The sequence below is a fragment of the Macrotis lagotis genome, chromosome 1 (genome assembly GCF_037893015.1).
Source record: "Macrotis lagotis isolate mMagLag1 chromosome 1, bilby.v1.9.chrom.fasta, whole genome shotgun sequence".
Lineage (NCBI taxonomy): Eukaryota > Metazoa > Chordata > Mammalia > Peramelemorphia > Peramelidae > Macrotis > Macrotis lagotis.
In genome coordinates this window covers 565,445,346-565,589,524 of record NC_133658.1, presented here as the reverse complement: position 1 = coordinate 565,589,524, position 144,179 = coordinate 565,445,346, and the positions used below count along the sequence as shown (strand labels likewise).

At 36.6% G+C, this 144,179-nt stretch overlaps 2 protein-coding genes and 2 long non-coding RNA genes across 4 annotated transcripts in view; 2 read left to right on the top strand and 2 right to left on the bottom strand.

The window, feature by feature from the left end:
• LOC141507145 (uncharacterized) overlaps positions 1-89 on the bottom strand; it is a 17,609-nt gene extending 17,520 nt beyond the window's left edge. Inside the window, exon 1 of the long non-coding RNA XR_012474086.1 lies at positions 1-89. This exon is cut by the window's left edge and continues 122 nt beyond it. This is a non-coding gene — a long non-coding RNA (uncharacterized LOC141507145).
• LOC141507147 (uncharacterized) overlaps positions 1-21,281 on the top strand; it is an 866,305-nt gene extending 845,024 nt beyond the window's left edge. The window contains exon 11 of the long non-coding RNA XR_012474087.1: positions 21,182-21,281. This is a non-coding gene — a long non-coding RNA (uncharacterized LOC141507147). The remainder of the gene's footprint in view (positions 1-21,181) is intronic.
• A 7,227-nt stretch (positions 21,282-28,508) lies between these two features.
• Positions 28,509-112,841, top strand: ZBTB20 (zinc finger and BTB domain containing 20). Its single transcript, XM_074214559.1, has 3 exons — positions 28,509-28,693; positions 66,431-68,047; positions 83,250-112,841. Exons 2-3 carry the CDS (start codon positions 66,451-66,453, stop codon positions 83,669-83,671), a joined length of 2,019 nt encoding a protein of 672 aa, XP_074070660.1. The 5' UTR covers positions 28,509-28,693; positions 66,431-66,450; the 3' UTR covers positions 83,672-112,841.
• A 5,469-nt stretch (positions 112,842-118,310) lies between these two features.
• On the bottom strand, positions 118,311-136,265 carry TIGIT (T cell immunoreceptor with Ig and ITIM domains). The gene is given in 6 exon segments (XM_074211288.1): positions 118,311-118,349; positions 118,352-118,546; positions 122,997-123,106; positions 131,677-131,866; positions 131,868-132,019; positions 136,166-136,265. Coding segments are annotated over 6 exon segments (786 nt in total).
• Between the last annotated feature and the right edge of the window lie 7,914 nt (positions 136,266-144,179).

Here is a 144,179-nt window from a genome sequence, read left to right as displayed (position 1 = left end):
ATGAGTATTATTACATGTCTTTATGGCATCATGTATTCAGTCCAAGTGTTCTTCTTTTAGAAGATGTTTGCCTCCTGATTTTCACCAGAATTCTTTAGAAACCTTAGAATTCTTACCATGCCAAAGTATGTTCCTTTTTAGCTATGATGTAACATACCTTTCCATGCAATTATGACTTGCATACAGAATTACTGCTCATAGTTCAGAAAACTAAGGCCCAGAAAACCCTTTTCTTTTTTCTATTTTTCTTTTACAAAATTAAAAAAATTGTCATGTATGTAGAAAAATGAGAGGATTCATAATATAAAGCAATAAATTTTGATTTCAAGAAAACTGATGTAATAAATATTACATATTATGTTTAAAACTATCCATCTTTTCTTTGTTTCCTTGTAGGTTTTCTTTCCTTCTCTGTTATTCACTGTTAATTTTTTTTCCTCCATCTCCCCCTCAGGACATCTGTAATTAAGCATGGATAAATACATGTATATGTATATATGTATATGTAGATATACACAGATATAAAGACATGATATACACACATATATATATTCACATACACATATACCTATATATATACACCCATAGACATATGTATATATATATATATATATACATTTATACATACCCACATACATACACATAGATATATGCATATATATTCACAAATGTATATTTGTTTTCAATATATCTCTCACTTTTATAGCATTTCCTGAAGGCAACAACATCTCACTCCTCTACTTTACTTTTACTTCCTACCTTGCCCTCCTATTCCTTAATCAACTTCAAAGAATCCTTCCTTTACACACACCTTTCTATTGATCTACACACCCTTCAATATCCCCATTAATCTATATACCTTTTTATAAAGTCTCTTATCAAAATCTCTTACCCCTAACTCATTATTCTCCCTGTCCCTTCCTCTTATTTCTTTCTGATTTTAGAAGACTAACAGCCGTGTGTGTGTGTGTGTGTGTGTGTGTGTGTGTGTGTGTGTACATATATATATATTTAGGTTTCTAGAACTATCAGCTCTCCTTCATCTAATTTTTCTGTATCAATTTTTCTTCTCATACCTCATTTGTATAAGATAGTAACATTTTTAATCTTTTCCTAACAATTTTACTTTTAATAATCTCATCCTACTCAGCTCTAACCCCAATTTTCCTTCTAATTACCCAATTACTAATAACAGTCTTGAACATATGGTTTACATTTCCACATATAGAGTTTAAACAAGTTGTCCTTATTGATTCCTTGTAATTACTTTAATGTTTACTTTATACTTCTCTTGATTCTTTTATGTCAAATTTTCTATTAAGTTCTGGTCTTTTTGCAACAAAATCCTGAAAGTCTGACAATTTGTTGTGTCCGTTTTTTTTATTCAAAATTATGCTTAATTTTTCTGGTATGATGTTTTCAGCCACAGCCCCAGTTCTTTTGCTCTTCAATATATAGTGTTCCAAGATCTATGGTATTTTAAAATAGCTGTTGCTAGGTCTTGTGTAATTCTTATTGTGGTTCTACCATATTTGAATTGTTTTTCTTGTTGCTCTTCTTAGTTTCTCCTTAACCCAGGGGTTTTGGAATTTAGCTGTGATATTCCTATCAATTTTCCTCCTAGGATCCCTTTCAGATGGTGATCAATGAGTTTTTTTCTATTTCTACTTTCCCTCTTGTTCTGGTACTTTAGGACAATTTTCTTCATTTCTAGTATGATTGTCTCAAGATTCTTTTTTTTTATCGTAACTTTCAGGTAGTATGATTATTCTTTTGTTTTCTCTTCTTAATCTATTCTCAAAATCTCTCATTTTTCTTGAGGTATTTCACTTTTTCTTCTACTTTTTCATTTTTTTTATATTTTGTTTTATATGGCTTCCCCTTACCCAATTATAATTTCCAAAGAGCCATTTTCTTTAGATTCTGGATCACCTTTTCCACTTGGTTTCCTTTCTTTTCATAAATTTCTGGTTTTTTCTTGGATTGTTCTAATTTTCTTTTTTTTTTTTGTTTTTTCCTCAATATCTCTTGCTTGATTTTTTAAATCTTTTTTGAGAGTTCTATTTGAGTAGATAATCATTTGATATTACTCTTTGTGGTAGGAGAGGCTTTTGTTTTTCTTTAGCAGCTTCAGCTTTTGAAGACAAAACCCAGTCTTCTTTATTCCCATAGTAACTGTCTGCATTTGGTTCTTTTTGTCTGATCAGATTTTAATTTTTTAGCAACTTTTCCTATATTCACCTTTAGTTCTGTAGCATAGGGAATGGTTTCTTCACCCCTCAGGAGCTTTGTCCTAGAACCAACCTCTGCATTCCTTTCCCCCTCCAAGCCACAACTGGAAATGATCTGATTCCCTGAGAACCTCAAGAGGTTATAAACCTTCAGTTCTCTCCTCTAGCTTGGAATCAAGACTGAGAATTCCATTCTACAACCAATTAAGTGTCTATAATCAGCAGTGTCTACATACCACTGCCTCTGCAATCACTGGGGATATGCTAGTGCCTTCTTACCCAAGTCTGTGGCTCATATGCATGGCTGGGCCTGGTCTCCCTTATCAGCAGGGGAACCTGTCTTCTCCTGTGGCTGAGGTAGAGGCTACTTCCCAAACTGGCTGCCCCTAGGGCTTCTCTTTTGCTTCTTTATGAAGCTAACCTGGAAATAATTGTCTTTCAGCCAGCAGAGCCCCAGTCCTGGGATCTTTCTTCATATCTTCACTGGTTGTCCCAGAAGGAACACTGAAGCTTCTCTGGTCCTAAAAGGAGCTCAATTCTGCCACAACTTATGTTTGTTTTTGCCACTCTACTTTCAACTGGAGTTGTTTTTTGACTTCTTAGTGGAGGAAATCTGACCTACTCTGCCATCTTCTCCGAATCCCTTCCAAACTCATTTCTTAAAAGTTTTTTTAAAATTCTGATCTAGTTACCAGTTCACTTCTATAAACATTGACTAATTTCTACCTTCTCCATTAGTTTAGAGGTAATAATAATAATAATCTTTCAGCAATTTTGTGAATGATCACTGACTTCCACTAAAGAAAGGTCAAGCTCACCACAGCAAAATGTTACTATAGGTGATCTCTTTGTCATTTTGTTATTCTATTTCTTCCTTTTCAACCTAACCATTATCTAGTGCTCTATACACCTAGACCTCCTAAAGTTCTTCCCAACTCATTCAAAAATCTTATCACTGTAAAAGGTAACAGTGACTTCAAATCACCTTAGGAGGCATCTAGTAATGGTAAAGAGCTCAAGTTCCCATCTCCATCTTTCCCCAAAGGATCTAATAATGCCCCACAAGCTGGTTAATCCCACTCTAAAACCTGGTACCTGAAAGAAATGGAGTCAAATATAGTCAAATATAAATGAAACCAGATGTATAAAAGTAAAAAAAATGGTAATAAAAATGGAAATCACTATCTACAGCATTATAGTATTCATCCTTAACCTATTTGGGCTCCTCATTTAAATCAGATTAATGTACAGGTCTCATTTTTTAAGTGTAGGAAGGATGATGCCATTTATATGGAGTCATAAATATGTAGCAAGTTCCAGTGAAAAAAGGGAACTTTTTTTACAAAGCTGCCCTACAAATCATCTTGCTTCCTTCATGACCATCTTCATGGCAGTTAAGATTTCTCTTGAGAAGTCCCATGATTTAAATTTCAGAGTCTAGTTATAATGGCACCTTAGCCATTCAGAATCATGATGCCAGGAGAAGTTGTGGCTTTCCCTGGTTTCAGTTGTTCTTTAATGCTAAGAAAGAGATATAGGGATTATCATGGTTCTCTTCCTGTTGCCATAGAAGGGCACTGCTGCTTCAAAAGATATATAGCCAGGGGTGTCTAGGTGGCACAGTGGATAGAGAACGGGCCCCGGAGTCAGGAGTACCTGAGTTCAATTCCAGCTCAGACACTTAATAATTACCTAGCCTTGGGCAAGTCACTTAACCCCATTGCCTTGCAAAAACCTTAAAGATATATATATATATATATATATATATATATATATATATATATATATATATATATATATATATATGTATGTATATGGCCAACTTATTTTTTTGGTCATTCCAATTTTAACTGGAATTTGTAATAGCCAACTATTTTTTCTTTCTATTCTTTCTCTTTTCTCTTTCTTTCCTTCCTTCCTTCCTTTCTCTCATTCCTCTTTCTCCGTTTCTCTCCCCTACCCCTTTCCTAGGTGAGAAAGCTAATGTAGCAATCATTCAGTGAACAAATATTTAGTGAGCATTTGCTGAAAACCATGATAGAATACAAATTCATCTGAGACATGAATCTTAGTAGACCATGGTATTGGTGGCAATATAATGCTTGAAACAAATTGGCAAGATATTATATGATATAGTCTTTTTAAAAAAAACATTCCGGGGCAGCTAGGTGGCGTAATGAATAAAGCACTGGCCCTGGAGTCAGGAGTACCTGGGTTCAAATCCGGTCTCAGACACTTAATAATTACCTAGCTGTGTGGCCTTGGGGCAAGCCACTTAACCCCGTTTGCCTTGCAAAAGCCTAAAAAAAAAGCATTCCTAAATGGAGATCAAGGTCCTGCTAGTCAGAGTAGGTTGGCTTCAAAGAGCTGAGACTTGATCTGGGGACCTATGAGGGTAGGATTTGGATAGGTAGAGAGAAGAGGGGAAGGCATTGAAGATGAAAACAATGTGGACAAAATCACAGATGGGGGCATCAAGGCAGGGGGGAAAGGAGTTGTTTATTATAGTGTTCATCCTTTAACTGTATAATTCATTCTGTTGTCCAGTTTGACAGGCTCTGTGACTTCTGGGTTTTCAGGAAACAATAAAATGAGAACCAACTTTAGAATCATCTGCATTTAGACAGGTAAATATCCTCACCTGTTAATGGGTTTTTGAAAAGAACAACAGCAATGCAAAATATTTCCTTGATCATAAAAATTATTAAACAAAGGGTTAAAAAAATTCTATCTTCAGAGATGAAAATTTTTTCATGCTAATTGTATTCAAATAAATGACTCAAACAGAGTCACATATTTGGAGTTTCATACTTATTCTGACTTTTATTACTTTCTGAAAGTAAGAGCTTGGAGGAAAAATATCCAGGGTCTAGATTTAGAAGTAACCCAGTCTGATAACACTGGCACAAATGAGTTTGAGCTTGATTTGAGAAAGAATTGGGGAAAGGAGGAGAGGAATAATGCCTTTTTTCTACATCACCTCTGAAGTGAAAAATAGAAGTGAGTTGAATATTTATTAAGTGGCTGCTTGAACAAAGTGTGCTATATACTGTATAAAAGCTAATTAATATTAATTAATACTTGATACTAAAGGAGAGGCAGATGTAGTTGATGTGTTGATTGGTTTTTCTGAACTGCCTTTTTTCCTCCTTTTTAAATCTTTGTTACATGGAAGAGTTCACTGATTATAGAAGAGGTAGGGATATGTTTTGAAATAAATATCATATAAAAATAAAACATGCTAAGAAAAAAAATAAACCCTGAAAGACCACTTCCTAGAAGTTTAAAATTAGGGCAGACTATATAGATTAAGAATAAGGAAGATATATTAGGAAAACCTTAAAGAGAAGGAGAAAAAGAAATTTTAAACATAATTTGTTTTACTCTTTGGAGATGTTATATTGTATTTTGGGTAAACTACAAATTCTTAAAGGTAATAAAAATGAATGTATATAAAAATGAGTATGAGAGACAGGAGTAGAAAAGGCATATACGAATAAATTTTCACAGTTATATGCTTAGTGCCCTACATACACAGGAAAGCCCATCAAATTAATATATCTAATAATTTTAATCACACTCTACCTATAAAAATGGCCAGTCATCTTGTTATTTCATTATCCATTTCTTTTTTCCCCATCAATTTGTTGGGACTAAATAAAATATATGACAGAAACTTTTCTGCTCATCCATCCTTATGTAGTCATTTCAGAACTACTATACACCATTATAATGAAATCACCCCATGGCACCCTGTCATCAATTAATGTTTACTTTTGCCATTAGGGTGCATGAAATTGTACTTTGTTCCTCAGTAATGTTTAGATTATTTCAAGAGGATAGAGATCGTGATGAGAGCAATGCATAGCAAGCATCATTCAGGCACATGAAAACAATGGTTCTAAGCTTGAGGTGATGGGTGTAGTTTGCCAAACCATATTGTTTATCATTAACAAGTTGTCAGCTTCAGTCTATAAGCAATTGTATTTCTATAATGCAGAACAAACCAATAATCCACTTCTGGGCTGTAAAAGTGCCCCAGTGAATCCCCATTGATCTGCCAAAACTCCCTGCTGTGCTTGAGTTGGTTGACAGGTGTGCCCTGAAATTTTAGGTAAATATAGCTGCTACACAGAAGTACAGACCATTCATTGCCTGGTGGTTGAGGCTGAAAGAAGAGAGAATAAGCCTTCTCACTTTCCACAAATAATTACTTTCTTCAGAACAGTCACAGTAGTTCAAGGAGAAGGGCATATAAGAAAGGAATTGTGCAGGCGATAGTTAACTGTTCTCTTTGAGTCAACTAGTACTAATCACCAAACTTTGCATTCAAAATAAGCCAAAAATGCTATTAGAAGGTACTACTTCCCAAAGTACTACTTTACTCATATCCTTGTTGGGTTTCATTTAATTATTGGTACCTTAACTAATTAATATTTGATTATCTTTAAAGGAAAGACAATTGAGTTTAGATTATGGTTTTGACCATTTATAGAACTGCAGGTATCACTGATACAGATTGGCATCTTCTCTATCCTTTATATGTCCTTGAATTTATTTGAGGTACTTACAGGTTAAGGGACTTTCCCATGATCACACAGCTAGCAAGCATCTGAGGCAAAATATGAATCCACCAACATCTTGATTCCCAGGACCTCTGCCCATTATACCACACTACCTCTTATTTACAAGGCTACATATGGGAAACATTTTCCTATTTTTTTTCAGTCTAAGTCTATTCCATATAATGTGAATCAAAGATAGACTGTGTTGTTTTGAATAATATTTTAGCCATACCTTGCTACATGCTTCCACTAATGAGGTCTCCCTTACTTACAATGACCAACTATGTAAACATTAGTGGACTACTCAGAGAGAATATTGTAGCCCTTTAAAAGAGAAGGAATGATTGTCATTTATTTCCTCTCCTCTTCCTGTTTTTCTTTGTTCTCTCTTTTCTCCTCTTTCTCTTTTCATCATCTCTTTATAACCTTTCCTGTCATGGATTTTCCACTTCAAAAAGAAGAATTAAGTTCTGTTCTGAGGGAACTTGATAGAATTTTCCTGATAGAATTTTCTCCATTTACTATTCTATATCCCAGGAAAACTGAATTTTACCAAGACCAACTTGGTTACTTATTGTTACCAGATCAGGAATGGATAAAATGAATGTGGACTAGGTATATAGCCTTTCAAACAGTTTGACTAGCAAAGTAACTACATAGTTTTGTGTTTGGATCTAGAGACCATCTCATGACATATCATATAGATAAAACAGGAGGGAATTAAGAAGTCTTAATCACATGTGACTACATAGTAGACTCTCACTGTACTTTTTCATAAAACTACTCAATTCTATTCATTATTTTTCTTCTGGTTTTCTAACAGTGAACGCTGAAATAGTACTGCCTACAGAAATTTTATTTAGGTGATAAGGATGAGGTAATTAGAAATATTTAGAAATAGAAAAATCTCTATGATTTTCTTTCCCTTGATTTGTAGGTCAGCCCCCTTTCACCAAAATGGGTATTTCCAATGGAAAAATACCTCTCTAATATTTTAAAAATACTTTCTCTATTTGTTTTATTACTATATTTGGTTTTAACCCCCTTGATGGGTGACTGAGTGGACATCATATCTGTAAAGACCTTATAGTGTTATACATGCCAAAGAATGTATTGCTTAGGGAGAGAGCAAGAAGACAGTTTTCTCTCTGAAAGCAAAGAACTCAGGTGAATGAACACAGTGCAGAATCATGTAAAATAGTTTAATGACACTGTTTTTGATTGCATCTTTGCACATTTCTGCAACTACTATAGGCAAGAAGCTCTGAAACATTATCTCTGGACAGGTGAAGGGGAAGAGGTTAAGGAGCACCAACAAAAATTATGTGAGAACTGTGGTATATCCAGGAAAATTTATCCTGGTATGGGGGTTTTCTCTAGTAATGGAGTCTCATAGAACTATCTGTTGGTACCTATTGGGTTCTCTGTCATTTCACACTGCTGAAAAAAAAAGTATGCTTTCTTCATATTTCAGTTAGCGAGCTCAGAAATAACGGTGATCATGCAACCCATGATTTATATAGTATATTCAAAAATACAAGCAAACTCAAGCTCTCCTGTGTCCTTTGCCCTCTGAGTCTCCTCGTCTAGCTGACTGTACAATAAGGCTTTGGGAGTTGTGTGCGTGGGGGGGGGGGGGGCTGTGTGTGTGTGTGTGTGTGTGTGTGTGTGTGTGTGTGTGTGTGTGTGTGTCTGGGAGGTAGACAGATTCCCTACCTGGAAATGGCTTGCTATTATTAGACATTCAGTTACCAGGGGTTATGTAAGACAATTGAAGCTCTGTTTTTAACAGAGACATGATTCATACTGCTTGTAGTAACAGTAACCACCTCCAAACGAGACAGAAACCAGACACAGACAAAGGCTGGAGAAATCGATGCTGGCTTAGTACAGCCATTCTCTTGATACCTTCTGCCTCTCAATCAGAGCACTTAGGTTATCAGAAGAAGAGGTTACTGCTAATTCTGAATCTCTTGTGTATCCTGGAGTTGCCTGGTGGTTTCATGTGCATTTGTGGTTTTTCATAGGAGAAAACTAGGTCTTGAGAAACTGGGATGTCTTTTCACAGCTCTCTCTGCACTAATCCCGATTCTCTGGCACATTGGTCACACATGGGCTAGCCTGTGACTGTGACTAGCATTTCTTCTCTGAACTCTCAGTGGCTCCTGGGGAAAAGGTGGAACTGAAATGAAACATTTGACTTAGCCACACAATTAACTTTCCTCCAGTGAGGAAGTGAAGAGGTAAAGCTGAAATGTGACTTTTTTTTTTAAACATCTCTGGAAATCTGAATGAAACTAGCCTGGCTGTCACTTTCCCCAAAGCCTGTGTTGTTTCATAATTTCCTCCAGTGACTCCACTAAGAAGTCTATCTCTACTGATATTCATAATAATGAATCTTCAGGTCTATATTTGAACATTTAGAACAGGGGTAGGGGAGCTCCAGCCCATGGGCCGTATTGGTGTGACATTGCCAAGGCAATTGCAGGCTGGGACTTAAAATTCAATTAATCTAGTAGTTTTTTTAAGGGGTAGATTAATTAAATGTTTGACACAAAAAGGTTTTGAAGCAAGGTACTCAGAAATATGAGATGGCATCTATTACAGAGTTCTGGACATGGAATCAAGAAGAAATGGGTTCAACTTCTACACCTGGCAGATTCAACCTATGAAATATACATTCACAAGCAAGTTAATTAACCTTCTGAGCCACAGTTCTTGTTATAAAATCAGACATCTGAATTATTTGGATTCGGAGGTCCCTTTCAGCCCTAAATCTATGATCTTGTAAGCATTCAGAAAATAGCTGACAATCTTGTCTCAGGTGCCTTTTATTCATCAAACAGGCAATCACCCTTCAGTTTCACTCCCCCAAGACTTAAAAAGTGCTGAAAGTCATCTCTAAGGCATGCAAGTGGGCAACAAAAATTGACAAGGTGGGTGGCTAGGTGGCACAGGGTATAAAGCACCGACCCTGGAGTCAGGAGTACCTGGGTTCAAATCCGGTCTCAGACACTTAATAATTACCTAGCTGTGTGGCCTTGGACAAGCCACTTAACCCCATTTGCCTTGCAAAAACCTAAAAAAAAAAAAAAAAAATAAAAATTAACAAGGTGATAATGCCCTAAGATCCCAAGTTGAAACAAGATTTTTCTTTCTAAAACTATCACCATAATAAGTTGTGAATAGTATTAAGCAATCACGGAGAATTTTATATTTGTAGCAGTTTGCTCTTATCTTGCTTATTTTATGTCATAGTTAAGCTGTATAACTATATTAACATAGACATTAAAACATTTTCATTTATAAAATAACTTTATAATGTTTCTTGCATTTCTCTAGTATTTTGTATCCAAGGAAGTATCAAAATATTTTCTAGACCAGATTCAATGTGCATTTTTCTTGTTCTCTTGAAACATGAAAGATATTTGTTGCTGTATTTTTAGGCAGTAGAATGTAGACTTGCTTCACTCATATATTGTTATTTCAGGAGAAAAATTCTCTTGTTTGGGCATAAAAGTGATCTAATTTTTGGTCCCAACTCTCTCACTATTACCATACTTAATGAACCCAGGCTTATTAGTGAACATTTCACTTAGCAGACTTAGTTCCTCTTAATATCTGCTTGTAGCACACTAATCTGACAGTCAGCTTATTATATCTCCTCCTGTGATTCTGTGATGGAGAAGGATAGTAGAAAGAAGAGAAATCTAGTTTTAGGGTTAAATAACACACCCTTTGATATCAATGGCAAGTCACAGTTAATTTTATCTCTATCAGCAAATAAACATCAAATACTATCATGTATCAGGTGTGCTGGGCACTGAGAAGAAAAGAAGCATCTGCCTTCAAGAAACTGATAATTTGGTAAAGGAGATAATACCTGTTCAAAAAAAATAAATATATTAAGTCATGTATGTTCAATGATGGGAGCTCAGACAATAAGTGAAATAAGTATTTCAAGGTGGGGGGGTGGACATTTGGAACTTGGACTGGACTTGAAGAGAAAGACTTAGAAAAGTAATGGGTAGGGGAAATTGTATAAGAGAGTATAAGATAGATAAGGCATAAGGGAAATTGTGTGAGAAAGTATAATAGGAAAGATACAGCATTTATTACTTACATGTCCCTTCTTCTCACTCACTTCCCAGCCCTTTGCAATATGTCTTCCAAGTTTGATGCTCAATTGGAATTGCTCTTGCCAGTGTTATTAACAATATCTTATTTAAGAAATCTATTAACCTTTCCTTAATCTTCATCCTTCTCTACTTCTCTGCCACATTTGACACATATCCATTCTTTCCTTATGGACATTCATGGATATGGACAAGGAGGACTCTGGGTTGGAATTTTTTTTTTTACATTATTCTCATTTTCATGGGTTCTTCTCCAATCTGTCTTTCCATTTCTCAGTCTCTTGCCACCTATCATCTATATTACTACTCTTGACTCAGTGTACCCCAAGGCATACTCTCTCTCTCTCTCTCTCTCTCTCTCTCTCTTGCTCTCTTGCTCTCTCACTCTCTTGCGCTCTCTCTCCTCCTCAAGCACATTCCATCTCCAAGGCAAATGCTAAAACCCTTCCAGTCACCTGGGATTCCTACCAAGGAGTCATCCTCAGCTCTTCAACTCACATATCCATTAAATTGATAACCCTTTATATTTTCTACATCAATAACATCTCTTACATTTTCTCCCTTCTCTTCAGTCACACAGCCACTACTTTAATTTAGACCTTTATCATCTCTACAGGGACTATTGCAATAGCTTCCTAATTGGTCTTCCTGTTTGGAGTAGATATAGACTTAGGTTCATCTGTGATCCTTGAACCTCATTGTCTTTCCACTACAACTCTACATAGTCAGCAAGGCGATTTTCCAAAAGTATAGAGCTGACATGTCACTTTATCTCTGGGATGAAATATAGACTATTCTGACATTAAAGCCCTTCACATCTTGTCCTCAACCTACCTGGCAAACATTTTACACACCATTCTTCTTTTACACATTACTACTTCATCACCTATGCTTGAAACTCTGGCAGTAGTCTGTTGATTGTTCTCCCTAACTAGAATTTCTCCCCTTTTACATCCATCCTCCATTAAACTTTCAATTGATCTTCCTAAAGCACAACTGTAACTGCATCGTCCTCCTAATCAATCAATTCCAGTGACTCCCATTTCCTTAAAAATCAAATATAAAAGACCTCTGTTTGGCTTTTAAAGCCCTCCATAACCACTATGATACATCCTTGCTGTCTTTCTTACCAGATTCTCCTTTTCCAACTCCAGGCACCCTGACTTAATATCCCACATCCTCATAACTCTTTCCCTCCTCATCTCTGGTTCCTGGATTTCCTAGCTTCCTTAAAGTCTCTTGCAAGGAGGCTTTTCCAGCCTCTCTTAATGCTAGTGCCTTCCCCCAAAATTATCTCAAATTTATTCTGTCTATAGCTTGTTTGCAAATAGTTATATGTTGTCTCCCCCCACTGGACTATAAACTTCTTGAGATCCAGAATTGTCTTTTGCCTTTCTTCATATCCCTGGTGCTTAGCAATTACCTGATATAAAGAAGTTTTTTTTTTCCATTTACATTGGCATGTACTTTATTTTATTTTTTATGTAAATTACTTTTTTATTAAAGATATTATTTAAGTTTTACAGTTTTCCCCCAATCTTGCTTCCCTCCCCCCACCCCCATCCCACAGATAGCACTCTGTCAGTCTTTACTTTGTTTCCATGCTGTACCTCAATCCAAATTGGGTGTGATGAGAGAGAAATCATATCCTTAAAGAGAACAGAATTCTCAGAGGTAACCAGATCAAACCATAAGACATCTGGGGTTTTTTTTTTTCCAAATTAAAGGGAATAGTCCTTGTACTTTGTTCAAACTCCACAGCTCCTTATCTAGATACAGATGGTACTCTCCTTTGCAGACAGCCAAAAATTGTTCCCAATTGTTGTGCTGATGGAATGAGCAAGTCCTTCAAGGTTGAACATCACCCCCCATGTTGCTGTTAGGGTGTACAGTGTTTTTCTAGTTCTGCTCATCTCACTCAGCATCAGTTCATGCAAATCCCTCCAGGCTTCCCTGAAATCCCGTACCTCCTGGTTTCTAATAGAACAATAGTGTTCCATGACATACATATACCACAGTTTGCTAAACCATTCCCCAATTGAAGGACATTTACTGGATTTCCAATTCTTTGCCACCACAAACAGGGCTGCTATAAATATTTTTGTACAAGTGATGTTTTTACCCTTTTTCCTCATCTCTTCAGGGTATAGACCCAGTAGTGGTATTGCTGGGTCAAAGGGTATGTAAAGAAAGTTTTTAATAAATGTTTTTTAATGAACTGTCAGTGAGGAAAATGAGCAGATTGGGTAAGAGTAAGAGTAAAAGTATATGGAAAATTGCAGGTTGTAAATAGAAAAGGTATGACCATAAAAATCAAAAGCATTTAAGTCCAGTACAGTAGAGATATAACAATGCTAGTTGGATGTCTGAAGTGGACTAGATATAAAAGTCAGTGGAAAAGATGACAAAGAATTGTGAGGTGAGATGGTCAAATAGATCATTTCTATGGATGCTGAGTGTTAAGGATGGTGTCTTGTACAACTTTATGCATCCCATATAGCACCCAGCACAGCTCAAAAAAGATTTGTTGAGGTTTCTCAGGTAGTAAGTAACAGAGGCAAGATTGAAATCTGGATCTTCTGACCTCAGATTCTATGGTTTTTTCACACTGCATCTTGATGAGTCATGCTTTATATATTATTCAATTGTTAATTATCATTAGGGGAAAAACTACCTCCCTCAGAAACTGCATCTGTATTAGAACTGACATTGCAGAGTTATGGAACATCAGTACTTATGGAAAAATTATTAGACAATGCATTTGGCACAGGTAAAATATGGAAGAGATGTTCAATTCTGCTAAAGTGCCATAAAATCAATGGAACCCAAAAACTTACCTAGTATAAGAAAATGACCTCATTTCCAAAAGTCAAAATTAGCTATATAGATATTGATAAGGTGTATATATATATACACACCTGATAAAAATCAATAATTCTAAGATGTATATACTAATACATCAAAGGTCAGTCTATTATCAAAGTGGAGTAAAATTAACATTTAATTTAACAAACAATGGGAAATCATTCAATTTTCATTCATAGATCCTTCCTTGTGGTGTCCTAAGCACTTGATACTACTTCTAGATGTGAATGTGAACTAGTTAATTAACTAGCTAAAAACCAAAAAGGGGGGAAAAGTCCTAGTAGAAATAAAAGGCCCCAGCATAGTTTAGCAGAAATGTGAGAGTCATGATGGTTTTGTAGATGTATCATTGTGTGACAAAAGTATTGGAAAAATGGACCAGAAAATTGGAATTCTTTACATAGATAAATGAATTAACTTAAGGTAACCGATTCATATGTTAAAAGTAAAAAAAGTCAAAAGATTCTTTCCCTCTTTAGGGAGAGTTATCTAGATTACTTAAGACTGATTCCAGGTATGAACTTTTTGTCACCCTCATTCATTGAGAAGTGATTAATTTGAAACAATTTTCCCTTTTTTCCTTTTTCTTCCTTGTCCCCAAACTATCTTTGTTAGATTCTGTTTCATATAGAAAATTTCAGAGCTGGAAAAGACCTTAAAAATTCTCTAGACCACACCCCTCATTTCAAAGATGGAGAAACAGACCCAGAAAGTGGTATTTCTGCTTTTACTTGTCCGTTTCTTTACAAACTTTTCTCTTTTATTCTCCACCCCACCATCTTTTCTATTAGATTTTTGAACTTCCCTTTTGGAAGAATCAGTGAGCTTTATTATGTGATATACCTTTACCACTGATCCCCTAAGTACAGCTAGGCAGCACAAAGGCATCAGGAAGACCTGAATTCAAATCTAGCCTCAGACACTTACCAGCTGTGTGATTCTGGGCAAATCATTTAATTATGTTTGCCTGAATTTTCCTCATTATAAAATGGGAATGGTAATAATAATTGTACCTCTTTTCCAGGATATTTATGAGGATCTAATGAGATAATAATTGTAAAATGTATAGTACAGTGCTTAGCCCAGAGTAGGTCCTTAATACATGCTTATTCCCTTCTTATCTGATCACTACCATCACCAAAATCACCATATTTTGCATAAGGGATGTAGAGAACTGGGGCAAATTTAAATTTGTTGGGAGTCTTAGCTACTAGATGTGACTGTTCTGAGGCAATTAAGGTTAGCAAATCTCATTTGAACTCTTCAGGGGAAAGAGGGGCTATTTGAATTTTTACTAGATAATTATTGTTAAAAATAACAATAATGTTAAAATAAATTGGAACTTTACATGTTAGAACTATTGTCATTCTAAATTTCCAGAGGGGAGAAAACCTCTAAGGATCTGGATTTTTTTACTTTCCTACAGTGTGATGTGTGCCAGAAACCCCTTTAATTCTCTTCCCTGACTGGGACCTTGATAAAATTATCAGTTACTCTGTTTGGACTTCTGACCAAGTAAAGATATTTTTATCAGTCTCCCTGAAAACATCAATCCATTGAGCATCATGATTCAAGATATCATCATTTTAGGAATGTGTTATTTCTATTTAGGAAGGGAGAAGGTTTCCCCTAAGAATCTGCCTCTCAATAATTCTCACATTTCTGAACATGGCAAAAATCATTCTCCTAGTTTTCTGGGGTCAAAATAGGTCAAAAATTAAAAACATGTTCAAAAACTTGGAATTTTGATTTATATTATTTATCAACTCCTGCTGTTTCTTCTACCTTCATATTAACCCTCCCTTTCCACTCCCACAGTCATTCTCCTAGCTTACACCCTTATTACTTCTTTTCGATATTCTTATTTAAAAAAAACCTCATAAATAGTCTCCCTTCAGTCTCTCCAATTTAATTTTTTTCTTCTGCTATCAAAATAAACTCTTTAAGGATCAGAAGTGTGTTGTTTTCCATCTCTGTATCCACAAAACCTTCCATAGTCCTTTTCACATTTACATATATTCCAATGGACCTTTAACTTCATCATAGTAGTTGCTCCCTCTAATAAAGCATATTACAACTTATCTCTTCATCCTGTGTATCTTTAGCCTTGCCTACCCATGCTAGCCAAGAGCATCCATACAACATTCAGAGCTCCTTCCTCCATCTAGTAATTTTACAGATAGCAGAAGATGCAGTCTATTCACCAGTTATCCCTTGTTCGCATCAGCCCATCATTTTTACCCCCCTCAAACATTTGATAATCTCTTTTATAGCACTTCCTAAATTCCTGTTTGTGATGTGTTTCAGACTACTCACAAGCCATCTTTCCATTGCCCTTCAGGTAATCCTAAATTTCAATATTTTTGAGACTGTAGTACTCCATGACTGATAACCATACAGCACCACCTGAAGATTAACATTTAAAAAGAGGATTCTTTATTTCAGTGAAAATCTTAACATGTTAACAAAAAAACTGTACTTTCCCAAAGGCAATCCAGTTCTGGGCTGAACTCATTATACATTTGTGCTGTCTGTACAAGGGGTATATGTGTGGATATGTGTATCTATGTGTACATATTGTGGTCAAACTTTATAGGTTGTTTATTCAATTGTATATCATAATATGAACAATAGACATTCCTTATCCATTTTTTTTCTCCTGATCAGATGGGCCAAGTCAAATACCCTATAATATTTCCATGCTTGATGCAATCAGCACAATGTCATTTGCAAACAGGAGCATCTGGCAGACCTCACCATCTAAAGGGCATCCCTCCTTGGCATAACTCTGCACTGGATCACCCCCATCAGAGTGGTGAATGTTTTTGGCAAACATACATCTCCCTGTTTTATGCCTCATTGATAATAATCATTAGAGGGTTATTAAACAAGATGAACTCTGCGTTACAAAGAACCTTGTGTAATTTTTGACATATGCATAGGAGACATCTTGTTGGAAGATGGACTTTAAGGCATTGTTTTACTCCATAAAGCAAAATTTTATTTTTTTATATAGCCAATAAACAATAAGCCAGTAGGATTTCTGTCTTCTACATCTTTCAGTGAATTGTTTGGTGGGAAAATTGTGAGCTACTGTGGAATAGTGCCTATGTTAGCTTTCCTACTCCCTTCTGATATCCTCATCAAGGAAGCCCTTGATCTGTGGGTAGGTCGTAAACCTTTTAAATACACAGCAAAGTGGGTATTTGGGTCAGTAGATATTTATGGTATCTCAGGCACTTTTTTTTGGTTAATATTAAAGTCAGAGAATTTTCCTATGCCTTTGATATCCTCCCCTTCCTTCAGATACCTTGTGAATTAATCATTAAAGGAATTCAAAATTGCCAATACTATGGATGTCCTTAGCATGTATATGGCGTAGTCTATTTATCCCATCCTTATTTTCTTCAGTGCCATTTCTGTTCCCTCGATAAGCATATCTAAGATTGTAATGTCAGAGAGTCCAGTTGTATCAGTTTTACTATCCTTGATGGAGAAAAAGAATTTAATGAAAAATGCATATCTTTTATTTGGTATTGTCTTCCTCTCAGTTTAATTCTTAAATGCCCTCAGAATGACTGTGCTTAGTTGGTTTCTTAGCTTTCTTTAAACTGGTTTTCCATTCTGTTTCTGACTTATAAGGAGATACTTTGTATAATTAATTGCCCTCCCTCCTTTTCCATAACATTTTACAAACATGTTAATATTTTATTTTATATCTGTGCAACCATTGGTTCCCCAGTCTCTCCATTTGGCAAGTCAAGTGTTTGTTTATTGGCTAAGAAGTTGATAGGTTTAATTTTTGTTGTCCTTGATATGGCATTTGATCCACAGTGGTTAAACTTTTATATGAAATTATTGTAATTGGCAAGAACATCCTTTCTTCCATCTAGTTCCCCTTTTCTGCATCAATAATTTGCTTAAATAAATCCAGCTGGAATGGTTTTAATTGTATATCATATCTTATTTTCTCATTTTTATTCTTCTAGATTTGCATTAATTTTTATCTTTGCTCCAACTACTCATGAAACATCAGTTGTGAGTCATTTCCTGTTTGTTAAAATATAAACAGTTTGGGTTTTTTTATGTCAGTCCACAAGCATTATTAGGCACTTATTAAAAGTTAGGTACTATATACTAATCATTGAGCAAACAAAGAAAGGTTAAAACAGTTTCTGTCCTCCTCTCTTTCTCGTGCCTTCCAATTCTTTCCTCATAGAATCCATATTCTTTAGGGATGTGGCTCTTTGTTGATAAGTATTTTGACCTCTGTTTTTTAACTCCTAAATCATATTTTCCAATGTATTTTACATTGGCCTTGCCCATTCCCACCTTCTCACTGAAATCAGTGAGTATCAAAATATTTGTTGATTTAATTTGAAAGGTTTTATAGTTTCCAACCTTCAGCAAGAGAAGCTGCCTTTATTTTCATAGTGGTTTTATTGTGATCACTTATCAAGAGCAATGCAATAAAAACCAAAAGTCACATGAAATTCTGTTTCCCATTGCCTTTAGATTCAAAATAAGACCAATTCCAGCAACTCCTTTATTGTCTCTCCATGGAGAATATCAAAACTGAGATAATTCAGTTCTTCCATTTCATTGATAACTAGACAAAAGCTATTATTAGAAACTAGATTGTATCTTGATGCTAGTGCACTCTACCCCACCCTTTTCTTCCAGTCTGTCCTTTCATTGAAGGTGTGGAAGGGGACTGTTCAGCCCTAGAGACCCAGTCTCAGGCTTTCCTAGGCATTTAATGCATTCTCACTGCCATGAATTTATAGCCACCTTGGAAGAGGCAAGGAAGGCAGGAAGAAAAATACTATCTCTTGTTAGAATTACAAGGGAGAGATGCAGCCTAAACCACACAGGACCACAAAGAGAAGGAGGTATAGTCATCTTTCTGCAATTCTTCTAGCCTATTGAAGGGGGGCAGCTTCTTCCTGTCTCATTTGCGAATTATACTTTTTATCCCACTCTCATAATGACGCAAGGGAGCAATCAGAAGCCACTTTGTTGCACATGGGTCCAGAACTTGTGGCCCACAAGAAGGAACGGGGGCATACTCAGCCCCTTAGAAAGTGCATCAGTCCAGGTGATCAAAGAACTCCCCTGATTACCAGTTATACATAGTTACTTAACTTTTCTGCTTTCTGTAGGACTCATTGACAGATTTTTGTAGATTGGGCCACAGTGAAACAAGCATTAGGAGAAATGACCTACAATTTGTTCTGCCTCCGACATCATCGGGAATCTTGCCAGCTGTGTTCTGATAGCTGATACCTTATCACTGTTGATGATGTAAGAGATAGAAAAAAAAACAGCTGGATTTCCAGATTCTAGGGAAAATTTGTGATGCTGGCAGCCAGAAAAAATTATCTTTGGACTTACAAACTGAGCACATTGGACATGGAAGTCATTGAAAGAGAATAAATAAGAAACCCCATGAAGTCATTACAACAGAGTCACTTTTCAGAGTGTAACCATACTTTAAGCAATAAAACATGACAGACCATGCAGTAGTTCTGATTAATATACGCCTCAGGTGAATACTAAGGCTGAGACAGGAAGGGAAATATGGAACTGAGAAGAGGTAGGTCACCATTTGCACAAGGGGAAAAAAGAAGATCATAGCAGCAGGAAGCAGGGTTGAGAGAGAGAATGACTTGATTAAAAGATGGGAAGGCCATCATTCAGTGTAATTATAAAATGTACGATTCAAATTGAATTTTAGATATTTTAAAATCTACATTTATTTAATTATGTAGTAGATTTATATGCTTCCTTTTGGTTTTCATCTGAATATATTGGACCTATTGATCGATAATTTTCTTTATTAATGTAGTTGCAAGGAGAAAAAAGAAAGTTCTGACTTTATGATGTACTGTTGATAGCTTGTCAAAACTATGTGGAAGAATTATCAAGAACAATGGAAGACTTTTGAATCTAATTTGCTTGTTTATGTGGATGCAGGACTATTACTAATTTTAAAAAAATTGTTCATGTGAGTAGCAAAGTTCTACCCACAAGGCCTTGAGTTTTCTATTAATAGTTCTAAGTCTCCTTTTCTAGTGACTCATGGGGCTCACCTGGGAATGGTAAATGAACACTTTTTAGTACAGAACTTTTGTTCCACTGGAAAAATTGATTTTTTCTTGCTTGGTGAATCCTTTTTTTCAAGGGAATGTTTTACAATTGTTATTTCATGGAGGATTGGGGTGGAGGGGTAGCACAGAACATCCCTTCATTAGTATGGTTAGGAGAAGAAGATTAGTCTGGGGGCAAGGACAAAACTGGAATTCATTTTGAGTAGTTATCTGAATTTTTTCAAGACAGTTGGTAACATGTGAATGTATGAGAGTTCAAAGAAGAAAAAAGGGTTGAATGATAAGAGGTATTATGATGATGAGTTAACCAGATTGCAAACAACCTTCGTAAGTAAATGATAGAGAATCTGTATATAGAATGGCTTTCATTTTTAAAGAGTCTTGCCATAGGTCTCATAGATTCTGTGCCTTCTTTGAAGAGAGAACTTCATTGAGAATTTCAGTAGCTTCTCAGCAGCTTCTCAAAGGCTTGAGAAATTCCTCGATTCTTATTTAAATCCAAATGTATTGAGGTCCTAGTCCAATCTTCATTTTTATTTTAAAATTACCAGGTGTGTTAGAAGAGTTTACTTGTCCATACCCCAAACTCTCTTTTTCAGTTATTTTTCATTATCAATCAGAAATATTTATTAAGGGGCAGCTAGGTGGCACAGTGGATAGAGCACCGGCCCTGGAGTCAGTAGGGCCTGAGTTCAAATGCAACCTCAGACACTTAATAATTACCTAGTTGTGTGATCTTGGGCAAATCACTTAACCCCATTGCCTTGAAAAAAAAACAAAAAAAATATTAAGTGCTAATATAATTAATTCATTTGGCTTAAGGTGATGACTGAGTTGTATTTATTATAGGGGAGAGGGGCATAAAATAAGACCCTGTATTTTTCTTAGCCAATCTTCCCTCGCAGTCATTGATCCACACACTCCTCTCTCTGATCTGATTTGGTCCCTGTATAGAGGTACCTTCTAGAGTTGAACAGTGTATGGATATTTGGAGACTCCTGAAATCTCTCAGGCTTTGATAAATAGTAGGTTTTCTACTATTTTCACTCTTCACTTCTCTAATATATTGACCTGAAGACCAATTGTTATAGTGACAAAATATTGTTAATGGCCTATCATGCCATATGTATGGTTTTAAAAGAAAATTTAAAAATGAAATCTGGAAGACATGATTCTTCATTTTACCATCTTTTTCCCCTCCTTACTATTTGCTGATACAGAAGTGGACAGGGAAGCCTTCTAACCATATCCTTATTGCCTTTTTCCCAGTACAGATGCAGCCACTTTCTATTCTGCCCCAATGAACATCTGCACTAGGCCCCAGGCTTGGAGTGATTTACCTGAAGAGTAACGCCAATTATTTGAAAACTACTGTGAGTACCTTTTGCCTTATATGAAAGGCAGATTTTGATTAATTATTTTTTTAAAGGGAAGAAATAGCTTACCACAATTGTAAATGCAGGTAAAATTTCAGATTGCTATTTACCTGGAATATAATTTTTGTTTAAAGGCAACTGAAATTGGGACCCTGATCTCTCACAGTTCTGTTGTTATTGTTGCTAGACCCTGTGAGGTCTGTCTCTTGTGGTTGCATACCCTCCTATGCTGATATCTAGACCTACTAAGGCAATGCAGTATTGTTAAGGTTGGAACTCTGAACACCTCATAAGCTTGGTGGCTCCTCTGCTTGGTACCCTGTGCTCAGCCTGTGACTGAGGCTGCTCTTGTCAGAATTTGCCTCTTGACCAAACTCTGTGATTCTTTGCTCAGATCTCAAAGCATCTTGTCATTTCATACTATTTTAGTCAAATATACTTTTTGTTTTAACACAATTATCCGTGTGGGCTTTTCATACTCTAGGTTCAACCTCCACAACTCTTCTTTTTGGAGACTCTTAGGAGTCCTTTGCCACTCAGGACACATCTCTGTGCATTCAAATTCAGGGTTCAGTCAAATAATGAGTACCTACTGAGTACTAGTCACTGTGCTAAGTGTTAGTGCTACAAATAAAGTAAAAATCAAATGATCCCTACTCTCAGGAAGCTTACATTCCATGACAGAATACTATCCAAATGTTTGAATATAATATATATATATATATAGGTAGATATTTATATATAGAGATAGAGATAGAGATAGAGATAGATGTAGATGTAGATGTAGATGTAGATGTAGATGTAGATGTAGATGTAGATGTAGATGTAGATGTAGATGTAGATGTAGATGTACAGGTAGGGAATCAGGAAAAGCTTTATGCAGAAGCTAGTGCTTAAGCAGCATCTTGAAGGAAATTAGAGATTCTATGAGGTAGAGATGAGACATTCTTTCCAGGCATGGAATGGGGAATGGTCAGTGGAAAGACAGAGAGATGGGAGAAGTGTCAGCTGTAACAAACAGATGACTAGACATTGTGGAAAGGGGAATAACATATGGTGAATCTGTAAAGATAGACTAGTAGCAGAATGTGAGGAACTTTAAAAGCCAAAAAAAGGAATTTTATATTTGATCAAAGGCACAGTAGGGAGCCACAGAAGTTTCTTGAGTAGGAGAGTAACATGGTCATATCTATGCTTCAAGAAAATCATTTTGGCAGCTGAGTGCAAAATGGATTGGAGAGAGATAATCTACTTTTGCCAGACAGACAGTCAGATACACTCAGACATGTTTTGCTATACCTCGGCTGGATCAGTTTAAATATCTCTCTTCTGTAACTTACATAGGAGGAATGATGAGATCAGTATATGAATGCTATACCTACAGGAAAAAAATGCCTCTGATAGATTGATATAAAGTATTCATTAAATATTGCTAAAAATAGCAAATGAATATCTGATTTTTTTTACTAGAAAAGTCAGAAGTTTGAATTATTTAAAAGCTATGCATACAGACTAACATAATTAGCAATTTCAGAAAAACCCAGTTGTTGTCATTTTAAATTTTACTGTATGGTTTGAGGCAGGTAGCCTTCTACATAATTTTCTCTTCCTATAACTCTGGAATACAGACTCAAGGGGGATAAACAAACCATTTTTGTATCTTTAATACTTCATATCAACAGAGTTATCTTTGCTAATTAAAGAATGGATGAACCTCTGATATTCAGTTTAAGCAAATCATAAGCTCCTAAAGGAGAACAGGAATTCCCAAACTCTTCTCTTGCTAGAATTCCTTAAGTACTGATGAGTTCAGAAGGCTGAAAAATAAGAAGATAGCAGAAGATCAGAGATGGGATTTCTGCTTGCCATTCCCAGGTAGCATTTAGTAAAACACTTCAATCTTAAGGGTATAAAGCACTGAGTTACTTGAGAAGTTACCAGAAAAGGGATCTTTTTTTTTTTTTTTTGTGCCTCCTTTGTGGACTGACTAAGCCACAGTTGCAGGAAGACATAGACTGAATGGTGGCGGGGGGGGGCACATGGGAGGTGCCCTTTATCCCTGTCTGTGCTTCCAGTCAATCATTCAATCCACAGTTATTAAACACTCTGCTATGCATTGGGAGACACAACGAGAGGCAAAAGATAGTCCCTAAACCCAAAGAGTTCTCAGTCTAATGGGGAAGACATCATGTAAACATATACACAAAGCAAATGATATATGGGATGACTCCTCAGCCATCAGAGGAATGAAGAGATAGAAATTTATTATATTTAAGTCAAAACTTCTTGGGGCAGCTAGGTGGTGCAGTGGATAGAGCACCGGCCCTGGAGTCAGGAGTACCTGAGTTCAAATGTGGCCTCAGACACTTAATCACCTAGCTGTGTGGCCTTGGGCAAGCCACTTAACTGCATTGCCTTGAAAAAAAAAAAAAAGAACTTCTTGCATGTTGTAATACATTCAGTGAGTTCAGTGTTGTGTTGTTTTTTACCACTCCTAAATAACAGAGTAGGTAGATGGAATTAAAGAGCTCTGATTCTGTTCTGTTTTATTGTAACCTTCCAGAAAGATAGAATAAAATGAATTTATCTTTCAAAACCAATCTATCATTTTTAAAGAACTGAAAGTAAAAACTCATATATGGTCTAGTACAGTAAACATTTATTAAGCACCAACTGTTTAGAGAGAACTGTATGAGGTTCCATGGAAGAAGACAAATAAGGTATAGTTCCTACTCAGTGAGCTTACACTGAAATTAGACATCAACTCAAGTAATAACTAGTTTATTAATGCATTGTAGGAGAGGTAGAGTACAATGTGCTGTACAAGATCTAGGGATCAAATCATTTTCAGTGGATCAAAAAAATGTTATAAATGGATGTAAGGGCACTAGATTTCATTTTTAAAGATAAATGCCAAGAAAACAAAACAAAACTCGGTGTTGATTTTTGAGTTATCCTTTTGCATTTGGACTTGAGAGGGTTGCTATATTACAGATAGGCTATTTATAAAAAGTTCCTGACCCTCAAATTCAGGAAGTACCTTTACTATATCAGTAGGCAAAGCTAATACAGAAAGCAGAAGTTTTGAGAGTCATAAAGAAAGATGGTAAAGAGTTGAAGACAAAAATGCTTATCCCAAAATAGTTTCTATTACTACTATAACAATAATCTTTCGTATCTTCTTCAGGTTAAAATGCAAACTGCAGTTCACCAATTATATTTTGGAATGCTGCAAGTCTATAAATACCAAAAAGGAAGATACCGTGTCTTTGTAACTTTTATGTCTCTCACCAGCAACTAACAGAGTATTTGGAATATAGAAAGCAATGAATAAATGTTTATTGAATTGAAAATTAAATTGAAATCTTAAGCATCCAGATTAGGGAGTCCCAAACCTTGTTTCGTATATCTTCCTTACAACCAACTACAGGATATCTCAGATTATTTTAAGGGTTGTCCAAAAACTTTCAAAAATGAATTAACTTGAATAAAAGAGAGACAGGACAGTCCTAAAGCTTGAGGGAAGGGGAGGCTGTCATCCTCAAAACCTTGGTTATGGTTTTGTCTAACTGGATCTAATTTGTCAGCAACCCAATAATTTCACATCTAACTAGTTGAATAAGTTGAGTATGGGTTAATGTTGATGAGAGAGTTGGAACCCACAGGAAAGTGTACATGGGAAAGAAAACACTTCTCTTCCCAGACCCTAGAGAGCGAGAAGAGCTTACAAAGATGAAATATTTATTCCCCATATGTTGGCAAAATGCATTGCCATTATTGTATATGCACAGTATATGCAAAAGCTTATGAAATATATATTATATATATATAAAATATTACAAATAATGGCCAATTTCCATTCTAAATTTTAATGTAGACATTCTAAAATCCAGTATCTCTGCAGAAATCTTAGGGCATATTTTTAATGTGCATGCAATAGGAACTGATTTAGAAAAGGTCACTAGCAGTCACTGCCTTAGGCCACTACCAAGTTTGAGTAAGAAACTTAAGAGCTCCTGTCAGGAGAGAGTTAAAATTCAGTTGGGGCCTGCAAGTTAACTCAGCTGCCAGTCACCTAAAAACAAATCCTTGAAGCAGCCTTTTTCAGAACAAAAATGTATGCAGTGGGAAGATGAAAAATGTTTTGTTCTGTTGGGACATTTGGGGGACATTTGGTCCAGGCTGACCGTTGAAAGGCAGGTGCCTGAAGCCACATATTTTTAATTTTTTAAATGTAGTGTTTAGCCAATGTGGTTGGAGGAAATGTACAATGATTGGCCTGTAGTCTGTGGATATGTGCAGGGTACACCCAGTTTTGCTTTGCATATATTTACGAAACATCTGCCCTCTTCTTGTTCTTAAACCCCTCCCTCCACCCTTCCCCCCCCCTTTTCTCCTGGTTGGTTTTTGTTGTTGTTGGCTTGTTTAACTTTTTTCATTTGGACTTTCCTTTTCCAGTTGAACAGCACTTCGTCAGGGTGTGTAATTTTTACACTTATGGTGAAAGGGAAAGGAAAGGGAGAGAGAGAGAGAGAGAGAGAGAGAGAGAGAGAAAGAGAGAGAGAGAGAGAGAGAGAGAGAGAGAGAGAGAGAGAGAGAGAGAGACGAAAAGAAAGAGGGAGAGGGAAAAGAGGTGAGAAAAATGAAGAAAGGACATCTTGAGAGAAAGAGGAAGGAAGGGAAGAAGGGAGAGAGGGAGAGAGAAAGACAACAAGAGAAATAGAAACAGAGAGAAAAGATCAGAGAACTTTGCAAACTAACCTTTGGCATGGTGACCAAGGGGAAAATTCTAGCGGGGATTTTGTCTCCCTGAAATCCTTCTTGGATTCAACTTGTATGCTGCTGCCCTCTAAAGGCTCCAAAGAAGAATTAACAACTGCAAGAGTTTGATGAGACTGGTTGTCATACCCTCCAATTTGCCAGATTTTTTAATTTAAAAAATATATATAATGATGGTTGACATTTTTTTGCTTGATAAATTAGTGGAGTATGATGTCATATGACAGACTTCATGGGGTCTAACTGAGCCACCTGTCCCTTTCTGACATTTGAATTGTATTGTTTCAAATATGTCTTTGATATTTTCATGTGTTGCAAATATAGAATATTGAGGTCAAAAGGAAAAATTGGAAGGTCAAATGGGAGCTTTTGTTGGGAAAAATCTTTTTGCATTAGAATAAGAAAAATAATACCATGATAAAAGGTTAGATGTGAATGAAGGAGAAAAGAAATGGTAGCTAAAAGAAACATATATAGAAATGTTTTTATTTTGTCTTCCAGCGATAACATCCATATTCTTATGCTATGAATGTTCCCCCAAAGTAGACTGTCTCTTCAGTGACAACATAAGGAAATCTGTGGCTGCAAGATATCTGGCAGGAAACATTATCAATGTGTTTGGGGGGGGGGGGGAGATGTAAGGGCATTTATACAGAAGGAAAAATAATTTTTACTTTTAAAAAATGGTGAAGTTTTATCTTGCTTAACTTGCCTTTGTTTCAGGGAAGGGTCTTAATCTCTCTTCAAGAGTTACATAAACTTAGAGTCTCAAAGTCTGAATTGGATCCCGGCTCTGCCATTTTGCTACTTCTATAACATTGGACAAGTCACTTAAACTTTTGACTTCCATTTTCCCAATTATAAAAGGAAGGGATTGGATTAGGTGGATTCTAAGATCTCTTTCAGATCAAGAATTAGGATCTGAAATCAGGGTGTATTTGTTCTGTGTACAGTAGAAATGAACATATTTATCTTTCTTATAAAATAGTTTCTTTAGTCTTCAGATATTAAATATAAGTGAAAATATAATGTATATATTGCTTAGCTTGTTGTAGTGAGCTCTGGTATCTCCTAACAAAATGCCCTTCCTGACTTAAGACACAACAACCAGTCACAGTAGGGAAACTGCTTTTGAATAGGAATGAGACTTAATTAGAATTCAGTCTGACTTCTTTTACAATTCATTCTCATTACAGCCTCTCTTAAAGTGTGTATACTCAAATCATATAATAAAACAACGTGCTTCACCTGTCCTGGTTTCCTCTACATCAAAAAGCCTAACTGCCCAACTCTCCTTTATTTTGGTATTTACCCTTCTATCTCTGCCTACTTCTCTCTGAAGATATTCAATTTTGCCACCTGTTGAACTGGAAACATAGCATGCCATGTCTTGATATTTCTACATTGAAAATGCTTTAGAATATGGATTTTAAATTCCCATTACAATAAATATCATTAAAGAATGTTCCCTGTAACAAACCTATTCCCACACCCGTGAAAACAACATGCTTGGTTGATCTGGTTACAACAAATTCAAAAACATAAATAATCCTTGTAGTCATCATCATTCATGGAAGGCTATAACAAAGACTTTTTTGTGTGTTTCGATCATAAGTTGGGAAGGAGAGGGCTGATCTGATCTGTAACTGAGCTCTTTAAATTTCTTTCTCCTGACATCAAATAATAAATAATCTACAGCTTCCCTCTTTTCAAATATATCCCAGTCATCTAAATAAACAAAACCCTCCTAAACTTCTAACCACCATAAAAACTGAATATCACTGAAAGAAATCCTTAAGGGGATGGGATTTAAGGTATTCCTTCACCTACTTCATTTACCTACTTTTTCACCAGTTCACCTACTAATTCACCACAGAGTGGCTGCTAAATCATCTGCTTCACTTGAGGCTTAAAGATTGGGGATTTGCTTTCAAGTCATGTATTTAGTTTTAAAAATCAATACCACAAATAATTTGAGTATCCATAGGCTATGTTTCACAAGGGGAGTTTGCATGTTTTTAATCACAATGACTATTGCTGGAGAGATGGCTATAACTGTAAAAAACCTTCACTGGTATTTTTCCAGACCATGTTAGAACTATTATGAAGAAGGATGTGTTCTTGGATAATGTCAGCCATACGTAGCTCAAGTTGTCTAAAGTACTGGGACAGGGTCTTTTTATGCAGTCAGCAGAGACCAAATGTGGAGCTGCTTGCTTGGCCCATATGCTTTAATGTGTTCCCAGTTAGGCCATTACTGGAGGGGAAAAAACAAGGATCAGCTTGTTTCAAAACAAGGGACATACAGGACCTCCTGTCTCTCTCCCCCAACCCCCCCATCCCCTTCAGAAAAAAAAAATCAAGTTATCTTTAACAGATTCTAAAAATGCCTTTTCCCAAATATGCAGTCAGTTCCTTCAAAGGGCCCTTTGTTTATTTTCAGGAAGAAACCCAAGACAGCTGAAAACCAGAAGGCATCTGAGGAGAATGAGATTACTCAGCCGAGTGGATGCAGCGCCAAGCCAGGCCTTCCCTGCCTGAACTTTGAAGCTGTTCCGTCTCCAGATTCAGCCCTCATCCACTCAACACATTCACTGACAAACTCACACGCTCACACCGGGTCATCTGATTGTGAGTACACCAATTCAGTGACAGTGTCTTATGTGGTCCTTAGACCAGTGTATTTCTCCTGACTTAATGGATTGCAGCAGTCTATTTCCATTTGTGACCAAGGTTTTCCCTCCCACCATTTTGAGGTTTGAGGGCTCCACTGATATTTAAATTATCATCCTATAGATAAGTAATCACACCAATGATCACAGTGGGTTAAGTGAAAAAAGACATTTACTTTCTGTCAACTTAGAAAATAGGTTGTACTATTATTTTTAGTTATTCTTTTCTAGTGTCCTTGTACACTAGAAAACCCTACTGCCCTCATTGCCAAATTGAACAATGCATTATGGACCTCAGAGGTCCAATAAGACCCAAGGTTACTTCCATTTTGGAAGTATATGAAACATCTCAGATGCCCATTGATTATTGGAATCCTATATTGTTTTTCTAATTTTTTTTTCTTTACAATTTTTAATTGATTTTGAAGTGGTTAAAGGATAGCATAAATTTAACAGAAGAAAAGGAAATGGTTTCCAAGAATTCAGAAACCACCCAGACTTCACTTAAACCAGTAAGAATTCAGGTTAAAAATATTTTTTAATTAAAAAAAATGCCTGAGGGCTATATTTGGAAGTGGGCAGCCTAATGAGCTCTTCCCTATTGAAATCACTTCATTGCTGTTTATTTTTGCTGTCTTCCCACTGATCTGGGAGCCACTTCTCCAAATTCTATTTTAAGAAAGTTGATAAATCACGTTTTGGAGATTTTTTTTTTCTTTTCTTTTCTGGAGCCTTACCCAGTGCCTAAAAGGGAAAACAAATATGTAAAACAATGGAAAGGAGGCAGTATAGGATGTCTTGGGGGTTTGGTCCCAAAGAAAATTCTTTTCAGTTTCAAGATGTAGCTCCTGGATCTGTGAATATATAGAATATTTAGTAGCAGGCAAAAAACTGGGCACATATTCCTTCCAGTGAGTAAAATTTTAAAACAAAGAATTATTTTCAAACAAGGATGCCATTAATCCCATTCACAAAGATCAAAGTGTTAGTAAAAAAAAATGAGATTCCAAATCTCCCATCGATACTTCCCTAATAGTACAGCTGTAAAACTATGCAAGAGACTTCTGTAAAGAAAAGAAAAGAAAAGTTGGATGAGCTAGACTTCTTCCTCTCCTATTCACCCAGCCCCTCTGGGCTAGGATAAAATTAACAGGCAAAGATTTGGTGAAAGAAACTTGTAATATTTCTTGCCTTGGCTAAGAATAATTATGAACCTTTTTTTTAAACTTTACTTTTTTTCAATTAATGAAAATACACCTTATTTATCTCTCCCCTCCCCATTAAAGAAAAAAAGAAAAACAAAACTCTTGGAACAAATATGCATCATCAAGAAAAGCTGATTAATCCACTGACCAAATCCAAAAATACATGTCTCAATATGCTCCATAGGGTCATTGCCTCCCTATCAGAAAGACATTATCTATTGATACTGGAAAATAGTGGGAAGGGAGAAACAGCTTGATATTCAAATCTGCACCTACTTTGAAGTCTATGAGGTCAGATAGCTTCTCTGTAAAGATACCTGCAGAAAGAGGGAAAGGGGAGAGATTAAGCCATGTATTAAGCACCTGCTTTGTGCTCAGCTTTACAAATATTTCATTTGATCCTCATCAAGAACCCTAGGTTATTGTTGTTCAGTCTTTTCAGTCATTTCTGATTCTTCATGATGCCATTCTGGGTTTTCTTAGCAGGTACTGGAGTAGTTTGCCATTACTTTCTCCAGCTCATTTTACAAATGAGGAACTGAGGCAGAGTGAAATCATTTCCCAAGGTCACACAGCTAGTAAGAGTCTGAGGACCAAGATGAGTCCTCCTGATTTCAGATGACACTCTATCTGCTATGCCACCTAGTAGTAATGCTGGAAAGTAGATGCTATTATAAAAAGTGAGTTAATTGATGTACCCAGGTCCCATAGCTTAGTAAGTGTCTAGAGTCATTTTCCTGACTCCGTGTTCAAGTGCTATATCTATTGTGCCACCTACCTGCTTTTAGGAGGTATGTTTTGTGGTCCAATAAAAGACAAAGGACAATCCTTTTGCCTAGAAGTTTCCATCCTTGTAGTAATTATAGTAAAGAGGAAAACGACATGGCAGTGGCCTATAGACATGGTAGAATTCTATTAAGTATGGAACCTAAAACTTTCCTACATTGAACTTCATAACTTGGCTCTGTTCTATAGTTTTAGAGGAATAATAACATATAGTAGGTTTTTTCCTTTTTTTTTTATTTAAGGCAACGGGATTAAGTGACTTGCCCAGGGTCATACAGCTAGGCAATTTTTAAATGTCTGAGTCTGGGTTTGAACTCAGGTACTCCCAACTCCAGGGCCAGTGCTCTATCTACTGTGCTATCTAGCTGCCCCAACACATAGTAGTTTTAACCCAGATCTGCCATAAAAAATGATTTTGATAAATAGAAATGCACTTACTTTGATAAATAGAAATACATTTTACAATGTTATATAACATTGTACTTTACCACATATGTCTTTTTTAACCCTTAAGATTTGAGATTATTCTAAATACGCACAAAAAAGCCTCTCTTTATCTTCTGGAATGATGTGAAATGAGATTCCTAATATCCCACTTATTCAAAAGAAGGTAGTGAGTTTCTGCCCAATAGGGTGCCTGACAAAAGTAGAGAGGGTAAAAAAGATGGGACAGAGAGGAACTCTCTATCTCTTCCTAAGGTTGTTTTTTTGGTTATTTATTGTCAAGATAAATTCTGTTCTTCTATTCTGTTCAATCTATTTTATTTGGTTTTAATTTTCTCTCAAAAAATATATTTAGGTTATAGTCTGACCTGCTTTGAAACTTAAAATCAAATTGAAAAACTGTTTTGGGAAAGATTCACAGAAATCTGTCCGTTTGAAGTTTTTCTGAGGCACGATAGAAGAGAGGTTTATTTTAAGTAGTTAAAATTTTGGGATAGTCCACTTAACATTCACGAGTTATTTTTCTTCTTAAATCTTACTCTTGCCATAGGTCAATTTAAAAATCTTAATTTCTACATCATAGCAGATTTAAAATCTTAATTTATAAAGGCTTTGGTTCCCATTTGTTACTAATAAATTTGGGGCATTTAAAAATAGTGTCCTTGACATGTTAGTCTCCTTAACTTCTGAAACATTCACTAGGGTGTGGTGTTCTGAGCATTCACAGGTTACTGAATTTTTATAGCACCTTTCTATTTGTCATGTGCTTGACAATATTATTCTTAGTCATTCCTTATAATATCCTTTTCCTGTCAGTCAGTATCATTCTTCCCAATTTACAGATGAAAAAACTGAGAAAATTGACACCCAGCTTGATAAAATGACTTAGAACCTGACTAATGAGGCAAGTTTATTGGTTTTATCTGGGAGGATGTGGTTTCTTCTTTCTTTGCCAGACTCCAGATCACCTCCTATCCTGCAAGTCTCTGCCACTGATCACCAAGAGAGTCATTCACTAAAATGCGGGCAGATCATTCCAAACTCTTCACCCAACTGTAAGAACAACCCAAAGCACAGGACCTATTAATTAAAAGCATCCTTTTTCTATATAGGGGTCAAAACATTACTATTACAGCAAAAAAGATAACAAATCTAAGTTCCCAAGTTCTCAACCAGCCCTCTAAAACATTCTAAATTCTGCAGTAATCACAATAAAATTTAAAAGGAAAAAAAACAAAAAGTGAAAAGAAATGTCATTGAGTGCTCCTCTTAAATGATGAAGTTAATCTCTCTTCTGAAATTTTTACCCATTTTCAATGTGCTCACTTACATACTTGACCTATAGTGAGCTCCCCAAACTGCATCTAAACTCACCTCCTCCTCACATATTTCAAAAACTTAACCATATAAACAAATTCAAATGACAATAATACACAGCATGATGATGTATGTTTGGAACACATGGAGTAGGAAAGCCACAGATGTTTGGGACTGAGCAATTTTAAACTCGAAATGGAGAACTTGAGCTGGGTTGGTGTTGTCGTTAAATGTTTCAACATAATTATTAAACCCAGAACATTATTAAGCAGATGATGCTCACTGTTTGAGAAGGCCTCCTTGTTTCTGTGTCAAGTTTAGGCAAATTACAGAAATCTGCATCTATGGCAGGGATAGCCCCAAATTTTTCTCACAACTTTCAAATAGGAATACATACAGGAAGTGCAAATTTCTTTTTTACTTTGCTCCTTTGAGATACCCTGGTTGTAGTCCCATCTCTCAAACAAATTATATCCCCCGTTCGCTGCTTTATCTGTACAGTTAGTTACTTTCCAGTATTTTACTCTGTCCACATCAGATTCTCATTTCTGTGTCCTTGCCAAAATATACTTACACATTAGCAGTTTTTTGTTTTTTATTTTTAATTTAACCTTTACACATTAACAAACTGTTGTGTAGGTGGGTTTAACTTTAGCTCTGAAGATATTGTCATTTCACTGTAGCTTTATATTGTAGAGCAGATTATGGTAAATTCTTGATTTTTCTATCTCTCTCCATTGCTATCCACTAGCCTTCCTCCCCTCCATCCACCCCAGAGAGTCTTTTTGCCTTATTAATCCATTCCCTGTGTTTAAAATTATTTGTACTTTATTCATTTTGAACTTTTTAAAGCATTTTTTTTTGGAGAAGAAAACAAAGAAGATTTTTTTTAATGGCAGACTTCATTAATGCCACATTAAGGCTGACATTTTAATTATACAAAAGTCAGGAAATGCAAAGTTTGGGTTCCCACAGCAACAGTAACTGTCCCCTTGAGTGTCTGCATCACAGCAGTCTTTCATTCCAGGATTGCACAACACTGGGCATAGGGACATTGTTTCCTACAATATATATGGAGAATAAATGTTTCTCCCTCTCTCTCTCCTTCCTCTCTCCCTCTCCCCTTCTTTTCTTCCCCTCTAACTTTGTCTCTCTTTGTCTCTCTCTTCTTCTCTGCATCTCTTTCTCCCTTCTACTTTTGTCTTTTTCTCTATCTCTCCCTTTCTCTTCATCTCTCCCTGTCTGTCTCTGTCTGTCTGTCTGTCTGTCTGTCTGTCTCTCTCTCTCTCTCTCTCTCTCTCTCTCTCTCTCTCTCTCTCCCTCTCTCCCTCCCTCTAATTTTGTCTCTCTGTCACTGTCCTTCTGTATCTTTCTCACCTCTGCTTTTGTCTTTTTCTCTGTCTCTCTCCCTTTCTCTATCTTCCTCTCTCTTTCTCTGCTTTGTCCCTTCCTGTCTATCTCCCTCTCTCACTCACTTTCTGTCTGTCTCTCTAACTTTGCCTCTGTTTCTCTCTTCCTCTCTCTGTCATTCTTTCTGCATCTTTCTCTCCCTTCTGCTTCTCTCTCTCTCTCTCTCTCTCTCTCTCTCTCTCTCTCTCTCTCTCTCTCTCTCTCTCCTCTCTCCTCTCTCCTCTCTCCTCTCTCCTCTCTCTCTCTCTCTCTCTCTCTCTCTCTCTCTCTCTCTCTCTCTCTCTCTCTCTACTACATTTGAGGTTCTAAGACTTTTGCCTACCCCCCCCAAAGCAACACAGATAAATGTACTATCACAAAGTGAAATACTACTGCACTATGTGTGCCCACGGACAGAATTAAAGTTGCTGTGGGAACATTAACTCTGATTTCTGGACTTCCGTGCCAGTCACATTTAAACCATAATGCTTTAATTTTTGGCATGCACTAAATGTGCATTTCATGTACACAGACAGAAAGAAGCATAAAATGTATTTTAAAGAGCAATTAATTACTAACTTTGTGATTAAAAAACATTTGGTGCATGTTCCTTACCATTTAGCATCAGCTGCTGGTCTTAGCCAGGCCTAATAGATGACATACTGTGTCTCATCCTGTATCTCAGATGTACTTACTGTATGTTCCTATTCCTCTAGATAATTAATTCCCTTGGTAAAGCAATAAGGGGAAAACAAAATGGAAGGAATATGCAAGAATGTAAATAGGGTAAAGGATATTTTGAAGGAAATGATTTGTGATGAGTGGGTGTATACAAAGGTTTCTGACCTCCCTATAACATCTGGTCCATTCATAAGACCTGCTCCAAAGCAGATTTCCATACGAGTATTGAATATGTCCACTGGAGAAATTATTTGGTTCTATAGTGCATCTTCACATTCAAGGGTTATATTCCAATATAACTTAAAAAAAAAAGTTGGTGAGAATCAGGTGAGTAGAGGATTCCAACAATAAACTTTTGAAAAAGAATAGGCTTTAGAAAACCAATCTTTTCTCCTGTAGTTTTGCCTCTTGGTGGGATGACTGTAAATGAATCTCATTCATGTTGGAAAAGGATATAATTTGGAATAACTACATGAAAAAATGTTTACGAGGAAAAGAAATTGGTAAAAGTACACAATAGAATTACATCGTGACTGAGAATATGTATGCCAGAGCATATAATCAAAACTGAAGAATAGGAAGGTAGAACAGAAGGATTTCACTAAAAGGAATAAGCCTTCACTAAAAAGCTTAAGTATGAGCCTTGTGTGGGAAAGGGAGAGAGGGTTAGAATCAAATCAAGAATTTGAAACTCAATTATACCTATATCTTTAAGCTATCTCTTGGCACGTATCATTTTTTGTTAGGTTTTATTACATATGGTATTTAATATTTAAGAAAGAGGCTTCGTTCTCATAGGGCATTCAGATCTCTGATTTGCTTTTACTTGGGCTGTCTGCATGTGCGAATATATTTCTTTATGAGTGAAAACTGCTCAAGCAAGTTTGAAGGCCTTTTTTGGCAAGTTCTATTGTATGTGTTGAGAAAGTCACAAACTATAAGGCTGATTCAGTAGAAAATCTTTCATAACCTTTCCTAAATACCTGCTCACATAAATAGGTTGAATTTTGAACTGGAGGTATTCAAAGACTGTATTTACAACTATAGGTCTATGTTTGGAGAATGCCAAAAATAAGGATTTTTTTAGCAAAGAACAACAACTTATAAATGTTCAAATGTATAATCAAACAAAAGCTTCATTTGGATTCAAATGCATGTATCTCAGCAGATGTGTCTAAACTAACTGGAATCCCAAAGGAACAGCTGAACTGGATTTTGGTATGTCTTGATAGCTGAAAGAGTTATTCTTAGACTTTGGAAGGACAAAAATGGTCCATCTGTGAAGTACTGTAATAGAGACATGGCAAAAAACAGCATCCTCTAAAAGAGTTTATTTATGGAATTCAGGACAAGTTGGACAATTCTGAAAAACACTTGGGGTTCACACTAATTTATTGTAACCAAACTAGAATGGCATAAGCTACTCGATGGCAGGTATTTCCTTTTCCTCTCTATATTATGGCTACTGCAAAGAAATCAATGTTAAAAGTTTCCAAAGCATAGCTATATGATCAAATTGTTCCCCATCCCCAAGAATTTCAGATAGCTGTTATTCTGCTACACATAAAGAACCATCTATTTGTCTTTTTATCTCTATTAATTAAATTTTTCCTTGCCATCTAAATAACATTTTTGCTTTATATTCCCCACCTTCCAGAGGTATTACTACTTTAAAACTGGTTTTCTCCCAGTTTGTAGGTTTTTTTCATTATACTTCATTTAGGAGTTTCTACACATTGCCTAGTGCTTTGCATATAGTAGGTATTCCATACATAATTATGCTGTCGTTTCAGAAGCTCCAACAAAGTATCTTTCTCTTGAACATTCTCCATGTTTTTCTAAATCATTCATTTTCATTATATCCATTTGGGGAGAGGGAGATCGGTAGTGAAGAAGGAAGAGGAGGTAAGCGTTTATAGCGTACCTACTACATATCCCAAGCACTGTGCTAAGCACTTTACAAATATCATCCATGTGATTCTCACAACAATCCTGAGAAGTCATTGTTTTTATTACCTTGATATTACAGTTGGGGAAACTGAGGCAGATAGTTTTTTTTTAATGTGACTTTTCCAGGGTCACTTAGCTAATAAGTATCTGAGCCTGGATTTGAACTCAGGCCTCCCTGACTCCAAATTCAACTATGCCACATAGCTGCCTCTGAGAGCATAATTTCTTTTATTACACTTTCTCTCTTAACATAAAACTTGACATCTTCTGGTACCCTGATTAAACTGACTGCTATTAGTGGCTTCTTCCCAATTATTTCCTTCACTGAAACCTGGTTGTCTGTCACACAACAAGCTAGAGTGACCTTCTTCTTAGTGCTTTCAAACATTGGCTGAACTAAGCATTAAAAGTTTATATATGATTATACTTTTCCACTGTGGTCATTCTGCTAACTATGGTCAATATAATTCTTTTTTTTTAAGATTTTTCAAGGCAGTGGGGTTAAGTGGCTTGCCCAAGGCCACACAGCTAGGTAATTATTAAGTGTCTGAGGCCAGATTTGAACTCAGGTACTCCTGACTCCAAGGCTGGTGCTCTATCCACTGCACCGCCTAGCCGCCCCTGATCAATACAATTCTTAAGAAACACTTTGTTTATCCCACTTTTTTTAATAAAACGAACAAATAAATAGTAATTTATTTTAACATTTTAGCATTTTACATTTTATTTACATTAACATTTTAACATTTTAGTATTTTAACATTTTATAGGTGCTCTCTCCTATCATGTATTCTTTTATTTTATTTAAGGCAGTGGGGTTAAGTAACTTGCCCAAGGTCACACAGCTAGGTAATTATTAAGTGTCTGAGGTTGGCTTTGAACTCTGGTCCACCTGACTCCAGAGCCAGTGTTCTATCCATTGTGCCACCTTACTGCCCCTCCCATCATGTATTCAATAAAAACTAGAAAAGGCAAGGGTGACTCTGATGAGGAGTCACTCTTCAAGTCTTGCTGATGGAATTGTCAAATTGAAAACAATCTGAGCCTGGAAAGGGAATAGTCACTTGGAGATGTCAAAATAGAATCTCAGGTTCAGAAGAGACTTCTACCCCGACCCGTAAAACTCCTGACATTTTGCTAGTCTGTTTAGTTTAAAAAAAACAAACCATCTCTCATTTTCAAGTTGATTTATCATTGCCTGATACCCTATCTACAACCACCCTAAGTTATTTCCCTTAACGTTTATAATCATGTAGTGATGATTATTTCTTTCTTATAATGGTTGATAACTCTATTTTTAGGGTCCTATTCCTCATCTTGCCATTTTATCTCTTACTATGGTGTATCTTTAATTCTTATCTGCAGCTGCTAGTGACAATTTCATATGTGCTTCCTCTGCCCATGGCAAATTTCATTATACAAAATTAGCGCTCTTCCATATCTGTCAGTGATTTCCACAACCAAATTTAAATAATCCTCCACACACACATATATCTATTAGTGCCCTCAGGGCTGTATTTTCTAGGTAGAAGAAAGAACGTGCTTGTAGATTTTTTAAATGCAGTCCTTTCTACAAGTTTTCAAGAAGGCCCCATCTACAAATCTCTCCCATATAAGTCGCCATTATTAATACACTGATACTTCACCAGCTAGTTTCCTTTTTGATTTTTTTACTGATTTCTTAATCATCATATTCCTTAAGTTTCCTATTTCTAGGATTATGATGGAAATGATATTTCTAAGTCAAAGGCGTATGCCTGAGACCATTCACTCAGAAAACGTGTCTTAAGCACTCCCTATGTATGAAAGAGACTGAAGAAATATGGAAAGATTGTCCCAGCAGCAAGGAGCTTGCTGACCAGGTAAGAAGACCATTTAGGGAATAAAAGCAAGTACAAGAAAGCTGAGTTCAAAGAACAGAAAAGAAAGCAAGTGATCAGGTCATCTAGGTATTGCAACAGATAGAGTGCCTACACTGGAGTCAGGAGGACTTGAGTTCAAATATGACCTCAGAAATTGGATACTTACTATATGACTTTGGACAAGTCACTTAAGCCCATTGCCACACACAAACAACAACAACAACAACAACAACAAAAAGAAAGTGATCCCTGTGGGAAGGAGTTAGTAAAGAAGGGCTTCCTGGAGAAGCCTTTGATCTAGGTCTTGAAGAATACATGTGATTTGTGTTGATGGAGAGGAGATAAAGAGAACAGCATGAGAAAAAACAGTCATAAGTGAGATGTGCTAGGATGAAAGCCAAATAGACTGACATGGTTGGAACAAAGAAATCACAATGGGGAATAACAAGGATGGTCAGTAAACATTAGGATATAATAAGACAAGTGGTTTCATCAGTCTAGACCAGAGCACTCAGATCCTATTATTACTCAAAAAAAAAAAAAATAGAGAATGTCAATAACCATCGGCCCTTTATCTACTTTCTCCACTCTAAAATTTTATGAGAATAATCTGCATATGGTTGAGGACATCCTTGATGTAGGTTTGAAGATAGAACAAGGAATATTTTACAAATGGTGTCCTTGTATAGCTGACTAAAAGATATAGAAAGATCTTATTTGTTGACTTTTAAAAAGCATTTATTTTGGTAAAAGAAAACACTGCTTTAGAAGCTCTCTCCCAACTGAATATCTTCTATGAATATCAAGATCATTTGAGATTCCTTGAGAATCCAAATAAAAGAAGAATTCCCCATAGATATAATAGGATGACATTGTACTAGCTCCTATTTGTGGATAATAGTGTGCAGATGACATAAAGACAGCATTACAGAGTCTGCTGTTTAGCATTTAAAACTCCATCTATGATCCCCACCTATCTTTTCAGATATTACTCACCTCCAAACTCTGCAGTCTTCTAATGTAGCATTCTTACTGTTTTTCACATGTGACATTCCATCTCCAGGCTGTCATCCATCTCCTAGAATCTCCCTAGTTTCCAAGAAAACCCAGCCCAAAAGACGTTTCTTGATCTCCCTAGATTCTAATGCCTTTTCTCAAAATTCCAGTAAATTTATGTATTATGTATTTATATATACTTCAATCAGTATGTGTATATCTGTCCCTGTTAAACTATAAGTATCTTGAGGGCAAAAGACTGCTTTATTTCTGTATATTCCCAATCCCTAGTACTTTGTGGTACGCATTAGAGGCTCTAATAAATGCTTGTTAATGGATTAAAATTGATTGAAGTTCTCACCAAATATTTTTTCATTAAAAAAGTTATCAGAAAACCATGTAACCAGAAAAAAAGGAGGAACAGCCTTTTATCAAGAGCAAAATGTAATTTGCTCAGCTCATGTGCTCCAATATTAGAGACAAGAAAACTGGAAACATATTGGGTAGCCTGTGGAGGATTTGTGGACAATATGGCAGGCATGGATGATGTTAAGGAGTACACATCAGTGAGATCAGAGGACACTCAAAGTTTTATAGTATCAAAGACCAAGGCAAATGGGAAGTCTCCATCATTTATCTAAATCTATCCCACCTCTAGAAGCTAAAAATCCTTCTGGTTGAACCTATAAATTTCAGAAACATATTGACCAAGTTTGAATTGATAAGATTACCATTTAAGTAATTATATTTGTGTAATGATTTAGATCATGTCTCAGTATGTTGTATACCTACCATTCACTTGCAATATAGAGATGGTAGTTGAAATCACAGTCATTTGAGGGGTAGGGAGAACCATTGTTTTCTAAGCAGTATTAGGAGTTGTAAACTAGTAAAATTCAGTGCTATTCAACCTAATAACATGGTTGTCTCTTCCTAAATGAAGGAATATAAACTTTTTTTCTCCATGAAAATCTGTTATTCATCATTTTTAAAGCTTCACAAAATTTAGTCATATATAATATATAGTTGTGTAATATGCCTTATTACTTCAATAGACCTTTCACCTTGTTGGTCACTATGGATACTCCCTCCAGTGATACAGATTTCAACTCATCCAGAACTTCTACCCAGTACTGTAGAGATATATCCTCTAGGTTTCTTCAAATTACATGTGTACTATAGTAGTGGGTGGCCTGATCAACTATTATTCCTCATTCTCACTACAGTATACACACACACACATGCATACACACACATACACATGTATGTATGTGTGTGTATATATATATATATTTATTTATTTATTTATCTTTGATAATAATTTGTATGGTTTCTTTTGGCAAATACATCTACCATATGTCTCTCTACCTTTTGGAAGCCCTATCATTTTTATTATTTGCAGATAGTGATGCTCCATGATTTATGACCATATAACATTTCTAGACAAATACTAGTGTTAGAAAAAGGGAATTTTGTTTCAGAGAGAAGCACAGGATGAAACCATTGAGCAATTTTCCAGTGACAGTACAATCAGCTCCTTTCCACTAGTTCAGTTCAGATCTCAGCTTATAGTTTTTTCTGCAGTGTTTGTCCAAGATCCATGTCCTAATGGGCCAAATCAAGGGCCACTCCACTTGAAAACAGGAATTCTTCATCCACTTGGTTTTTACAGTTTGGATTATTAAACTAAATGCTTTTGGTTGTTTGTGAATCTCATTTACAAGACTGTAATTTTCCATGATTTGATGCAATCACCATCTGCAAACATAATTTCCTATCTTTGTTTCTTTCTTGCCATTTCTGCTTTCTCGTGTAGCACATGTTAGAATCCAAATGCAGAGACTTTACTATTGCTGATGTAGAAATTAGTTTGTTATAGAAATGTTGACAGACCTCTTCCATGTCTCTCATCTGTTTGTTGTCCTTCCATTTCATCTTTAAATGCTCTTGGGGTGGTCTGGCATAATTAGATCTCATGCCAAAGTTTCTGTATTGTTGGTTTCCTTTGTTTTACTTCTTTCTATTTCATGAAGTGACATTATTTTCAATCTTCTATCATCCTCTTATTTAATTTTTTAAAAATACTTTCATATTCTAAGTAGCTATTACTGAATTGTCATATCTCTCTGTTTTTCAGAGATCCATTGTTTTTCTTTTTTTTATCTTTTTTAAACTAGCTGAGGTGGTTTTTCTAAGCTCTTTTGCCCTTCTTTACTATAGTAAAGTTGCTTTGCATAAGTTTAACTTCCTCAGGAAAAAGTGATTCCTATCTATCTCAAGTCACTGAAAGTTTCTTTATGCATTTCAATAACTATTTCAGTGTTTTCACATCAATAACTTTTTTTTTAGATTTTTTTTTCAAGGCAATGGGGTTAAGTGGCTTGCCCAAGGCCACATGTCTAGGTAATTATTAAGTGTCTGTGGTAGGATTTGAACCCAGGTACTCCTGACTCCAGGACCAATGCTTTATCCACTGTACCACCTAGCCACCCCTACATCAATAACTTATAAAAAACTGGTCAGGTTCAGGAATTGAAGCTGTTTTAATTAAATGTTATATATCTTTGTTTTTATCTTTATCTCTTCTAATAATTTTGTGTTGATTTTTATCTTTGCCTTACTAAATCAATAGTTTGACTATATACAGAACTGCCTAAATAATAGCATATTTATGTGTGTGTGCATCCATATTGTATCATGTGGCTAACATTTTGTAGGTGTCCAATATATTGTGAACAGCAATTTTTCTTGTTTACTAGTAGAAATCATAGCATTGATACATTTACTTTGCAATCTTTATTGAATGTTTATTATATGTAAGACAGGAAATGCTACAAATTTATCCTAAATATAAGTTGATCAAAACATTACCCCCAGCCTCAAGGAAACTTATACTCTAATAAGGAGAGGTGAGGTGTGTATATCAGTAAATCAATAAACATTTATTAAGCACCTATTAAATGCCAAGGGCAACAAGGTGACATAGTGGATAGAGTACTGGCCTTGGAGTCAAGGGGACAGGAGTTTGAATTCAGCCTCAGACATGTGACTTATTAGTTGTGTGACCTTGGGCAAGTCACTTAACCCTTATTGCCTTTCATCCAAGGCCATCTTCAGTCATCCTGATCCATATCTGGACACTGGACCCTGATGACTCTGGAGGAGTCTTAGCACATTACCCCCATCCCCATCACTCAAATCCAATTCATCTGATTGTCATGGCATCATCTCCCTGATGTCATGTCTTCTTCAATAATGAAGGGCAAATATCATCATACAAAAAAGAGGCAAAAGATAGTCCCTGCCCTCATGTAACATAAAATGTAATAGAGGAAACAACATACAAACAAATAAATAGAAAGCAAGGTATAAAAGATGTAAAGGATAAATAGGAAATAAGAGACAAGGCTCAGAAATTAAGAGGGGTTGAAGATGAGATTATGCATGAGAAGACAAATTACATTTTACCACAGGACAGTTTGTCCAGTCAGAGAAGTGTAGTCACCCCTTTATAGGCAAATTGAATCTGTGAATGATCAAACTAAGTTGAGATCTAATTTGTCTGAATGCACATGCATGGTTTGTTATTTATAACATGCTTAGAGTAACAGTTCAATGTTTTCTAGCACTATTCTTTCCAGGGGCATCAAATTTTTCAGATTTTTTTCACCTAATTTCAGAATTCCAGCAGGACTGCAATAATCATGGCCCCTTGAAGTAACTGGCACTGATTAAGCATTGAGAAAGAGTCTTTTGTAAACTTCTGATTCCAAATTAATGACACCTGTATGAAGACATTGAACACAGGGTAGAATATGGGATGAGTTATTTTAGGGAAGGTATTTTATTATAACCAGATATTTTTGTCCTAAAGTATGGAGATTAAGAGGTAACTTTAGTTCCCTAAGAATTCTTTTTTTTTTTTAGGTTTTTGCAAGGCGAATGGGGTTAAGTAGCTTGCCCAAGGCCACACAGCTAGGTCATTATTAAGTGTCTGAGACTGGATTTGAACCCAGGTACTCCTGACTCCAGGGCCGGTGCTTTATCCACTATGCCACCTAGCCGCCCCATTCCCTAAGAATTCTTAACTAGTTTGATTTTCAGTGTTTACTTGCCAGTTTCCCTAAGGAATTCCAAAAGTTTATTTCATCTTAAGTAAACTCAGTATATTAAAAGATATATTTGGGGTGGCTAGGTGACTCAGTAGATAGAGCACCGGCCCTGGAGTCAGGAGTACCTGAGTTCAAATCCGGCCTCAGACACTTAATAATGACCTAACTGTGTGGCCTTAGGCAAGCCATTTAGCTCCATTTGCCTTGCAAAAACCTAAAAATAAAAATAAAAATAAAATAAAAAAGTATATATTTACAAAACATTTCAGGAGATAATTCATTTACCAAAGATTCATTCAATAACTACAAACAAAACTGAAATGACAGACTCCTCTAGTATATTCATATTGTGATTCAATTTACAATAATTTAAGTTCCCCAGGAACACTATCATAAATTTAGAGTTAGAAGCAACCTTAGTCCAAACCCCTCCACTTTACAGTTAGGGAAGCTGAGGCTTAGAGGTGTCTTTTTTTTTCTGAAGAAAGGGAGTTTTACCTCTTATATTACCTTATTTAATGAATTTTACTCTTGAAATATTTAGTGTGGTAGAAAAGGAGTAGGGATTTTGTCCTATATTCATAGTTCTACTAAAGTGGTTATAAACAAGTTCCTAAAGTTTGATATAAATCGAGCTTCCAGAGATCCAATGAATTGTGATCCTGATGAACTGTGAAGTTCAAAACTGAAGACTTAATGAATGAGTTAAAGATAACCATCTCTACTTTTTATAGTCTAGCCCATTTTTCTGACTTCATTGCCACAACAAACAATCACCATACCAAGTGATATAATATTGTTTTTATTATAGATGGATTATATAGGACATGACAATTCTTAGGACAAAATAGTTAAGAATTGCTTAATTAATTGAAAAAACATTGGGTTGGGAATCCAGTTCTAGATTATAGTGTTAACATCTACCAGTGACTATGTGACATTAAACAAATGATTTTAATGCATCATACCTTGTTTTCTTTATCTGCAAAAAAGGCATAATAGGGGCAGCTAAGGTGGCATGGTGGATAAAGCACCGGCCCTGGAGTCAGGAGTACCTGGGTTCAAATCCTGTCTCAGACACTTAATAATTACCTAGCTGCGTGGCCTTGGGCAAGCCACTTAACCCAGTTTGCCTTGCAAAAAAAAAAAAAAACAAACCCTAAAAAAAACAAACAAAAAAGAGGCATAATAATAATGCCTGATCCTAGTTTCACTGTTATTGTGAAATTAAAATGAATAATGTAAATACACTTTAAACAAAAGTGACTGATAATTATATATTTTTATTTCTGATTATCTATAATATAAATTTAGCTTCTTCTTAGCTAGTTGAAACTATTGACAGTAGTACCATACATTGATATGATAGTCATTATTTGAAGGATCTTCTTGTCTTCCTAAGAGAATTTCATAGACATTCACTCACTTATTCTCACAGTTTATATAATAGGTCTTGTTATAATAGATCTTGATCCAGTCTTCAAGGAATTGAATTAAATGCTTTAAATCTTGCTTTCCAAAATAATTGTAATCTCCTGGGTTCTGATTATAGAAACTTTGGCCATTTTTTTCACATTCATGATTTTTGTAATCTCACTCCAATTTAACATACTCACTAGATTATTTTTAATCCTCCCAAAATGTGCCTTCTCGGAGACTAATATTTTTAAGTGCCATGGATTTTTGAATCCCTTTTCTGAAATGCCTGATTTCAAGTAGAATGGTAGCCATGTATTGTTCCACCATCTTTTCAGTTCCTTTTTGAGTAGGCATCTGAACATTCAACCTATTTTTCCTCAAATTTGTAGTTGATGAGTTTCTTAGGGATTTATTACTCCCCTTAATGGTTAAAAGCATTCCTAAACATGCTACAGACCCATAGACTGTGGTATATAGATACACACTATCTATGGCTTAATATTTTCTCTGTAAAAAAAAATATATTTTCTATGTATTGTGATCTAGAGTCAACTAAATTAAATGCTATTTTGATATCCCATTAAATTATTTGTAAAGCTATGTAGAAGAAAAAAGATCTCACTGCTACTGTAAGGTATATAAAACTCCATTTGGAAGAGCTTTTGAATATGAATACAGTATTTCACAGTAAATATCAAAATGCACCCTTGAAGAATTTCTCCATTTTCTCATCTTACAAACGAATTTCTTTCTTTGTTCTCATTCACCTATCCTGTGTATTTTAGCCAGGTTATGGTATCAATTTTTTAGTAGAAACTAACAATATTAAATCAATATATACATATATATATATAGAGAGAGAGAGAGAGAATTGGCAAGAATTAATGAGGCATAGGCCTGGTCCCACATGAAGAATCAAAAAAGATCTAAGTAATCAGCCTAATTTTGTAATTTATTCCTATTGCATATGTCATTGAGTAGTTACCAAATATTTTATCTCTGCCTTTGTTTTTTCATGTAAGATGAAGAACTTGTTTAGTCCACACTTGAAGGATTTGAAATTGAATCAGCATTGGGAACTATGGATATGGGAACTTTCTCTACCCAGTTCAGATTGCAACCAGTCTTTGGCTTGGTAGAAAATATAAAAAGTTGCTTGAGTCACACAACAGAGGCATGATTTGAATCTAGGTCTTCTTGATTTAGCCCAGTCTTTGTCCACCATGCAATGTTTCTAAATCTTTGCTCTAAATCTCAAAACAGTTTTTGCTGCCTGAAAATTTAATGGACTGTCTTATGAATTAAGAAGTTCAACTATATGACTTTAAAAGTCTATTCTAATTATGATATGCTATTATTCTTTGATTCTGTGATTTAAAATGTTATGAATCTTAGCCACCAGATGGCATTGATAAGCAAGGAAGGCTAAATTGGCAATCATCCTCTGAACCAAAAGACTTATCTCTGCTTTCCCAGACAATCTACTCTGCCCTCATTACATGGATGGAGCTTCCCAAGCATCCATATCTCTCTCTCTCTCTCTCTCTCTCTCTCTCTCTCTCTCTCTCTCTCTCTCTCTCTCTCTCTCTCTCTCTCTCTCTCTCCCCCCACCCCCGGGTTGTCATTTTCTCCCTCAAGCAGGTTACTACAGCTTTCCTTCAATTCTTACATACCAAATGGCCTCAAGGGAAGGAAGGAAGGAAGGAATGAGAAAATTGTATTTTCCCTCTTGCAATTTTAAAAACTATCAGAGTTTTTCATATATTTTTATGGGTTTACTAGTCTGATACCAACTCCCCCACCAATAGCTCTAAGCCTATACTTGCTAGTCAAAATATCTCTTGAATCTACCTCTTTGTGGTTTTCTTCCTATCATCTACAAACTTCAGTTCTGAGTAAAGTTCAGTAACAACTTGAATTTTTTGACCAACAATTGATCTCAGATTAGAAGTATTGGAAATCAAAGAGAGCATTTAAAGGAAAGATGAAGTCTATACATGAAGAAATTAATTAGTACTAGGGAGACTTCTTATCAAGAGAAAAGGGAAGGAGGAGAAAGAAAAATTAGCCACTCTCCTCTCCTCGGACTTTGTGTCATATTGTGTTGTCCATTTATTCAATCGTGTCCAATTCTTCATGACCTATGGACTATAGCACACCACTTCCTTCTGTCTGTTTTATTAATGCACAGTAATTTTCAGAATGCAGTTTTTTTTATTCTCTGCTCTGATTTCTCCTCCAGTCTTACACAATATTTCCTTCAACCCCCATAATAATAATATTTTCGTGTTGTTTCACTTTGTTGGCTTCCTGATTTCTTCTACTTTCTCTGTTTCTCTGTTCTTTTTTACTCATAAGCCCCTTTACCAAATATTGAAACAAGAGGGCTCCTAAATCAGCCCATTCAGACCAGCACCAAGTGTCTCTTGAATCACAATCCCCTGTGGGCATGACCAAAGTCTAGCTATGTATTTTTTAGTAAGAAAATGGAGAGAAATGTGGAAAATAAAAGAAAAAAAGACAATTCTCTCATTATCCTTGTGAACAAGATAGAGACCTGGGATTCTTACTAATAAATCAAATGAATTTAGATATGGTTGAATGACCAGACTCAAAGAGTAGGAATTAATGTATCAGCGTTATCCTAAAAAATTGGGTTTTAGTTGCCCTAGGGCAATAGTGGACTACCCTTTCAGTTGACTGACATCACCAAGGAAATAATGACCACTTGGACATGCTGATGGTGAGATGGACCTGACATTGGATTGGCCTCTCAGGTCCCTTTCAGCAAACAAGATTCTATGACACCATTTTTCTTTTAAAAAATAAATTCTTAATTTAATTGGAATTGTAAATTGCTATAAAAATAGAAGATATAGATCTGAGGTTTAAAGCCTAGGCATATTTAAAGTTTAAAGGGGCTATCCTCAAGTAATCTATACTAGGGGCTAGGGTAGATGTATGTATCCCTGAGAAAATGCAGTGAATCTCTGTGTCCATTCAACTTGAAAAACAGAAACCATTTATTGTCCTAACATTCATTCTATTTTTCTAGGCAGGAGTTAGCAGTAAATTACAAACAGCTTGAGGGAAGGTTGATCATATAAATATACTTGTTTTCCATTGGCATCTATTAGTTACCAGCTCTATTCCATTGTAAATTAAATTTTAGTAATTGTATATCTCAATATGGCAGGTAGTACAATGGATAGAGCATTGTACCTAGAGTTAGATCTGAATTCAAATCCAATCTCAGACACTTAATAGCTATGTGATCCTGCACAAGACACTTTAATGTCTTTCTACTTCAGTGTCATCATCTATAAAATGGAAATAATAAAAGCATTTCTTCCATGGTTATTGTAAGGATAATATGATCTAAACCATCTCAAATAATAACAAAACTAGAAACTATTGACCTTTTATACAGCAAGTAGTGCCTCCCTCAGTCCTTTGGAACCTTCTTCTTGAGATCATATAACACTTTTAGAATACTCTAAATATTTGAAATCAACACTAGAGTTGGCTTCCCCTGTTCACAGCTGATTTTCATTGGTTTTGCTGCTAGAAAGGAGTACTAAAAACCTGGTATCGTCAGACATAAGTCAGTGTTGGTTCTGCCATTTACTAATTGTGTGATTGTACATGGATCACTTAATCTTCCTTGGTCACAGTTTTCTCATCTGTAAAATAAACAGATGACCTATAAAAGTACTTTCCAGCTATGATCTGCTGGGTATAGAAGTTAAGCTTGATATTTAGGATTTTTAATGATGACTGGAAATGGAGAAATCAAGTAGAAAATGTGTAGCCAAAAGAAGTCCAAACCACACACCTTATGCATAATTCTAAGTCAGAGCTTTAAATGAGGAATTAATGACACAATTTCTACATTTCATATATAATATTCTTTGAATTACATATTGATAGTTATTTGATGGAATCCAAAGAAAGATTAGCTGCCCATCATTTATGGAAAAAAATGTGTGTGGAAAAAAAGCTAAAATACTGTCCTACCATGAGTGGATGTAAGTAACAGAATTTTAAGGTGGAAGGGGAATCCTTTAGGGCAGTTTACCTCAGAACTACATCTTGACTAAAGAAGGAACACTTCTTCAAGAAATCTTTTCAACAAAGATTCCAAAGAAACAATATTGGAGGGGATCTAGGATAAGGACAAATTCTTTCCAGTTCCTCATATGCTATACCAAATTGCAGTATACATTTTGCTCAGAAGTCTGGACAGGAGAAGAGGAACAGTGTAAGAAGGTGGTGCATTTGTGAGCATTCTTTTGCAAATGTACATAATGAGCCAGGAGATCCAAAGTTGTCTGGCAAATTTCTTCTTTCAGCAGTCCTATGAAGTGAAGTACATTACAAATACCCCCTGGTTGTTATGCTTACAAAACAAAATAGCTTTCTTTTGGATGTAGACTGCTACATATTTTGATTCTAGTAGCAATATGGCAGGGTTAAGGTCAACTTGTGTAGTGTAATCTGGTGCCTGTTTTTGATAGCTATCACAGAAATAGATACTTATTTTCAAGATGCTTAAACAGATGATTAGGTGAAAACTCCAACAAACCTTGAAGCATCAGAAAGTAAAGGTTTTCCCACTCCCACCCACCCCCAATTCTGTAGTATCCCCCACCATTCTCAGGATCCCCATAAGCTTATCTCTGTTTTCATCCCTTCCATGGGGGCACTTTGCAGCTGGGAAATAAATAATATATGGGATAATCAGTCTAGCCAAGAGATAGTGCTCACCCCTGCAACATTCTCTCAGACAATCAACAAAGAATAGTGTAGAATGCTCATCACTACACCTGGCCAGGTAATCAAAAGTTTGACAGAGTATTTTAATTTTTATGCTGAAAAGAGATTGAGTCTATAATCTATTGTATTTCTAGAAGCACATGATAGAAAGAAACATACAAAAATTACTTTCCACTTGAATGAATAAACAACAAAAAGAGATGAACTTAGTACTCCTTGATTCTTAGTACACTGAAAAAGAAAGCTAAATTTTTTAAACTGGTTTGCCTTCTATTACTTGATTTCAGATTCACTCAGCACTAGTTGCCATCTGCTACTAGCTAGTTTATATACTTGGGCAAAGTCCTGAAGCAGGGTGGGCAGGAGAAGGAAGAGTCTGAGAGGGAAGAAAGGAGACACTTGCACAGCTAATGATATCCTTTGTGTTGGAGACTAGGTTTCAGGACATCAGTACTATAAGAACAATACACCAGTGTCTCTTAAATTAGACTAGGCGCCCATCATATCAGATAAGAATGGTACAGTGGTATTTGGCCTACTCTACTTCAAGAAGGCATAGATGAGAAAAACTCTAAACTTCAAAGGCATGTGGGAATGGGGAGGGGGGTGATTCCAGACTACCTTCAATACAGTTCTATAAGTTGAGACTATGCAATATTGCAATACTCCAAGAATGCACCCACTGATTAAAATATTATATAATGTTAGTGATGGACTTATAAATCCAAGAGGTATAAGTATTTAACAAAATAGATCTTTAGATGTATTGTTTCTGGAAATTGGCATAGAATTGCAATATATAATAAGTAGATTCACAAGGTTAGGTAAAACACTATAAATAACCAGTGGAGGATGTGGAAGAAATTGGTTTATAATCATGAATTTTTTTTTAAAACAGCAAGCAGCTACTGGATTGTAAAGCTAACTTCATGGAACAAAGATTTTCTATGACTTAGTGAATCTGTGGGACCTCTTTGAAATCTAATTACATTATTCAGAAGTTTTGTGCGGTTTTTGGTTTTTGTTTTATACCATTTTTACCTGATCATATATGTGACTCAAGTATTGCTTTTTATGGATCATTTGTATACTGAAGTTACCTACCAAACAATATTACTGTATGTGTCTTACATTAGAGAATTGATGAAACCTTTGGGAAAAAATCAACAGGTTGATTCTCTGTGACATTGCGAAAGGAGCACTGCCACACATTCCACAGCCTTGCATCTCAGATTTGAGAATTTAGTATCAAAACAGTGATGGAAAAACCTTGTTTTACAGCAAAACAATCTTATAAAAAGTATATTCAAATACAAAATTAGAAAGTTATGCAGAAGTGATCTATGTTCTAGTACCAAGTGTCAGGGGTTAATATGATTGCCAGATTTGAACCTGAAGGATAATTATACAAATTTATAGCCTGAACAGAGCCTACCACAGTGTTCAATGCATAGTAGATACTCAGTAAATTTGTATTAAATGAATCGAAAGCCCTTGTCTTAATTCAAGTGTTTCACCCTGCTTGCCCACCATCTGGGACTAGTCACAGAATTGTGACTCAACAATAATTATACAATTAGTAATGCCTTGAGACTCTCTCCTTTTGTCTTCCTAGGATCTCAGAGTGCTTCCGTGTGCTATCTTATTCATTGCCATAACATCTCTCTGAAGCAAAAGATCTCCATTTTTACAGATGGGTTACAGAACAGTGACTTAAATCGCTGTTTCTAAAACTTGGAGGATTAATAGTCATTATATTGACCCAACTCAAAACAGAGTTTTTCAGGTTATATAGGGTTTTGGGGGTATATGGATTTATTTTCCTTACTGTGAACATCATTATTTCAATTGGTCTCTAGGATTAATATCAAAATCTTTTTCTTTTTTTAATCCATATCTGTGATTTTATAGGGTGTAGGGTAATCCCAGGGTAGAAATTCCCCTCACTGATGCAGATCAGTCAATCTATAACTTATATTTGAAGAAAGTTGTCTGAAAATCTGAGGGCTTATTGGTTCAGGTTCACCTAGCTAGCTTGTGTCCAAAACGGGAGTTGAATTTATTTTTTTCCAGACTATACAATTGACCTTCTATCCACCACAGCTATCAGCCTCTCATAAAAAAGCTCTGATAAATAACTTTGAAAATATTTGATATTCTCTTTTCCTTCAAGAATAAATTAAAATCTCTCTAATTCTATGTTTTTCTTGGCTCACTCTATAAGCAGAGACTCAAAATTACATACCAGTTAAAAAAAAGATCTTATTCTAATATCTTAGTCACCAGCATTTCTCTTGAGGAAACAGGATTTAAAATTCATGGATGACCCTTTCATATTTTGCTTTTCAACAAAAAGTGTTAAATATGGTATCTACAAGTTCTCTACAGTGTTAGTATCTAACTCATTGCTTGATTATGGATTTAGCAATACATATTTGAAAGACAGAAAGACAACCCATTTCTTCTTTCCTCAGTGGACATTATAGAAACATTGCTTATTTACTTTGTAGATGAGGACACCCAGTGGCCATAGAGAGAAAATATAATGAGAATTCCTGCTTACTATAATGCGAGTATAACTAATCCATGACTATTTCTCTAGCACTTGTAAACCTAGCATTTAAACTCACTTGTATTTATATTTATATTGAGTTAAATAAGAAAATAGTTTTAAGAAATCTACTTGTCCTAAATGAATTCATTTCATTTGGTCCAAATGACCATAGACACTGAAACACTTGGCAAATGTGATTGCTGAACCATGTTCACTGATATTTTAAAGGATACAGAAAATAGAAGTGATACCACAGAACTGAAGAAGGGCAAATGTCCAATGATCAAAACATTCTACAAACTTTAAGCCAGAAAGCTTTGAAACCTATGAAAGTTAAGGAATTAAAGAGATGGTTAATGAACAACTAGAAAAGGAAGGGATTAAGAGAATCAGCATGACTTTATTAACAACAAATCATCTTTGTTCATTATCGAATCAAGAGATTGCTGTAGATAAAAGAATTAGATTTTAGCAAAACATTTAATTTTTTTAAATCATACTATTCTTATGAGAAAGGATGAAAAGTTATGGTCTCTGGATTATAGCAAGCAGGATGATAATAGAATTAGAGGACTTTTAGTTAAATAGTTAAGACTTAAAAATAGCAGTTAAGGGTTCAAGATTAACTTGGCAAAATATCTCCAGTGGAATGTCCCAGGGGTCTAGACTTGACCCTGTACTATTTAGCTTATTTATCAATGATTTCGATAAAGGTATAAATACCATGGTTATCCAAATGTACATAAGACATAAATTAACATACTCTGTGAAAAAAATCAGGATCAAAAAGATCTAATTGGGCTAAATTGAATTGGCTGATATAGACCAGGGATAAATGTAAAATCTTACATGGGTTCAAAAGCTTCCATTCACAAGTATATGATAGCGTAGGCAGTTTTAATTAGACAACTTAGCTGAAAAGGATCTGCAGAATTTTGAGGACAACTAATTCAGTATAAGTCTGATATGACATCTAGAAAAGCTAATGCAATGAGCTAATGAGCTGCATAAAAAACCATAATCAATAATAATAACAATAATATAAATATGAATAAACACTTATAGATGACATGCTATGAGCCAGGCATTTTACTAAATAAGGTGATAGTATCTCTACTTTGCCCTCATCAGAATTGTGTTCAGTTCTAGATGCCACATTTTAAAAAAAGATATTGATAAGCTGACATGCATGTACAAGGGGACAACCAAGAGAGTAGAGTTTTGAGGCCCATGTTATGAAAATCAGTTGAAGGAGATGGAAATATTTACTCTGGAGAAGTCAAAACTCAGGGAGAACATGGTAGCTGTCTTCAAATATCTGAAGGGCTGTCATATGGAAGAAGAATCAGAATTGTCCTGTTAAGAAGATTTCCAGAACTAGGAACAATGGATGGAAACTATAAAGAGATTGATTTAGGCTTAATTTTAGGAAACACTTCCTGACAATTTTAAAACTCTTCAAAAGGGAAGTGGGCTGCCTTGGAAAGCAATGAGTTCCCACTACTAGAGATATTCAAACAGAGGCTAGATGTTCGTTTATCTGATATAACAGAGATGTTTTTGCAAATATGTGAGTTAAATTTGAGGACCCTTCTCACATTAAAATTCTGTAGTTCTATATGAGGGAGGCCTTCATCTACCCCTTTCACATCACTTTATAGGTTGATCACCTCTCCCCTCATTTTGTGTAATAAGGACCAGCTCACTTCAAACTCTAGTGAATTAAACTTTTCTAACAAAAAGGGATGAATTTGGGAGGGTTGTGGATAATGATGATATATGAACTCTCTGCTCCAATACCTATGCGTTGATGTCAGTACTTTATAGGGACACAACACTGATCAAATGGAAGAAAAATAGCTTTAAAGCAAAAATTCATTCTGAAAATGTAGCTGATGTTATTGAGTAGGAAGACAGGAAGTGGGGGAGGAGGGAAATAAAAAGGAGGAAAGGATTAGAGAAATTGTATTGCCCACCAAATAGCCTAGGGCTGTTGGATGAACCCAGCCTTTCTGAAGACTTAGAGAGAGTCTATGAATCAGAAAAAAAATGTACTCCAAATTTTAACCAACTGTAACTATGGTGGAAAGTTTATTTCATATTTATTGAACCATTACCACATAGAACCATAATAGATTCTAAAACAGATATTTATGTGTCTATACACATATATATATATATGTATATATATATACATATATAGTATAATTCCTACATTAAAGAAGTTAATGCTTGTTGCTTCCATTTTCCATAACAAAATTTATACATATAAAACAATTAAAGGTCAAAGCATGTGATATAGCCAATAAATGCATTGGGGGGGGGGAATCAATATAGAGTGCAGTCATCAAAGGAAGTGACACAGAGAAGATCTGACTTGATTTGGGTCTTAAAAAATGGATAGAGTTTGGATAATGGGGAGAGAAGTCAAGGAAAGGAAAATAAAGTGAGAAGAGGTGGTAAAGGTGAATATGAGGATGTGTAAAAGATAGTAAACTGACTAATTGGAGTACATCAAAAAGTTCATCTAATTCAATCCAACAATTATTAAATACCTACTGAGCATAAAACACTGTACTAGGTGTTGGAAATACAAATACAAAGTAAACATTCCCTGTTTCTTACATTCTACTGAGGAACATGTATTCATATAGGTAAACCAAAAAATTAAGATTGTGTTGTATAGCCCGATTATTAGACCACTAACAATAACAGTACTTATAAAAACATGCTATATGCCTGACCTGTATATGCAATTTCATTTTATGTATGTCTACAGAAAGATAGTAAACAATATTTTCCTCCATATTAGTAAGATATATGATGGAAGCCATTATGTGTGATTTTGCCCATTTGCTTGCTTGCCAGTTATTATTCACAATACTTTTCTAGAATTTTTCCTTATTCCTGTACTAATGAAAAAGCCTTTCCCAAAAGAAGCCTTGTCCCTGCATATATAATTTCTATCTGCCTTTCAGACATCTCAAACTGGATGTCTAGAAGACATAAACTAAATTCAGTATATCTGAAACTAAACTCATTATCTTTCCCCCTACATCCTCCCTCCCCCACCTTCTACCTTCTTTATTACTGTAGAGAACAATACCATACTCCTAATCCCTCAGGCCCCAAACCTAGATGTCATCCTCAACTCTTCTCTCTCATCACCCCCATATCCAATCTGTGGGCAAGGCCTCACGGTTTCATCTTTGCAACATCTTTCACAGATGTCTCCTTCTCTTCTCTGACACTGCCACTACTCTGGTATAGACCCTTATCCCCTTATACTTAGATTCTTGCAATAACTTAGTGGTAGGTCTGCCTGGCTCAAGTCTCTCTCTCTCCTCCATTCAGTGACCAAAGTAATTTTCCCAAAGCTCAGGTCCCCCCAATAAACTCCAATTGATGCAGGGAATTATGGGCATAGGAAATATTATAATTGGAAACAAATTTTGTAATCTTTTTGCACTATTAAAATCCTGTAATCTTACTGATTCTTGTAAGCTCTGTACTGTTAAAATACTTCCTCTTAACATTCACTTTGGCTTTGGCCATGCTCTCACTGGTGGGTCAAGATGTTAGATTTCACAGGAGGGATAATCATCTTAAGCTACCCTGATGCAGGAGACAGGAAATAATGTGTTGGACTTAAAGGTGACACCCCCTGGGACAGAAAAGACTGGCCACTCCTTGGCAGATCTGCCCTTGTCACCTTCTTATTGGAGAGTTCCTGGAGCCAAGTTGTAAACCACTCCCCAAGCACACTTTTGTGTACCCAACTATGGAAATACCTTAAAGTGAGGAGTTCTAGAAGAGATCTCTCTTCTTTCCCTGCCAGGATGGCCATATGCTCTTTCTAAGCTAGAATCAGGTGCTCCCAGCCTGGGCTGCTGGAGACCTATGGCCTCTATTCCTTCCTCCCCTCCACTCAGGCAGCCTTGCCTAAAACTATGTTGTTCAGATTGTTCTCAAGCATAAGGGACTCTGCCTCATGGTGAGGCAGTCTCAGTTCAGCCAGGTCTCTTTCCCTCAGGCTCCTCACCTAGGACTTTGTTATTTATCCTGTCCTCAATTTGCTTACAAGGAGCTTGCTGTCTCTTCAGTAAAAAGGTTTTAATCTGTGAACTTTGCAGACTTATGAAATAAATCCTGAGTTATGTCAAGTCCAGGGCTTGTAGTGAATTCTTTCACTTTCACAAGAGCTCTCAGTCATTAATGGACACCAATTTCTACAGCAATACAATGACTCCCTCTGCCCTCCAGGATCAAATACAAAATCCTCTGTTTGGCATTCAAAGCCCTTTATAACTTAACCCCACCTTTCCAACCTTCTTACACCTTACTTTGGAAGGCATACTTTTGGACCCAGTGAAACTGATCTCCAATGACCAAAATATTCCACACTGCTCAGCTCTAGGTATTCCTCTGCCTCCTGGTTTCCTGGCTTCCTTCAAGTCCCAACTAAAGTCCTGTCTTCTTCAGGAAGCCTTCCTCAACTTTCTCAATTCCATTTCTACCCTCTGTTAATTATTTCTTTTTTATCCTGTATCTAATTTATTTGTACATGTTTGTTGTTGTCTCCCCCATTAGACTGTGGGCCCCTTGTGGACAGGGAACTGTCTTTTGACTGTTTTATATCCCCAGCACATAACAGATGCTGAATAAATATTTTTAATAAAATTTTATTTAAATAAAATTTTAATAAGTAAATAATTTGGATCCCATTATATTATATCTTACCTCTCTTACAGAACCTAGCCAGTTTAAAAAAGCAGCCTCCCCAAGCTTCTTGAGAGAAATTCATTACCCACTGACTCAAGTTCTGAACTATTATTTTTCTTGTGGTGTGGAACTTCAATTGAAGCCATTTGTCTGTCATGTGCCAATACTAGATCTCCTTTTAGAACAATGAAATGCCCTCTTGTTGATTAATAAAAATCTCCTAGAACCTGGGTAATTGTACATTGAAGGGATTTTGATACTTTGACTATAAACTCCATCATTAGCTTTTAAGATTTAACCCAAAGAACCTTCATTTCCAATACCTTTATTGGATCTTTGAGCTAATATAAGATTTTTTATTAAGAGTTCATTTTCCATTCAAATAAGACTATGATGATTTAAAGCTATTTAGAGAGAACAGATGTAACCAAGAGTTCTTTAAGTGATTGTGTAAAAGACATCATTCTCTTCATTTCCTTTAAAGCAAAATAAAGAACCACCACTGACTTTATATTTGATGACATAAATCATTCTTGAAAGCCTTATTTCAGCCCAAGTTCAAATTGCATAACTTGTAGTGTGAATTTAAGTTGATCTTTTTTTGTTCATTCCTGTAATCCCACCCACAGATGCAGCATCTCAGGTTTTTTGTTCCCCAGATTTAGTGAACAAAAGAAAAAGGTTACAATAGGGCATCAGCTAAATTTGTAAGGAAAGAGTTTTAGAAAATCAAATCCCCCCCAAAAAAAGTGCCTCCAAAGGTTTCCAAGCTAAAGAGATTTCTCTTAAAAAGTCAACCTCAGATTTTATTGACTTCTCTTCACAGTTAAGTCCTACTACCTCAAGAAGAGGCCATTTCATTTAAAAACTAGTAGGAGGGCATCTCTAGCCATCCTTCAGTAAGTTGTCTGGCACCATAGCTATCAGATACTTTTGTGCACAGTTAGGACAGAGTTCTCAGATTTAGTGGAAGAAGGCAAAAAAAGCTTTTCAACTCACAGCATTTTAGTCCTCAAGGCATTCCATGAGAATCTGTAGTTCTAAGGATAAAATTCATATCTCTATGCAGTGGGTACAACAACAACAAAAATCCTATCTTATAGATTCATAGAATCTTAGTGCTAGGAGATAGTTTAGAGACCATCTTTCTTAAGCAAGCCCCCTCATTACATAAAGCACTGAACATATAATAATCTAATACTCCTTGACAGATTAATGTACGATTCAAATAAGTTGTGAGGCTGTCCTTTGTATTTGTTAATAACAAACTCACACAAGGCTACACTTATTTGACATTTCTGCCCTGTTTGCTTTATCCATCAAATATAATGAAATTTATGGTATAAGAAAAGCCAGAAATGGAGGAAAGGTGGTCTTGGACTGGAGGTTTGTCATCTTGACTGTCGAGTTCAGATTTATTTGGTTCCTAAATTTTCATAGAAGTACCTGATGATCTGATGGTGGAAGAGAAGGGAAAAGACGAAATAATTAAGAATTTACACAGCACCTACTCTCTACCAAGCTCTGTGTCAAAGCACTTTACACATGTTTTTCTCATTTGTTCCTCATAACATCACTGTGAGTAGATACTGTCATCCTCATTTACATTGGAAAACTATGGTAGAGAGGAGTTAGGGGACTTTCCTAGAGCTACCCATAGCTATTAGTGTCTGAGTTAGGATCCAAATACCAGTCTTCTGACCCCAGACCCAGTGCTCCATTCACTGTGCCAACCAGCTGTCTCAGCATTAAGAACAAAGAAAGCCTCCCTTTTCCTGGTCATCATCTAGAGGCAACTAGGTGACAATCGATAGATCACTGGACTTGAAGGCAGCAAGATATACATTCAAATTCTGACTTACCTGCTGTCAACCTCAGTTTCCTCATCCTTAAAATAAGTGTTAATAGCACCTACTTCCCAAGGCAATTATGAGAATAAGATGAGAATATGTGTGAAGAGCTTTATATAGTACTATATACATTTAAGAAAAATGATTAGTTTTTAATTATCTGCTTTAACTGATTAAAATGGCACTGCCTCATACCATCTAATATAAAGGAAACCTAGACAAGTGATGATATGTATATCTGTATAAAAGTCTGTATAAAATTTGATCATGCTTTATGCTAGAAATGCCAGATATACCAGAAACCTTTCTAGATTTCAGCTAATGATATTATTTTGGGAGGTGGTTAAGTTTCTCTCCCTCTCTTTAAACTTCTCTCTTCTGCTTTGTATTTCTTCCTTTCTCTTCTTCTTCTGTCCACCTGTCTCTGCCGTCTCTTTTTCACAGTTCTCATGAAAAGGGTTTCTACCTTTTCAGCTAAGGTAGGGACTTCTCATCTTAAAAAAAAATACTGTGTGGTACATAATAAACCACATATAGGATATACCTTAAAATGAGAAAAGAAAAAATATATACAAAAAATAGTAGTAGTGTGGTAGTAGTAGATGCTTATGTGTATACACTGAAAAATAAAAACAGAATAAAGAACTAATACAAATCTTATACAACAGATTTGGAATAAATAAAAAAGTCCAGCCTTGATTCAAACTGATAGAATATCAGCTTAATTTAAATTAGTGTGAATTAAATCCACTTGCTTCTTCAATAGCAGCAATCTTAGTCACAAGGTAACAAACAAAAAAATAAAAATCCACTATTAGCTTCAGTTATAAAGAATAACCAAATGTAGTTTACAAAGCAAATTACTTATATCTCAGCATATATAATCATCTCACTCTGCATGAAAAGTGAACACAAGTATCATAACATGATGTGTCTATACCATTGACAGCACTTCTAAGTTAGCATCAACTGTTTCATATATTGTTAAACAAAGTAATCAATAGTCAAGTAAGTTTTACCCAGCTAAAGTGGTCATCATAGTGAAGGTATGTGCTTGTATTTGATTTGGTACTTAAAGAACAGGGTAGGATATACCTTCCACTGATGTATTAGTAAAACAGTTTTGCTTTACCTAAAATATCCATTGCCTGGAGGTCAATACTTTGGTTAGATACCCTCTTGTTATTAGCTCTTCTGGTCTTCATAAAATTAGATTATAATGAATCAATCATCAATACCATGTGCCAGGCATGTTATTCAGTGATTAAGAGAAAAACAAAAAAAGTCTTGCCCTCAAAGAGTTTCTATTCTAATGGGGCAGAGGGGGGGAGAGAATAGGTACATAGTTAACTTTAGTATTATTCAGTCTTGTCTGACTCTTTGTGAACCCATTGGGATTTTCTTGGCAAAGATACTGGGTGGTTTGCCATTTCCTTCTCCAGTTCATTTTACAGATGAGGAAATTGAGGCAATGAGGATCAAGTGACTTACCCTTGGTTACACAGCTAGGAAGTAAATATTCAAGGCCAGATTTGAACTTTAGGAAGAATCCAGATCTGGCACAATTCACTGTGCCTCTTAGCTGTCCTTGGACAAAACTGATGCTGCACTGACATGACCATCTTCACACCATTGGCATTGTGTTAGGGTTTTCTGGAAGATGATCATAATAATCTAACAAAAGCAGGTGCTGATTCTGTCTCCCAAACTTACAGGTTTATAAATTGTGGGCCAAACATACTATGTTGAAATTTCATTTGTTTTTTTTTATATGTCATTTGACCTAACCTTGTTCATTTGACCATATTCATGTTGATTATTATTTTGGTAATTTATGTTTCCTGCCAAATCACCAGGTCTCCAAATTCCCATCTCCCTTCCCACTACATCAGGCTTGTACTAGTCTCATTTTATACAGCCATTTGGTCTCCTGGCTGGGAATAGACCGGATTTCACACCTAATTAAAAGAGATTGTTATTGCCTGCTGTTTCCTTTCTTCATCCTTTTTCCTTACACCCATCAGCATTTTATTCTCATGCTAAGTCCTGTCCTTGTTGGACACCCACAGCTTAAGGACCAGCAGGGAGCAAGGTTCCTATAAAACAGTAAACCAAGCCCTCCATCACCTATTTCACAACAACAAAACTTTCTCTTCAATTTCAACCTCCTGCTTCAGCTCCCTTCTATATTCTGCCTGCTCTTCCTAGATGAATTCCATTCGTGTTTCTTGTGAGTGACATTACAGTCTGATCTATATTTTTATTCTGTTGAAAAGACATGTTTTTCCCAAAAAAATCCCAGAACTTTTATCTTGGTTTTTTTTATACTTTGCCTCCAATTCCATGTTCATACCACTCCCTTTGCTCCTTCATAGACAACAGTGCTTTAAAAAAAATGCACATAATCCATGTAAAGTTGTGAGGTTTTGTAGGGTTGAGGCTTTTTTCCCCCCTGAATGGTCCAAATGCCTATTCACTGCCAATCTAAAAAAGAATAGGGTTTGAATTTTCACACCATTCCTTCCTATACAGTTCCTGAATACCCATCCAATCAAGATTTGTTTTCAATGGAGAGAAAACCTCTTACAGTAGACTATTTCAAATTGATTCCATTGGAATCTATACATTAATGTTCATTGGGTGAAAACGAAGCATTTCACAAAAGCCCTGTGCCCAGCACTACTGTCACAGAAACTTTTTTCCCACTGTATTCCAGTTAAATAGGGAAGAAAGCCTGGGAACAGATCAAGAAAGCACTGTTCCTTTGCCTCAGGCATTGTATGCTGTAGGCATGAGATGCTGAATGATGGGGCATGTTTCCCCAGTCTTATTTCTATTAAAAATTAGCAAAAGGTGGTCCACCCCTTTGTCTACTGGTTTTTTTCCCACTAAAAGAGTGACAGGTATTGAAGATTTCCTACCTAAGAGAAATAGCAAATTGATTACTTTTCTGACTTGTCTTTCTGTGCTTTAAAATAAAGGTAATGATTGAATTAATAACTGCCAAAAGTGACCTAGTCTACAAATTCTCAACTCTAGTCCAACATGGCAATTAACTTACTTTTTCCTTTTGATCATGGATCATAGAATTGGTTTGCATCTGGTACCAAGTTATCTGACACTTCCAAGTCACAATGCCAGAATTTACTTGTGTATGACTTTAGGAAAGTCATTTATCCTCCTGTTTCCCAATCTCTTTGTAAAATTAGGGAAATTTGGGGCAACTAGGTCAATAGAACACCAGCCCTGGAGTCAGGAGGACCTAAGTTCAAATGCAGCTTCACACAATAACTACCTAGCTGTGTGACCTTGGGCAAATCACTTAACCCCATTGCCTTGCGAAAAAAAAAAAACTCTAGCAAACAAAATGAGGGAAATCTTAGATAACTAAGGTGACACAGCTGATAGAGCACTGGACCTTGAGTGAGAAAGGACTGAAGTCAACTCCAGTGTCAGGATATTTACTGAGTGACCCTGACTTTGTCAGCCTTGATTTCCTTCACTGTAAAAGGAGGATCATAATAGCACCCACCTTACAAGGTTATTGTGAGAATCATATGAGATATTTGTATAGGTCTTAATACAGCGCCTGGCACATGATGAATGTTTTTTCCCCTTCCTGCCCAACCCCCAATAAACCCTTTTCCTAGGATGATTGTGAGGAAAGCACTTTGTAAAGTGCTCAGAAATGAGTTATGGATAATAACTATTCAGTCAAGCAAGAAATTGAAAGAGTATTGACTCTAGTCATAGGACCTCAGTTGAAATCTCACCTCTGATGAATATATTATCTATGAGACCTTAGAAAAGTCACTTTATTTTTCCTCTGCTCTAAATGTCTTTATCTGAAGAAATTGGTCTAGATGGCCTTTCAAGTCTCTTTAAGTTCTGGATCTGATTCTGTTGTTGACCAGTTGTTTGGCTAACTACCCAATTTGGGAGGGTAGAAATTCACCTTCACAAAATAGTTGTTTGGGTGCAGATGGGTATACCATAGTATTATAGACATAGAAGAGACCCTAGAAACTAGCCCCTCCACCAATCATTTCACATAAAAGGAAACTGAGGCAAACAAGAGGTTAAGTAACCTGCTCATGGTCATATAACCCTTAAGTGTCAGAGGCAGAATTAAGAGCTTGGGTCTTCAGAGCACTGGACTTGGAATCAGGAGGAGTCATCTTCTTGAATTCAAAGCCAGGTTTGGACTCTTAGTAGCTATGTGACCCTGAGCAAGTCACAATGTATTTGCCTCAGTTTCCTCATCTATAAAATAAACTAGAGAAGGAAATGGTGAACCATTCCAGTATTTTTACCAAGAAAATCCCAAATGCCATCAACACAAATCAGATATGACCGAAATAATTGTAATACAACTACTGATTTCCAAATCCAATAATCTTATCTACTGCTCCATGACATGGGAATCAGTGTAATGGTATCTGTTCTCAGTCACAGAAACAACTCTCATAACTTTATGCTCTTTTTTCTCTCTCTCCTAGGGCCCTTGGAGGTAAATAATTACAAGGTTTATGTAGGGCAGGCAATATCTGGTTTTATTCATTTTTTTGAAGCACACACACACAAAAAATAACCTTCCTCAGAACTGCCCATAACTGGTGGGAAACAGAACTGATTCCTATCTACACCAGCCACCTCTGGTTTTAAGTTGAATAAAGTATTAGAGAAGTATTGTGTCAGTCAACAAGCATTCATTAATCAATTATTATGTGCCAAATATGTCTTAAATGCTGTTCTTATATCTTTATATCTGACAGTGATCTTTCTTTGCTAGAAATCAGTGCAGTATCTTTAGGCCTTACTACTCTCATCTTCTGACCTCAGGATCACACTCAATGACTAAAGAATTTGGTTCAAGGTCTTCTACCTCATAAGGCTATTGTGAACATCAAATAAGATTTTTGTATAGTGCTTAGCACAGTGCCCGCACATGGTAGGTGCTTAATACATACTTTTTTTCCCCCTTCACACATACCTCTTCTTCTACACTCCATACTCTACAGGCAACTTTGACTACTTAGATACTCACGGTGATGATCCTCTAACATTTGAATCATACAGTGCCTCAATCTCTTCAGTTCTAATTAACTCCTCAAACCACATTTACCTCATATTGACATGGCATTGAAGGATAATACCTTCAAGAGTCTTAATTTGAAATTCCACTCTGCTATCTTTCCACCTTTCCCACAAGACCTCTAGTCTCTAAACTGTTATGTATTGTCCAGTCCCATCTCCTCTTTTCTGGTTCACTGGTCTCTCTGGGTCCATGGTTCTCCAGAGTTATCTTTCACTAGCTACCACTTCAGAAACACACACATATACACAAACACACATACTGACTTTCTACTACTCCCAGATTATTAACCCCTATTCTCTTTCATCCCAGCTATGTGATTTCTAGACAGATTTTTATTGTTGTTGTTGTTTAGTAGGGGAGGCATAAGTTGCTGGGGGATTCTAGAAAGACTTCATGGAGAAGGAGGTACAAAAGCTCGGCTTCAAAGGAAACTAGGGGTCTTAAGGGGTCGAGATGAGAAAAGATACCAAGAGGAGAATAATGTTTGCTAAGGATCTGGGTTGTAAAGATCTTTAAATTCCAAACTGAGGAACTTGCATTTGATCCTCGAAGTAACAAAGGGCCACGTGAATGTATTGATCAGGGAGTAATATGGTTAGACCTGTGCATTCGGAAAATCATTTTGATAATCGCATGGCATATAGATGACTTCCATTTGTGTTTCTGATCAGATGTAATAACACTTTGTTAAGTCATCACCAGTTTTGCCTTCTGAAAACACTGGTTGAGTCAGATAAAAGGGACCAGAGAAATGATAATCTTGTGTATAAATTATCTATATGGTCTTCCATAAAGGAAAATAGCAGCTTTCCCAAGATCCCTAATTTTATTTCCTTTCTCCCTGTCTCCACTCCCATCCTCCAGGAATGAACAACATGTGGAGCAGTGTAGTTCAGACCTTCATCATTTCTCATTTGAACCCTTACAATAGTCTCCTATTTTGTCTCCTTGCATCAAGTCTCTCCAATCCATCATTTATACATCTGCCAAAGCAGTTTTCCTAAAGTCAGTTCTAAACATCTCACTCTCCCCTTACCCTCACTCAGTAAAACTTCAATGACTCTCTATTATTTCTTAGATAAAATATGATGGTGTTTGTTCTTTATTCTCAAGAAGACTATGACATTAGGAAGGTAATACATGTGAATTAGATCTGGTGAGTAGGCTTGCTTTGGTAAGTCGTCAGCCTCACTTTCTCCTCTGGAGACACCTGGGTCCAGTGCCAGATATGAATCAAAATAACTAGAAGAAGATGGCCTTGGATGTGCCACAATCAGGTTTAAATGATTTGTCCAAGGTCACACAGCTAATAAGTATCTGAGGCTGAACTCAGGTTCTCCTGACCCAGGATCAGTGTTCTATCCCTGCACCAACTAGCTGCATAAAATTTAAAATCTATTGCATAGTATTTAAAGTCAATTCCTACATCTCCAATCAGCTTCCACATTACTCTATTCCACATACTCTGTGGACAACCAGCCACACTAGGCTCCCTGCTGAACCTCTCATAAGATATTCACTTCCCTTCACATTCTGGTTCTGTCTGCCCTTGGGAGCTAGGGAAACACGTGCAGCCCAGGGACCACTTGTTTGACACCTCTGTGGTAAACAATAAGTGATTTTTCATTCAGTCATCATTAGTATAATTGTGGTAACAAAATCACTTCCTAAGATCAGAATTGCTATTTTCTGACCTTTCAGGCACCCATTTCCCTTTAGGCTTCAGAAAATGAAAAATTGCTCCCTGTACACTCATTATGAAGAACTTCACATAAGGCATCAGGGACAAGTAGGCATATGTGAATGTGGAATGGAATCTGGCTTGCCTTCCATAACCTATTCCTCAGCTGAGAAACGTTTAGTTAACCTGGTGGTGAATTTCATTTTCTCAGGAATTCTGCATAAATGATAGGAAAAGGTTTCTTCATTTAATTAAATGAATACATGAGAGATATTTGAAAGTTTTAGCCTTCAAATTCGTTTTTGTCTTTGAGTCAAATAAAGGGATGGGGACGTTCAGATGCTGGCCAACCCTATAGAGGCTTCAGGGATAGACAGAAAATTTGCTAGTTAGTAGTTTGCTTTCGGTATCTCTTGAGTGAGGATTTAATAAGTAGACTAACTAAATACATTTAGTTCTACTTTAAACTGAGCTTTGGGTTTCTGAGTTACTCCTGTCTGGAACCAGATCCTCTTGGGGAATGTAAGCATGAACGAGGGGGGGTGGATGAGGACTCCAGCCATTATGGCAGAAGATGAAGTCTACATTTAAACTGACTATGGTCCTGGTTAGCCCAGAAGCCAAGCAACATTCCAGCCCGACTCTCTGTCATCCCAGGCATATGATTTCTAGACAGATTTTTATTGTGGTTGTTTAGAAGGGGAGGCATGAGTTTCTTTCTCGTGCTCTGGTGTTTCTTCTATGTCACTTGGGTGGAATGGGCATGGCCCCAAGTCCAGAGGCTGAAGATGAAAGAGAGCCGGTTGGGGCATTACTAACGACTCCTTTATCTCGTTTGTTTTGCTGCGCTCCAGGTGACATCAGTTGCAAGGGGATGACCGAGCGCATTCACAGCATCAACCTTCACAACTTCAGCAATTCCGTGCTCGAGACCCTCAACGAGCAGCGCAACCGTGGCCACTTCTGTGACGTGACGGTCCGAATCCACGGGAGCATGCTGCGGGCCCACCGCTGTGTGCTGGCCGCCGGCAGCCCCTTCTTCCAGGACAAGCTGTTGCTGGGCTACAGTGACATCGAGATCCCCTCGGTGGTGTCGGTGCAGTCGGTCCAGAAGCTCATCGACTTCATGTACAGCGGGGTGCTGCGGGTCTCGCAGTCGGAAGCCCTGCAGATTCTCACGGCCGCCAGCATCCTGCAGATCAAGACGGTGATCGATGAGTGCACCCGCATCGTCTCCCAGAACGTGGGCGACGCCTACCCGGTGATTCAGGACTCGGGCCAGGAGACCCCCCGGGGGACGCCGGAGTCCGGCACCTCGGGCCAGAGCAGCGACACGGAGTCGGGCTACCTGCGGGGCCCCCCACAGCACAGCGTGGACCGCATCTACTCGGCCCTGTACGCCTGCTCCATGCAGAACGGCAGCGGGGAGCGCTCCTTCTACAGCGGCGCCCTGGTCAGCCACCACGAGACGGCCCTGGGGCTGCCCCGGGACCACCCCATGGAGGAGCCCGGCTGGATCACGCGCATCCACGAGCGCTCGCAGCAGGTGGAGCGCTACCTGGCTGCCACGCCCGAGACCACGCACTGCCGCAAGCAGCCGCGGCCTGTGCGCATCCAGACGCTGGTGGGCAACATTCACATCAAGCAGGAGGTGGAGGACGACTACGACTACTACGGGCAGCAACAGCGCCTGCAGATCCTGGAGCGCAACGAGTCCGAGGACTGCGCCGAGGACACCGACCAGGCCGAGGGTGCCGAGAGCGAGCCCAAGGGGGAGAGCTTCGACTCGGGGGTCAGCTCCTCCATCGGCACAGAGCCCGACTCGGCCGAGCAACCCTTTGCCGGCGGGCCGGCCCGTGAGGGCCCGCCCGAGCCCCCCCAGGCCGAGCCCCCCGAGCCCCCCACCGAGGGCGCCCCGCAGCCCCCGCCCCAGCCGCAGCCCCCCGAGGCCAACTCCTCGTCCCCGGAGAGGAGCGGGGAGCTAGAGCTGGACGGCGCCCTGCTGGCCCTCAGCAACAGCACGGAGAAGGGCGGCTCGCAGCCCTCAGCCAACGCATCCTCCGTCGCCCAGCCACTGCCAAGCACCCAGCTCTACCTACGCCAGACAGAAACCCTCACCAGCAACCTGAGGATGCCCCTGACCCTGACCAGCAACACCCAGGTCATCGGCACAGCCGGCAACACCTATCTGCCGGCCCTCTTCACCACGCAGACCGCAGGCAGCGGCCCTAAGCCTTTCCTCTTCAGCCTGCCCCAGCCCTTACCAGGCCAGCAGACCCAGTTTGTGACGGTGTCCCAGCCCGGCCTGTCCACTTTCACCGCCCAGCTGCCAGCCCCACAGCCCCTGGCCCCATCCGCAGGCCACAGCACAGCCGGCGGGCAGGGGGAAAAAAAGCCTTACGAGTGCACTCTCTGCAACAAGACTTTCACCGCCAAACAGAACTACGTTAAGCACATGTTCGTACACACAGGTGAGTGCCAGCCCTCCTGGGAAAAAGACAGGGACGGGGACGGGGGCAAGTGGAGGAGGTCTTAGAGAATAAAGAACAAGTCCAAGCTATCCTCCCAAATCCTTGCCATTCTGGGATCAGCAATAAAGAGGATCTGATCATCTGTGTGGCTGACCGGACACTCTGCCCTGGAAAGAGAGAAATATATTTTTTTTTGTTATTTTTGCAAGTCAAAGGGGTAAAGTGGCTTACCCAAGGCCACACAGCTAGGTAATTATTAAGTATCTGAGGCCGGGTTTAAACCCAGGTCTTCCTGAAGCCAGGGCTGGTGCTGTACCCACTGCCCATACAACTCATTTCCGAAGGAGCCTTTTTTTTAAGGTTTTTGCAAGGCAAATCGGGGTTAAGTGACTTGCCCAAGGCCACACAGCTAGGTAATTATTAAGTGTCTGAGACCGGATTTGAACCCAGGTACTCCTGACTCCAGGGCCGGTACTCTATCTACTGTGCCACCTAGCTGCCCTCGAAGGAGACTTTTAAGAAGAGGTAGAAATGATCAGACGTCGTAGTGTAACCTTCATTTTGTTGTATTTCTATTTTAAGATACTTCTTCCTTAGGAGATTATGATTTCAGTGTTAACCCTTATACATGTAGGCACAGAAGTTAGCCACCTATAAGACATGGCTTTAGGAAGCTATCGTTTTTATCTGTTTAGAAATATTTATTCCCTAATAGTGACAATTGATCATGAATTTCCTATTATCAGAGACAAACTTTGGGGGCTAAATCATTAACTCTAGAAGATTCCTATTAAAATGCAAATAGGAAAGGGATAACACATCTGTGTCAATACAAATGAACATAATTTAAATTAGTTAGTTATGATAGCAGCTACAAAACAGATAAGTTTTAAATGATGATGGTAGTTGATAGGGAAGAGTTATGAAGAGAGAGGTGAGGAAAAGTCTGAATCCACCTAACTCCATGAGGAGAACACTAGGTACTTTGGAAGAAAGTACTAAATGTCAAATTGAAATTAATGGAAGATTCATACCTGAGGAAGAATTTCACAGCTCTTTCAGTAGTTACTCCTATGTGATTTGTTAATGCCTACAAATGTAATCAGATAGAAAAACATTAAAAAGTAGACCATGCAAGCACAAGCATAAAATATCCTAAAAACATTCAATGAGGCTCATCTTTCTCTTTCAGCCTCCCCCAGCTCCTAGCAGCAGACCAGTAGACCCTAGGTCTTTGGTAACTGGGGAATACAAGAACCCTGGTTGGAACCTAAACCTGGTCCAGGAAAAATATGCTTGTCCACTACCAGCTGTTACCATGCATTAAGGCAAATGCATGATGGTTGTTGTTCTGTGTGTCATGACATTATGTGAAAAGGAAAGTGTCTCCCTCACCCAGTTTAATTTCAAATGGAACATTTTCTCAGATATAACCCCCTTTCTTATGTTCTATATTAACTTTAAATAATTTTTTCCTTCTGGTCTAGGAAAATCAAAATCATCATCTCTTGGAACCATATTTTCCAAATAACTACTAAACTGTCACTTACAAAGTTCTAAGGTACCATTGAAAATCTGCCTGTTGGTCTCTTTTCATGTATCTCCAAAGCAGATTCTTTAGTTAATATCAAATGACCATATGTTTGTTCATGTAATATCTAGGATTACTTTGCAAATTTGCATGTGGGATATAAAGGTTGGCAGTCAGTTTACAACATCAAGCTTCAACTATTATGAGAAAAAGAAATTATATTTGTCAAATGAGAGATCCTCTTGTTCATATACGACTACAACAGTGACTCTTGAAATGATTTCCACAAACATCTGTTGAGTACCCAGGTGGTCTTCAGTGTGGACTCTTGTGTTCTAAAGTTTCCAATAAAGCCACAGTTATTGACTAATAATTTATCTCCTCCCTCAAAAGAATAGAAAGAAATAGGAAGAAACAGCAGCACCTCAGTCATTTTGAAATTCTCATAGCTAGAGACTGAAATGGGTTGGTAAAAATGACCTGTTTTAAGTCTTTTAACTTACTGCAAGCATTGACTATGTTGAATAAGAAAAAGAGCACAAGAGAAAAAAGGAAACTATCTAAATCTTCAAAAGCAGAAAGGATGCACCTTAGTCTCCTTGTCTTGCTTCTCTCCATCCCGTAGAAATGTCAGTCAGCAAACATCAGCTGAGTGAGACATAGAAAGGAAGGTAAAAATATAGGTTTTCAAAGCTATCAGAATTTAATAGAGAGGAGGGGCTGCTAGGTGGTATAGTGGATAGAGCACTGGCCCTGGAGTCAGGATGAACCTGAATTCAAATCCAGCCTCAGACACTTAATAATTGCCTAGCTATGTGACTTTGGGCAGGACACTTAGCCTCATTGCCTTGAATAAATAAAAAAAAATTTTTAAAGAATATAATAGAGAGGAGTAAAGCGTATGGGATCCTGTCACTAGAAAACCTCAGAAGGAGTGCTAAAAAAAACCTAAGACATTTAATATCTGCTATGAAAAGCAGTGAGTCTGTGATGGCTTGTAGAGTCTTTTTTGTTACTTTATAGTTACACATATCATATATTATTATAGAATACATAGTTCATTGTTAGTAATAATAAGTTTAATTTATAAATTGCTATTTGATGACAAGTATTTTATAAACATTATGTCATTTGATCATAGCAACAACCCTCTAAAATAGATTCCAGCTGTATTATCATCCCTATTTTCCAGATGAGAATAATAATGCACAGAGAAATTGTGTGTCTTATACAGGATCATATCTATTTGGCAGCCTGGACTCAAGACTCATTATAGAGCTCATTCCATGAATCCATGCTGCCTCTTCCAATTATTAAAAATTGAATAAAAATGAGATCCAGTGCTATTTTTAAGCAGATATGTCACAAATATCCTGAAATATTGCAAGATTGTAAATCCAAAAAAGAATTCTCAGACTTCTGGCCTCATAAAAATTGTTGGTGACTCCTACATGGAAGACTCACATAAAATTTCTCGAAAGGAAATGCTTCATGTACATAGGAACTACATCCTAGCAATTCAGGCTCATTTAAAACCACACACTATATGTGTTATCTTTCTTTATTCTACCACTTCTCTGTAAGTAGGCTTTTGACATCTCTCTTCCTTCTCCAGCTCCTTGCCAGATACAACTAGTTGGTCAAGATGCCACTGTGGAGTTAAGTAGAAAGAGGGAAAACCAGCATTTACGAAGTACCTATTATATGCCAGGAACTATACTAAGCTCTTTATTATAAATATTATCTCAAACTGAATCATATCAGATCACAACAATAATGTGGTATAGGTTGTTGTTTATCCCCATTTTTATTATCTACATTATTGTTGTTGTTATTATTATTATTATTATTATTATTATCATCATCATCATCATCCCAATTTTACAGATAAAAACACTGAGACAGGCAATGGTTAAGTGACTTGCCCAGGGACACAGAGTTGGTAACTGTCCAAGAATAGAATTGAACTCAGGTCTTTGTGACTCCAGGACCAGCACTCCAGACCCTGAACTACCCAGAAGTAGCATGATATCCATAAATTTGTGAAATGTTAGAGCTGAAATGGACCTGGAGGATCACTATTCCCACCACCCTCTTTTTACAAATGAGGAAACTGAGCCTAAAATTAAGGGGCTTGCCCAACCAAAGTCACAGAGAATTTACTGAGGTCCACAATAATGAGGTTTTATTATAGAATGAAAATGAAATTTTAAATGACACACTCAGTATAGTGATGATGATGATGATGATGATGATAATATACATCTTTTCTTCTATTCAGAAGCCTTCTGGAATCTCTTAGTTCCTCAAGCTTCACAGCTATGTGATACAATTGAAATAACTAAAAGGCATCTCCTCGGCGGTGAAAAATGTCTGGAATTTGTGACTGATTAGAATAGTTCTGCATATTTGCCAGCTTCCTTTATAACCAAGAATTTTTTGCTCCTTCCTCTTTTGATATATTTTAATGTTTATTGAATATATTCCTAGAAAATAAAAAAAAACTTTTACCTAGCTGCACTCCATCCATTAGCAAAATATGGAAGGAATCTACGTAGTCCCTATAGGCATTCTCAAGCTTACTTGTTCGTGGCCAGAAAAACCATGAGTGTAAATGAATCAGAATCACAAGAAGTTGTTTGGAGATGAGAAAGAGAAGAATCAAAAATAACACTATCCTGTCATCTCAACACATTAGAATGACCCAATTTTTTCCAGAAAACTGGGATCAGTTACCACTAAAAGAACAATATAAACAATAGAGAAAGAAATGGAGGGTCTTTTTTCTTCTCAAAGACAATTAATGTAACTTCTTAAGGGTATATTTCCACTCTTGTCTTCTACCATACTTCCTCCCTGGCTGTCAATCCCAGACAAATTTTATATTAGAATTAAAAACTCTGTACTTGCTTTACTTCCACTTGTAGTCTACACAAGATACATGAACCAAAGGAGTGATAACAATTATTCTAAGAAAAAAGGGGCACTTTTTTTCCTGCAACTATTGTCACCATATCCCTTTAAGTCATACAACCCTAACTGAATCAATAAAGATAGAAGGAAGGATAAGGGTTTATAGAAACAAATTGTCCAGATATTCCACAGGAATGTCAGAGATCCTAGTTAGCAAAGGACAATTTCACTTCAATATGTGTCACTGTAATCCCAACTTAAAGAATACTAGAGCTTAAGCACAATGCCTACTAAGGCAACAGAAGGGGGAAGTGGGCATCTAAAAGGCATCTAAAAAACATAATCACATAAGCCAAAGTAAAAATTCACAGAATTTTAAAAGTTGGAAGGGTCCCCAGGTACCATTTACCAACCTCTACCTGTAAAAGAATCCTCGATCATTCAGACTTTTCTTAAAGGCCTGTGCTGAGGAAAGACCACTATTTCTGAAAATCCTGAATCTCATCTCATCTTGTCAAGGACTCTAAAATCAATATTTTCTTTTGAATTTGTATATAAGTTTAATAATAACATTTGTTCTTCATTTTCAAAGAAGATCACAACATCAGGGAGGTGATACCATGACAAGCACATGAATTGGATTTGAATGAGGGGTGCTGTGCTAAGTCACTAGCCTCACTTTCTCCTCTGGAATCATCTGGGTTCAGTGGCCAGATATGAATCAGGATGACTGTAGATGGCCCTGGATGCAGGGCAATTAGGGTTAAGTTACTTGCCCAAGGTCGTACAGCTAGTAGTAAGTGGCAAACTTCTGTCCTCCTGAATCCAAGACCAGGGCTCTTTCCAGTGCACCACCTAGCTGCCCCTGGATCTAAGTTTATAATTTTAGATAATACAAGAGTTCATGACATGATAACTATCACCTTAAGATAATACAAGAGTTCATGACATGATAACTATCACCTTAAGACAGACATATAATTCTCATTTGCATGCACAGCCTTTCAAGTAAATATGTTCCATGGGCAAGATAGAAGGAAAGGCACTGGTCCTCACCTAATCTCAGTTTTTTTTTAAGTGGTAGCCACACCAATATATACAACTCTTCAAATCTCCAAGAATTGTCATCCAATGCTGTCATATAACTAAAATGGATATCATACCCTTCTTTATGGAGTAACAAACTTGGTGGTCCTCTTGACTTGATTTTTAGCTTCAAAATTCAGAGAGAAGACTAGGCTGGAAGGAAGGACTCATCTTTGTGAGTTCAAATCTGGCCTGAAACACTTAACTAGCTGTGTGACTTGGGTAAGTCACTTAACCCTTCAGTTATGGGTTCCTTCTCTGTAAAATGAGCTGAAGAAGGAAATGGTAAGCCACTCTTTATCTTTACCAAGAAAATTCCAATAGGGATCATAAACAGTCAGACATGACTGAAAACAGCTAAACAGCAACAGGAAAAGAGATCAGAGTGAATCCAGCAGTCAAAAATTCACTTCTTATTTTGGCCAAGACACAGTGATGAAAATCCCTATAGAGTATCACAGGCATTCACAGAGAGACACAATCATTAGACATAAGTTGTATATATTGACCTAGGCCACATACACAGTAATGCCAAGTGGGATCCCTAATGATAATTTTCTTTTCCCTGCCCCATTTAAACCAAAACCAAATAGGGTTGCCAGATTTAAAAAGAAAAAAGAAAGTGAGGCACTGAAGTTGTTGCTTTTAATTCTAGTAAAGAACAGAAGGTCAAAAAGAATTTCTGTCTCAGGACAAATTTGAAAGTTATGGTAGAATTTATTATATGCTTTTTTAAAGAAAAATTTCATGACACTTAATGATTGCCTAGCTGTGTGACTTTGAACAAGTCACTTAACCCCATTGTCTTGCAGAAACTAAAAAAAAAACAGTTTCATGTTCAGACCTCTTTTTCAGTTCTACTACAAATATGAAAATGCTAGTTATTTGGTGTCTGAGATGAGAAATCTTTAAAAAAAAATCTAGTGGCCATTCTTCCATGTTCTAAGCTTATTACAAACCTTGCCTTCCCAAAAGTCTCCATGAAAAAAGGTGTGGAACAAAATTATATATTTAATATTAGTGTAGTCCATATAAAAGAGAATTAGGTATAGACAAAAAAGGCCTGGATTCAGATCTTTGCTCTGCTTCTCAGTAACTTGTGTGAACTTGACAAGCCATGTAACCTTACTAATCCTGTGATCTCATCTGTAAAAATATGGGATCAAATTAAGTGGTCTCTGTGCTCTAAGTCTATCTTCTTGTAAATATGGATTTCTTTGGCCAAGTCACTTAACTAACTGAGCATCTATTTCCTTCTATGCAAAATGATGGCATTGAACTTTATGACCAAGATCCCTTTCTAGTTCTATGATCCTTGAAACATCTATGTTGTATTGTAGCCACTTATTTATTATAAATCTTTTCTACTAGATTGTCAATTCCCTGATAGAAAGAATTATAATTTATACATTTTTGTATCTCTCAAAACACCTTACTGAGTCTTTCCTTGAACAGGGAAAGACTCAACAAATATTTGTTGATGGGAAAGAAAGGAGGAAGGAGGGAAAGAGGGCCAATTTCTCCATTGATGCAGCTCATTCACTTTCAAAGAAATGAGGCATTTCCTCCCTCAGAGTCATATGTTCAGTGTAGGCTAGAACCAGTTAAGAGTACCATATGTCTTGCATATTGTATGCACAAATATGCATATTTGTACATTCCAAGGAGCTAAACATATTTTAGATACTTCATCTCATTAGTTCCTTACCTAGCTATGTAACTGGAAACATTAAGTAATGGTAAGTGATAAGATGCTGTTCAAGATGGATGTAATTCTGCCACCAAATCTTTTCAGGTAAATCATAATTGTGTCAATTTTTGGAAAAATTTAAATTTTAGTGAAGACTTAAACTTCAAAATGCATAGATGCTATGAAATGTTGATATACTTAGCAGTGGGATTTAACTAACAACATTACATGTAAATCTATTCTATTCACCATTCCTCTTAAGGTTTCCACTTTTTTCAACTAGAGAATTTATATGCATTTTGCCACTACAATTTTCTTCATGAACAAAAGAATATCTGTTATAGAATTTTTATTTTACATACAACCATTGACCTCTCTAGTCAGATGGTAAGATACTCATCTATGGAAAACTCCAGTTCCATGAAATGAAGAAAAACAGTCAATCATCAGAGCATAAAGTCATAGACTCAGAGCTAAGGGGACCTTGGAGATCATCTGGTTCAACTTTCTTATTTTACAGATGAGGAAACTGAGGCTCAGACAGGTTAAATGACTTGATCAAGATCATAGAGGTAATGCCTGAGGCAGGATTTGAACCTGAGTCCCCTGATTGCAAATCTAGTATTTTTTTTTCAACTGACCAAATCTTAGAATAGCATTTTTCAAATGTTATTGCATGTCTAGCCAGAGCTTACACCAATTTGTCTATGTTCCAAAATGCAAAATGCAAAGGAATTAAGATGCAGACTAGGGCAAAACTACTTTGACTTTCGGTGTTGATAGAATCTATTGTAGAGTCATTTCAGTTGTATACAACCCTTCATTACCCCTTTTGGGGTTTTCTTGGCAGAGATACTGAAGTATTTTGCCATTTTTTTCTCCATCTCATTTTACATATTGAGAAAACAAGAGGCAAACAGGATTAAGTGACTTGCCCAGGGTCACACAGTTAGAAAGTATATAAGGCTAGATTTGAACTCATGAATCTGAGTCTTTTTTGACTCCAGTCCTGACTGACCCTCTATCTATTTCTCCTGCATATTTCTCAGGCTTTATATAAGGTAAAGTACCTACCCACTATAGGGCAATACTGATCTGATTTTTAAAAACGTATTTTACATTCCCATCTTTTAGTAGAAGTGGGAGAAAGAAGGTAGCTAAGGGTGCCTAGGTGGCGTAGTGGATAAAGCACCGGCCTTGGAGTCAGGAGTACCTGGGTTCAAATCCGGTCTCAGACACTTAATAATTACCTAGCTGTGTGGCCTTGGGCAAGCCACTTAACCCAATTTGTCTTGCAAAAACCTAAAAAAAAAAAAAGGTAGCAAAGAAGAGCAAGAGGGGAAAATATAGTAAGAAATGATGTCATAGTCTCTGAGGTTTGAGCCTATTTATTTGTTTGAGCCTATTTTGAATCACTGTCTTCCTAATGAGATCATGAAATACTATTAAAACAGTTTTTTAAAGAGAGATTTTAAAAATATACTTCTGATAAACCATCATATTGTTCTGGATATAGACTGGACCCCTAAAATAAGGTCTCTTTGAGAAGAAAAGAATATGGCAGGTATACACTGAAAAATAACAACAATTATAGGCTGTACTCACGTTTTATAAAATATAAATGAGAGAGTAGAATAAAGCCTATATTCAGACCAAAAGAATATTTATAAAACTATTAGAAACAAGTCTTTTTTTCCATCTGCTTAAGCAATCATTTTTGTCTTTTAAGTCCAAGAAGCTTTGATGGCTCAGCAATAAAGTCTATTAATAACTCCTTAGCTATTGTAATGGATCCATGGTCTTATTAATGTGCATACTTCTTCCACCAGAGCAAAAAGATCACTCTTCCACCCTTTTGGATTTCATGCCATTTTTTCCCACCTCCCTTTGAAAATTTTCCATAGAGCCTCTACCAAATGTTCAGGAGGTACCTCTTCTCTCCATTTATTATCTCAAGAGCAATATTGTAGGATTTAGCCTTTCCATATGTCAGTCTCACTGTCAGAGCATCATAACAATTGGAGTATAATAAGACAATTCTTCAAAGAGCTATGATTTCATCAGCATGGGTGCTGCTGCCATCATAGTAGATAGGAAGAGAACTCTCTAAGTTAGGGGAGCTAAAAAAATTCACCCTTCTGCAGCTGAACTGATGATAAACCTCTTCCCTTTGCTAAGCTGGTCTTCATTTTATTGCTGAATCCATACTCAGAAGTTCTCTAGGTTAGTAAAAAACCTGATAGAGTTTGTAATTCAGTGACCTTTCAGAACCCAGAAATACCTTCACATCATATTATAGAATCAGAAATGAACTTATGTTGTAGAATAATACTATAATCATATAAATAATTTATCATTATACTATAATAATCATTATTATATGGTAGTGATATAATAAAAATACTATAATTCTCTTCATGAACATGTCACCTTTATGGCAGAGAGGTGGCATTGTTCATAAAATCAGGATGACCTGAGTTCAGATTTGACCTTAAATACTTACTTGCTGTGTGACTACTAGTCTGGACAAGTCACTTAACCTTTGGTTTGGTTTTATCCATTGCAAAATGAGGATAATAAAAGTATCCTCTTGCCAGAGTTATTGCAAGGATCAAATGGTACCTGGGATATACTAAGTTCTTAATATATGTTCTTCTTTCCTTCCATATAGCAACATTATCAACTATTTAATCTCCAGCATAAAAAAAAAATAGAATGTTAGGGGGAATGGATTTTTAAAATGGTTCTAATTCATTCTTCCTACCCCCACCCCATTTTACAGTTGAGGAAATTGAGGACCAGAGGAAGAATGTAGGAATTTTGTACAACAAAAATAATTATAAAAATGTAAATTAGAGAGGAGAGATTGACCTTTTGTAAGAGACTCCTGTGTCCCCAAGAGGCATGTATGGTAATAACACAAATCACAAATTAATGCTTTGCTTTTATGATGTAAACTTTGCAGACCAGTAGAAAGGGCAAGAAAAGAATGATATATGAAATTCAGAAATTTGGAAAGCAACCTGGAGTTTTCCCTTTGTGCTACTATTAATTTATTTGGTGACCTGCTAAGACTTACTTCTCTTCCCATCATTTTAAATAGAAATAGTAGTGTCTGGAGCAGAGTTTCAAACAGACCACAATACTTCCAATGCAGACTAAACCAGATTAAAATGTAATTTGTAAATATTTAACAAAAGAAATAAAAATACAATAAAATATAGATAGCATTCAGTACAGTTTAAAACTAAGTCAGTATGCAGCCCAGTGGGGATCTTCATGTATGAATTAGTGGCCTCCATTTCTATGAGTTTGATACTACTTTTCTAAAATTGGCTATCTAGAGTCAGGAAAGGGTTCAAGGCTTATCTCTGATATATATATATTGGCCATCTGACCCTTGGCAAACCACTTAACTTTTCATTTCTCTCTGACAGTTACAGAGATAATATAAACTGATAGAATAAGTTCCTCACCAAGGAGTCACTACACAGATAAAATCACAGGCCCAGCTCCTCCAAAAATAACAACAAATTTGACTCATTAGAGAACTATGAGAAAAAATGATATAAAATAGATTAAACTTGCTAAGGTCATTCTAAGAAAATTTTTAAATTCAAAGTATTTTGGATTGTTGCTGAAGCTGTGAGTACTTTTAGCTAATGATGCTGATGATTAGCTTTCCTTTGTTTGGGGGCACAAAAGTAAAGACTTTCCCACAAGAACAAACTAAGAGTCAGAAATGGGTTCAGGACAGAATAGCAATACCTTAATAGTTAGACAGAGGGGACCATCCTTACAATTACTTCCCTCTCAGATTTTTAAGCACTTTATTAATGTAGACCATGATTGATAGCCCATTAGCCTGCCTGTACCCCCTACCCTGCTGAATATCACTAAGATAATAGGCCGCTCTGGAACTGAGAGGAGCTTTATAAAGTTCAGAGGAACCAGGCAATGGGTCCACAGTCGGTGCTAACCATTTTTAGAGATGCAGTCAAGTCATCATTATCTCCATTCAGATTATGGGCACACACCAGGGCCTACCTCCTGCGCTACTGCCCAGACAGTCCTGTGGCTACCTTCCCTGACTCATTACTTTACCTGCCTGGCATTTTCCTTCTTCTTTTCCCACCTGTCACCTTATAAAACTTTAGTCTATTTCCATTCTCATCTAAGTTCCCTTATTACCTTGATGTGTAATAGGTTCCAGCTTCCTCTACAATCCTTTTCTAACCTCTTAATTGTCCCAGATTAACATAACAGCCAGTCTTGGAAAAGAGACCTGGAGCCTGAAGGAGACAATGATTCTCCCAACCATTCTCTTAAACAATCATGTCATGTTCCTTAAGGGGCTTGTAGGAAACTCACCTGAAGTATTGTTTGTTGAGCAGAGAACACCTAACTCTGGCTATTCAGCATCTGAGTGTCATGAAAATAAGTGACTTTGAACTGGAGATTGTAGTCTATGGGAAGCAACAGCAGAAGCAGCTGAGCTAGGCAATCTCCTCTCCTATCTTTTAATACAAAAATGTCTTTTTTATATCAGTCAAAAGGCATTATATTCATACTATTAAGTTTATAAGCATTCTTTTCAGCTGTCTCACTATTGTTCATTGTTCCAATATAGGGAACTAAAAAGTCAGTATTTGGAGAATAAGGAATCAAAAAGAGTGGAGGATAGAATCTAAATTCATCCCTCACCCTTCCAACTGTCCTCAAGCTTTACCCTTTTCTCTATTTTGGGCTTTACAACTATAAGATTGAGATGCCATTCTGGCATTAAAAAACTGCCTAAGCATATGATTTGCTGTCTTTTATTTATTATTCATGCTAAGGTTCTTCTCCATTAGTATGTATAACTGTGAGTAAACTATTCCATGAACCCTTAATTGCTGTATCTACACATGGATTATCTGCTTTATGGATTTTTTTGAAACAGCCTTTTTAAATCCCAGATTGGTTTTCTCCTAAAAGCTAGATCATTTATCAGCTGTTTTTTGTTGTGTTTTTTTTCTCACCAAGAAATGTAGACTAATATTAAACTAATAATAGTATACTTTAAAGTCTTTTACTTCCCTCCATCATACCAATTATTTGATAGGCAACTATTTTCAAAGTTTAGGTACTCAGTTCTTTGAGCTTTCTCCCCACCATAAGCCATGAGTGTCTCATTTGTATTTTGGGTTCTTCATATTATAACTAGAAAGTTATTCTAGTTCCATTTTTCACATTTCTTGATTTTTAGACTACAATTAGAAAAGTTCCTCCTCTAGTCAAGTACATTATAGCTTTTTTCAAGCAAAAATTTTTGAGGATTCTGGATTTGTGGTTTTCTTTAGTATAAGGAAGGTCTTTCTATTAATGTAGATGGATACCTGAGACCAGATTTGAATTTTGGTCTTCCAGACTCCATCCTCTGCACCACCCAGTTACCCTTTTGGTATAGTCTCAGGTAAAATATCATGAGTAAAACTGTCTCTTCCAAAAATATCTGCCTAAGTTTACATAGCTCAAAGCCACAGTATCCTTAATTATCTTAGCAAAAGATTGTGCTTAGTCATCAAGTTGAAAAAAAACATTAAGATTAATAGAACTTTTAAAAGTTCTCAAACCCACTGAGTTTTTTAAAAGACTTCCCTTACCCTATTTCATTTTAGCTATTAGAGGTCAGATTTATAAATAGTAGGTAGGAGAAAAAAGAAATTTGTGGAGATAAAAAGATGATAGGTCAAAACATTTAGCAATAGCTAAAGCAAAAAAAATTAAAGAATGGTTAAAATTGTTTTTAAATTATTTGAATGAGTTCTACTTCAACTACCAAATGTATCAGAAAAACAATTAACTTTTTCTTAAAGAAATTTTTTTATCTTTAAGATTTGTCTTTTTTACAAAACATCCTCAAAATAATATAAGAAAGAATAGAATTCAGTCAGGGAACTTAGTCATTAAAAGCATCTTGGAATATAGACTGAATTTAAAAGTAAAAGTTTTGCCTTTGATGTTTAGAATAGATGGTGGATTTGTATTCCTAAAGGAGTTAAACATTTAGAAGTGCTGAAAGTTGTAGACTGGAATAATGCTTCCTGAATAACTTATTGGGAATAATTATGGACACATCAATCCAGACCCTTTCAATAAACTTCTTAGTGGCCACAATATAACAGTCACTGCACTAAGCAGTAGGGATATAATTAATAAGAGTTTCCCCAAAGCATTTTACAATCCAAAGAGGAAGTTGGGGTGGGGGGGAGCGGGGGATAGGCACAGGGCAAGGAGGGATGAAGAGAGAGGGAGCACTAAGGGTATCTTGTTGTGTGGGGTGGAAACCAGGCAAAGTGGAGCGAGTTCAGAGGCCAGTTCTGCCCTCTCTAGAAGAAAGATTTGAGAGGAGTTTGGTCCTCTCCACTCTAGCCCTCCAAGCAAAGAAAACACTGAGGGAGGCAGTGTCGGTAAGGCTTCTTGTGAATTTAGAAGGGATGAGCTTGGGCAGCTTATTCCATTGAGTTAAAACCAGGCAGGGCAGCAGATGCAAAGGTGACCTCACTTATCAAGAACATACTGAAAAAAACTAAGAAGTAAACAACCCCCTCCCAAAAGAGGTGGACTCTCTCATCCAAAGTTCATGTATTAAGGCTCATCTATTTTACTCATAGAAAAATGCACCAGCCCCTTATTCTTAGGTACAATTAACTTGGTTATTTGATTTAAGACCAAGAAAGATTAGGAACAGCAAAATGGGAAGGCAAAAGGAAGCTCTTGAATATAGAAATACTGATGACTTTGAAAAGTGACACCTAAAGATCTGACAGCCCCATGACTTGTTTGTTAGAGAGCTGGCCTCAGTCAGGAAGTCTTGGGTTCAAATCTTGACCCTACACTATATACTGGCTGTGTGAGTCTGGTCAAGTTCACCAATTAATCAACAAGTATTATGTCTGCATGCTAAATTTACAAGTACAAAGAATAAAACAACCCCTGACCATGAGGAACTCACATGCTAATGACAGAGCAGATGAGATATTGGCAGCAATAAAAATGTATACAAATATACAAAATTTCATTGAAGATTAGATGACCACTCAGAGGTTGAGGAGGGGATATGGAAGGGTTTCAAGCAGACAATAGTCTTGAGCCATGGCTTAAAAGGAGAGGGGAATTGGGGGGTGGGGTGGGGGGGAGGAAGAAGTGCATGGTCTTAGAAGGTACTGATCTGCTGGGATAGAGAAAGTTCCGAACCACTGAAATTGAAAGTCCAGTTTCAAACCAAACAAGTCTAGACTGGGAGGGAAGAGATGGAAAGAAGACACAAACAGGAGAAAATGGCACACATTTCATATCCTAGCAATCAGTCTTTCCATGAGAACTGTGTACTAAATGTATCACTTGGCTGGCTCCTTCAAACCTCAAAACCTGTGGTCAAAAAAAAAAAAAAACTTTAATAAAACTAAGATGTTTAATACATTTTAGAAAGAATTCGGTCAACATGATTAAAATAACATTTTGGTTCTCTGGTGCCCACATCTATCTGTAAAATGTCAGGTATTCAAAGTGACTCTCCTTGAACAATTCAAATAGCTACAGTTTTCCTATAGATTTTTTTCCCCCTTTATATTTATAGTTTTGGGGATAGAGTCTACCATACTGAAAATATGTTCTCTTAAGAAATCTTCTCTTTAGTTTTTTAAAGTTAATAAGTCTTTGAAGTCTATCTGCAAGTAGCTTTCAATTAGAAGAATAAGGTGGAGCTAGAAATTGTAAAAACCTTCCAGAAAATGAGTGCATTTCAACAAAAACTTTTGAACAGGAGGGATCAGACTTTGTCAACTAAAGGAGATCCATAAATAAGCTAGATGGGGTTTTTTTTGGGGGGGGGGGGTGGAGTAGCCATTGTTGGTGTTGGTTCTTTTCTCTCATTTTCTTCCTCTCCTGCTCTGTCTTGCTCTCTCTTGCTTGCTTGCTGTCTCTTCTTGAATGGACAGGTGAGAAGCCCCACCAATGCAGCATCTGTTGGCGTTCCTTCTCCTTAAAGGATTACCTTATCAAGCACATGGTGACACACACGGGGGTGAGGGCCTACCAGTGTAGTATCTGCAACAAGCGTTTCACCCAGAAGAGCTCCCTCAATGTCCACATGCGGCTCCACCGAGGGGAGAAGTCCTATGAGTGCTACATCTGCAAGAAGAAATTCTCCCACAAGACCCTGCTAGAGCGCCACGTGGCCCTGCACAGTGCCAGCAATGGCACCCCGCCCACTGGCACAACTCCTGGTGCCAGAGCCGGCCCCACTGGAGTGGTGGCCTGCACGGAGGGGACCACTTACGTCTGCTCCGTCTGCCCAGCTAAGTTTGACCAAATCGAGCACTTCAACGACCACATGAGGATGCATGTGTCTGATGGATAAGTAGTATCTTTCTCTCTTTCTTATGAACAAAACAAAACAAAACAAAACAAACAAAAAAAAGCTATGGCACTAGAATTTAAGAAATGTTTTGGTTTCATTTTTACTTTTTTTTGTTTCTGTTTTTGTTTTTGTTTCGTTTCATTTTCTACTACATGAAGAACTGTTTTTTGCCTGCTGGTACATTACATTTCCGGAGGCTGGGTGAATAATAGTTTTCCCAATCTCCCTTGGATGGTGGCCTTAAGGCCTGGTAGTGCTTCAGGAGGTCCACTGGTTGGATCTCTAGCTACTGGCCTCTAAATACAACCCTTCTTTACAAAAAATTTTTTAAAAAATTAAAAAAAATTTTTTTTCACTTGTGAAGAGCACTACAAAAAAAATATATAACAAAATCTAAAAGGCCTACTGTCTTTAAGTACACCGCTTGCAGTGTTTCAGAGGACATTTTCATAATTCTGGCCGTTTGGACTTCACAGTATCCAGTTAAAACTGTGGAATATCACTTCTGGTTTTGATATCCCAGAGAAAAGGCCCTGCTGGTTTCCACCCACCACATTGTCTGCTTTCTCAAAAGGGCTGTGGGGGTGGGAAGGGAGTGTGGGTTGGGTGGTGTGGGAATCTCTGCAGGGTGGGAAAGGCTGATTACAGGCTCTCCTCCTGGATTCTACTCCAGTCCACGATCCTTGGCCCTCCTCTCCATCCCCCCCTTTCAGCAGAAGCCAGGAAGACTTGGACAGCCAACAAGCAACAGTGGCTATCGTATTTATTCTCTGTGTCTTCTTCGCTGAGCCAGGGCCTCAGCACAATCAAAAGGGACTTTCATGAAAGGCAGGAATACAAATAAAACAAAGATATCAGAGGTTTGCACCTATGGTTCTAGGTACAAGAGAAGGATTATTTCCCACAATCTTTGCAAAAAAAAAAAAGTTGTGTCAGGATATATTCTTGTGGAAGAGGTAAAGAAAGAAATGGAGGGAGGGGGAATAATAACAGAGTTCTTGAGACTTTTTTAATTCAAAATTTTATAGAGGGGCAAAAGTGACGTTTACCAGATAGAATGCTGATTTTTTTAATATATTTACAACAGTATTTGTGTAAAAAAGAAAACAAAAAAAAAAGTGAGATTGTTAAAAGTAATTTGGTTTTTTTTTCATTTTGGTTTTGCATACACTGCCACTAATCCCTTCTCTTTTATTTCTCATATTATAAATATATATATAATATTTTTTTTGTAAATCAAGACTGTTAGGGTTAGCTAAACTGCTTCTGGATAGTAAGAAAAAAGGCAACTAAAGATATTTGAAAGAGTGAGGAAGGATTTTTTTCATCTTTAAAAAAATTTTTTTCCTTCATTTTTATTATTTTAAGTATTGCCTGGGTTGATGGCCCTTTGTGGTCAGCCATCCCTGCTGTTATTTGAACTGCTGCTTTGTATGTTGATGTGTAATTCTCCTTTGACTTATAGCAAGCTAAAGATGCTCCAATGTTTTGTTTTGTTTTGTTTTTAATTGTTCCATCTAGAATTCTTTTCTTTTCTGGGAAGGGAGTTTAAAAATGCAGAAGGACTTTTCCAAAAGTTCATTAAGATTTTTCATTCTAGGGTTTCTAGTCAATTTTCCTCTTTTCCTTTATTAGACTCAAATAGTTTGGAGGACTTAACTATTACAAAATTTCTCTTTTTGGTCATCTGGGAGGAGTTCACAGTCTTCTCCTATCTCATCCCTTTTCCAGAGATCTCATCCCTATACAGAGGTAGCCCATGAAAGCATTATGGGAAGAACCCTATCCTACTCCAAGAAACATCAATGCCAAAATGACCTTTCTCCCTTCTAAAGGTCACTGTTTCATTATTCCCACTAATCTGTCTAACAAAAAAGATCACAATCTGAATGCTGTTATCTTTCTTTAGACCCAGTTCTTTGGGAGTAATTCAGGAAAACTGGAAACTTACTCCCATCCACTGTGCTGAATGATTTCCAATCCATTACATAGCACCATATACCACTTTTTACTTCTAACTAGGATTTTTCTCCTCTCTCTGCTTACAGAAATTAGGTAGTAGAAATTTCCCGTTTGTGAATCATTATAATGAAGGAATTTCGATTCAAACACAGTAATACTTAAACTAAACTGAAACTTTCAAGTGGGTATGATAGAACATCCTTAAGGAAAAGTAGGTCTTTAGGCAAAGTAGAATCACCAAGCCAAATTATGCAGAGAAGAGTGTAAGAGAGGTTTCATAGACACTTAGTTTCAAAACTTGTTTGTATTTTCATTCAGCTTCCTTCAAGTTTTCATGCCCAAATATTTTATTTACAAAAATTCTATGACTTGGAGAATCTTCTGAAAGGCAACACCATAATGACTAAATTCATTTATTTATACATTTTTAATATTTGATACCCTGTTTGTTTCCCTCAAAGGTATTTCTTGGAGTGACTGCTTGTATAAGTGACATCCACTCCAACTGCAGTCTTTATAAATTTAATGGACAGTTTGCTTGAGGTAGACTGTAGACTTGGATATCCATTGGTTTTTATAAGGACCTAACTCTAGTTCATACTGACTTCTTAGAGGAATACTGTACATGTGAAATTTCATTTTAATGACAGAAAACTGTCTCAGATTTTGCAGGGAGGGAAACGTGTCTGATCAGTGATGCAAAATGTCATGTCATATGACCTTTTATAGTTTTTGCTTCCTCCCAGTAGAGGGAACATAAATTATGTTTTTAAAATTACACGATTTTGAAGAATCATTTAGCCCATGAGATTAAAAGAAAGACTAATAAATTAAGAAAGTACATGACCTAGAAGAGAAGAGGGCCATGAAGTTGTTCAACAGAGATTATTTTAAAAAGTATACAAACATTTGCCTGGCATTTGATAAAGCCCCATTTAAAACAGGGTCTCTGCTAAAATCACAATATGAATATAGAAACAACATTCTTTCCTGTGGAGTTGTTTTATGAGGTACATTCAGGCCATGAATCAATCCTCATCTTCCCAATTTTAAAGAAAATCCAATTGACAAGACTAATTTGCCTTATTTTAAAACTAAGAAGATAGCTCAAAATATGTCTAGAGTTTCCTTTTAGGCTTGAAGTCCCAAATGTTCAATATTCCCCATCTCTTAAAAGAAATAAACTAGAAGGTGCCCTCAGAGTTCTCAGTGGGGTGGATAACCATTAACCAAGTCCTGGCCATTCGGTGAATCAACTGTTAGATCGGAAGCAGCGTACCATCTTTATACTAAATATTGGTTCCTTGTGAATGTCTTCTCCTCCAAAAATTCTCCTATCCTATCTCCTATCAGTGCCCTCTTTGTGAAAGAGTGGGTATATATGCATATATATATATGTATATATATATATGTATATATATATATATACATATATATATATACATATATATATATTAACATCTGGTCTTTATTTTTCAGGAAGATGGGATGCTTCAGGTACAGTACCTTACTGAACTAGCCTTTTAAATAAGCTGCCTTCCAAATGGATTTAGAAGATTATAAAAAACAAAACATTCTGCACCCAAGGTAGAAGGATGAAACTGCTTGTGATCTGAGACAATCCTTAACTTTTAAAACAACCTCATAGTGGGAAGTGGGAGTGAAATCTCAGCATCAAGAGCTAAGAGGAAAGGCCTTTTTAGTTCTTTAATTTCATTCCAAACAACTAACCCTCTTAGTGCTTCATATCCATCTATGGACTTTTTTTTTAAGTACTTGAAACTTCTTTGTTTTTTCCTCAGCCAGTAAATCAAGAATTTACCTAGGAGTGAATCCCACAGATTAAGGTTTCTTTTGATTGGGTACTGAAAGCCAGAGTCTATATGGAAAGAAAAACCACACTTTCTTTTTTTCTCTTCTCTTTTTTCCCTTTTTTTTTAATGATTGAATCTGGAAATAGCTAAATTCATCCAGTAAGAAAAATGATAGATGCATTTTATAAAGATTAACACTTCCAAACACTACAAACAGAGCTGACCTTTCAAAATAACACTGGATCATTTCCTTTACAGATAATAGGTAATATTTGGATGAACACCCCAAATAATCCAAAATGCTTAGTCCAAACATACATATACATACATACATATATATATATATATGTGTGTGTGTGTGTGTGTGTGTGTGTGTGTGTGTGTGAATCTCTTTATTAGGAAAGAGAATTTGAAACAGGATTTACTATATATATATATATATATATATATGGATAAATTTATGGACCAAACCTAAAGGCACCTTAAACAGAATCAATGCCTATTGAAATGACTGCTCATTTTTCCCTATTTAACTAAATTTGAAACTTTAAGCTCTATAAGTTCTTTTCTTTTTCAAAATGACCTCTTAAGTATGTGTGTGTGTGTGTGTGTGTGTGTGTGTGTATATATATATACATACATATACATATATATGTATATATTTATATACAAGCAATTTGGAAAACCATTTTTTCTCTCTGCCAGTGTTAGCCCCTACAGCAGCAACCTGTTCTATAAGATTTTGAGCATGAATGATTTGCATACTTTGTTACCAGTGTAACAAATTTCTAATCACCTCTGTGCTCCTTGAGAGCAAAGGATAAATCCTTCCCTAGATTGTAGAAATATGGTGATACCTGAAGAAATCTTTAAAAGACCCATACTTGAGTTTTACATATTAATGCCTCTATCTATTTGCACTACAATCTGTCTGGCCTCTCCTGTCAAGTGCCCTCAGCCCCTCTATCCCCATCCTCCCTATCTGTGGTCTCCCTTTCTCTGAGAGACAATAAAACCTACCCTTACCACCCCTAAAAAGCTTCTTCACATTATTGAACAGCCAAGGAAATGATCTAGCTGACTACTTGTTGAAGGCTTTTTCATAATGTTTCCATCCCCAGCTTTAAGAAAGATGGGTTTTTAGCCTTTCTTGGGATTTCAAGGCAAAGTGATCACTGCCTGCTCGGATCTTTCCCTTTACTATTTTAAAGATTGTAAAACAGATGAGATTCTTCAGAGAAGGTACCAAATCACCTCTGCTATATATACCCAAAGCAGGTAGCAACAAAACAAGGTTATTCCAGTTTTTGGTACAGGAGTCCATTTGGAACTGTGGTGAGATTAAGGAGAGGCCTACCTTCTGGTGGAGATCTGGCTCATTAAAGAAATTTTGTAATAGATTTTGTTTTAAGGTAGCAACAAGTTGAGAGATGGGGTGATGGTAGAGAAATTAAAGATATCTCAAAATATAGGCAACATCCACAAATAATTCTGTAAAGACCATAAAGAAAGAAAAATTACAGAAAGAATGGGAAAGTTTGGCAGAAAGTCCTTAAAAAGGTCTCTTGGCATTTCTAGATGTATTGGATTTTTATTAGGTGTCTTCTAGCTTTGAAAAGTCACCTTTCTCACCCAAAAAGAATTGTACTAAAAGGAGGAGGGAAGGGAGAAAGACAGAGAAACAGACCCAGGGCACACACATTAGGATGGAATTTTAAAGAGGACAGTAAAGAAATTCAAAGTGGACCCTATCTCCAAAACTCTCAACTGATCCTCTGAATTTACTCTACTGCAGCATAAAATCCTATATGGCTAGACATTTTTATGTAATTATAGCCACATCCCCCTCTCCTTTCTTGATTTTCTTTAAAGAAAAGGGCTGTTTTTTTCCTGGTTCTCAGGAAAACAGCCTTATTTGGTGCAAGCTTTCAAAAGCCAATCTCCACCCTGGTGCTTAGGCAAGAAAGAGATAATTCTGGCTGGGAATAGCACTGCTCAGTTCAGGGCATGTTGAGATTCCCAAGTGTAGATGAGCCAGTGCTGACATTGCCTGTATCTCCACAAGTAAATAAAAGCTTTAGCAATTCAGCATTCATACAAACACTGTCCATTAAAAAAATGACCTAGCCAAAGCATGGTTTCTAATAATTGGATGGTCAAATGAGTTTACTTTTAAGATCTCAGAAGAATTTAGTTTGAAATTGATCCTCATCATATCCATTTCTTTAAGTCTGATTGTATCTCTATCCACCCTTGTACAACAGCAGATCCTAGAGCTTGGGTTTTTATAGTGGATTGCTTTGTTTTATTAATCTGTTATGGTAGCAGAGCCATTGCCACTTATTTCATTTTGAGGGCTGTGCCTTCCTGAGTGTGAGATCCCTTCTTATTCGGATGGAGGAATAGCATAGCACTGTATTGAAGTAAATAGAACTTAAAGCCCTACCCAGCAAATGTTCTTCCATTCCAAAGGTTTCTTTAGCATCCCTAAGTTGTTATAAAAGTTAACTATTTTGATTCTGAAGTCCAAATTGAAGTGACTTTGATTGTCTTCTCAAAATTGATACAGTATAAAGTTATAGAATTAAACCATAAAGCCTTGTATTAGGGAATTGAAGATAGAAGTTGGAAACTGTTTGGGGATGAGGTCAAAGGAGGGAGGTAACATCTATTTCTTTTCAAACTTTCATTATGATAAAATAAAATTATCCTGGATCATAAGCCAGAAGGGGCAACCTAATGGGTAAAGAAGGGCAAAGAAGAGGCAAAAAACTGCTGAGGCTATCAAGCCCACCAGAAGTAATTGTAATCACTTTGGAGATGCTTGTTTGGGGAAGAGTTCATCTCACCTTTGTCAATGATATAGTGTAGGTTCAAGGTAGAAAAAGTGTTTGATTGATGTTCTGAATATTGGCTCTTGGAGAAGGGTCCATCTGTTCTGTGTCAATGATGATGATGATGCAGGTTCAAGGTAGAAAAAGTCTGGGAGTTGGTCTGAATGTCATCTCTATAATACAAAAAGTCAAATATGCCTTTCATTAGCCAACTTTGCTAATATTTCCTTTAAAGAAAATTCCAATAAAAAGCTGAAGGGCCCCATGCAGCATAGTTTGAACATCATCCATCTCATTTTTGGTGCTCCTCAGACATTAGTCAGTGACTGTTTTAAAAGCAGAAGCCCATTATTCTTAAATCAGTAATGGAATGGCATGAGCTATAGTCCTATGTAAAAGATAAGGAATACCATTGGAGTAGACCAATCCTGGTGTTAATAAGTATTCATCCTACTGAAGCTGTGAAAGTCCTCAACAACCTTATTTCAGATTTAGAGACTTTCTTTGTTCAAAAATGCCTCACAAAACCCCTCAATCTGTGAACACACAGAGTAAATGAACTAAGTATAAGACCTATAAAATTTTAAAGCTCTAAAGGACTTTAGAAAGCAGCAGGGCCATTTTACAGACAAGAAAACTGTGACCTTTAAAAGATAGATGATTTTCTCAAGGTCACACAGCTAGTTGGTATCAGAGTCAGGATCTATATCTGGGCCTTCTGACTCCCCAAGTATTCATATCTTCCTCTCTTCCTATTGGAATAAGAATTCATTATTGCCCAAGAATGTAATTATACTTCATGTACAGATTCTTATGAAAAGAAAAATTTCACCTACTCCAATATATTACAACTGCTGTCAAGGAATGTTTATAATTGAGTGTACCTGGTACATATACCCTACCTTGTATGGTGCTTTTAGTAATAAACTGTATTCCACTTTCCTGATCCTTAGTAACAACCAAACATAGTCTGAAATCTCTAGTTATGAGGCAAAGGTCTCACAGATTAAAGAATGCTTCTGCTCATTTGCCTTAGCTAGCAGCAACAGTTCCATGTCCCTGATGATGCTTTGTGGTACTTGGAAGAAGCCCAAACCATGGAAAGTATATTGTACAGTCATATGTATCTTGGTTAAAAGAAACTTGAAGGTTTTCATGTGGAGTGGTTCGATGGCACTTCACTGAAAACATACATTTTCCCCAGGGTCTTTCTCTCTCCCCACATGGATGTGTGTGTACACTTGTCATCTGGGTGTTTGTGTGCTCATATTTTGGCACATATAGAGGCACTCAACTAGATGCTACAGAACAGTTGCAGTGTACCTTCAGGGGGTAGGGAGCCCATTTCAGGCTTTCACAACTGTTCTGACCACCTCACACACAAACACATACACATACACACAGTTCACCAGCTTGTGAATATTTGTGCTATGGTCCTTTCCAAGGAAATAACAATCACCTGCTTCTTCTGTTGGCTTTTGTAAAGCTGTGGGAGATGGAAGAAACAAAGGCAGCTTGTTGGAGCCACAGAAAACCCACAGTAACAGGCTGTTTCCTTTAGGGGAAAGTGGAACAGAAGTATTAAGTTGGCAGACCAACAAGGAGGAGTGAGCATCCTTAAGGAGCACACCATCTCTGCGGAGAGAAAGGGAGCACTAGGCAGGGAAAGCTCATGACACCCAATGTCTAAAATGTGCCCCATCCTCTTCCTCTGTGGTGCAGTGCACACACACACACACACACACACACACACACACACACACACATACACACGTGTTATATTCCCAAACTAAAACCTCCTGATGCCTCCTGCTTCTGCAATGAATTGTTTATAGTCCACAAGCTGTGTCTCCTGAAACCAGTGTGGCCTTTGCCAAAGTCCTTCCAGGAGTGAGTCGTTTACTGTGTCTAACAGATCGATTGATTGTCAGGGAGGACAGTTTTGTAATCTCTGAGAGTAGTACATATGGATAGCCCATGCATAGTTCATTCTGTAAAATAGGATGCCAACCTGGTTTGTTAACACTGTCCCATCTTGAGTAGGTGACTGAAAGCATGTGGCCTGGAAGCAGTAGGTACCATTTTTCTCACTCCTGTGTTCTTCACTTATTAGATAGCTTATTTTTATGATATGTAGATTATTTTTGTTTTACAGAATCCAGAGAGTGTTTTCTTTTCTCTCTCTCTCTCTCTCTCTCTCTCTCTCTCTCTCTCTCTCTCTCTCTCTCTCTCTCTCTTTGGTGATTTTTCCCCTTTCTCATTAAATAAGGCTACATATGGTTGCAGCTTTTTGTTACTGTTGTTAAAATGTATATTGTCTTTCTATATTCAGAAGTCTGTGACTGTAACCATAGGTATTTCTTTTTACTGGAAAAAATAACAGATTTTTTTTAATTATTATTAACAGTACTAGTGACTTTGTGGAAGAAGATGAGTTACTATTTAGCTATGCTTACTTAAGTACAGTACACTACGTTGCAGTATTTCTGAAACCTAGAACATACACATTATATATAACAACGCTATATCAAAATATATATATTACAGTATATTCATTTTAACTTTTGAATATGCCTATGATCATGAGTTGATAGACAGCCACTTCTTTGCATTTATCATTCATCACCAATCTGCTGCAGTTAATTTGGTGCATTTAATAATTGTTACTGGCTCTAGTTTGTTTGTTTTTTTATATTATTATCAGCTTCAGTATTGTCTATACAGGTTTTAGAATTTTTTTAAGAACAGAATTTTAGCAAAACATAGGAAAGTGAAAACTTTTTTTGGAAACATAGTATTAGGCTAATACCGAAGGGGGAATCAAGTTCATGAAAAATCCTGTTGAGCTGACCCTCTCAGTTTCTGAAGAACAAAAGAAGTGTGTGTGTGTGTTTGTGTGTGTGTGTGTGTGTGTGTGTATGTGTATGTGAACTATCTGTGATCTCCCTTCTCTTTTATTTTCCTTAAAAATTCCAATAAAAAAGCTAGCAACTCATTACATAATCTGACCAACAAGAGCTATTCCATTAAAAGCTGTTTTCAAAAAGCCTGTTTTATGAAGTATAAAGTCAGTTTGGTTGTCCCATTTATATTTGCAACCATTGTCTGTGATAATGGTTCTTTAAGGAGCTGCATTTTCAGATGCTGATAATAATTTTAAGTAAATATTCTTCAAGCTCCCCCCTTGAAGTAGGCCAGCAATCTGCAGTTCCAGTTTGCTGAAGAAAAACTGAAACAAGGAATTTAAATGACTTTTTCAAATTAGAAGTGAGATAGAATTTGAGCCTGGTACTTCAGTCCCTCTAATACATTTCTTTAGCCAATGGAATCCATAAAATGTTGGTTCTCAGGAAACCTGGACACAATTTCCCCTTTGTATTTGATAGTAGAGATTTTCTGCCTTTCATGATAAATTATAAAATACTAAAATTGGATGGGATCTTTTGAAATCATGTTGTCCATGTTCCTATCCAAAAAGATGGAATTTGCTTAAAGATTTCCACACCAAAAGGCCTCATGATTCACTCCCTCAGAAACCAAGTTGAGTGTCATTGCCAGAAAATCTTGTGCCTAAATCAAATCCCATGTGATATAATTTAATATCATTTTTTGTGCTTTTTCTTCCGTGGCAATCAGAATTAGCTGGTTATCCAAACTGTAAAATTCTCTCAACCCCTCCTTTCTGAAAGAATAACCCCAGCTCTTTCTTCTTTCCAGATTGTTTATAATTTTCTAATTCACTTTGTTTTCCTTGAAACCATCTTCTTTCTTCAACCCACCTGAGTTTTGAAACTTTTTATGGTTAGGATGATAGATTCTAAGTACAATGACAGAATTCTACATTGGTTTGACTTTTTTTTACTTATTGTTACTTAACTTATATCTGCCATTTCTAGGAATGATATACTTTCCTAGAATATCCTTCAGGGGAAAAAATGCTAATATTAATGAAGTATCTTTCAATCAATAATCCTGAATGATTATTTTCTCTACTTCTGTTCATTTTTGTACCACCTTTAGCTTCCATAAAACTAAAAGCACTTTGAGGTGAGTGGGCTGCAGAAGCAGGTAAGCTTCAAATTAGAGTCATGGTGAATATTATCTTCTTGCCATCTTTAGATTTTAATTTATCAATATTCTTTTGAGAGTGGGAGAATCTTGATCACATTTTTAAAATGTCAGATAAACTAGCTTGCTTAGATCATTCCTTTTCATTCTCATAGTGAAAAGTGAAAGAAATTATTTTTTCTTCAAATAAAATGTAAGTTCACTAGGTGACAAGAGACCATTTCTAAGAGAGAAAAATGATTATGTTTATTGTGGTCATAATCATTATTGGAGGGTTCAGCTTCTGTTCTTTTTCTCTAACCAAATGAAACTTTCCACAGATAATAGGTTTCTACAATTTAAACTCCACGAGAGTAATAGAAGGATTTGTATTCCAAAATGATCTTGATCAATCTTAAGCCTCCATAAGCTCTTTCTAAATAAGCCATCAGTAATCAGAAATATTTTAGAAAGATACAACAACTCTTTCATATTACAAAAGCCTTGTTTTGATCACTGAAACAGTAATTAGCTGGCAAGCAAAAAAGTTCTTGTTCGCTTCCCAAAGTACCAAATTTGTACCTGGAAGTTCATATTTCAACACCAATTCTAAAATTGATAGTCATAGAATTGTAAGACAACTTGAGGAGTCATGTGATCTACCCCCACCCTCATAATTGAGGGCCATTATTACAGAATTTGATAATTCAAGTAAAAGTTATACCAGTGATCCCCTTCTCTCCGATCCATATAACCATGATTCATCTACATAGCATTTTATAGATTTCAAAGTGCTTTTAATAAATAACTGCTAATGTTTTTAGAGAGCTTTGATGTTTGCAAAGCTCTCTACAAAAATTATCTCCTTTTCCTCACAAACATCATATGGAACAAGTATGATGATTTCCTTTGAAGATTAAAAAAATAAAAATAAAAAAACTGTAACTCAGAGAGATTGAATGATCTTCCCAAAGTAGTAAGATATTTAGAGCCAGAGATGGGATTAGAATGCAGGACTTTTGACTAATCCAGGATTCTTTCCTGAACTATGCCATTCTGACTCTCAAATTTCATAAGGATTTTCTCTGTGTATGTTTGTGTGTATATGTGAATGTGTATGGCTGCACTGAATGATCTTGAATAGGCTAAGAGGCTCAATTTTTTTTTCCAAATAAAAACCAGAAATCCAAAAAGAAGGAATAGTAGAATAGAGGATGTGCTGGAGGTGTTTGCAAGCAATCAGAATTTCTTTGAATTTCATAAATGTTTCTACATTTGGCCTGAAGCTTGAGGCAGATTTTTTCATCAAACCAGTTTTTGTACATAACCTGCAGAAAGGTATAAAAGGGGATTAATAGAAGAGTTTTGCTGCCACGATCCAAAGAAACATACAGCAACAGATAATTCACCATTTTCCTTATTTTTGTGGCCTTATAATCTACCACTCTTAACTTAGCATGAAGATGAAACCAAGATATCCTCTTGCTTTCCTCCTCCCTCCACACACAGGATTACACCATGAACCCAAATAGCTGTCTTTCTTGCAGGGCATTTTTTCTGAATAAATAAAAAAGTTCTCCTGTCGGTCACCCAAATAACAAAAGCATCTGTCTTGGAAAATAATACATAGAAGAGAATATTTTGTTTTTATAGGGCCTCTATTGAGCCAGCAAATCAGAAAAATTATTTGAGAGTAAATTAATGGAATTAGCCTATTCACTCCTCCCTGAATAAGGATCAGGATTTATCATCACAATTTCTGTCTTGTTCTCAAATTAGTATCTAGATTACATTTATTGTTAGAAAGAAGCATAATTCCAAGCTGTAACTTTATGATTGCTTAGGTGCTATCTGTGCTGGTAGTAGCAGGCAGGAACATTTGGCCTTAACGATAACTGTATAGCAATGAAAAAAAATCAACAAGATAGTTTATATTTAATAGAGTAGATTTCTTTTACCTTTTCCCTTCATAATGTACTTGCTTTTTTGACAATTCATTTCAAAAAAGCTACAGTTCATTTCACTAACTCATAGTTTTAGAATTTGGAAATATAGGCTTAAAAATAATCTGAAAAAGAGGCTGATATAAAGCCAGTTTATTTTTCATACTGGTTTTTTTAGAGTATGTGTGCACAGATTGCAATTCCTTCAAAGAAAGTGAAACTAACAAAGTAACTAGGCCAGCAAACACCACTTTTACATAGAAAAACAATTATTTGCTCTCTATAAACCTTAATTGGAGAAGAATTTTATTTCCTTAATTCTTTTTATTTTTCTTCTAGAGAATCTAACATTGATGGACCATGTACATTAGCAAATAGTTAGACTGTTCTTTCTTTTTTTTTCTCTGCCCCTTCTCAAGTGACTAAAAGTTTTATAATCTGAGATTTCAATACTGATTTATCAACTACAATGGACACCAGATTCATATTGAAATGTCCTGTAATTTAACATGTATTGCTATAATGGTTTAAACCTTGCATTTTACAGTTGAGTCTTCAACAAAGGTACCATGCTTCTTTTCATCACAGCACTTGCTGCTGGGCTAAAAGGAATGTTTTTAAACATGATTTGAGACTGAACTAAGAAAAATAAAAAACTTTTCTTACAAAAACCAGGTAACCAAAATGAACTGGTTCTGGGTCATAGAACTGTATGTAGTTAATGAAGAGGGAGAATGGGATTTATACAGCACACACAGGACAGATATTTCAAATATTTCCTTCCCAGGCTAAATAAAGCCTATTTCAAAAAATCCAGGAAATTAAAAAAAAAATGAAAAGCTACTTTAAAAATTTTAAAAGCAATCATTGAGACTACAATTTGACCTTAACTTAGTAGATTCCTGTGTTTTGAGGAATTTTAGTCACTTCAGGTTTATCTTTCCTTCTATAAATTCATAATTTGGTTTTCAACATTACCTTAATTCAATAAATATTTATTAACCATGGATTGTATGCAAGGTACTGTATTAGACTATAGGCATACAAAGGTGAAAACAAGTTCAGTTTTTAGCATAGTTGAAGTTTAAATATACCAGCAACATGAAAGCAAAAAGAATTAGAGAAATATAAAATTACTTTGAGTAGACTCCCTAAAGTCAGTTTTCAGATATATCAAAATGCTTTATCCATGAGAGAGAACCTCACTTGACATTCACAGTCAATGTTGTGAGCATGGGTAATATAACCCTGAATGTCTGTGATTAAAGCTATCCCTTAGTTCTATCAAATTTTACCAGAGAAATTTTTGGAAACAAATAGCACTACCTTAAGTTAACTTTTTGTATAACTCATAAAAGGAAAATGACTGTGAGTGATGTTTTAACTTCCTTGTACATTATAGGGAGTCTATACATCAGAAACATCATACAGAGAAGACTGAAGTAAGTTGGTGGCTTAACTCTGATATGATTTTAATTTCTATGCTGTAAAGGGTTTAAAGAATTTCCAAAAACTAGGAAGATACTAAAAAACAAAAACGGTTTCTCTAATTGCACTCTTCTTTGGCTAAAATCTCTTGAGGGAATCAGGTCTGCCAAATTCGCTCATCATATTAGGAAAGATTTGGGCAAAACAATTCTAGCTTCTCTATTCAATTCAATCCCAACCATCCCTGAATGACCCAGTAAGAGGGAAATTAAGAGGCAGTTGGTATACATTTAACATACATTAATTATTCTTTACATTATTGTTGGAAGAGTTTAAGTTTTCAAAGTGGTTCAAAAGTCATGTCTTTTAGTAATCTGTCTTTTGCCAAGCAAAGGCAGAAAGCAGAGCAATTTGGAAGAATCATTAGTAACCTCATGGTTTTCAACTGTCCAGGTGCTTTGATCATATATTGTAGTGGCATAGAATTACTCTGCTTGTAAACAACTTCCTGATTTCCTTTAGATCACAGCTTATATTTTATGTTAAATTCACATATAAACTTATGCTGGCAGAGTCACATTCAGACCTTGATGAAATATTTAGCCTTTTTAGCCAACAAATTTATTAACCACCTACTTGTGATAGGCACTGTGCTAGATAATGGGCAAATAAATACCAAAATGCTCAGAAAGCTCTTATTTTTACTGCAGAATTTCAGAAGTCAACTATTGAAGGTTGTTAATTATATAAGACTATTCTCCAAAATCACTGAATATTCCATATCCCTCCCATTCAAGCTAATTCTTGTTTGAGTGAGCCCTGGAAGGTGTCCTAATATGAATGTTTTCCACAAAAGAAGTAGTGCACTGCAGATTAATTTTAATTTAATAATCTAATCTGATATTTAATTGCTGTAGCTTTTTCTTGTGATTTTTATGTTGGTAACATTGAACTGTTTTATTATATAACAAGCTTCAAATTGTTACCCAGAAAAGAGGCCTTGAGAATCTGTGTATGTATGTGTGTATGTATGTGTGTGTTTGTCTATCTGGGTACTCTGATGTTTTTGTAGAAAGACAGAAAAAGTGAGTAGGGAAGCTATTAAGAGGGGGAATGGAATAGGAGAATGATCAAGAGAACTAAGATGGCCATTGATGTATTTATCTGTGTTATGTAGGATGGCTACTGTCTTATTGCCATTGAGGAAGAATTGATTGCACTATTCAGAAATTGGATCAGAATTGTCACTGTTAAGTTTTTGGGAACCGGAGAGCTTTATCTTTTTTCTGTGCTCATGCCCCTTTGTTTGGGAGCCATTTGACATGATGAAAACCATTACATAAAACCACTACTGACCTTTGCATTTGTTTCCCTCTGGCTTCCCTGGTTTCAACTTGACTGCTTCCCTTTACTTTCTGCTCATGGGCTCAATGTTATACAATAGGATTGGTGATGTATATTAGCTATTACTATTCTCCTTTGAGTAAAAACAGACAGGGCCATGAAAGAGACAACCCAAAAAATATTGGGTGAAGACTGCATCTCCATCCTTTGATGGCACTGGTATCCTTGAGTAAGAGCTGTTTGGGACTGTGCTTTTGGTCTGGGATAGAGTGTTCTATTTTTGCACTAAGCATGACTGCACTGCATTGCACTACTGAAATGTAATTGTGCCAGGAAAGGAAGGGAGGACAGGGACATGAAAAGAAAGAGGGAAGAGAAAATGGAAGCAAGTTAAGAAAATGGAGATGTGTCACAAAAATGTTGGACTGTTTCCATTGTGCCTGGTTCTGGGCAGGTTGAAAGATTAATCTCTAGAGTCTTTACTGCCAGTTAATCAGACTTTCAGAAAACCTTGGTGATAGAACCCCTGTGTTTTTCAAGCAAGCTCTGTCATGGTAATGGAAGATGTTCAAAGTGAAAGTGATTTCAAGATTTTCCAAACCCTTTTTATTTTTTTTTCCAATGAAGCTTTCACTAAAGACTGAGTTGGGCTAAAGGGAGCTAAATGATGTGAAATTGAAAAATCACAATCTTAGGCTGTACCACAAAGCCAATTCCCCAATGCACATTCCACTGGGGCAGAGAAGAGCAATCTGATATCTCTAAAGGCAAACTGGCCCATTTTGTTGATGCTCCATGAGCCTGAACATGCTCCCTCTGCCCCATGATAGAACCATAGATCAGGCTAACCAAAGAGGAAGGCCATGCATGTAGTGAAGAAGTATTTCTTTAAAAGGACAGTGAAGGGAACAGTGCAATAAACACTGCAAATAAGTGTTATGAACAGTTTATTTTGAGAAGAACTAAGCAAACTTGTCTGGTGTTGGGAAATGGGAAGGATAGAAAGGAGGAAGGGAAACAATGGAAATTTTACTGGTGGCCTAAACAAAGAATGTTATTAAATAAATTAATCTACAAGGTTAGGATTGGGGTTTCTTTACTTTAAAGCAAAACTTTGAAGTCATCAGTTTGGCAGATGTTCAGTGGATGTAGACCCTAGGAAATGGAAATAAGTTATTTCAAAGATAGTAGAAAAAGGATGAAGGTGCTGAAAGAATCCAGCAGAATCTAAGATTTGATGTTTGCAGTATAGCAAGAGAATATTCAAATGACTATTTGAACTATTCTGAGAAATGTTCTTTGTTGAAGGATTCTAACTGAAAACCTATCTCTAGTATGGCCTCTCTTAAAATTGCAGAAATTGGTTCTACTCCCTTTCTCCTTCTGCTGATACATCTATATCTGTTACCCTCTGAAGAAAAAAAGATTTAGAATTTTTCTAGTCTTTTAGGTATTTTATACACACACACAAAGAAAACAGAGAAGGGAATATCCCTTCAGAGCATAATGCAAATGCTAATCTAAATACTTTTAGCTTTAGGCTTATCTCCATTTCATATTAGAAACCCTAAAAACCTGAAATCTTAACAGGCATACAGAAAAACGTCTGTTGGGTGAGCTTTAAGAGTGGTGAGAAAAAAGTTGTAGAAAGAAACTGACCTTTTTTTTTTCTATACACATTAGTTGTCTTAGCCTACATGAGGCTTTTGGAAAACAACTTCTTCCATAGCTGGTGTCTATCTGCTCCAGTTCCGTAATGCACAGCTTTTTGTCACCAAATATCTGAATTTCCATAGGCCAAGCCAAAAATAATTTTGTCAAAGAATCTTAATATGATAGGTTCAAAAGATGTGTTTTGGTAGTCAAGAAATCACTCACTTTTCATTCTGTTCCCACTGTCATTAAGGAAAAGTTTCTAATCCAAGGAGCCACTGAACTGCTGTCCTGACTTTCTAGGCAGGTCAGAAGAAAAACAACAATAACAAAGAAACATCCCCACGAACTCTCTTCTTCCAACACAGGCATTAGCTAAAAACATGGTTATTTCAATAAGCAATTACAGTCAAATGTTATTGGTCTGTATTGTTAGCAGCAGTCGCCAGTGGGAGAGCAGATGATAAAAGTCAAATATTCTATTAGCCACTGAGTTCATTTATTCATGGAACCAATCTTGTTATGGCTATTTTTGTTTTTTTTTAATTCCCATTATTTTGAGGGAAAGGTTAAAAATGTCCTTTCCTGTGGCATCAAAAGTACTTGGAAGATGATGGACCTGCTGTGATAGTGCCTTTCCTGTTGTGGTGAATGCTAGAATTGTAACTTTGTTTGCTTTTCCTAATTTGAACTGTTAGCCCTTGCTCTTTATGAAGGTTTGAGAGGTTGGCCTCAAGCTAGATGAGGATGTAGTCTACTGCTCCTGGAAAGCTGTGATTAGATGACATTTGCACTAGATTCTAATATGTGTTATCCCCTACAGTAAGTGAACGAGAGAAAAACCAAGGATAATTTGATGTGAGAATAAAAAGCCAAAAGGAGTATTGATAACTGATGCCACTGATTTTTTTTCCTTCTTTCCTGGAAAGAGAAACACACTTTGGCCCTCTTTCACTATTGCTTCTTCCTCACATTCAAAGGCCACAGTGAACCAATCATCAGCCAGGGATAATAAATGTTAATAGGGATTTCGCCTATCCTTATTGCCTAAGCTCTATGTCTCTGTTTTTTATTCTCAGTTGTTGGCAGCATCATGGACATGCCATGAAGTGACATCCCCTTCCCTGGGCTATTTAGCCCCTAGGGAGTCCAGCAGTGACCACTGCCAGTGTATTTTATTTTAACTCCATGAATACTTTTTGATGTCTTTACTCAGAAAAGGGGTTAGGCAGTCCTCTAGGTAACACTGTGAATATGTGTACACAGGCAGTAGGAAACCAGCGTATTAGATGCAAAGAAGTGGTGGGGTGCCAAAAATGTGTCTACTTCTCCCTCTTCACTCCCCTCCCCAATCCCACCTCCACTCCAAATTAGGGTAGATTGTCTTGCATGCTTTCCCAAATAATTTATTTGGTTCTCTTGAGAAGTGGGCTAGAAAGTCCTCCAAAAACTGAACCAGGTGGCATCTGCATCTCCCTCAGACCAGCCAGTTTTCTTGCATACTTGCCCAGGCCCCTTTGACCAATCATTTAAGATAACCTGGAAGCTTTCGCTAGACCAAACTGCCTGTCCCATTTTGTGTGATCTTGCCTCATGTTCTGCAGTTGAATCAGAATGATGCTATTAGGAGGTGGATCCATTTGAACCCTAAGCAATTATGCATTGCTATTAGATGCTGCAGTCCTAGGGCTTAGTATGTCAGAAGTTTGTATTATCCAAAAGCATCTTTTTCTGCATCTCTTTCTTTCAGTTCACTGTTACCCTGATTATGATTTTTATTATATTTGTTTATTTTTTTAGTAGATTGCAACTTATGTCTATTTTAGTATTATCTTTCTCTTTTTTCCCATGGATACTGTACTAACCTATTACTTAAATATCATTTTGTTTTATTAATATGTAATTCTACTGTAGACCAAAAAATATGAAGACAAAATTTGTTTCAGATTAAAAATACTTTAAAAAATCTAGTGAGTAAAAAATAGCGTTAAAGGAAAAGGCAAGAAAAGCAGTGGTTAATCATGTTAAGTTAGAAATCTAAGAGTAGCCTTACCAATTTCTTAACCAATGCTTATCAGTTAGTATTTTATTGTTTTCAGCACATTCACGCTTGTATCCTATTATCCTGGTTTGTTTGTTTTGTTTTTCTTTGATGTTCTTGAGGTTGCACGTTGTGTTGTTGTTGATGATGCCCAATTTTTATTGTATTGTACTTTTATCAGTCATTTCCTTTGGAAGGATGGGGAAAATATGTTGTTTTTTTATAATTTTTTAAATGCACTGGAAATAAAATTGGACACACTTCACTGTTTGAAAAGCAAAACAAAACAACAAAAATGAGCTTGAAAAAAACAGCAATCAAATAAGCAACAGAACAGGCTAAGAGAAATCTTTTTATTGAACATATACCCAAAATACTCTCTCAAATGAAAATAAAAACCAATAAATAAAAGAAAGAACAATTGTCAACCACAACAAAGAAATGAAAACCACCAGAGCCTGGGTTGAGTTGACTACAGAACTAGTTGGGATGGAGGAAAAGGGGAAGGATAGAACTAGTGGGTTTCTTCACTCAACCTTTACATATTCATACCTTCAAAAAAGTAGTGCACATACAGCTTTCCTTCCATTTAGTCTTGTCTGACTTTTCAACTTCCTACTTCTCCTTTACAAGTGATTCCCAATTGATAGTGACTTTGAACCTTAACATGTAAAGGAAGCCATCATCCTGAAATAATCATTGGGTCAATAGCTGCCAGTTCTGGAGAATGTACTGGAATCCATTTGGTCTCCCTTCTTTATGGTCACTAGGTGCCAATTGAGCCAGTTAACTCCATTTAAATGAAAAGGGAAAAAAAGGTAATTATAATTGCTACCAGAAAGGTGAAATTTCAGTACCCCTCTAAGGATTTTTCTTAGCCTTATTTTTTCATTTGCTTAATGTTTGCTGATTTTTTTTTAAGGGTTGGGGTGTGAGTGGATGTAATTTCTCAATCCTGATACAGTAGTTGTTTTGCATCTTCCATGTTTTATGCAAAAACAGACATTTAAATCAATAAATAATTGTGCCCTAGACTGAAAGGTAATGTTTAGGAAAGGAAAAAAATTGTTGGGATTTTTTCTACATTTTTTTGTGAAGAATCTTTTTTGGAAAGGAAGGATACATATTTTTGTTGTGTGATATTTTCTATTTTTGAATGCATTTTATTGGTACAAGACTGTTTTTTTGGTGAAGACATTATTTAAAAAAAAAAAAGAAAAAAAAACTTAATCGAAAAGTTTGCCCTTAAGGATATGCTGCAGTTTTGAGGTTTAAAAAAAAAATGATTCAAGATGCGTGTTAAAGTTGGGATTATATTGTTGTTTTTTGTAATTGTTACAAGAAGAAGTTTGTACCCACTGCTGTTTATTTTGTTTCAGATGAGTAAGTAAAGGGATTGTTCTTGTTTTATTCTTTTTTTTAAAAAAAGCTATTTATGAAATGTCAAAAACACTGGACTGTGAGTTTAAGTGTGGAAGCATTTTACCACCCTGTGTCTTCAACTAATTTTTGCAACCCCTTTTTCTCTTCCCCCCCCACCTCAGCCTTGCCAAATGAGAGAAATACATACAACAGTTGTCGGATGATAGAAACCACCATTCTGGGTGGGGAGGCATGATCTTGGCTTTAATATTTCATGATTTGAAAAAAAAGTTGAAAAAACCAAAGGCAAAGTTGTTTTTGCTCTTATCCACAGCTCTATTTTTTTTTTTTGGTACAATACATCCTCACCTCTTCACCTTATCATGGAACATTCCACACAGAGGATACCAGATAACGGGGAAAGATATCCTATATCAATTGAGAGGTAGTTATATATTCAAGCAACACAAAATCGTGGTGGGCCTGAGAGTTGAGGTCTAATAAAGTTCTCTGTGAATGAAATTTCAGTTGCTCAGACCCCACACGTTGCTGTCTCCAAATGAATTCATCAGTGAAGCCAGCCACGAACCTCACACCTCAGTAGGCATTTCCAAAAACTTTTGTTTATCATTGCTCTCCAGGAAGGTTTTGCTTCCATTCTTTTCCTGATCTTTCTCACATTCCTTGGATGGAGAGAGATTCAGAGAGGAGGACTAGAAAAGTATGATAGAAAGTAGCAATTGGAGGAATGAGGGAAAAGGATGATAAGAGCAGAAGATAATCCTCCTCTGGAGGATATCACCTGTTCTGATCAGTGATGGGCATGGCATGGCCAAGAGATCATAAGATCTTTGACTCTGTGGATTGTCATTTAACTTATTCACTGTGAAGGTGAAGAACTTTGAGGTTGTTTTTGATAGCTTTTCCATATTTTTCAACTTTGAAGAAGTAAATTTCAAAAAAAAAAGAGTAAAACTGTGATATTTTTAGAAGACATTTGGATGGAGGGAAGAGAAAAAGGGAATATCAAGAACTGTAACACAACAAACTGGAGATAATTAACTGGGACACTTTCTAGACTAAGATAAATCAATTCCATTCTGGACTGAAAAGCAGCCAAATCTTGAGACTGTTAAACTGAGAGAAAGCTGTAGAGTTGCCTTCATTTTATCCTCTTTCTTTCTTTTGCCCCTTCTTGAATGTTCACTTTTATTCTCTTCTTCTCACTATTCCAGTTGGGTGACTACTCCACTTTACAATACTATGAACCCTGTGAGTGCATACATATACACAATCACACACACACACACACACACACACACACACACACACACACACTCACTCCACTTACGCTTTTGTTTAATAGTCTTGGAACTCTCTTAGGACTAAATAAAATCATGTGCCTCTTTTTTTTTCCTTATATAGCTAGACTAACTTCTTCCTCCCTGAAATATATAAAACAGAGGATGCAGTTCAGATGTTAGTCCTAGGCTCTGGGATTTTGAGAAGGAGTTTTATTTAGTCCTTTCCTCTATACATTGTACATAGACTCCTTTCCTACAGGGATATAGCTCTTCTAGACAAAAGTCCTTACATTTTTCTGGTTATTTGTTTTTTGGTTCCCTTCCTTCCTTCCCTTGAGTGATTGAATAATGTGGTATAACTTTGGTCATTGAAAGATCATGCCACAGACATTTTCCATGAAAATTGATGGCCTTATCCAAACAATTATGCCCCACAAAGCCGGCAACCCAGTATCTAAAAATGTATTCCATGCTGGGTTGTTTTTTTTTTTCCTATTCCTTTTGCATTTCTATTCACCTAGCATCAATTATTTTAAGGCCTGCCTATTGTAGTAGTCCAATGAAAAAAGGTTGCAGTAATTTTTTTCTAGGTTCTTGGTCTAAAGAATCAAATTCATCTTAATGAGTTGCTCCCTGTTTTATAAATCAGTACATTTTTATCTTCTGCACCTGCCAGATTTTCTTATCCACTTGACATAACTTTAGCCAATTGTCATTGCATTTTATTTCCTTGAATTATGGGGTTAGAATCCATGTGTTGAGGGCAGGGTGTCCAGTTAATAACTGATATTAATAATTCAGGAAAGATGGATGATTTTCTTTCATGTGAAAATTGGCCTGACATTAAGACTGTCCTAGAACTGAAAAGGTATAGAGTTGTCCTAGACAATAAGTTGAAGTGTTGAACCCACTTATTCACATTATGCATTATTCACAGAGAGAACCAACCGATTCCTTCCAATTTCCAAATTTCTCCTGCTATGATGGAAAGGGGAGTGATTGAACACTCACTCCTATGTAAAGCAAACCTTTCCTTCCCTCTGTATTTCCATAGGTCATACATTCAGTCTTTCACCTTTGGAGTCATAACTCTATTTTCTAATCTCTGTCAGCAATCTTTAGACCCAGAAATACTTTCTCTTGAAAATAATATTGGTGCAAAAAAAAAACTCTGCCCATCTTCAGCTTCAGATGAAAAGAGAGATCATGAGCCACATTCTTCTGACCACACACAATAGATAATTTAGTCCCTTTGGGCACTTCTGGTCACCAGTGAACAAATAACAAGCCAGCCTTAGAGATAGTTTTGAAATTTCAGTTTCAGAGAATCAAAGAATTTTACAGGAAAAAAAAAGCGAGCAATAGCAAGCAGCCACATATTCCCTGAGTGGTACATTGTGGAGTATATGTGTGTGTCTGTGTCTACATTTAGGGTGCACTTCTAAAGGTTTTTGGTGCTGAAGGATCTGAGTTTCCTTTTGGAGACTTCATTCAACACATTTAAAATACACACACACACACACACACACACACACACACACACACACACACACACAAAATGGTATCAATGCAATATGAGAGAGGCTCCATGAACTGGGGTTTTGCATCTTTTTGATTTTTGATTTTTCAGGTGCCTTATTCCTCAGAGATGCCGGCACTCACATAGACATGGGGAAAGACCACACAGAAAGCCTCAAGGAAAAGTGTGTGAGGGTTGGTGCATGTGCAGGACCATAGGGAGGGCAGCAGCAGCAGCCTGGGAAGGTGAAAGAGATGTTAGCTGCCAGCAAAGAGGAGAATGGACACCCACTTTCAAAATAAAAACCAAGCTTCCCAAAAACCTCTAAGAAAAATCACCCTTTTCTCCCCTGTACTCTCTTTCCTCCTTTCTCAGTCTTTCTGCAAAGGTGCTGCTCTAAAGGAGTCCAGATGGCCCTCCCCGGCCACAAGGCTGACACTGCCACTTCTGCCATTGGCAATAGAGACCACAAGCCTTGAGGGCTTGGGGGGCTTATGCCTGGCAGAATTTCACACCCAAAATATTTTCTAAGGGATCTATGGATTCCAATTATTTTGCGTTCAATGCACTTTAAACAAACAAACAAAACTCCAGACTGTTTAAAATACACAGGGGAGAGGGTGGGGGAGGGGAAAGGAAAGGGGGGAATGTGTGCTCATGTCCGAACCCAGTTCAGTTTATCTCCAGTTCAAACTATATACACTATATTGTATAAATATGTACACACTTCCTCCATAGACTTACATATATAGTGTGTATATGTTGCACATACATACGTGTTTATTGGTGCATATATGTCCATATGCACATTTCAAACCCAGATACTACACAAACAGCAGTAGAGGAAACGAGGTTGGATTCTTGAAACAGATCACAAAAAAAAAAAACAGCCACTTGCAGTGACTTTGGTCATTTCTGTATGTTCACAAAGAATGGATTGTAATGGAAAAAGAAAAAAAAAAAGGAACAGCATTATGGAAAGAATGGGCGAAACCATCTTGGTCCAATGGGAATGCAGTAAAGTTCTATACCATTTCATCAGTTCTCACTCTGTCATATTTGCTTTCATTTTTTTAAAAAATTGGTTACTTAAGGGGGAAAAAAATAAAAGATGAACCTAGATGAACCACAAGAAACAAAAAAACCAACTACAGTGAAAGCCCTTATTATGGAAGATGTCAGAAATCTCAAAACTCTTGGCCTGACTCAGAACTACCACGTGCAAACCAATACTCTTTTTATGTCTGAAATGAAAAGTGAAAAAAAAATATTTTTGAAGCACCTTAACGTGGCCATCCATTCCAGGAGTGGGTGCCACATTTTTCTTTGAGCACCTTACTGATGTGTTATGCTATCTGCTGTCTTTCTGTTACCTGTTGGCTGAGTGGCTGGCTCTTCACATATTCATGCTTGGGCCAAAGGGCTGGGCATGTGTGTCCATAATGAAGTTTACTGTGGTAACTGCTGAAAGGTGAACCTGTTTCCTGATTTTCCCCACCACTGCATTGTGATAGGATTCAAAGAAATACCATTCCCTGCACAGAAATGTTTCTTATCACATTGTATCTTATTATGGAAAGGAATATGGTCCCTTTTTTAGCAATTGCTACTGTATACACACACACACAAACACACACACACACACACACACACACACACACACATTACGTACACTGAGATCCATTTGTATGTCTTAGGCAAAATAGAAAATTGTTTTGCACCCATCCATCTTCACATACATATCCCAGTGGTATATTCAGTGTCTGTGTGGGTGTCCATGTTTCTGCAGTTTCCATTCCCAGAGCATATTTCGAACTGAGGGGAATTATTCTGACCAACCTCTGTCTTTTCAGGCAGGAGATGGAATTGACCTTTAGGGAAGATTGCAATAGAACTTTCCCCAAGAAGAACTTCAATGGCCTTCTCAGGTCATTGTAGCTAAGTAAGGAAAGGGAAGAAAGACTGCTTTTCCCAGTCCGTGTACTGGTGTAATCATATACACATGTGCACAAACAACACACACACACATCCATCCATAAATATGTACGTGGTTTGGAATGAGAAGGTCAATAGTTTTGAAGGGGGAGTTTGTTCCTTTTTTTTCTCTCATTATACTCTTAAATGGTTGTCAGTTATCAAAACAAACAAACAAACAGCAAATTTTTTTTAAAAACCTTGCATACGCCTTTTCTATCAAGTGCTTTAAAATATAGAATAAATACACACATCCTGCCAGTTTTTCTTACAGTGACAGTATCCTTACCTGCCATTTAATATTAGCCTCGTATTTTTCTCACATATATTTACCTGTGACTTGTATTTGTTATTTAAACAGGAAAAAGTAAAAAAAAAAAAAAGAAAAATTAACTGTAGCGCTTCATTATACTATTATATTATTATTATTATTGTGACATTTTGGAATACTGTGAAGTTTTATCTCTTGCATATACTTTATACGGAAGTATTACGCCTTAAAAATACGGAAATAAATTTTACAAGGTTTCTGTTTTGTGTGGAAGAGTAATTGATGTTGCTAAGAATGATGTTTGTTTTTTTGGGTTTTTTGTTGTTTTTTTTTAAATGTTACCAGCACTTTTTTTGTAAGTTTCACTTTCCGAGGTATTGTACAAGTTCACACTGTTTGTGAAGTTTGAATATGAAGGAATAATTAAAAAAAAAAACTCTTTCCCTGGTTTTCTGTTGTGTCTTCTTTTATGTGATGGAATTTTTTTGTCTTTTAGCCAATTGTTTGACATAAATTAATAAATATTCAACTTACACATACACAATATGTGTATTACTATACACTATACTACATACACCAGTACTGTGTCCCTACTATGGGGAAGACATAGGGAGTATAAAATGTATGCAGCTTGTGACTTCAAGGGACTTACAGTTTAATTGGGAAGACAAGGCAAATATGCAATAAATTGCAATTAAACACATAATGTGTAAACTGAAGTGCTGAGAGTTGAAAAGCAAGGAAATTATCTAAGTGGGGTTCAGGGAAAGTGTCTTGGAAGAAGTGAGCTTGACTAGAGCAATGGGTATAAATTGGCAGAGATGAATCCAGAAACCATTCCAGCCAAGGAGAACAATACAATTGAAAGCATGGAGACAGAGAGAAGGAATATATTGGAGGAGTTGAGAAGATCAAACTAATTGAAAGGAAAGGCTCTGATAAGAACTCCTTAGAGATGATAGGGGCCAGTGAAATATGGGGGTCTTGAATATAGAATTTTGGAGTAAATATTCCATCCAGTAGACAATAGTAAACTATCATATAATCTGATCAAGATAGAAGTAGGGCAGCAAAACAGTATTCAAGAAAAATTATCTTAGTTGGCTATACTGGAATGGAGGAAATATGAATTTGGAAAGGAAGGAAAGAAACAAGTATTAAGATTCTACTATGTGCTAAGTACTTTATATGATCTCATTTAATCTTTACAACAACCCTGAGGTATAGATAATTCCATATTCCTGATGAGGAAACTGATGCAGACAGCAGTGAAATGACTCACCCAAGGTCATGTAACTAGTAACTAACTGTTTGAGGCCAAATTCAAATTCAGATTTTCCTGACTCTTGGTTCAGTGCTCTATCCATTACACTTCCTCATTGGCCTCCAAGAAGCCAACACTCAATGCATGACTGACTCTTTTGACCTCCGTATTCAGGGGCAACTTTGTCCCCACCTGAAAGCCATAGCCACTACATTGCATTCCATTTGAAGCTTTCTCCTTGAAGGTAACAGAAAGAATAGGCAAGTAAGTGGATGCCTCAGGTCAAAATGCTTTTTTAAAAAATCCATTCAAAATGCTCATTCAATAAATAATGAAAGTCAGTTATGTCCAGAGCACTATTCCCAAATGCTGAAAGTGATACAAGAATTAAACAAAACATACTCTCACAGAGTTTACATTCTAGTGGAGAATACAACACAAACCCAACTAAAATACAAAATGTTATATGATCAAATTAATGGTAAGAACAAAGTACCATTTAAGTGCCAGGAGATATATTCAGAGATCTATTTTCCTTCTATTTCTGGAATGATATACTACACTTTCCCTGATATCTTATTTCATACAACTATTACTTTTGAGATCCTTTGAAATCTTTGGAGCTGAAGACCTAGAGGGAAAAAGTTCTTCCCTTTAAGTCCTTAGATATCAGGACCCTTAAAACTTAAGATAGTGTTAGACCTAGAAAGGTCTTTTTAGAGATCATCCAGTATAATTATCTCATTTTTGCTTATGAGGAAACAGGGACCCCAAAAGGTGAAATAACTACTTAACCACACATTTGTATTACCTGCTGTTGCCAGATTCACTGAGATAATATCTTAAGATTCATTTGACTATCTAAGCTTGCCTTGAGACAACTTCTCACCTATAGGTCAGAATAATAAAATTCTACCAAACAGAAAGTTAAGTTATAAGTGATTATCTATGATGGTCTCTAAGGAATAAGATTGTGTTGAGGCCAAAAAAAAAAAAGCTATCCAGCAAAGACATAAGAATGCCTAGAAATTTCTGGATTGATCAGCTTCCCATATAGCTACAGCAAGGCAATTTCCATTTCTGTCACATATTTATTCAGTTTCTACATGCATACTATGTGAACTATGGCCATATGCTTTAATGATCCCTATTTTGTCATGCCTCCACATAAAGAGAATTTTAGGCAAGAGGTTTGTGAAGACTTGGCAAAAATAGGGATCATTAAGGCATTATGTGTATATATATTTATATATATATATACACACACACATATGTATAAGTTATGTATATGTATCTTTATGTATTGTAGATATATAGGATCATTAAGGCAGTATGCCTTAATGATCCTATGTAGATATACATATTTGTACAGATATACATAACACTTATAGATATGTATGTGTGGGCATATATAGGAGAGAGAGAGTGAGAGTATATAATTCAGGGTCTCATAAGGAGCACATGGACACTTCAATCTCTTAGCTGAGTTATTCCATCCATTCTGCCCTCACACAGGCAGGTCTAGATTCCCAGAGAAAAACCAACACCACTACAAGGTTACATTCAAATTTTCTCAGGTCCTAGAGGTAATTCTGTTTTGAAAGGAGAAGGGGAGTAATATACTCATTCTATTCACTGCTTTATGTCTTGAGCCTCAACTAATATGTTTACATTTACACAAAACCAACCATTCATATTGATTATACATTTAGATCTTAATTATTTACTCAATAAGCAAAATGAATTGAAAAAACATCACAATAACACCTATATTAAAAGAAATGTAGTATTAACATATAAATTACAGTCCACATCTGTATCTGCTACACATTGTCCTGTCAATGTACTCAGTATCTGTTGCAGAAAGTGGGCATATATTATAGAAATCCATCTGGAAATTCTGACTTTCCTTCTCTCTTTCTAGCTCTTGGTTATTTTAATTTTAATATTTTATTGAAAATTTCAAATTCTTTCCCTTCACCATTAAGGAAAGAAATATGATACCTATTATACATATAAAATTGTACAAAACATTTCCACATTAGCCATGTTGAGAAAAAACAAGAAAATATCTGCTTCAATTGTTGCTCAGTATCCATCAGATCTCTGTCTGGAGATAGAGAGTATTTTTTATCAGAAGTTCTTTGAAACCTTCATGAATCTGGCTGTTTTTTTAAGGGTGTTTTTTTTTTGCAAGGCAATGGGGTTAAGTGGCTTGCCCAAGGCCACACAGCTAGGTAATTATTAACTGTCTGAGGCCAGTTTTGAACTCAGGTACTCCTGACTCCAGGGCCGGTGCTCTATCCATTGTGCCACCTAGCCTGTCTACCTTTATCTTCTTATCTCTCTCTCTCTCTCTCTCTCTCTCTCTCTCTCTCTCTCTCTCTCTCTCTCTCTCTCTCTCTTTCTCTCATCTTCCCATATTCAGATTCTCTGTAAATGACCCCATCTTAGCTTATGATAAGTAATTGAAAAATTCATGGCAGAAGATAGATTTGTGACCACGTAATAGTCCTCTACACAATTGATGACTTGTATGTGAACTTAGGGAAACACATGTTTGTCACCAGCAAAATCCTCTCATTGAATTCAATCATTATTCCAAAGTATCTACTTTATGCTCAGAAATACTAGGTACAATGCAGAGAGAGAAAAATCAATTGAGAGATCCCCAGAAGCCAGAGGTCTTCAACTTGTCCCTCAATTGACTCCAACAAGGAAAGCAGGGAACAGCTATGGGAGAATCAAAAACTGGAGAGACCAATAAGGTAAGGCAGAGTATCCTCCATGACTGAGCCAAGAGGAATGGCTGACCAGAGACAGTCTAAAGAGTTGATCATCAGATCAGGGCAACCAAAAGCAGTTTGGCAAAGCAACTCGGGTCTCATCCAAAGTCTTTTCTCTACTTCTTGTATCCTGGAGCAGGAAACTAGTTATCTACCACTCACTTCCTGCATCCACCCAATCCAATATGGAAGAATGAAGGATAGGAAACACTCCTTCCCTGCAAAAAGGAGAAAATGATTCTCCCCTCCCCTGTCTTGTTGGGGATATATGGAAAAACAATAGGAAATAAATGCAAATTAGTTTTTAATCATGTTTTGTGTGAAAATCTTTATGTTTAAGAATTAAAAGTAAGGGAAAGAAGTCTTGTTGGATATATTAATCCAAGATGACATCATCCAAGAGTTGGTATACTGTTGGAACTTGAGAAAAAAATGTAAGACTTGGATTGGTGGAGAATCAGAAGGGCATTTCACAAATGGAGAATAAAAGAGCAAGAAAGACAAGGGGCAATTTGAGTAAACAAGTAGAGTGGGAATAAATATACTTTAAGAGGGCAGTATGAAAACCAACTTGGCTGAAGCAGCCAATATGCTCCAGTGACCTCTGAGTGAAATTATAAACTTCTTTGTCCCTGATCCCACATACCATTTGAGTCTCGAAAGTAAATGGTGGAATGGGGAACTATATATATGTATATCTCTGTAGATATACATATATATATATATATATACACACATATATGCATATGTATATATGTATGCATACATATGTATATATAAATATTTTTTCCAATTATATACAATATATCATTTTTGTAAGGTTTTGAATTTTATAATTTTCCCACCCTCCCTTCCCTTCCCATACCCCCCCCACAGAAGGCAGTCTGATAATCTTTACATTGTTGCCATGCTATACATTGATCAAAACTGAATGTGTTGAGACAGAAACCATATCCTTAAGGAGAAAATAAAATATTAGGGATAGCAAAATTATGTAGTACATAAGACAACATTTTTTTTTTTAAATTGAAGGTAATAGTCTTTGGTCTTTGTTGAAACTCCACAATTCTTTCTCTGGATGCAGGTGGTATTCTCTGTCTCAGATACCCTAAAATTGTCCCTCATTATAGCACAGGTAGAATGAGCAATTCCAAAGTTGATCATCACCCCCATGTTGCTGTTAGTGTGTACAATGTTCTTCTGGTTCTGTTCATCTTGCTCATCAGTTCATGCAAATCTTTCCAAGCTTCTCTGAAATCCCATCCTTCCTGGTTTCTAAAAGAAAAATAGTGGAACTTTTTTTTTATTACTAGATTTATCCCTATTTGACTCATATGAATTTATATGATCTATTAATCTATTATTATTATTAATGCCAATAAAGATTTTACTTTTTGATCTTTCTTTAATAATAGCAAAAAATGGTCCTTAATGGTCCTTTAGAAATTTCCACTGTGAGATAATTCATTCTTTTATTCAACAAAGATTTATTAAACACTTACTGCCCTGTGTCAGGTACTACAATCAGCTCTGGATATCCAAAGACCAAAAAACAGTCCCTGCCCTCAAGGATCATGAAATGGTATATGTCCTTATAAGCTCCATAGAGAACTCTAACAACCTAAACTCTAAATGAATTTACTGACTCCAACCCCTACCCAAATAACAAAAGGTCCTTCTTCATAGTTTCCCCCATATAATGGAAGGAAAACTCATAAGGCTGAACTTGTCCTGTTGGATGCTTATTAAATTATCAGTTTCTCCTCCAAAAATAAATTCTTCATCATCTGGATGATTGCTGATTGATTTTTTTTTTGTCCTTCATTCTCGAAGAAGACCATGACATCCAGGGAGGTGATGCCATCATGACAAGCACATGAATTGGATTTGAGTGAGAGAGCACTGTGCTAAGTCACAAGCCTCACTTTCTCCTCCAATCCAGTGGCCAGATATGAATCAGGACAACTGGAGATGGCCCTGGATGCCAGGCAGTCAGAGTTAAGTGACTTGCCCAGGGCCACACAGCTAGTATCAAGTGTCTGAGACTGGATTTGAACTTCCATCCTCCTGACTCCAAAGCCATTGCTCTGTTCACTGCACCATCCTAGCTGCCCTTTCACCTGGATACTCTCAGAAATTGCTTAGGACAAAAGTAAATCTTATGATTTCATATTTGCCCCTGTATGAAACCTATAAATTACTTTTTACCTCCAAGCATTGCTGTTCATGCTTCATTCTCAAAGAGAACCAATGGCATCAGCAGGGTGATATCTTGCCTTGCAAGTGAATTGGATTTAAGTGAGGCAAAACTGCACAAAGTCACCAGCCTCACTCTCTCCTCCAGACTCCATTAGATTCCAGTGGCGAGACATGGGTCAGGACCACTGTCAATAGTTGATGTAATAGAGATGGCCTTTTTAAGATAATGTCTTTCCCAGTTCTCAGTTTGTATGAAACAATGCCCATTCATTTTATATATATATATATATATATATATATATATATATATATATATATATATATCTTCATTTCTACAGTATAGCATGGGAGTACACTTGGAATCAGGAAGCCCTAGCTTAAAATTTCACCTCCAACATTTACCAACAATGTAACTATAAGCTGGTCACTTAATCTCTTTCATCTTCTGTTTCCATGTATATATATAAAATTAGGATAATCATTAGTCTAGTACATACTTCAAAGATTTTCCAACTATCCAAAGACATTCAGAACCAGCAGAGTTCTGGACCTAGTCATTCATAGGGTTGAAAACTCGTTTTGCCACTTACAACTTATTGACATTTGAAAGATAACTAAATTTCTCTGGACCTCAGTTTCCCTATCTAAATAGAGGATTTACCCCTTCACACCTTTCTATCCTTATACCTCACACTTTCAAATTCTGCAAACCAATGTTACTAGTCTCTTTGCTGATCCTTGCAAACAACACTGCATCTCCTAACAGTGTTTTCACTAGCTTTCTCCTCTACCTGGAATGAACTCCTGCCTCATCTCAGCCTCTGAGCCTCTCTGGACTCCTTCAAAATTCAACTACAAGAAGCCTTTCTTAGGTTCCCTTAATGCCAGGGCCCTCCATGTAGTGATAATTTCTGATTTCTCTTGTATATCATGGTTTGCATCAGTGGTGGAACAAATTAACTGGTTCGCCAAACTCAACATAAAATTAGGTATCAGTTCTGACTAACTAAATTACTTCTGAGGACTCTTCTAACTCGATATCTATGGTCCTAAATGTGTGGAAGCATCTTGAATGCTTTAAAGGGATATATACCTATAATCTTATGTCATCGATTATATCATAATCCTTGCTCCCAGAAAGCTTTCCAACATTTTTCCGGTGGGCTCCTGTTTTCGCTTCCAAATATTCCTAAAGTCACCATTGTTCCAATAGGAAACTAGGAAACCTGTATGACTGAAACCTTCTTCTCTAAATTATCAGTCTCAGGTATGCTATCTTTTCTTACCTTAGTTTTTAATCTCTCCCTGAATGGTAGAAGGGTATGGGGAATTAGTGTGGACACCAAAACTCTTCCAGCATTTTATTAGTTCCTTGGCTCTATGGCATTTTCCTATTCCCCATTCAGAGAATTAAAAGAATAAAGCAGCATCATAACCTTCCAGATAAAATTATAATTTCCCTTTGTCAAGAATAGATGCAATTTTAGTCAGAATCTGAGAGACAGTGAGAGAGAGGCTTAACCCACCTTCAAGGAGCAGAATGTGTCTTTGTGGTAGACATGTACACGTATTGCTAAGGTTTTCTTTATTCTTTTTCATCAAAATAGCCAACAAGTCACCTTATCTCCAACTTCTGGAGGTCCATTTTGATTATTTTCTAATTCACAAAAGTATTATTTGATACTTCCCAATTTGGATGTCTCCATGATTTCTCAAAATGGCATTTTCTTCTTTATCCCTTCCAGACTTTGAACAAAAAAAATAGGAAGTGAAAAGGGGCAATCCATCTCAGCCACACCTAACCACAGTCGTTTCCCTCAATACTTAACACTGCTACTAATCAGAACCTTTTTGTTAATGCCTTTTTATCAGTTTCCAGTTTCTACATTTGTGTTCTCAGTTATAATAATTTGAACAAACTCTGCAAGTAAAATATCATGAGCAGCTACAACAACAACAAAAAAAGACAGCTTCACATTTAGCCAACCTTTCTTCCAGGGATAGTGGACTTCTTAATAGTCATTAGATCGCTCACTCAATCATCCTTGAGGATCAGTAGGTAAGCTAGCATTTCTATTATACATTAGGGTTTGCAAATGTTTTTAATAAATATTATCTCATTTTATTTTCACAACCACCCTAAAAGGTAGATACTATTATTGGCCTCATTTCATAACTGAGGAAGCTGAGAGGCTACATGATTTATCCAGGATCACAATGTGTGAGATTAGCCTTGAGCTCAGGTTTTCACTGTGCTACCTAGCAGTCTAACAAGTAGTGAAACCCTTGTACAGAAAAGGAAACGAAGGTACAGGTGAGGATTGCTCATGACCTGAACAAAGCAAGAGTTAAATTGGATCCCTGCAAAATCCTGCTGAAATACTAGTGACATATCAATACTATATTATAATCATTTACAACATGAGGACTCACATCACATTTTTTTTCTTCAGTTCCTCTGTTCATAAGAAAAATATCACTCACACATAAACCAAATCTCATTGGCAATCTCCTCTGAGACATGGAAAGAGAAAGGATAATAGCCCTTTCAGGTTCAGCTTGAATGGCAATCAAACAGATCTGAGCTTCTCAGATGACATCCAAATGGAAATGTAGATTGAAGAAAAAATATAAGATACTTCTTTTTTAGGACCAAGAGAAAATCCATATTTTTATTTCAGATTTTTCTTTTAATTTGAAAACATGGGTTTTGCTTAAAGGCTCTTAGAAAAAGGGGGTCACACAATTTTCTCTAGTCAGTCAACTAAGCACTTTCCCATCTATCAACTTCCCCCCAAAACCCACAAAGACAAAACATTAATTCAGGTGGAAGTATTTATATACCTATGTTTGTACAAAATGCAAGGGCTGTTTTGCCAAGCACTTTTAAGGGATTACCCTGTTTCCAGTGGTGAGGTGAAGCTTCTCAGACTTTTCTATAACTAAGGATATTGGAATATTCATGAGATTCTGCTATATCATTTTCTTGTTTATAATCTTGTCTGATAGTCATTGGTGTGGCTTCTATTTGGAGACACCTATCAAGAGAGTTGGGTCTCAATTCATTCTGTCTAGAGGGACTTCTTCCCATGAAGCTGTTGTTTACTGCATTGATCCTGAAGAGTTTTCTCTGAAAAAGAAATCCCAACCCTGTACTAAATATGTGGAAGATCTGTACCCCAATTTTTAATTACTCCTCAGTTTACATAGTTATGGATCCTCAATTTTTCTTTTTTTTCTTCAAAATTACTTTCTTATTTCTCTTTCCTCTTTTCTCTCTTTTCTCTATTTCAGAAGAAACAGGAGATACAGGAGATTTTTCTATTTCTTCCTCTTTTGTCTCTCCATCTCTTTCCTATTTCTTCTTTCTCCTATCTCTTTTCTCTCCACTCCTTCCTTTTTCTCCTTTATCCCTGTTTTTTTTATTTCCCTATTTCACTTTTCTTTTCTCTTCACTTCTGTCTTCCCCCTATCTCTTCTTCCTTTTCCTCTCACTCTCTCTTTGCCTCTTTTTTCTTTCTTTCTCTGTATCTCTCATCTCTCTCTTTAACTCCATCGTTTCTATCATCTCTCTCTTCTCTATTTCTTCTCTTCCTTTCTTGTCTATCCCTCTCCTTCCTGTTTTTGTTCCCTCATTTCTTTTTTCACCCTCTGTCTTCTCTCTTTTCTATTATGTACATATATATGTATATAATACATTATGCATACACATACACACAATGTTCACAGGTGATTTATAGCTAAGGGACTATTGAAGGGGGGGGGGGGGTTATCACAAACAACGATGTCAGAGAAAAAACTCCTGAAGGACTTCCTGAAGCACATCTTCCAACACTGTGACCCAGCTGTGGCATAAACAACAAATGAAATGAAACAACCTAGTGTGTAGCCATATGGTGATATGGTGCAATGGCCATAGTCCTGGATTTGGAGATATGATATGACTTTACTTCCTGATTGCTTCTTACTTAATATATGACCTTGGGTAATTGGATTCAATTCAACAAGCATTGTTAAATACTTGATACAAAGTCAGATAAAAACAGCCCCTCCTTTAAGGAAATGATATCTCAATCAGTTAGTTGTCCTTACTCCAGGCTTCAGGTTTCTGTCCATCAGATAAAAGAGTCAAACTAGAGGATTTCTTCTCAGGTCCTTTCAGACTCCAAAATCAATTAGCCAAGGTGCCTCCCAATCCTAAATCTTGATAGAAAATTTGTTTATACCTTATGGGAAGGCAGTAGGAGTCTGGTGCTGATCACAAATCTCAGAAGGCAGAGTTGGAATCACTAACAGGCTCTAAAACAATCTACCACAATTAACAATAAATCAACACGTGCTCTTTGAATGGGCACTCTTACTATGATTTGCCCTTTACCATCATTCTCACACTCAGAGAGTTTGTTGCATTATCTTCTACTACAAAACAATAGAGTGTAGGTCCAATGGATCAAATTTTTGGTCCTTTCAACAAGTTGTCCACAAAACCCCCAAGGGTAGCCAGGATTAGATAAAAATGTATTTGTGAAATGTTTAACAATTTAAAAAAAAAACAACTATGGCAAATAATATTAATAGGTGAGTATCTAATTAAATATGCAGAGGCAGCTAAGTGATTCATTTGATAGGGTGGATACAGCTGGACCTGGAGTCATGAAGTCCTGAGTTCAAATTCTGATTCAAACACTTACCAGCTGTGTAACCCTGGGCATGTCATTTAAATTGTTTGTGTTAATCCTCTAGAGAAGAAAATGGTAAACCACTTAAGTATCTTTGCCAAGATAGCCTTAAGGATAGCATTTGCTTGCTATGGTCCACAGGGTCAAAAAGTCAAACATGCTGAACAAATAAATGTCCAATTTTTCTATTTGAGTTTGAGGCCCCTCTCTGCCACCATGAGAGAGGTGTGCCATTTTGTTAAGTTATCTTAATAAAAACCATTTTAATCACTCTGAACTAAATATTCTCAAGTCATTTATAACAATTTGGTGGTTTATCTCGAGATACTAATGTAAATCTCTTTTCCTGGTATTTTCCAGGAAGAACATAAGAAAATAATGCATGCAAATTGCATGATTTCAAGCCCACTTTCTTGCTATTCTTTACTGGGGGAAATATCTCAGAGATTCCTGGGAAGATTGGCCCAGGTTTGGAGCCAAGAGTGATTAAAATGTCTGGGAGTAGAACTGAGGTAAAGGGGCAATTTTCAGGGTGGCATAGATGCCCAGAACCACCCTGGACTGGTTGAGAAGTCCTCCATGTGGGCGAGCTATCCCAAAAGAGAAACCAGAGGATGATAGGGTGCTCCAAAGGAGGGGAATTTGGGTTCCCTCTCCAGGAATATCCTCAAAAGGGGGAAGGTTGCCTCCAGACTTGGGGGGCAAGGGAGCCACATGGCTGCTAGCTGGAAGCCAAGGAAGCAGGAAGGAAGGAAGCCAAGCTGAATGGATCCTGTGCTGTTCCTGCAGGAGTGTGTGTGTTTGTTCTATGAGTTTGAGACAACCAGTGTGAGTGATAAACAGCAAATGACTGTCTCCCATTCCACCATTATAAATGAATTCTTTGGAAACATTTTTGGTGATTCTAGATTCAGGTACTGGTCAATCCTGCAAGTGATTTCAAGAGCTGTCCTTGTCATAAATATTATTAAAAATGTCCTTATGAATTGTACTGATGCTATGATTAAATGTAATATGTTCTTTAGCATGTCATTTTAATACCAATTTAATCAGTCATGAGCATTTGGGGGGGGGAATATTGCACTGATTTAACTTACAGTATTTGTTAATTTGGGTGATCTTTCTTCAGGCAGCGTGGCTAGCAACATTGTGCAGTATTGAATCAGGAGATGTGGATTTGAATACTGTCACTAAGTGAGCAAGTCACTCTTTCTGAGCATCAGTTTTCTCATTTATAAAATGGAAACAATAATGGAATCATAGTATCTACCTCACAGGGTTGTTATAAGAAAACTGATTTATAAACCCTAAAATATAATATAGTTGTGACTCTAAAACTATGCTAAGACTTGTGGGACATTCTGTATATTTGAAATAGATTGTCCTCCATTATTTAGCCAATACCTGTTTTAGAAATGGTAATTCCAAGACTGGGTTTAGCTGAAAATTAACAGACTTTAAGATTTAAAATCATGAGGGTAAAAGGTGAAGTCCATCATAAGTAATCACAGTACTACTGTGAAGAATAGACTCTAGCTTAAAATAAACAAACCTTCTAACCAAAGGTGCTCATTAAATATTAAAAGATACACATTCAGTTTTTACAACTTTTGTGAATAAACATTTCCCTCTAGCTTCCTTAGAACTCCTGGTTTCACAAGGGAAAAATCAAAAAGGAGACAAGCTTCACAAGATTCAGTGGTAGCAGGTCTAAGGAGGAAAAACCATCCAGAATTGATGATGATGATGATGATGTTTGTCCTTCACTCTCAAAGAAGACTATGATACTAGGGAGATGATGCCATGACAAGCACATGAATTGGATTTGAGTGAGGGGGACTGTGCTAAGTCACCAGTCTCACATTCTCCTTCAGAGTCATCTGGACCCACTGGCCATATATGAATCAGGATGACTGGAGATGACCTTGGATGCGAGGTAGGATTAAGGACACACAGCTAGTTAAGTTTCAAGTGTCTGAAGCTGAATTCAAACTCCCATTTTCCTGACTTCAAAGCCAATGCTCTATCCACTGAGTCTCCCTGCTATAATACTGGAAAGATGACAGATGTACAAAATGGTGTTTCTGGAGGACACTTGGGGAGAGGAGAAAGACAGCAAAGCTGGAACTGACTTCTTAAATATTTTAAAGTAAAGGTGGAAGCTCACTGCTTCCTAGCTAATCTTTGATTTGATTAGTATTATTTTTTTTAAGGTTTTTGCAAGGCAAACAGGGTTAAGTGGGTTGCCCAAGGCCACATGGCTAGATAATTATTAAGTGTCTGAGGCCGGATTTGAACCCAGGTACTCCTGACTTCAGGGCCAGTGCTCTATCCACTACACCACCTAGCTGCCCCTCATCTTTAGTTATTAACCTTAAAGCCCTACTTCTAGTTCTAACCTCTGAAGTATGACAGGATAATTCTCTTCTTTGTAAGAGCCATCTAAAACATTTGCAAAGGGGTGGCTAGGTGGTGCAGTGGATAGAGCACGGGCCCTGGAGTCAGGAGTACCTGAGCTCAAATCCGGCCTCAGACACTTAATAATTACCTAGCCGTGTGGCCTTGGGCAAGCCACTTAACTCCGTTTGCCTTGCAAAAACCTTAAAAAAAAATAAAACACTTGCAGATAACTATCAGTTTCCTCTCCATTCTTTGAAAAATCTTTTTTTTTTATGTCCTCAAAAGGAATTAGTTAAGGTAAGTCCATGACTTCCATGGACGTTGTTGAAACTCACCTTTTGGCCTCTTGAACATAGGGATGCCCTTTCCATAATTTCAGACCAATCCATGAAATGTGCCAAGGTTCAGCATGATTTCCCTCCTTGAAATGGAAACATCTCAAAAATATAGCTCTAGGCTTATCCCTCCCAGAATTATGGTCCATGAATCAGGTACATTTACCTTGACACCCAAGATCACCATTATGATGACTGTTGCAACAATGATTACTACCACTGAGACCATGATTCCAAAAGAGTTCCTTGAATGGTAGCTGTCTGATGTTTCTGCTGCTGAAAGAAGGCAAAAAGTCATGAGTTGGCAGTCATAAAGAAATGTATCATGGTACCCCACTGCACCATTACCCTACAAGTTCATGGGAAAAATCATGGAAAGTAACACCAAGGGCACCTCCCTTGACATCTACAGGAGCCAGAATCTTTAAGTTAGTTTAGGAAGCCAACATGGGCTTTAATTATGTGAAATTTGAGGGAGGATAGTATTCTTACTGGCAAGAATTAAACTTCAGTGATTCCCTATTACCTTTAAAATTAAATACAAGATTCTTTGGCATTTAAAGTGCTTCAAAATCTTGTCCCTTCTTACCTTGACAGTCTACTTTCACTTTGCATATATTCTATCATCCAACCATACAGGCCTATTTGCTGTTCTTTACATGAAACTATACCATGTCTTTTACTAGATGTTACCTATAGCTGGAATTTTCTGGGATAGTAAATATTCAGTATTTACTGTATTATCTTTGGATTCCTTGAATACTGGATTCAAATGTCCCTTTCTTCTGTAAAACTTTCACAGTCTTCTCCTAGACCCCAGCAGCTTAAAGGCTCTAAGATTACTTTCTACTCAGAATGTACATTTTAGGTTCCTGTTTATATGTATATTGTCTACTTCATTAAAATATAAACTGCTTGAGGGAAGGGACTGTTCTTTGCTTATCTTTGTATCTCTAGTGCTTTGCACAGTTCCTGACATATATAAGTGCTTAATAAAGGCTTTTCCTTTCATCCTTTATTTGTTTTTAAAATCACTTTTGTTGTGAACTTAACAATCATAAGCAAAATGCAAACAATTTGATATTCAAACAACCAGAGGATTTCATACCTACAAAACAAGAATTAGGCAGGAGAAAATATTAACTTTTAAGGATCACTTAATTTGAAAATCTCTTGAACATTCTGAATTGAATTATAGTGCTCTTTATTTGAAGAAAATAATTTAGGAGGAGATTCATGTTACAAATGTTACCTAAATAGCCATGAACACTGCAATACACAAGTTGAATGTGGAGAAAAATTGGGGATGCAAACCATGATCATGTAAAAGATGAGTTTCTGAGTAAAATGTATTATAAGAATTCTGCAAATAGGGCAACCAAGTCTTCTTGAAGGTAGAAAAGATACAATCCAAGATATTATCCAGGGGCCTGAAAGTTTCTGACCATCAGATTGAAAAAAATGTGTTATGAGATAATGAATTTTCACCCGGAGGGCCAAGACCATGCATTTCTTTCAGAAATGGAAAATAAACTGGGAAACCCATTAGACAAAGCATTAGAAAAGAGACTATAGAGTCAGATGATCTTTTAGGATTAAATTAATGATGGGGGAAATGAGATGACCTCAGAGAAAGACAGTTTTAAAATCAATCTATAGGATTCATTCTAAGTAAAAACTCAGACAGACCATCTGACCCAGAGGTGGGAAAAGCTTATATTTTAATTCACAGATTACTCCAAAGTTCATATATTATTTCAGATAGTTCACAAATTACTACATAAAGTTCACAGGTGACCTCAAACAGTTCACAGGGTAAATTCTTTGGAGAGGCAGCAAGATAGGGGACTATACTTTAAAGACTGGCCAGTTAAGAAAAGTTGATGCTAAAGTGCTTAAGGGAAAAGAGGAAAGGAAAGGAAACAGCCCTGAGGCGTGACTGGGCTTAGACCCACTTGGATCCTCATAGGGGAGGGTGTTGGCTGAACTTTTTTAGAGAGCTTGCCCACCTCCTGTACAAGGAAAAGTCAAGAGAAGGGGATTAATCATCCACCTGGATCTTCCTGGAGTCAAGTATCTACCTTGGAAGGCTAAGAGTCAGGAAAGTAAAGGGGAAGGAGTTCAGCCCACTCTATTATCTTGGTAAATTTACATTTGAGAGGAAGATTACACTGAACAATGGAGAGGGAGTCAGAGGTCTAAGTAAAATATCAGACAAGCATAGATAATAGTTCCTTAATATAAAAAAGCTAGATAAATATCTCTCCTTCAAATGGTGATGGGAAGGAGTCACTGAGTAGTGATACATGTTTATCAAAACATCTTCTACTACTACTATAATTGTATCATACCTTAGGGAAGTTCAGTGTAACCATCCCAAGAACATATAAAAAAGATTCCCTCTGTCAAGGAAATTTGCATACTAATGGAAAAAGACAGTATATAAGGAGGACCTGGGAAGGAGAATAGTAGATAGTGTAATGAACCCATATGGATGGTTCATGAGATGGTAGCATCTTACCATTGAGGAGGGAGGGTTTCAGGGAAGAGAAATCTTCAGGGTGAGAAGGCTGCTTGATAAGGAGTGAAGTCTGGAGAATGAAAAGTAGAACTAAGAGCTAGAATATGGTCTAGACTCATCATGAAATGGGGGTCAGACCAGGGATTCAACAATGAGGAGAAAAATTTCAACTTTAGATTTTTTGTATTTTTGACCATTTTTCAGTTGGGTACAACTCTTCAAGATCTTTTTGGGAGCTTTCTTGGTAAAGATACTGGAGTGGTTTGCCATTTTCTTCTCCAGCTCATTTTATAGATGAGGATGAGGCTAACAGGGTTAATTGAGTTGCCCAAGGTCACACAATGCTTATAAAGTAATGTTTGTTCTTCATTCTTGAAGAGACCATAACATCAGGAGACACGGTGATGCCAGACATGCACATGAACTGGATTTAAGCAAAAGGGTGCTGTGCTTAGTCATCAGCCTTACTTTCTACTTCAGAGTCATCAGAGTCCAGTGGCCAGATATGAATCAGGATGACTGGAGATGGCCCTGGATGTGAAAGAATCAGAGTTAAATGACTTGCCCAAAATCACACAGCTAATAAGTTTCAAATGTCTGAGGTTAGATTCACACTTCCTCCTGATTCTAAGTGCTCTATCCACTGCACCATCAGCTGCCCCTAACTGACCACTTCATAAATAAATGGTTCATTTTTCTATAGAATGTGATCCATTAGCTTTACAAATATCATATTTTTCACAGCACTAAATCTGATTACAGCTTATGGGCTCCTGGTATTGAAGTACAATATCAATGTTTGTGAAATTCTTGTATAGAAAGGGGTCCCTGACATCCTTCTGGGCCCAGAGAAATTCCTTAGAAATATAACGTTGGCTAGGTGCCTTTGGGTCCAAAAATAGTCTGATAGGACCCAAGGGGTCACAGATATACCATAAAATTGTCTAAAGATTTACGAAGCACCCTTGTTAGCCTAATTATCTTGCTTTATCTGTAAGATTCCTGCTTCCTCCCAGGACTGCTTCCCCCTTCCTCAGATGCGGCTGGAACCATAAGATAGTAAATTCCTGACTCCTTCTATCTCAGAAAATATGTTCAATCATTACACAAAGACCCTGACCCCTTCTCACCCCTATCTATATGGAACCCTATGTTTACATATGTATGTGTCAAAATAATATATCTAACTGCTGTCTTTGCTTTTCTGTAGCTTGCTCTCAGTACCCCCCACCCCCCAAACACTATAAAAACCCTATCCCCTGAACACTTAGGTACTGTCTGATTTGGGTACTCAATCCCCAAACAGTCCCCAGGAATAAAGATCTCCAATCTTATCAAATTCTGGTCTCTGTCTCACTCTTTGTTGTATATAGGTGGTGGTGAAGTCAAATCTAATAAAAGATTATACCTGGAAGATCTGATGTTAAAGACCACATAGTCTAATAGGTGTTCCAGGTTCCTAGGATTGTACAGGCAATGTGTCACTTCCTGAAAATGATGTCTTCATATCTCAAATATAGTTCTCCAATAGCCAGCTTGTGGGAGTAGATATGGTAGGACCCAAACAAATACAGACTATATAGCATAGACATGAGAGTATTGACTCCATGTAGTAATTCCATATTCACTAATCTGTATAAAGACATGTTTTTTCATATCCAAATAGGTTAACCTGTAAGAGATGAAGTAAGTTAATTCTTGATGTCCCATAATGGGGAGAGCTCTGTCTACTCCTCATACATACTGTAAAGTCTTGGAGTATCTCTATAGATTGGTAAGAGGCTCTGTCAAATCAGAAAACCCGGAAATGAAGTAGTGAGAGTTAGTGCAAAGGTCATATCTTCTGTAATGTATTTGCCAGTGGTCTTAATCATGTGTCCTAGAACTCTTTTTGGAGTTGGTACTTCTCCAACTCAGCAAGCATCCAGGATTATATAAATTCTTGGAAGATTGTTTAAATAACCTTGTCATTCTGAATAGAATCCAGAAAGTGAAAAAAGATATTGTCAAAGTAGATCCCTCCCTATTTCCAAGACCAGTAAGATTCCTTCATGGAAGTGAGTAAAATATATGAATTCTAAAAGGAAAAGTCCAGGTTATCAAAAACTTTAAATGTCAAACAGAAGAGTTTTGTGTTTTATTTTAAAAATTATCAGTAGCCACAGGCACTTACTGAGCAGCAGGGCAACATGGTTAATGCAATATCTAGAAAAATTTCCTTGAAAACTAATTGGATGAAGGATTAGAAAGGGAAGAACCTTGAGGCAGGAAAACATAAGACTATTGAAAGATTCAGGTGGTGATGAGAAATTGACATGGGGTTGTGACTGTCAGTCAATCAATAAACATTTTTTAAAGAGTCTAAGATATGCCAGTCACTGTGTTAAGCACTGGAGAGTAAAAGACAGGTCAAATCCTGCCCTCAAGGAACTTATAGTCTGATGGAAATGAAAAACTGGAGGCATTTAGTTAGTAGGAGGTTTTCTCCAGGCCTTTAGCCAAAAAGGGAATAGAAATGAGATCAAGTGAGGATTTTTGAAGGATGGGGAGAATTAGGCTTGCATATAGAAGCAGCAGGCAAAGAACTAGTAGAAAGAAAGCAATTAAAGATAAGAAAGGATATTGCTGTGGAGTAGATAGTGAGAAATAAAAGATAAGAGGGTATGATAGTGGGGACTCTACTGGAGAAGGAGAGAGTATCAGAATAGAGGGTTGGCTTTGGCAGAGGAGAGACACCTTTTCATCTAATACTGAAGTGAAGGAGATAATGGCAGAAGATGTCTCTATGTGAGATGAACAGGAGAAAGAGATAAGGGTACCTCTCAGTGAATAACCTTGATTTAGGGAGGGACCTTGATTTGGGGAGGGGGTGAAATAGAAGACAAGGATTGAGGGAGGAATTGTCCAGGAGAAGCTTAGGGAAAGATGAAAATATTTAAAATGGCTCTTATGGAGACTTGGATATTTAATGAACTAGGAAGGAATAGAATGTGTGTCTTACTGCAATGAAGGTCCAGTGGGGATTAAAGAACAGATATTTATATTCAACATAATCAGTACAATTCCATAATTTCCTCACTCAGCAGTTCATGAATAGGAGGAAAAAAGATAGGAGGTGGGAGTAATCCTGGTTTGGCTTGGTTTTAGGACAAGGGAACAACGAATTCAAGAACTGGGGACAGAGTTGAGTAGGAGTCAAGTTAGTTCAAAGGATGGATGTAATAGCGAGGAGCACAAGGAGGATAAAGAATTGGATCATGAGTCATAAGATACAGGAAAAGATGTGATAGTAAAAGGTTACAGTAAATAAAATAAAATAAAAAAAGAGTTTCAGGCTTTATGAATAAAGGCTTTATGAATAAGTGGAACATTTGTAGATGATTGCAAAATTATGGATAAGGCTATGTGTGTAACTGAGATAGAGTATAGGAACTGAATAGATTAAGGGAATGAGAAATTGCATATTTGAGGAAGTATCAATGCATATTGTAGTCTTCCAATTTGAAGACAGGAGATGGAGAAGAAAGAAAGATTGTAATATAGACACTAAATTTGTTAAGGAAGGAAGAAAAATGCCTTGAAAGACAATAGATAACAACCATCAAGATTCTAAATTTGATGAAAATTTTGGATTGAATGTGAGAGAAATGATTATTAATAATCAATTAATATCAGAGTATCCAGGATTTTTGCTTTTCCCTTATCTATTTCTTCATTCTCTACTAGGTCAAAATAGTGTCTGAAGGTCAGAACTAATAATGAGATTGAGTTAACATTCTACTCAGTGTTGGACAAGACTCCACCCAATTGAGACTTAAGTAATTTGGAAAGTGGTAGATTCCTTTATCTAGATTTCCAAGTCTCGGTGAGAGCCAGAACATGAAAGAGGTAAAAAAGGAAAAGATTTAAGATAAAATGAAGTTTTCAAAATATAGAATGGACATTGTAGAGGGTTCAGGGGCAGGAAGATTTAGGGTGAGAAATTGAGGGAGAGAGGTGGAATCATGGTTGAGAAAAATAAGTGTGAAGGAGTAATAAATTGACAGTAGGGAGAAAGGTTTGTACATTCTCAACTGAGGGTCTGGAATCACTAATCTGAGCCAAGTATAAGGAGATGAAAGAATGCTAACTATTGATAAAACAGCATACCTGTAGTTGAAGAGAGTTCTATTTTAAGAAACAAAATAAGACTGAAATCCTCCAACAAATTTCAGCTTCCTGGCAGATGTTTTTGTATCCTATGAGCCTACCTTACAGTAAGCAGGAGTCAGTGGAAGCATTTGAAATATGAGCACCCGGACAGAATGATGATGATGAAGATGTTTATCTTTCATTTTTTAAAAGAATATAATAACAGGGAGGTGATGCCATGACATGCACTTGAGTTGGATTTGAGTGAGGTGGATACTGAGTAAAGTCATCAGTCTCATTTTTTCCTCCAGAGTCATCTGGGTCCAGTGGTCAAATATGAATAAGGATGGCTGGGAAATAGCCTTGGATGCGAGGCAATCCAGGTTAAGTGACTTGCCCAAGGTCACATAGCTAGTAAGTGTCTGAGGGCAGATTTGAACTCGGGTCCTCCTGACTCCAAGGTCAGTGCCCTATCCACTGTATTACCTAGCTGACCAATACAGGAAGATCATCTCTTAGAGACAAAAGATCTAAGGGATATTGTTTTCAGAAAACAACCTGGCCCCCAGTCAATACACCATTTAAGTGGGAGGCAGGAAGTAATTATGAGAATACAGCACAGGAGAGGATCTTGTCCCATTGAGCAAAGTGTGAAGGACTTGAGGCTACAAAAGCCTTTACTAGAGAGTAACTGGGCCTTGAGCAGATGCCTTCCCAGAATCTCTCAATCTGCACCATGTACTTGACTATCTCTCCATTCCTTTTATCATGGAAACTTTTCCAGCCCTATTAAGAAAAGAATTCTTTGCCTGTAGTCCACAGGTCAATCAAAGTCATCCTTAGATAGACTTCAAAGATGGTTTTTAAAAAATACATCTTTAGTTTTGCTAACTTTTGCAAATCTCTGAATTTTTCTTTATACATTTGAAAACATTATTGCAGGAAGGGATCCACAGGCTTCACCAGAATAGCAAAGATGCAAATGAAACAAAAAAAAAAGGCTGAAATCCTCTGGATTAAGCAATAGGGAAAGGTTGTTAACTGTATTAGAGTAGAGAATATCCACAATGGCAAAATCATAGATCAAGACATCAAATCCAATAAGCATTTATTAAGCACCAGTACATACTCAAAAGAAACATGAAATGTCCAAATTTAAAGACACCTTCAAATGTTCATGTGAACTATTTGTGCTGGGCCTTCCAACTTCATTTTGATCTGATCAGTCACAATCAGATGCATTGTATCTTGACCCAACATAGTGATATCTCTTTGAACACGAAGGACAACTAACCATGCACTAGCTACTGAGAGTACAAAGAAAGACTGATAGCAATAACAATAATGATATTTGGCCTTGCCTCCAACTTTCAGTCATCTATAAATCTAATTTGCTTTTTAGATATATGATTAAATTATGTATCATTAGATATGTGACCCCACTGGAATAACTAATCCCTCTACTCATGTGGTTAGCAACTCTACCATGTCTTCCCTCCTGAATAATTCCCATCCACGTATTTCTATGAATCCCCCAAAGGAAAGACACTAAACACAGCAGAGGCTGAGGTCTGGTTCTTGAAGGAATCTATGTGGCCCTCTGCCTCTCCATCCATTATCTCTCATTCCCACTACCTTTGCGGATCAGCACGTACTTGATATTGGAGCATTTCCTAAGCACATCACTGGTAATATTCTATAGTCAACCTGCACTTACCAGATCTCTCTTAAGATAACATATGTTTGTGATCTTTATAAACCTTAAACTACCATACAAATAGCACAGAACTGGAATTTAGGAGATGTTTGTTCAACTTTTGACTTTACCAAATGTGATTCTATTTGTACAACTGCTTAGCACCTGTTTACTACATAGTAGGCACTATATAGATACTTCTTCCTTTCCCTCCCCCACCGTCATCCCTTACAACAAATTAACTGTGCACCCCCAAGAAAATCACTTCCTTTCTCTTGGTCATGGTTTTCTTGTCTGTAAAATAAAGGGAGTAGACTTAATGGTTTCCTGGTTTCTTTCTGGTTCTTTCAGCTTTAAGATTTATTCATGACTTTGCTTTAGAGTACCCTTTGGTGAGGGATAGGCAAGGGAAGATGAAGAGAATGCTCTATCTACATGAAATAATGATCATTAAGTTGTCTTACATTCTCATTCAGTAAGGATAGTTCATTGCCTTACCTGAATCTCCTGGAAGGCTTAGTTCTGTGACTTCCAGGAAAATGTTTCCTCTGTAAATACCATCTGGAAAGGTGTGAAAATCACAATGGTATTCTCCTGTGTCATTGGTAGTTAAGGACAGAAGAGTGATGCTATGCCCCAGAGCCAAGTTCATATTTCTGAAGAGTGGATAAATAAAAGATCCATAAAAAAGATTCAAGAGTAGTAAGAAGATGGTCATTCTTCTTCCAGGTGACCTGTGTGACTTTAGCTGAAGTATATAATAAGAAACACTGCAAAGTAGCTGAGGTGCCTTCAACTGCAGACATTTTCTCAACAGTTAAAATTCTTCCAGTCACTGTCCCTGAAGGAGTAAAGAAAGGATAATAGTTCCTCTAAGGGCCTAGAGGATCAATACTTACCTTATATAACAAGCATTCCAATTTCCTGTTGAAATTTAACTCAAACAAGAATGGAAGTGAGAAAAGGGGCTGGAAGGATTGGGGTGGAAATCACAATTGTAAAAGAAATAGAGAAAATAAAGAGACACTATTATGTACAGCTACATGCTAACAAAACTGAGACTATTCAAGAAATGGAAGAAAGAGGAGTCAAAGGTCACAGGGAATCTACTTCCTTAATATCCTTTCAAAAGAACAATTGAAATGAAAAGGAAAAGGAACTGGACTCACAAAAACCCTGAGATAAAATTGGTTTTCATAAAAGGGATAATCAAAGAAATGAGCAAACAAAAGAAAAGTTCCAACATGAGGAATAAATATCATAGATTAAAAGAAACTGAAACCAATATGCCAGAAGGAAAAAATAATGAATTAACACCCCAGAAACAAAGCTGGAATGATTGCAAGACATATTAATGTGGAAAATAAAAACACAGAAGGAAATAGAGGAAGAAATGAAAATAGTAAAAATTAACACAAGATGAAATAAAAATCAAGACAAGATGATGATGAATTTTAACAGCTTGGAAATATCGATGGAGAATATGAAAGAAAAAAATGAATTTACTGTGACAAATAACTTACTTGGGGAAAGAATGATTTTAAAGGGGGGGGGAGGAGATAAAGAAAACAGCAGAAAAGAAAAAGAAAAAAATACCCAAATGGTAAAATATTTAAAAACTTTACAAAGGTGATAAATCAGTAGAACAGAGTTTGGAAAGTTATCAGATTACCCCCTGCATGGGTAGAAATAAATAATCTGACTAGTATATTTCAGAAACTAAATACTTGAAGAAATACTGGGGAAATGGGCCATTTTCATGTTGACAGAATTTACAGACTACTCATAAGAACAATTCACAGATCCAGCTCACTCAGACACATTATAATCAAACTTCACAACTGCAATGAAAAGGAAAGAATTTTTTCATGCAGACAAGAGGAATATCAGTACATATCAAAATATGTCCTTTTAAATTATACAAGATGTATTTGTTCAAGGTAAGCAATAACTAAATGAGCTAAAATAAGTTATACAGAAAATTAATGGAAATTATCCGCAAACCAGTCACCAAACCAAGCTATTTTTGAAGGAACAATTTTGAAGAAAGAAAATTTAAGGATACGTAGGAATTTTAAGACTATATGGTGATTTAAGTTAGCCTTATTATTTGAGTGGAGATTTGGGCTGGGGAGGGAGATGGTGTCGAATTTAAAATTGTTTTGAGCTGGAAGCATCAGGGTGGTACAGTGGATAAAGCTCTGGACCTGGAATCAGAAAGACCTGAGTTCAAATTTTGATCTCAGATGCTTACTAACTGTGTGACCTTGGGAAAGTTATTTAACCTCTGTTTGCTTCAGTCTCCTTATCTGTAAAATGGGGGGAAAAATCATAGCTTCTACCTCACAGGGGATCAAGTGAGATAATATTTGTCATTTTAAGCACCAGTATCTGGTACATAATATATTCTAAATTGATGTTATTCTTTTCCTCATTTCCTACTCCTCTCCCCCTAAACTAAATATCCAAGAGTTACCTAATGAACTAAAAGGTTAAGTGATTTACCCAGGGTCACAGGCAGTAGGTTTCAGTGGCAGAACTTGAACCCAGGTCTCTCTAACAACTATCTTTTTGATAAGCAGAAACACCAAGTCAAAATTTAAAAGGGACAAAATCTTTTACAAAAGCCTTATTTTACATCATAGAATCCAACTTATTAAGAGAAAACTAAAATTATATTTTTTTCTCTTTCCAAGTCTACCTGGAAGTAACATTTGCTTTGGTTTTCTTTCTTTATAAATAGCTATTGCCAATGTGTTCACAGTTCTGATTTTACTAACTTTGCTTTCCATCATTTCCTATGGATGTTTCCATGTTTCCTTGTCTTCACATTTATCTTTTTGTATGTGTTGTAGAGAAAATTGTAGACACAAATACTTTCTTCCAACAATGTGTCTCCACTGAACACATGAAAATCATACAAGATTTCTTGACAAATGCAAAAAAGGGATTACTTTGATTGATGACATTTTTAATATCAAGTGATGCATAAAAACAGTTGTATGCCCACCCATAGCATTTGATAGTGTGATGGAGGATGTCTAAGACAGTCCAAATGAAAGAAAAATTCCCTATAGATGGCAGAATCATCAAGATGCTCATGTTTGTGGATGATGTTGTGCTGATTGTTTCAAATCCTAAAACATTGCAGAACTTCCTAAATGAAATTCACAATTATTCCAAAGACTTCATCCTGGCTACATAGGAATAACCAAGTAAATAAGACCTTCCAGTTATCTAGACTATGATTTGCAGTTGGCTGATCCGTTACTACATGTATCTGGGACAGACACCAAAACTGAAAATGATTTTGAACCAAAATTGAATTGAATGAAAACAGTAAAATAGATTACACAATGACCCAAACTTCTCAATGGTTTTGCACTGGTTTGAAAAATAATAATAAAGATGGCAAATTATATAATTTGACAATAAAGTATATCAGTTGAATGAAAAATATATTTTTAAAGTAAAAGCATCCTTATGAATAGTAGGAAAAAAGGATGATAAATTGAACAAAAAAATTATTAAAAACCTTGAAGGATGCAGTTTGCTCAGCCATTAAAAAAAAAGAAATGGAAAAAGGAGACATGGAAAAATCTATAAGTATAGATAGGCATAAACAAAATAGTAAAAGAAAAACTTTGATGAAAAATATACATAAACAAGAAATTCAAGCCAAAAATAATAAAAGCTCAGGCAAAGGTGGAGATAGAAACACATTTTTTTCTCTTAAGTTAGATTTTTATACTGCTGTGTGATAAGGACTTTATGTAGGATAACCTGACCTAATGACACAAAATAAGTTTTTAAATGTAACATAAAGAAAATAAGTTATGATTTTCATTTAAAATGTGCATTCTGATTAATGCAGAAGAGAAAGGAAACAAAATGTAACCATTTTTAAAGAACTTAGTCATTTTTAAGTGACAATTTTATTCAAAGAAAGTGGGAAAGGAAAGCATCTGACAAGCTAAAAAGCAAAAATCCTATCACATAAAAAGGGAATAAGCCTTGGAAATATGGATATTTATTTCATATGTTAAATAGATTTAATAGAAATTCTTACCAAAAAATGAATGGAATTAGCACTGAAACAATATCAAAAACAAAAATGTAAGAGGGAAATGCCAGGAGAGGATTAAAAATGAACATTTATAACAATAAATGCTAATGGTTTGAATTGCATAATACAATGGAAAGAATGCTAGATTTGGAATCAAGGAACCTTGAAGGATTGACCCTTTCACTTCAGACCTATTTGACCTAGAAAAGTCATTTCATTTATCAAGGCTTCTCTTTGATATTCTCTAAAATGAGTGGTTACAGCATATGACCTGTGAAGTCCCTTCCAATTATGGATTAATTATTTTATGACTTCTTGAGGTTTTTAAAAATTCAATCTTGGGGCGGCTAGGTGGCTCAGTGGATAAAGCACTGGCCCTGGAGTCAGGAGTACCTGGGTTCAAATCCAGTCTCAAACATTTAATAATTACCTAGCTGTGTGGCCTTGGGCAAGCCACTTAACCCTATTTGCCTTGCAAAAACCAAAAAAAAATTCAATCTTATTTTATTTCCAGGCCCATATTTTCTTTCTGCACTTTATGTCCTGCCCCACTTGAGAAAACAAGAAAAACAAAATCCATTAAAATGTATATATTCAAGTTCCCTCCTCAGTCTTGTCAATATATAAATATGTATGTGTATGTATGTATTTGTGCCTCAGATTGCACTGATGCAGAAGACATAGATTGACTTGGAAAAGATTATTATATAGTTGCTTCTGTGCTTTGATTGATCTGAGATCTCAGAGAAGTGGATACTCCTTCCAAAATTCCAACCCATCCACTCCTTCCCATCCTGTGCTACTCTTGTCAGGATACCTCCACTGGGGTTTCTCATGCTAGAACCCTTCCTCTAGAATCCTTAACATTGTGAGCCTAGAGATAGAGTCCTTGGTCTATGCATGTAGCCCTTACAATCTGACCAATAGACCTCTTCCAGGCAAACATCTGCTTGAAGACATCCTTCAAACCACTTCTGTTTAATTCTTCATTAGCAATGTATTGCAGCTTGCTCTTTCCCATCATGCCTCTCTCCATTGCCCTCCAGGTAACCCTCAATTTTAATTCTTCAGAGACTATGGTATTGCATGATTGGTAGCAATTTTTAAAAAAATAAGAGTGACAGTAATGATAACACCTAAGGTTGAATTCTACCCAGACATCAAAAGAGAGACAGACAAGGGTATTAGACAATAGTGAAAGGAAGAATAAATAATGAATATATAACAATTTCTAACTTATATGCTCCAAACAATTCAACAGTTAAATTCATAAAAGAAAGGTTACCGTAATAGAAGAATTCTACAACAATATAATAATAGTCAGGGACTTCATCAGTCAATTGTCAGAATGACATATAGCAAAAAGATTGACATTGAGGAAATGGAAGGTCTGACAGGCTTGTTAAGTGTTAAGAAGCTAGAAATAACAGGTATATGGAGATAATTAAATGGTAGAAGCAGGGAATACACATGCTTATTGAGTATACATTGAACTCCAACAAAATTTGATTATGTACTTGTTCGTAGTTAAATAGTATAGCTGCAAAGGGGTGGTGGCACAGTGGATAGAGCACCAGCCCTGGAGTCAGGAGTACCTGAGTTCAAATCTGACCTCAGACACTTAATAATTACCTAGCTGTGTGGCCTTGGGCAAGTCACTTAACCCTACTGCCTTGCAAAAACCTAAAAAAAAAAGTATAGCTGCAAGAGCAGTAAATCTGGAATTAAAGTTTAGATTTGAATCTTGACTCTACTGCTCATTTTGTAAGTGACCTTAAGAAAGTTGCTTAGTCTACCTGGGTCTCAGTTTCCTAATTTGTAAAATAAAACAGATTACATAGTCTCTAAGATCCCTTCTAAATTTAGAATCCTATGATGTATGACCACCTTATGACCTATTTTTTGTTGATGATGTTTAGTTGTTTCAGGTGTGTCTAATTCTTCATGGCCCCTTTTTGGGGCTTTCTTGGCAAAGATACTGGAGGGATTTGCCATTTCCTTCTCCATGTCATTTTGCAGATGAGGAAACTGAAGCAAATGGGGTTAAGTGATTGCCCAGGACCAGATCTGAAATCAGGTCTTCCTGATTCAAGGCCTGACACTGTACCCACAAGCTGCTGTATCTTATGACCTAGACCTTTGATAAATTCAAAAAAGGCAAAAATTATACATGCTGTATTTTCATACCATAAAGCAATAAAATTTAAAAATAAGCATCTTGAGTAACAGATATAAAATTTCATGGAAATTTTTGAGAAATATTTTCTTTCTTTTTTATTGTTTTTAACAAATTTTCCTCTAATCTCGCTTTCCTCCCTCCACCCCCTCCCCAAAAGACAGTCTGATAGTCTTTACATTGTTTCCATGCTATGCATTGATCAAAATTGAATTTGTTGAGAAAACAATCAAATCCTTGAGGAAAAAAATAAAATATAAGAGATAGCAAAATTACATAATAAGATACATTTGTTTTTTTTTTTTAATTAAAGATAATAGTGTTTGGTCTTTGTTCAAACTCCACAATTCCCTCTTTGGATACAGATGGTATTCTCCATTGCAGATAGCCCAAAATTGTCCCTGATTGTTGCACTGATGAAATGAGCAAGTCCATCAAGATTGATCATCAACCACGGTTTCATGGAAATTTAAAAAAATTATTAAATATTAATTGGATTATTGAAAACACAAGAAAAAGATAATGGGTATTCAACAATAGCAATAATACCACATATCAAGACCTATGGGATGTATCAATGCTGTTTATAGAGTAAGTTTGTAGCTTTAAATGCTAGTACTAATAAAAGAGAAAAAGAAAAATTATAATTATATGAACTATCTGAACTTAAAAATCCTAGAAAAAAGAAAAATAACCCCCAAAGAAGCTATAAAAAGAAACAAAATGTTAAAAGCAGAAATAAATAGAATAAAAAGTGTAAACCTAATACTCCAAAAACATTGTAGTGACATTATCAGAGGTTCCTTCCATTAGTACAAGCCCAACCATGCCATCTCATTGTATTATTCTTTTTTTTTTTTTGCAAGGCAATGGGGTTAAGTGGCTTGCCCAAGGCCACACAGCTAGGTAATTATTAAGTTCCTGAGGCCAGATTTGAACCTAGGTACTCCTGACTCCAGGGCTGGTGCTCTATCCACTGTACCACCTACCCGCCCCAATAAAATTTATTTTTAAAAAAGAATAACATGGTCCCGCTAGGTGGCGTAGTGGATAAAGCACCAGCCTTGGAGTCAGGAGTACCTGGGTTCAAACCTGGCCTTAAACACTTAATAATTACCTAGCTGTGTGGCCTTGGGCAAGCCACTTAACCCCATTTGCCTTGCAAAAAAAAACCCCTAAAAAAAAAAATATATATATATATATATATTTTTTTTTTGTTCCCCAAATTACACATAAAAACAATTTTTCAACATTTGGTTTTGTGCGTTTTTTTTTTTTAAGTTTTGAATTTCAAATTCTATTGTCCTGGAGTGGCTACTTGCACAGTGGATAGAGCACCTGCCCTGGAGTCAGGAGTACCTGAGTTCAAATTCAGCCATTTAATTGCCTAGCTGTGTGGCCTTGGGCAAGCTACTTAACCCCATTGCCTTGCAAAAAACCTTAAAAAAAAACATGCTAATCGAATTCTATTGTTCTGAGACAGTAAGCAATCAGATATGTGAAATTTATGTAAAAATTTCCATATTAGTTGTTTTTGAATTAAAGAAAAAAGAATGAAAGGAAAAAAAGTGAAAAAATACCATGCTTCAGTCTGTTTTCATACAATATCAATTCTTTCTTTGGAGGCAGAAAGCATTCTTCATCATTGGTTCTGTAGGATTGTCTTGGATTATTATATTGCTAAGTCATTTACAGTTCTTCACTGAACAATATTACTGTGTACAACATTCTCCTTGTTCTGTTCACTTCACTTTGCAACAGTTCATATAAGTCTTTCCAGGTTTTTCTGAAATCATGCTGTTTGTCATTTCTTAAAACACAATAACATTCCATTTCAATCATATACCACAAATTGTTTAGCCATTCCTCAATAGATGGATATCTTTTCTATTTCCAATTCTTAACCACTATAAAAAGAACTATTATAAATATTTTTGTACAAATAGGTCCTCTCCCCCTTTTTAATGTCTTTGGGCAAGAGACCTAGTATTATTGGATTAAAGGGTATGTACAGTTTAAAAGCCCTTTAGTCATAGTTACAAATTGCTCTTCAGATTGATTGAATCAGCTTACAATTCCATCAACAGGGTATTAGTGTCCTGGTTTTCCCTTATCCTCTCCAACATCCATCATCTTCCTATTTTTTTTGTCATATTAGCCAATCTGATAGGTGTGAGGTATCTCTCAGATTTTCCCTTATCAGGGGACTGGAGTACAAGTTCTCTTCACTTTGAGACTGGATCTGTTTTCTCTACTCCATAGTGCCTCTCAGCTTTGATATACAGATAAAAAAACATACTCTGGAGAAAGGATGCATCTTTTAACATTACAATTACTAGAAATTAAGCATCCTGGAAGGATGAAGAATCAATTGAAGTGGTGCTTTTTTTTTATCCACAAGGCAAAAAAAAATAGGGATAGGATAAAAATATTTAGAGTAAAATTATAGTGTATTTGAGGACCTTTTAGTGTTAATATAGTTTAGAAAATTATTTATCAACATGGTTAAAAATAAACATAGATCTGCATTTTGCTCCATATAGCACAATCACATGAACCATATATATATATATATATATATATATATATATATATATATATATATATATATATATATATGTATATATATATATATACATACACACATACCACAGTTGGGTTATAGACAAATAAACAAAATATTTATTAAAAATCAAGTATAGGAAAGGAGGAAAGAAATAAAATATATATGTATCTCAGTAGGGGGGAAGCTTTTTGTCTATTAAACAAATAAAATGCTTCTCTAATTTGCTTCAGACACTAGCTATATAATTCTGGGGAAGTCACTAAACTTTTCTTTGCCTGTTTCCTCAACTACATAATGGGAATAATAATAGCATCCAACTTGCAGGGTTGTTTTTGAGGATCAAATGGAATAATATTTGTAAAATCACTTAGCACAGTGCCTGATACACAGTAGGTTCAATATAAATGATTATTCCCTTTCCTTTATGCAACAAAAAAAATTAATAATGAAAAGAAAAAGAAAAATATGCTACTGGAAAAAATATATATGTCCAATATTGGTATTAAAAATAATATCTAAAATTTTATTTTAAAAATAATATTCAAAATTCAAATATGAACAAAGGAGACACAATTCATAAATAACCATTCAATTAGATGTTCAACCTGACTCATAATTATAGAAATCCAAATGCAAAGAACTTTAAGAAGCCAACTAATATCTGTTTGAGATGGCAAAAAAATAATATAAAATTGAATGTGAACTCCTGGTTGTCAGGACTTTAGAAGAACAAGGACTCTCATATTATGCTGGTGAGATGAAAATCTTGAAGTCTTTTTAAAAAGCAATCTATCTGACTATAACCCCCAAATACTTTGTGGTTTATAAAGTGTGTTCCTCACAACAGCTACAAGATGTAAATGTCTTAAGTATTATCTACATTTTACAGAAAATATAAATGGAAAAAGTGAGGCTTTGAGAGCTGTGGTTTCTTACCATGTTCACCCAATTAGTGTCAGAGCTGAGACACCATTGGTCTTCTGACTTCAAACTCAGTACTCTTTCCATTACCCCACATTGCCTCTCTAAGTATGTCCCCCTGCATCGACATAATCCTAAGTATAGTCTGAAAGTGCATGCAAGATAAAAATAGTCATATTTGAGCTCTCAAAGAAGGAACAAAAGATTTCCCCCAGGGGAGAAGCAGAGAAGGCTTCATTGGGCTGGGACTGGAAGATTTTAGAGTGTCTAAAGTGACTGCCACAATATCACAATATCATTCCTCCTACTTACAATCACTATATTTTATATACCCTTATCTAAAATCTTCTACCTATAGAAGGTCTTCTTCTATTCTGGTCCTATCTGATTTACCCATGAATATTTGCTCCGGGGTTTTGCTGCAGACCATGGCTTCCCTAGGCTTATAGATATAATTAGACTGATCCTAATCAGTAAAAACTGTCTTGAAACCACATTCCCTCCACCAGTTCGATGCCCTTGGGAAACCTGAAGCTTAAGGTTCTGCCCTGTGCTCTGATCACTAATCCTGCAGACTCATGCTGCTAACACTGTTTAAGCATGTAGTGACTGCCTCCCTACTCCACCTCCTTTGACTTCCTAGAGAAGGCTCTCCCAGGGCTAAGTGCAGTTGTTGGAGCCACTAATATTTCAAACCTATTATGAGCCTCTCTTGATGTGTTTACCTTTAATAGTCTCCAGAGGACACAATGCTAAACAAAGAAACTTAATATATAGTAGTCAGAAAAATAGCAATTAAACATGTCCCCACCAAATTGTGGGAGATGTTTTGTTGCTGTTCAGTCATTTCAGTTGTGTCTGAGTAGTCAGGACCCCTAAAGGGGTTTTCTTGGCAAACTTGTTGGAGTAGTTTACCTTTTCCTTCTCCAGCTCATTTTACAGATGAGTAATCTGAGGCAAAAAAAGTTAAATGACTTGCCTAGGATCATACAAGCTAATAAGTGTTTAAGGTCAGATTTGAATTCAGGAAAATGAGTCTTCCTGACCCCAGGTCCAGCACTATGACTCAAATATACATACCATCAGTGGATGCACAAAAGAAACTTTCTTAGAAGGCGATACATGTAGGCAAGATGTTAACAAAGAGCAAAGGTTGTGTGGCCTCTGAAGTCTTTCAATGGTATCATTATGCTTTCCTCAACCAGACCTGCTCCTTGCTGGTCTCTAATGAATGAAATACTGCTTACACTAGATACTGTTATACTAGATATGTAGCTTCTGCTTGGAATATTGTCTCTGCCAGATATTGTTCTTCTGGGTATGTGACTGTGGAGCATTGTTCTGCTTCCAAATTCTGGGTTCATAAACAAAATATACATATGCAAATATATATATTTATATGTATGTATATACATATACACTTGTTATCTCTCCCTCTTGTCCCACCCTCTCATTAGAATATAAGTTCTTTGGGAGCAGGGATTGTTTTTGACTTTCTATTTGGCTCCCTCAGCACCTACCCTAGTGCCCAGCACATATAAAAGACACCTACAATACTTCTTGAGTGACCAGTTGCCCAAAGCTACCTTTGAAGGTAAGTGTTAGTTTTGCCCCTTCTTTGCCTCACTGTATTAGGATTGCCATGACCATAGTGTTCTCCCCGGGCTAGAATGCTTCCCCCACCCCCCTCCACTTGTCTTTGCTCATAAACTTTGTACCTGGCTCCTAATCTTTTCTGATAACTTCAGGTCACAGCAATTTCTTACTTCTCTAATTTCTTACTCTATAGACTATTATTGCTTGAGTTCCCCCTTAGTTGGCAGGTCTCTTTTCCCCCTGAAAAAAAAAGCTATTTAAATGGCAAAAGGTCCTCTAGTACAGAAGATTAAGGACCTTTCCTCCTTCCCATAGCTTGCGGGATAGGAAAATGAGGGTGGAATTGTTGGGAAATGCCTTGTTTTAATTTTCAAAAATTCAAGGAAGAGATGAATCTGTCTTCTGTATGTTTATGAACTGACCTGGAAAAAAGGAGGATCCCTTACTTGACTTGGTAGCAATCCTAAATCCTTGGATAAAGGCAAGGGAAAGTCATTCCTGTAGAAGAGGTGGTATAGCTGCTTAACAGAGAATTCAAAGGTGCAGGAAACTGAGCATGGGAGTGATGAGATAGATCAGTTGGAGACAAACTTTGTAAATCTTGTAAAGGGAATCTTCCTTTATCATCTAATTTGGGTTGCATTTTCTTTTGGTGGGATAGCCACGGAGCACAGGTCCTGGAAGACCACCCAAAAGAGACCCTTCCCCAAGAGACAAAATCTCCAATGAGGGACTTGGGTCATTCCCAGGTCACCACCCCCCTCCCAGGGACTCTGAGAGAGAATTTAAGGAGATCCCAGTGGGAGGGAGGCTCCTTTTGACCTTCCAGTCTCCTGCTGAACCCTGGCCAGCAGGCCTGGCCAATTCAATCAGCAATCCACATGGTCTCTTAAACTCTAACTTTTCTATCCCTTTCTTAATATGCTGTAACTTCCTTTAATAAATCTCTTTGGGGTGCCTAGGTGGCACAGTGGATAGAGCACTGGCCCTGGAGTCAGGAGTACCTGAGTTCAAATTTGACCTCAGACACTTGACAATTACCTAGCTGTGTGGCCTTGGGGAAGCCATTTAACTCAATTTGTCTTGCAAAAACCTAAAAAAAAATCTCTATTTTCTTTCCAAAACCTGCATTCCTGAATCTGAGTCACTACACTATTCTTTGATTCTTTGAGGGGCACAACTGAACCCAAGAAACAAATCAGCAGCTACACTTCTGTTGCCCAAAACTGCTTCCTTGTCTAGTCTTACCTGAGATGGGGAGGACTTGCCAAAGGAGGAGGAGGCACCAAGTCATTCAGCTGCTGGAGAAGGATCAGAAGAAGCAGTCTTGAGTCAGTCAAAAAAGTTGACCAACTTTCAAATAAGCACCACTGGGTAAACCAGAGATGTTGGTTGTGGGGTAAAAAGAAAAAAGAGGAGATGTTAATTTCAGCCAAAGCATTGTGAGTGGCAGGAAGGGGGGAAGATTCTCTCAGAGAGTATGCAGGCAAGGTAGCACAAGCTTCTGCAAAGACCTGGAGATGTCAACAGAAAAGACCAGGAAGGAAAAACAGCCAGCAAATGTGGTTAAAACCTAGATGGCCTTTAATTGTTATTAGTCACTTCATGGATCCTTCAGGCTACCTTTAGATATCAGTTCTCATCTAAGAATCAGAGGTGTTTAACATACAATATCT

Coding starts and splice junctions, on each gene's coding strand:
- ZBTB20 (XM_074214559.1), top strand. CDS start 66,451: ATGACCGAGCGCATTCACAGCATCAACCTTCACAACTTCAGCAATTCC. Junction 68,048..83,249: donor GCACATGTTCGTACACACAG/GTGAGTGCCAGC, acceptor TTGAATGGACAG/GTGAGAAGCCCCACCAATGC.